Below are 113,706 nucleotides of genomic sequence, written 5' to 3'. Positions count from 1 at the left end.
ATATTTCTCTCTCAAAATATTCCTGGCCAGGTCCATCGTGGTCAGCCAGCTCAGTCTCTGAACACTGCTGAGATCTCATTTCTGTTCTGGATTACAGGGCACCAAAACACTCTTCCTCTCCTTGCAGTTTGCTTCCTCACGGAAACAATTTGGAGGCGAATTTCACTTTAGGCATGCTCAACTTTCGACTGGTAGAAGAATAGAGACCTCCCCATATAGAAATCCCCTTCCTTTTCCACTCTCAGTGAAAACAGTGGCCCCAGTGGCCCTGGATTGCCTCCGATCCTACAAAGGACTTGTTTTTCATGCAAATTGTCACTTCTAAAATTAATGGCCCCATGTATATACGACCAGATTCATACTCATGTCTCCAAGCTGTGGAAAATGACCTCCCTCAGCTTGGGGTGTGAAGAACTGGGACTTTTTGTGTCAGGCTCTTTTGAGTATGTGTCATTGTGTTAACTGTGCCCTTAGACAACACCTTCACTTCCTTTCTGAAATAATCCTGGTATTTCACATGAATCGAGTTTTTCATATGATCCATCGCTTCAGGCGACTTTCAATCCAAGCAAAAAGGATTGAGAGAGGCTGGCTTTGTCTCCCTTAAAATTTGGCTAGTTTTGTGCTACTTGGAAGAAGATGAAACTGTATTTCTTAGATGGGTCTTGGGCATTTTTTGCAAGACAAGGCTCTTTGATTTCAGAGAGAGTTTTCCTGTCTCAGTAAAAGAAGGAGCAGTAAATCCTCTTCTGCTATGAGTATTTGATACGGGTCTCTAGACACAGCTGGTTCTGCAGTTAGACAACTTAGACCCTGAAACTATGAAGAGCCAGTCCATACAGGATTTCACAGGATCAGATGAATCATAGAATGGCTTGGGTTGGAAGGGACCTCAACAGTTCGCTTTGTAATGCCTCTGATGCACCTGACACGTACAAGGTGTATGCACAAGCTCTGCTCATAGCTGTAGGATGCTGTTACACCGTTACAGAGATTTATATATTAGATGCTCCTGTTATGCAGCCCTCTCGTCCTAATGCTCCAGCAAGACTCAACATCCTTCCCCTTAATCAGTGCTGGGCTTTGGCATCCCCCTCGGCAGAGCAAGCCCAAAGCAAGCACACAAGGAATGAAGAAAACCATCGCTGCCGCTCTTCTGCGGTTATCATACTTCTGTTATCAGCCCTCACCTGACGAGTCCTCGCTGTTGATCTGTGTAGTGAACCTGGGGCAGAGGACAAACACAGCCAGAGTTGGTCACAAACCTTACCTGAGAGCGTGAAAGGCCTGGTGGAAGCCAGGCTACACATAATGTCAGCTGCTAATGAATATTGTGCCTGTGGGGAGTGCTTTCACACCTCCTGTGGAGTACACGAGCGAATAACAGCTTGCAGAGCCCCTGTTCCCATGTGGGTTATCAGAAGGGAAAGGCTGGCCACCCTCCTGCCCAGCTGCTGCCATGGAGTTGGTTTGGATGCTTGCCTTTCTGCCATTGCTGTTGCATTTGTATTCGAAACGCTGCAGGGGAAATGGTTAATGAAATAAGCATGCTCCATTTCTCGGTCACTTAAGCTATTTTCACTTGTGTCAGGTTTCATTTTGCAAAGCCCTGATGTTGTGTCTGAAACTAGTCGGCAGTTTGAAGCTTCTGAGGGGAGTTTCATAATGGATCAACCTGTATGTGGTAATTCGTCTACAACACCAGACCAGAGTTTCATTTTCCTTCCCTTTAAAACTTCCAGCTGAATTTGAATTTGTTTTAGGCGTGCGTGTCCTTTCAGTCCCAGACAACCTCAGCCTGCTACGATCCACTGGAAAAGGCTGAGCCTTCATCTCACATTTACAGTTCAGCGGGTTACAACAATTACATGACAAATAGTTGGCAATTCGGCCCATTTTGTTATCTTCGCTGCTTCTTCTGCAATGTTAGATCTCTTGCAGCCTCAGAAGAGCTGTACGCATGAAAAGGAGAACAAAGTCCTACTGCTGAGACATTTAAATGCCATAAAATGTCACAACATCAGATATGCTTCAAGATCTTAAAAAAGGATTAAAAGTGCGGAGAGTTTATTGGATGCTGACATGCAGTTAATAGCACTTTGCATGCAATGACTTCACACTGTTACTGTGCAGCTTTAAATGTCATGTAAGTGTATAAATTCTATTCAAACATAACCTTTATTATGGGAGCATCAATAACAGGAAAATCTAATTAAAGGATAAAAGGCTTGGTGGAAACATAACCTTTTTCATATCAGATTGGTAATGAATTAATAGAGTTCTATGAAGGATATTATTCCAGACGAGCACTGACAAGCCCAGAGAAAACACAGCCTTCCACAACACCGTTTAGTGGAAGTTCCTCCTCTCTCTTCAGCAACCCATCCTCTCCCTTTGTAATTCTGCATGAATTATTATTCCATGTGGCTGCGTCGAAACACACGAAAACAGCAGCTGGACCTTTGAAATCCCCCCGTTTCATTCGGCCTGAATCATTTGCGCTGGGACACTTGCCACCTTGCCACACTCTATTACACCCAAGCCCGTGGCTGATGAATTACAGCTCTACCGATTGTCCTGTCTAGCAAATTGCCAGCGTGCGAGGAGGAGCCCGGCATCATTAGCAGCGCTACGGAGCACCGCGGACACACTAAGTGCAGGGTGCGCTTCTCTCGTTCAGTGCTTCCCCTGGAAAACTAGGCCACGGTGTCCTTCAACCCGTAATGAGAATGACTATTGAGAGGACTGTCAATCTGCATAACAGAAGAAATGAGGCTTGACAGCTCAGAAAATTGGGGATAAGTACAGTAGCAGAACCAATTACCGCAAAAGGATTCATTTTTTCTCCATACTCAGTCTGAAACAACCAGAAATGACCCAGGCCAAAGCTGCTGTCTAATTTTGACAATATATAGTTATCTATACCTAGGTGTTGATTCTGGCCTGGAAGACTTAGAATTCGATAAAATTCCATTTAGGGTCTGTCTTTCCCTAAAGAAATAGTTAAGTCCATGCTGTAAAAGTGAGATCTGAACTTGCCATATCACACCACAGATGGACCATCAGAACAGCCCTCACCCCTTCCTGTTTCTTTTGCTATATCCCTGTGGAATCACTGTTCGTTGTTGTTGTTGTTGATCTTGTTCTGTGCATTTCCAACCATCAGTTACTTTTTGTCCACACTGATTATTCAGAAATTATTACTTTTCCTTCCAGACTAATTAGATGTTACCAGTCTTCTGATACGTCCTGCAGACAGAGGTCTCGTTAACAGTGGCACCGAAGGGTGTCTGAAAAGACCAGGTTTTTCAAGTGCCTTTCTCCACGACCCCTTTCTCCCTAATGCTGCAGGGTGCCCACATTTTCAGACGTGCTTTCCCTGGCAGTCCCCAGCCCCTTTTCCAGCCCAGACCTTGCCAAACAATCCGTCCTCCAGGTGCTAGTGCCAGTGGGCCCTGCTGTTCAGCAGCAGCTCCTCGGAGCCGCAGGCCGTCATTGCTGTGACTTCTTCACCCTTCCTTGAATCTGCTCTGTGGGGAGGTGGCGGCCCTGATGAATCCCCAGCCAGGTCAGCACCTGCCATCAGAAGAGCAGACAGTCACCAGGATGGAAGCAGCGGGTTTGGAAGCGGTCGGCACTGGGTAAAAATGAGCGTGACAAAACCACGCTTCTGGACTCCCTGAGAGGTTCCCCAAAGGGTGCGAATGTCCTGGCATGAAGGTACCCGCTACAACCCTGCAACGTCTCCCTGCTTGGAGCCCTATGTCTCCTGTTGCTGTCAAGGTGGTAGGGACCAGAGCAGCCAGCTTGGGACATCTCTTCTCATTTCAAACACCTCGGTGCTTGCCTCTGCCAGTAGATATGTAGAGTGTGGTCCCTTCTGGCAGGATCAGCAGAAAGGCAGTATCTGTCCCGTTACAGACAGCCCAGGTAAATAGCAGGTCTCACAGCTTTTAGCTGGCTAAAGTTAGGTCAGATGACTTTGGTGTGGTGTCCGTCCACGACAACCCTGCGCGACGAAAGGAAGCCTAGCTGGGAAAATAAATACCTGGCCCTTTGACACTCAGGAGGAGAGACTGTGAGAGCACTGCAAGAAGAGCCAAACTTGCTGCCTCCTTGGCATGCCACGGATGAGGACTCTCCTGTTGCAGGCAGCCAGGGACGAACAGCAGAAATATCACAAGCTAAAGCAAGAAAAGGAGATTTAAATTTATTTTATTTCTTGAGTGTCATCATATAAACTGATAAATACATTGAGGACTTTAAAAGGAAGCCTGCATGCCCCCCAGCTGGGCATCTTTCATCATTGTCGTCCTCTGCCTTTGGAATTGGTTCTCTGGCTTTATGTAGCAGCCATCCGCAGCACGGCTAAGCTAAAGACATTTTTTGATGTCAGCTATTTCATGGATATTTTGCCACTGGTAAACACATTTAGATGTATAACCTGCTTTCTGCATTCCAGTTTACAGTCGGGGCTTGTGGGTTTGCGTGCAATCCCGTGGGTCCAGCTGGAACAGTTCTGAAATCTGTTTCTGGTCCCTTACGTTAGTAATGCATGGATGGGTGGGGGTGTTTTCAGAATTTTTGCAGTATGATAATGCCAATAGTATGTGCCTTAAACACATAGAAATATGTTTAAATGTACTGAAAACCACAGACATTATCATGTGGCTTTAAATGCATGACATATCTACTGTAGCGTTGGCCACTGACCTGGACCAGTTTTCCAGCAGATGGTTCAAAGTCCTCTCACTCATTATGAAAAAGAGATTACTTTAAGCCTTGAAGTATGAAGTTTAACCTTCCCGTGCTTAGTGCAATATGCTGTGACTCTGAGCACCTGTGTAAGCTGCGAGGACTCTAGCATCTTTCTTGAGCTTGCTGAGTAGGTTGACCTCAACAAAATCCCGTGGCTGTGACTACTACCTACTATAAAACACCTACTGTGAAACACAGTTCAGAAGAACCTAGGAACAGTAGGATCTGAATATCAAATATAGCCATTCTTACAGAGTTACCGATGCTATTACTTGTAGCACAGTTCATAAAATAATTTTAATCTGGTTCTTCTAATGAACAGTCTATAAACAGAATCCTAAGTGCTAAGGTCTGATTTTCAGAGAGATCAGCACTCGGGGGAATGGCATAGATGTCATTTGCAGGTTATATACTCAGGCAATTTGCAAAAGCTGCAGTTCCAGTGTTACTCATTACAGTGTTATTAACTACCTCTCTAGTTTGTATCTGTACAAGAAAGGAAATAAATGAAAAATACAGCACTGCTTGGAAACTGGGCTGAGGAAGGCTTTTTCCATGTAGATGAAGAAAACAGTGGGCAGTGATGTTAAAAACACACAGTTCTCCAAGCTGTCCACCAGTATGGGTGCATGTTATCTCTTCAGGTTCCTACTCCTGGGATCATACTGCTTTTAGCTATGTGCCTCTGGTAGGCTAAGCACATCACTGGCTTCTGGTGAGCTTGAAACCCACTGTTCCTATCTGATCGCTGTTCCTGCAGTTATAGTTTTCCTCTGGGCTTTGAGCTGCGGCAGAGATTTTATGTGGGCAGAAAATACTATTTTTCTTTTGCCAGCAATCTTCTGGGGAGCTGCTGTCAGTGCTCCATCACATGTGGTGGATCATCACTTACAGAGGATTTTCTCTAATACAAAATATTTTTCATCTTGAGCTGTCCTGTCAGAGAAGTCTTACCTGTGACACCTCCCCAGGGCAGGAGAAGGAGCTGGATTTAGTCCCTGATTCCTCAGCCAGGACTGAACATATCCTCTCTCTTATACCTACTTCTGTCCTCCTCTTCCAGCTGCTGCAGCCTCCCCGTCCCGAGATGACAGGTCTGCTCGGATATACTGACCCCAGCACAGCCTCACCCAGTATTGAGCTGCACTCATACCAGAGTGACCAGACATTCAAACGTTGTGTTTTTACAGGGCTGACATCTCTGGTGTTCTTCGCGCACTCAGGCTCTTGCTATTTGTGAGCTATTCATGGTTAAAATCACATTTGAAAGAGTGCTAGAAAAATGTTCACTTAGCAAATTGATACAGCTCTCGTCAAGCAAATAAACCTCGCTGTGAATCAAGGCTCAGGAAAAATGGAATGGGGTCCTTCCCTCCTCCATTCCTGTTTGTGATCCTTCCTCCTTCACTGAAGCATGGCCACAGCCTGCTAGTTTTCACTCATGTCATAACTATGTTACTCCTATTGTCAGAGTGAATGAGACAGCAGAAATGAAAACAAGAGTAAAACGTATGGCTCTTCAAAACAGCACACAGAAACGTAAGCCCAAAGTGCTGCACTCTAGAGAAGGACACTCAGGAAATGCTATTTCTAGTCCTGCAGGCTGCCGGCTGCCCGACACAAGTGTGAGGCTCTCTGAAATGCCGGGACAGCCACTGCTCGGCTGGGATGCTCTCTACACATCTCTGCAAGGAGCTTCCTACCTGCACTGGACCAAGAGGTGATCCTTATTTCTCCATCCAAAGAAAGTTGGTTTTCATTTTTCAGCAATCCTGGCACAAGTACCAGTACATTATGCAAATAAGAAGGTATTTTCCTTACACATTGAGACTTGAGAGTTGTAATTACTGTTTGATTAAGGATATATCAAAAACACAGCAGGTATCAGTTCTGGAGCTAGGGGCAGAGGCTGAGACCTAGAGCCGAACCCTAGGGCTTTCTGTAAGATTCTGGAGGTTTTTCTGATCAATAAGATAATGTCCAGAATTAAAAGAAGTGCTCATGCTGTGAGCCACAGCATAAAACCTGTGTTATGAGTGTGACAAAAACTTTTCTTATTCTCTTACTAGACAGTAAAAATATTTAAGTCCCCAGGACTTGGGACCCCAAACATGCATGCTGACTTTATAGCCAACTGACAGCATTTGTATGTTAAAGCCTTCCTCACCAGCTAGTAGCACATCGAAGTATGACTGCCGGATATGTGACTGAAAAACTATTTAGGCATTAATGTGCTTTGTAAAACCTCATGTACACGACATCCAAATACAAAGAGTGTTGCCTTCGAAAGATGTACTATTCATATGCAGTTTATTTCACTCCTAGCAGGCTTCTGTGGGGGTTATTTTTTCTGCGGTGGCACACTATGTTTCTTCTGCTACATCAAAATGTGCTAGGTGTCATTTCCTCCAATTTATCGATGGAGGAAACCAAGGGACAGAGAACAAAACCCAGCCTTTGTGTTCCTGCGCTCCGTTTCCTGGCTGTGCTGGTTTCCTTCTCCCCGCCGGTTCCCAGCTCCCAGCGCAGTGCCGGGCCCTCCGCTCCTCCACATCGGTCTGCGTGGAAATCAGCTCCTAACGAAACACCTAACCTCACTCAGACGGCTCTTCCACAGACCGCAGGTGGCTTCAGCGAGGCCGAATCGCTCTCAGCCGAGCAGGAGAGGTGTGTGACAGCTGACCGCACCTGGCTGTGCGAGCCCCTCCTGCCGCCGTACAGAGCAGGAACTCCTCGGAGCTGCGGCGTCAAGGTGGCACAGGCGGCTCTGCACAGAAAGCTAAATTAAGGAAGAGTTCGGCGTCCACACCTCACCCGCTCCCCAGCACTGCTGCCCGATGTGCCACGCCAGGTATTGTCACGGGGAGGACTGGCACGCTTTCGTCCCAAGGGACCGGTAACATCTCTGGAAAGCGCTAGGGGTCCTGCAGGATGCAGCTGGGGCCATGCCATCCCGTGGGCTAAAATTCTTTGTTTTTGTTTAACATCCAGCTCCGTGTGCCTTCCTCCCCACTCCCTTCCCCTCACTGCCACCTGTAAGTCCTGAACTGCTTTTCCAGCTCCGTGGGCAGCGATGGATGTTGTCCACTGAGCACAACAAACCCCGTGTCCATGAGGACTTCTTGTTGCTCTTTACTCGAGCTCTGTTTCTAATCTTTCTGTCGTGCTTTTTGCTACTCTGCCTTTCCACAGCCACCCAGAGAACAGAGGTGATGAGTCAGAAAGGGAAGTTTAATAGTGTCCAGAAACAGAAATAACCAGAAAACCTCAAAGAGTTTTACTGCCTTTTTCTTACTGAGGACAAACAAGTTGTAATGAAAAAAAGAGAATCACATGGGTTAGTTTTGAAAATTACCGAACGGACCTGTCCAACAGCTCCTTTCAAAACAGGGGAAAAAGGAATCAGAAGGTTGGAGGAACTGTGGAGATTTTTTTTAAAATGTTTACAGGAGTTCAAAAGAGTGGAGGTCACTACAGGATACAGGCAGATCTATAAATTTTTAAACCAAGTTATTAAATATTCTGCTTAGCAAGCTTAATGGGTCAGACTGAGGAGGTGTGAACGGAAAACGAAAAAAGCGGTGAAGTCCAACACCCGTTAAAGGCAAAAGCAACACGCTGATGACTTCACAGGTTCCAGGACTTTGCTCATGCTATTGACAGCCCGTGGTTGGTCATCCTCCAGCAGCAGATCTCCAACCCCTAGCTAGTGGTGATGAAACGAATTCACAGTGAAGGACATGCCATCGTATGTGCGTGTTGTGCTGCGAACATGGCTATATGATTGCCCTTTTTGCAAATACTACTCTTTATATTCTTTTTGAACCTTAACGCAGATGTAAAACTAGGTAGGCTAAGGCTTAAGGAAAGGTTGTTATATTGTGCACAGGACATTCAGGAGTTTCCTTGACCTGTGCATCAATCAATGCACATAATAAGAAGACTACGTTCATGCTCTACAAAAACTAGGAAGTCATACAAATGGAAGGAAAACTTCAGAACTGCGAGTCTGGACGATCGGGTCCTTTCAGATTTGCTCATTTGATCAGTAGGCCAGAGTTAAAATTTTTAGTCAGCTTGGAACTCACTTCCATCTTTCATGCTGGCAACTCTGAATCATCTCTCTGCTGCTTCAACTTCAAAACAGGAAAAAGTGAATATGGTAACCAGCCATGGAGTCTTATAAAAATATTTCTGTGCTGTACAAAGTAGCTGAAAAAAGGCTTGACTCATCCCGTGAGCATCTTTCACTGTGCCCACATGGGCAAGCTTGAAGGTGTGTGGGGCACCCACCTAGTACTCCTTGCTGCAGCAACACAGGAACGTGAAGAGAAGGTACAGAAACAAAAGATCCAAGATGGAGGGGAAAGTTCACAACACTGTGCATCAGTCCTGATCTGGTTGACTTGAACGGGAAGACTACCACTGAGAGCAGAAAGGCTGCGACTTCACCAGAACGTGTCCCTGAGCTCTGTTCTGAATGCTTTTGCTCTTCTGGTGGCATAAACAGGCAGAAGAGGCCCTCGGGAAGTGTCGCTGGAGGAATTCTCAGAGGACTGAGCCATCCCCTGCAGCTGGTCGGTGAGTTCAGAGGATGAAGGGCATGATCCCGGGCTCTGTAATTGCATCTCCAGCGGCTGCTACGTACCACACCAAGCACAACTGATGAAAAAGGGGGGTTAGGCAGGAGGAAAAAAGATGAGATTTATATTTTATAGAGTTGCTCCTTTTACAAGAAGGCACCATTTTACCCGTTTTCTTGTGTTTAAAAACGAACTCACTCTTAGTGTCTACATGGTTAATAATCCATATGTGAACTTTTCCTTTCCTAATTAGTATTTTCTTTTAAACTTAGCAATACGTTGACTTGTGTCTCCATACATACCCATACACGCTCACTGATTACTGGAGCCAAACAAAAGCTAAAAAGGCAGTCGGATAAACAGTCATTTGCATGTTGGCTCCATCTTTAACAGTTCTGAACTATGTAAACAGTTCAACTGCATTACAGCGCATTTAAGCAAATAAAGGCAAAGAAAAGTGTAAAGTCAACCTCTGATTAATTTTATTTGGAATACTTCACCAGACCTTGGGTGTTTGATCTTCTATATAAACTAAAAAAACCACTGTCAAAAGGGACTAACAATAAAAATAAATTGCATTGTGGATGCAAAGAATGCTTTTAAGAAAGTACAACTGAGAAAAATATGCTAACAAATTTGGTTTAGAAATTATCATTACTGGGTTAACAATAGAACCTGATACTTTGCTTGCAGGTGTTTATCCTGCGTTCTCCTTAACACGCAACATGTAAACTCCCTCAAGGATTTTTAGCTACACATCATCTTTCAAAGTATCTGCTTGACTGAGTTCATTTTAAGGCTGTATGGTACATACGGATTTGGACTGAGTATTGAATAAAGCACAAAAGCAACCTCCATTTTCAGGACTTAGTGTTACACTAGAATCCAAAAGTATTTAAATTATCATTCCGTTAAATGCATACATTTTAACTTTTTGTTAGTTTGTTTATTTTAAGCAGGTACTATATAAGGATATTTCTCCAGAAACAGCATTAATTTGCTTTTTAACAAGATTCAACAGGATCAGAGGGGTAATATATATCATAGAGTTCAACATACAAAATCTATCAGCCCTAACCCATATAATACTCATCTTTAACTTACTTTTTTTTTTTTTGCTTTAAAGTGAAGAAAAAAACACCAAACAACCTTATTTGTGTTTAATCCTTTCAATGTTAACCAACGCCTTTCAAGGATGCAATGAGCTAAGCAGGAATATATAAATAGGGAGAATGCCTAAGCCATTAATTCTGATAACCTGGCTGAAGAAAGAGGCTCTACAGAAATGCTTTGTTTGTGATATAAATTATGTAACTATGTAAATGCCAGGCAAACAATGGTGGGCAAAGACTGCTAATGGAGCTTCACCAGCTTTTAGGCCTATAATGCTAACTGTACTGATGTTTTTCCAAAGTCCACACCTTTCAATTAGGACTAAAAGTCAGTGGTAAAATTCCAGCAGCCTAGGTTTGGGATTTTCTGATAAAGTGAAACTGACCTTGCCTATTTGTGGCCCAGCTGAATCTTGATGTAACACACTTGTTTTCCTGTAGATAATTCAGGAATAGATTTGACCCTGGAAGACTAATTTCATATTGTGTTGGAGTACAGTTAGTAACAGCCAATTTCGTGTTGCTTCCCATCAACTTCATGTGCCATTGAAGACTTGCAGCTGATAACGTAGAGAGGGACTGTTCACAAAGCAGGTGTTCACCACAGGTTAAATGCTTCATTTTGTGTGACACGGAGTAGAACTCATTCCTGGCAGGACTATAATATTGAGGCATATGATCTGTCACTGGACACGGAAAGAGCTTACCACCTTCTAAAACTGCTCCTAACCTATTCAGTTTGACATTTAAAAATGCAAGCTAAGATGTGACATTTATTAGGCTAATTGTTTTTATCATTCTTTTCCTTTAATTTTATAAAGACTAAAAAATAAATTTAAGTTCCTAATAATTCAGATGAAGTGTAAGTATACTGACATTCTCAGTTAGAGATCCGTTGACTTTTCCACGATGTTATATATATATGTAGATGTTCATTACAACCTAAATGCAGAAATTAGATCTTGAATTGGTTAAACTAATTGATCTGTGTAGAATGCCTGTCTTGAAGAGCTCTAATTAAAACAATACTTTTCAACAGACATCACCACCTTCCCCTTTTTCCCACGACTGAACAAAAACTGCATTTTGATCTCTTTAGGATTTTGCTTGTTTTTCTTCAAATTTATTAGCTTCTGTAATTATATAGTCCATTTTATTGTTAAATCAGAAACAGTAAGAGAACACTCTAGGGTTGGTATAGTCATTTTACAATGAGCATATCAGCTACAATACCTTTATCTAATGTTGTCATAAAACCAAACAAACAGAACCAGAACAGCAATTTTTTGACAAATCTGCTTATTGAGATATCGCTTATTCTGTAAGGAAGAAAATACTTGAAAAATAAAAAAGTTAAAATTTAGTTAAAAGCTTTACTTGTTTGGGAGCAATCTCATAAAACTTTTTAATATGAGCACTTCACTTCACAAAATGAAAAACTATTTACAACATTTTGCTTGCAGTTTGGTCACATTATCTACACACATTTGCAGAAGATCTTAGGCAAAATAGGTACGTATCTTTTTCTGACATAGGCTATCAGATTGATTGCACATTTTCCTTTTACATAATGGCTCTCCTATAGTGCACTGAAGTCAGTGATCACTGTCTAATTACATTCTCGTTTTAATTTATGGCTCAACAATAAAATCAATACCACTTCAAACCCAAATATCTGACTGGCTGAATGACATATAGTGTGAAACATGTGGATCCTACTTTCTTGGACCTCATTTTCAAAAGTTAGGTGCACAATAGTTCACCTTGCTAGCACAATTACCAACCTGTGCGAAGAAATAAAGGACCTGTACATCTAATCTGTTTGAAAATCAAGGCATCTTGTCAAATTCTGCGAACTGTTTTCCCTCTAATTACAGCTCATTTAAGAAATGTTCATTTCCCTACGGCACTATAATGAACTTTTCAGCACGCTATTACTGAATTACAGTATCTTTTACATATATACTATATTTTGGCCAATAACGTAATTTCCATGATACACAATATCATTGCCTTCACAAGCAGAGTTGCTACATACATTCACAGTTTCAATAGATTGTAATTAGCTTCTCCAGTTGTGCTTTGAAAATCCCAAATATTTTCCAACAGTAAGTGCAAAGCAAACGTCCTATGCAGCTACAATTGGTCACAGAGTTATAAACTCCATAATTACGAGAAGAGCATTCTCTCATTCTCCATTTTCATCACCTGCTTTTTCAGGTATGACCTCCAGGCTTCGACGAGGTTTTGAGATTTCTGCGTTTTCAGTGCCTGGCTTATTAAGTCCACATGAAAGAGTGGCATAGTGGATTTGTTTCAGATTCTCCAGTGCTTCATTTTTAGCATATTTGAGAAGATCAGCTTGTCCCTGCAAAACCAAAATACTATTAGAATACACAGTTGATAACAGGATTCTCTTCTCCTTCTGTTTGTTTCAGATTAATGGAATAGTTGCTCTGTTCAAAATAAGTAAATAAATGAACATGGATTACTTCATGTTTGTAAGCTGGTAACAACCAAGCTCCTTGCTTGCTCTGGAGCCAACTGATTGCATAAACAAAGGAATAGGGATCATTTCTATCTAACAGCTGTCAGGAAAGTAATCTGCGCTGTATTTTTAACCCGTGGGGACTATAAGTGTTTCTGCATCGAGAAAATTGTGAAGGCTCATTTTATACTTCAGGGAGCAAACTGTTTTGTTGTTGTTGTTGTTCTTTGAGATTTTTTTCCTAGCAATGTGATTCATTCAGTAGTAGCATGGTAAAGAATCAAAGTTTGACAAAACATAAAAAATGAAATTAGCAGGCCGGGAAACAACATGTAAAAAGGACAGTGATGACAGAGACCTCACAGGATTGTTTGCAGTTCAGAGCTACCCCTCTTTACTTGAAGTGTTACTCTTCGTAGTAATTAAGTTTTAACTAAAACTGTAAGAGAAACTGTCCCAGACTCGGGTGATTTGGCTCTGTCCTGTATTATCAGCTACTCCATCTCTTTGTGTTGATTAGAGCCCTCTAACTGCAACAACTCTCAGCAGCAGACTGGGGACTGCCTTCCCTGCAGCCCTTATCTGCCCACCCTGCCCGTGTGCAGGGAATGGACAAGCTCATGGTGCTGTCTGCCATCCCAAAGGAGAACGGCCCCACGGCATGGAGAAAAGCAGATGAGGTTTCAAAAATACTAGATCTTAAACAGTGTCATTTCCAACTGAAGGGGCAGAAAACAAATACACAAACATGCACACAAAAAAAACAGATACTATAGTTCCTTGATACTCTCAATTCATGTAACGTCTAATAAGGTACAAACTCTGACTGCACCTTTTCCTGTAATTGGGGGATTCACGTTTCTCATGTAAATCCTCCTGATTGACACCTCTCTTGAAGAGATGCTGACTTCCCTTGTAGAGACATAACTGCTCCATTGCCTCTCTTCCTCTGCCAAATAAGGCTGAAATCCAACTTTTTGATTTCAAAAATAAAGAGTTACAATGGCAATCAGAAAAACATGTGTGCACTCATGTTGTGCTGTTTCAACCTCACTTCTTTAGCAAGGCAGAATATAAATACCACCCCATGAAGTAAGCAGAATTACACATTTGAAGCACACAAATTCAAAACATATATTGCTTTCTACCCCCTACCCTTATCCAAGACTAATTGCTGGAGTATTTTTTCTGATTACAAGACAGGAAAAAATCTAGAAATACACCAAACATAGCAAAAGCCTCAGTAATATTTTCTCCTAAGGAAAACCAGGGATTCTTTTTTTTAAAAAAAAATCTTTTTTCCAAACTGACAAACAACTAAAAGCTAATTTAAAACACTCCAGCAGACTAAATGAGTCATATCTGGAGTGCATCTGTTTCTAGCCCAAGTTCTGTTTTACATGGATTAGTATAATATACTTCTGGAACTTTAATCAAGTTGTTTATTATAGGCAGAGCTGCTAGCAACAGTCTATTAATAAGGTTGCCTAAAACTCCCCATTTAGAAAAAAAACCTGCTGTCAGTTGCTTATATGCTTGCCAAACTTTTACTACTTGAGCTGATATTCTCTACGTAGGATTTTTGCCACTAGCAGATTTTATTATTACTGTTTAATATTATTCTTTAACCTCATCCATATGGCTCATTCAGTTCTGAGAATAAAGACAGGAAAATGCTGTCAGAATTTTTTTAACAACCTTCCATCCTTCCCCCCAACCTCCCACTTAGGGTAGGGACTTGCAATTCAAATGACTTAAGGAACCCACAGTTGCAGATCCAAGTTATGAGCTTTTACCAAACAAAAATCAGATTTTGAGCGTGGCTAATACAATCACGCAGGATTTCATTCTAGGTCTTTCTTCATCTCCAGCATGTGGCAAGACAACGTGTATTCCATTCTCACACAATAAAAAATGTGCGTTAGAAGAAAATGGTTGGTTTTCCCTGTATGGCTTCTCCAAGTTGTCCTACCACCAGGATTTGGTTACCAGTGAAGACAGCCCAAAAGCCAGACTGGAGGAAGGGAAGGAAGAGCCTGGGATGGTGACTCTGGCAAGGAGAAGGTGGAGAAAAGGAGGAGGCAAAGGGCAGTCTCTGGGGCTGAGCTGGCAAGAAGGCTAGGACTGCAGAAAGGGAAGTTGGATTGCATTAGGCAAGGTAGTAACCAGGTAAGACTGAAGGAGGAGATTGTGAACTAGCAACAAAACTACAAATGCAGTGCAGGAACACAGAGACCAAACTGGACGAGGTGACAGGGAAAGGAGACAACGATTGGAACTGGAAAGTAAACAGATCTGACAAAAACCACCATGTTGAATGAAGCCTGGAAATGGTAGTCAAGTAGAAGGACTAACAATTCAAAAAAGAGCAAGAGAACTTGTCAATGAGATTAAAAGCTGGTGAGAAAGAAAAACAAGCAAAAATGCACAACAGCTAGAAGACTGTAGAATACAATGAAATCAGGTAAGGTGATGGGAAAACTAAAATTAACACTCATAGGAAGCATCTCTGGAGAAGAGGGGACAATATGAACTGGAAAGCAACAGAAAAAAATCTGCCAGAATAGAAAATTAGGCACCAAGTGGGAAAAGAGCACCGGATGGAGGAGAGAGGGGAGGGAGGAAGCCAGGGGTTGGCAGGAATGGCTGGGTTTTCAGCAGGGAGCTGCGATCATCTGGACAAGACTGAGGATGATGAACTCCATACACAAGAGTAGATCTGGGATAAGAGCCTGGATTATTAGAGGCAAGAGGGGTTCAGACTAAACACATTTGGCCTAGTGTTAGTCAAGTTCAGACTGGGGTGAAAAAGTAAAATGAATCTGCGTCCATTAGATACTCTCTTCTCCAACACTCAGAATGAAGCAATTGATTTCTAAATGCCTCTGAACTCAGAAAACCATTTGTGAAAACAACGGTGTTGTCATTATCTACCAGCATGTCTTGAGCCAAAGACAAAGAGCCACCCAGTGCTACCAAACATGGCCCTAGCTCAAGCGAGAGAGGTCTGTCCAATTGTCCTAGCTCTGCTGATGCACCAGCATGAAGCCATACGCTGAGGAAAAAAAAGTATGCATCTTAAAAATTCAAGCTGTAGTCACAGTGAACACTGTTGAGCAGTAACACAAAGCATTTGAAAGGCAGAAAAATTGAAAAATCATCCAGATCTGAAAAATGGCCACCAATTATAAGACCTCACAGACCTTCCTTCTAGCTGTATATCAAATTTCTCTTGTCCAAGGGCTCTCAAGAAGTAGTGCTTTTATACTCCTTAAAGGTAAATAAAAACAAAACCAAAATGGTTCCTATCTGTTCTCGTATCTATGAAATGAGATGCCATGTTGCAGACAATCTGACAGAGTAACTAGAACATCTCAGCACAACTGCCTTCTTAATCTGGTATGTATTCGCTCATGATTTTTGGATAACAGGTTCTCCAGTGAGTGTCTGAATACTGAAGTACCGTACAGATGACATTTGAAATAACTGCATAGGCACCTTCTCCCCCGGAAATTCTAAGGAACTACATTACAAATGACTGGGCTTTATCTCAGGGTCTGGGAGCCCGAAGCTTGTATCAGGAACAGTAAGAAGCTGGCATCACTTTCTCAAAACCTCTGAACAGGGGGCTGCTCGGTATGCCGTAACATTCTGCAGTGCTCCGTGTCCAGCTGACTTGCTCTCGGTGCACTCACAGAATCAGGCCATAAAGGACTTAGCTTCTTAACTTCTCAAAATGATTTTAATTAAGAGCCAAAATCCCATCAGTCTAGCAACATCGAGATACTAGTAGTTTTCAGTATCTTAATTGAACTAGGATACGGTTTTTTCTTCTGAGCACCTACAGGAGCAACTACGGGGGTAAGCAGCAGGTTTGGGGGGCTTTATGAATGCCCGTGGTGAGAACAGTGCTGCCCGTACAGTCAGTCCACATCTAAATACACAGATTGAATACAGGTAGTTCATCTGAATTCAAACATGCCATACAGTTTCAAATTAGAAAAAAACAAAATACTTTAAAATAGCAATTGTAACACATACACGCACATATAGATATTTGTTAGATAAGTGAGCTGTTCTAACAAAGAGTTCCCATAGAATTAAGCTGTCGATTTCGTTATTTTATCAAACTTTCCGTTGCATCAACTGTAGTCGAAATGTCCCAATTAAAAAAAAAGATCAATATGTGCCTTGAGGGCAAAATGCAACTTAATCGGTTTGGAAAATGTATCAGCCAAGCTGTATGACCATGCTACGACTCCTCTGTGAGGAGCTGATGATAGTGCTCATACAGAATTATTTAGTGATGCTGTTCAGAGCCACAGAGCATTTCCTAAATCATAGCCAAGAAACTACGTGAAATACTGTTCCAGATTACAAGTAGAATAAAAAGTTCAATCTATCTAAGCACAGCACTGCCTTTGGTGTGTCGGTTGCTCGGTTGCCTTGCTGAACAACAAAATTTGGGGTCACTGAACAGACCAGATTTTATGTTGTTCAAAAGAGAAGTTAATTTGAAGCAGACAGGGAATTCAAGAGAAAAAAAAAATATTCTTCAAGTGGCTTCATAGATTGTCACTCTCCTGATCAGTTTTTACTCCAGAAAATGTGGGTATTCAATTTCCATCCCTGTCCTCACATACTTTTTAGAGAGCTGGAAAAATGGAAAACAGAAATGGAAAACCATAGTACTAGATCAAAATTATGATTGCAGGAAGAGCAGTGTCTTAGAATCTCATAGACTTTTTAACTATGTCACTCAAGACAAGTTACAGTTAGAGTCTGTAGTTAAGAGTCCAGAGTGAAAAAGTTCAGTGTGTTTTACTTCAAGCAAATCACAAGCTCTAACTTTCTGTGTATCTAAATGTGAATAATAATACTTAATAGGAGCCTATGTGAACTGTAGGATTTGTGAACTGTAATGCTGGTAAAGAACTTTTAAGACGTTACAACATACATGAACTTTTTGTAATAAGACCTCCTATTACAGTTTAGACAACAAGTTGATTAGACATCTTACTGATTTTTTGATGAAGTATTAAGTATGGGAAAAACTGTACCTTCCTATAGAAGGGACATTAATCTGGAAGCAGAAAAAAAAATTAAGTCAATGTTGAAGAGATTTCCTGAATAATCTCTTTAGAAGGAAGGCCTAACTTCATAATTACGTTAATCCTAAAGATACACAAAGAAGCCCTTCAGTGCTCCCAGGAGCCAGATCTCCAATGTGGGTTGTCCAGTTCCTGGCTTATGCAGAAATCATGATTTCACAGGTCAGTCATTCATCAACTGCAAATCCTTCCCCCAGCCAGCCCTTATGTTCTGAATGGAAAGCAGAGATGAAACAGAGGTACTGCTGCTGTTTCAGGCAGCATTAAAATAGATTTCCTTATCCAAGCTGTATCTGATCCTCTTGACAGAAAATTAAAGGGTAGAATCTATTTCCTTTACATTTGCCCAAAGCTACTGAACTGACTCCCCTCCTCTTCATCTCCTGGGTAGTATCAGTTTGTACTTGACACATCCCATATAGCATCTTCAGGAAATTCTGCTCTATTAAAGGAAAAGTGACAATCTGGTCCTTTTATTTTTAAGCAGAACCCACAAACATATTTGTAGAATGTATTAACTGTACACACTGTAGCAAATTCAACCCCTTTTTGATTGACTTTTGCATTGAACTTCTGAGGTGTAAAACAAGGGGGACAGAACAATAAGCAGCACAGTGAAAAGCTTAAAAGCTGGAACTAACACAGAAAGCAGAAATATGTGTGTGTTACTGCTTTTCTGTAGTGGTGCACTGTAAAGAGAGGTGGTAGGGAATTCTATTTTCAGTAATAAGAACTAAAAATAAAAAAATAAGTCAGAGAAAATTTTCTTTCTAATTAAAACAGATTTTCTAGTTTAATATAGTGATGAAATATTTGATTGAGTGGGAGAGAAGAACTCATTAGTAGATGTAAACACAAAATTTGAATAATTTGGGCTAGAAGGATAGTGTCAAGGGAATAAATTAGGAGAGGCAGTTTTGCTGTCTCTATAAATTTTGTTATTCTCTGCTGAGATGAAAGACTAGAGATAAGAAACTTGTTCCACATTTGAGTTTCCTGAGGGTTTCTAGCTGAAAGCTTTTTTATATTACATCACTTAATGTTGTGTAAAAACATAAGCAAATGTGCTCAATAGAAGGCAAAGAGAATCTCTAGATCATACACACTCATCTTACTCCAGTTTGGATTATTGATATATTTTGCATGTATCATTAATCACCATTCCTCACTAACTGCAATAGCAACAGCCTCCCTTTTGTTTTTCAATAACTGCATTAACCTGAATACTCTCACTCCCTTTGAAATCACAGAAAAGGGTTTAAACAGCAGCACAGCTTCCACCCAGCCCGAGTAGCTTCACAGAAATCAGTACTCGTTGTTTCACCCATGTAAAAAATTCACGTTGACGGTCTGCTGTGTTTTCAAGGTAATATAAAATAAATTGAAAATGATCATAAAAGTGAACAAATCTAGTTGAATTGTGACACAGTAATGACCCATAACAATATTAGAATGTCAGCTGTGAATAGAAAAATACAATAGCTAACCGAAGGATGACACATTACCTTTAAAATTGTAATATTCCACGTAAAACTTTCTACTGATTTTTGCAGTTTTCTTTCTTTCAAGCCTTCTCTTGCTCCTATATTGTGCAGGTTTTCATGAAACTCCATTGCTGTGGAGAGAAAAAGAGGGAGGAATGTAGCATTTTTGTTATCACAGAGACAGTGATTTGAAACTAAAAAGGCAAAGAACAGTGAAAAAGCTTCAGAAATTGTATTCTTCAAGCACAAATATATCTGATCTAGTAATCCAAAATTAAACAACATGCCAATACACGCTGATCTCTCTAGCCAAAATCCATGCTGAAGTACCTGTTGGGTCACTGCCATAGAAACACAGAGCCAAACAAATATTTACTATACAAAACTATTCTTAAATCACATTTAAATATGTCACACTACATGTAAAGACCTTTTTGTGGATCTCTAGAAAATGGAAGCAGCAATTTCATGAAATATTATGTCTCAACAAATTTATTTTGTGCCTTGATCTAGTACACACTAAATTTACATCACGGTTGTCCAGATAACAGCTTACATGCTGGGACCCATGCAGAAAACAGCCTTCTCACCTTACCCTGAGGGAAAGGCACTAAGTGTGAAATGGCGGTGCCAAGCAAACCACCAAGGACATTTAACCATACTCATGTAAAGTGCTGTGTCCACAGACCCTGTATCTGACAAACCCCCAACCAAAAAACTTCTTGAAAAATCCAGATTATCTTATTCATATTATATTTCCCAAAACCAGATTTCTAACCAGTTGAGAAATTAAAGTTCATTCATCCATCACTGTTTCCAAGTATCAGTTTCCTGTTCACATCATCCAAAAAAAAATTTCTCAGTATGACCACAGAAATATGATCCATAGATCCATAATTACAGCACTACATTTTGAGAGCCACCATGAAAATACAGATTTTCTTATGTGCTATCATTTATCCTCAGACTCTACCGGTGAACTTTTGGAGTTCTGTACTCAGGTTCTCAGCAGAATAAATAAATCAGCAAGGTGCATGGAAAATAAGCAGGTGACTTGCAATGTAACCCCATTACCAGCAGTTCATAAACTGAAAAAAAAATGTGAAAAGAGGTAGACTAGAGTGCATGCAGTACATTTACAGAACTACAGTAATGGTGTACTAGCCTCATATCCACCGTTATAAATAATCCCCTTCAAATCCAACCCCATGGCAGTAGTGTTTGACAGCAACCTTGCACCAAAGCTACTCAGAGATTAAGAATAATGCTGAGGTCCTGCATGACCAATGGCTTATTGGTGCTTTGCAGATTACAGATTCTAATTTATACAATGTCATTAGTAAGTCAGACATGGAGACAATGGTGGCCGTGTGTTCTGCTAACCAGAAGGGCGTGTCTATGGTGCACTGACTATTTTCTATGACGACCCCCTTCTTTCTTTACACTCATGCTAAGTTGCATTTCTATTTTGTCAAAGCCGTTCAACTCCAGCTAAATACTCCAAGCAGTTAGTATCAACATCTCATTGCCCTTTGTCAAAAAATGAAAGGAAGCCAAATCATCCCACCAAGGTGCACACGTAAACCCTTGGCAAACAAGTACTGTTTGATCACACCCCTCTCCTCAGCTTTTCTTAGGCTGGACGGGCAACTCCCCATTACCACGGTAAACTAAACCTATCCTATTCTAAGCCTAAACACGCAGCCAGAGACATGTAGGTTTGAATTACATTTCTGTTTCTATTACTACTTTGCCAGGTACATTTAAATGGATTATTTCACCTCTTAGTCTCATTTTTTCCATCTATCGATCGGAACTAATGACATTCCCTGCAAAATACAAGGCAACCTGAGCTTTAGTTACAAAGTATGAATGCAGTACAGCATTTATTCTTGACTACTTTTTTCCTGGTATTCCCCTTCTTTGTCCCTGCTTGTTTTTCTTGTGTTTTATCTTGGAACTGACTATTTCGTGCATTAATAGTGGCAAAGTAGTAACAGAAGTTTTAAATTCCAAAACAAAACCAACTTCTTTGAAGATAACAAGAGGAAAAAAAGGAAGAAACAGCATTTCATTCACAGCTAAATTAATGACTAATGACAAACACGTTCATACAGTCTCTTAAAAGTGCCTCTCAGATAAGCTTACGGAAAACCCTGAATTTTAACTGTCTTTTTTTACAGATAAATTCACAGAATTTTTTATCTCCTTCAAAGTAAAACTTCAGCTCTTGCCATCATTACGATACAGTAAGCAAATCAATTTTATAAAGCTTAATTACTTCTAGAATTATTAGTCTATTAGTATTTTGAACTGCCTGGCATTTTTTGGATGATAACAGTCCTTCTGCTAACCTGATTTATCGCTCTTACTATGTTTTCTGCATATACCACCCGTTTAATCGAAAAAAAAAAAGTTGTTCATGCTTTCCATTTTACTTGCCCCTGCTAAAAATATATCATCTAAAAGTTTCCGAGCAACCATGGAAATTATATTGAATGCCAGAGAACTGTAACACAATGGCAATGTCGTTATTAATGTATAGTCATATACTTCCGGTGAAGAAAAAGTCCCTGAAGTATAAAAAAGTTCCATGAAAGAGCAAAATGACCTCACTGGGTTGGATGGGGCCCTGGGCAACCCGACCTAGAGGGTGGCATCCCTGCCCATGGCAGGGGGGTTGGAACTGGGTGCTCTTTAAGGTCCGTTCCAACCCAAGCCATTCTATGATTCTATGACCTCCTTTTCCCTTTAAAGGACAGTTTTTTAGATGACCAGACAACGTGCTTGGTCTACACTTTGAACAGATGCATTCTTGACTTTTATATTTGGTGTTATACTGAAAGCCAATGTGAAACATAAATATGAACACAAACAGTATATAGTTGAACAAGAATAGCTCAGAAGATGATATAGGAGGAATCAAGGAAACACGGACCCCACAAAGTACTTCTGCATCACTCCAAAGTGTGCATTTGATCTGTTCAGTGGAGTCATTTCATTTTGCTGCAACCTGCACAGCAAATAGCCACTGAAAATAATGCCTGTGTGACTTCAGTGTTGGCCAGAAAGTATCCCTAATTCCCACCCTTCTTCAGAAAGGTCTGTCGCAAATAAATCAGATTAAGCTCTGAACAGCATCTTATGCTTCAAATATACAGAACCAAAGGCTATCTTCAAAATTAAAGGAAATATTTTATTAACTTTGCAGAATATCGTAACATCCCTAAACCAAAACTATTGTCATCTGTAACTAACAACGTTACTGTAATACTAATCTAACATCAAAGGAAGCACTACATCTCTCAGCAGGCTGATGGGAGTGATCTGTCTAAACATGAAACCACTCAATTTAGGAGACCAGCAGAAGGACTAATATGACAGCCATAGAACTCCTACTGAAAGCTCTCCACTTCCCTCTCCAAAAAACAATTTTAACAATCATCAGCATAGATACTTATACTAATGTGTACAGACTCTAAATTATATAGTTATACGATTTGAAGCTCTCAGGAAGGGTTGATGTAGTTGACTTACCAGGTATATTTCTAAAGAGTAATAGCATTAAAAAAGAGCTGAGAAAGGTTCAGAAGAAGAATCTCTGTGCAGAAACACCTGGCTAAATGAGAACTGCAATAAAATTTTGTCTCTACAGAAAATTACAGTTGGGAGGAGAGACAGCTCCTCTCACGCTGAGAGAAGTCATCTGTGATAGATTTGTTGATCCCAGTCATCATAATTGTGTATAAAATGACATAAAGCACAAGAACAGCAAGCTGACTTATTAATCATACAGATTTAACTGGGTAAAAATCAACAGCTTGAGTTTTTTCTAGAAATAGGTGAGGCACCCATGCTTCTGAACAGCTCAAGAATGACATCGCTCATCTATCTTTTGCATCTTATGCAGTTACTAATTATACTATCAGAATTAATCTAGTTTATTACTAGTGCAATGAACTGATGGCAATTTAATCCATCCCATTTATTACAATGTTGAAAAGAATTTTTGCCTCTATAAAAATGTTAAAGAGATTATCTAATCTTGAGGTCTATTTCGACCTACTGTTTTGAGCAAACACATTACTACTGATGAGTGATTAAAACCTGTCTTTTAAGTTAACTGAAAGAGCTCAGTCTCACTTGTGAATTGAAGTGCATTGACTTACACCACCTTAAGCTACGAGGTTTCACTTCATATTCATTAGAAAACTACATATGGCCAATTGCTGTGTAGGTATTGAGAGCTGAGATACTTGTTTTTTTTAAGGAATCCTTAGCAAAACAGTGAGCACAATATTGCTATGCTGTATTTCTAAAGCCAAATTTCTACTTTATATACTTGTTCGTTTTCATTGATGAAAACTTTCTTGCCAAGAACATGATTTACAAAATTTGTATTTGAGATAAAATTATACAGCAGGTGGGCTTCTTGTACTTTTCTTAACAAATAACTTTATCAATGAAATATCAAAATGATAAAACTTTGGTAATAAATACATATACCCCATATCCCCTACCTAGTAGTCCTAATATGAAATGGATAGCACGCATTTTTCCATACCTACATAAAATACATACTGCTAACAGATACTGCAAATACTGAAAATATACTGTAAATAAGCTCTCAACGTCTTTGATTTAAAAGCAAAACGAGCATTTTTCAGAAGATTTATAAAGGAGTAATAAAAATTACATAAACATTAAATATTTCTAAAATTTGAGGAGTATACCAGCCACCTCTTGATTAGGTTACTATATATTGCAGCTCAATTACTATTTACACTCTTCTCAAATGTTTAGAAAGCTTCTGTAAATCAGTTGCATACAGAAAATTGTTCCTTACAAGGCAAAAAAATTCAAGAAAGCACTTCAGGTTTGAAAATTTTTCTTCTTAGGAAAGGAAAGAATTCTAGGAAAGCATTTAAGCTTTAAGTACCCATTTCCACACATAAATGTTTAATCTGTGCATATAACTGCTATGTTTGCCCCCATCTTTGAAAGCCAGGGCTTTAATTTTTTACAGAATTGCAAATGTTTCTTAGTATTTTTCTTTCAGCTTATATTGCTTGAACACTCAGGTATTTCAACCTCACAAATAATTTCTACTTAAAACAAGGTTTATCAGAAAAGTGATCGAGAAAAGAGCCTGGTTACCAGATCACATCTCCAATAAACCACATACATCATGTCAAAGAAGCCATGTCATGGAAATCAATATACCTATAAATTCTCAGGTAATTTTGCTTGCAGAATGCTTCTATACAAAAATTAAAATGAACTTTAATGAATTACTACTTAGTGCACCTCTGTATCAAATCAGTATCAATTCCAGCTGCAAAATCTGAGTTTTAACAGGAACTAGGACTAGATTCACATGTAATTTCAAGCACCTACTTCCCAGTGAAGTCAACTGGAACATTTTACATCATAAGTAAAGAACCAGATTTTTTTTTCAGATTCTGAGATTTTTCTGAGATTCTTTTTTTTTTTTTTTCAGATTGCTGTGCTTTGGCTTCAAGAAGTTCCAGGTCTGAATTATACGCATTTAAAATATTTAGATTAATACTTGATAAAATAATACATTAACCAAATTAGTTACTCATTTTTTTTTAATTATTTCAACTTGTTTGGCAATGGTACAGCAGTACCTTCTTAGTAGGTAGAAATGTCTCCCAGACACAGATAGCCATGTCCCACCTCTACAGATAGTTAAATGTGCCTGCTGCCCCTTTATTCTTCAAAAGTAGGGAAGAAAGATTCTATGCCTGAGATAACCTTCTTACCCCAACATCCCAAACTGTAATGGCATCACAACCTGCCTAATGCCATCCTCTCTGCTAGGACAAAATTAGTATTTAGTCTTTCAATCCCAACTCTTTCAGTTCCATATTTCACAATAATTCAATTTTCAACATAAGGCACCTTCTTTAATGCTGGTGAACCAGTAGGAGATAAGATGGTCTCACAATACGCCAAAATTTTTATGAACCACTGTCAGAAGAGATTCAAAGTAGCTGCTGCACCAAATTTATGTCCTCTTTATAAGAGGACATCTGTAACATCTGGCTATGATTTAATTACAATGTTATTACTTCCGTAAGTTCAGTAACCAGCTCCAACTTCCTAAACACTTTCAAGAACAGTCCTAAGCACCATTAACTTTCTAGACATCACAAAATGTTTATCAAGCTATGAAACACAAACCCACACACCAACACTTTTTGTGTACCTCCAAAAAAAGCAGTCATACAAAACACACTGAAAACTAGGCCTTCGCATATTAAAATATTTGTCCTGAAATGAAGACTCAGGATTTCTCAAAAACTTTAATCTACAAGGACACTCCTGAATGAGGACAGACTATATTTCTGAATGTAGGTGGAGTTAAGACACTACGACATATGAGACTGAATTACTGCTGTCAATAAGGGCAGAAACACAGAGCTGAGAGGGAGGATAATATTTTTTCCACAGCTGCTGCTTCCATCTTTTATTTATCAGCCTTGATCCTCAAGAGACACCAATGAAAGTCTAAGAAAAAAAAAATACTAATTTTATTGAATGCTAGAAAGCACAGATTTAATAAAGACACTGATTTATGGCATATTGTAAATTCTCCCAGTCTTCAGATCCTGCTGAGCTCACTTTGTTTCATTGTCAATAGTAATTAGTATCACTTTCTGTTCCACAGGAATGTTATTTCTGTTTTCTTTAATAATACCTTCTTCTCCAGAGTAGTTGGTTACATTTTTCTTTCAAACTGCCTGATTAAAACAATTAAGTTAACTACAGAGCCATTTCCCCAGCCTATGCTCAAACTCAGGATTTTTTGTTATTGTTTAAAATATGAAGAAGGGGATGGGTATTTGAAAGCCTGCTCACCTTTTTCAAGTACAGCCCTTCAGCTAATACAAAATTTGTCTTTTAACCATACTGATTACTAACTCTGTTTTTTCTTAACCTCCATCTATGGATAGGTTGGAACTTCTCTTTAGTCTTTACAGCTGTTGTACTTGTTATGTTGTCACATTTAGGTAGACAATCTGATGGAGGGGATAAAAGGACTCCTCATTCTTTCCTGCTGTTTTGGAATAGATTGCAGTAAGGATAACAATACAGCCTTTGATCAGATTTTAGTACACAAAGTATCTGATATACTTGTGCATTCTAGTGTACTTCTCTGTATCTTCAGGGATATAATTATTCTTGTCCCTTTAATCAGTTTAATCATAGAAGGTGACTGCAAAAAGATATGAACTACAAGCTAATATCAGATTAATTTTGTAAATATTTCTGTACTAGGGAAAGGCTATTTAAATCAAGAATACTATTTTAGTCTCTTACCACTATATTAAGACTTCTAGTACATAACCATATTTGCCAATCATTTTTGCTCGCTGACATTGCTGAAAGTTGAACATGCAGTTCTAGATATTCATCATTAATATGATCTGGTCTTTTACTGGGCTAGAATTGCATTAACAATAGAAAAAAAAAAGCTTTATGTGAAGGGGAAAACTCAGAAAATGATGCAAAGTCTGTGTTAGTTTAAGTGTTTAACCCGTACAGTCTTGCATGTACAGTATTTAAAGATAAATCTACTTGGCAAGATAAATTGTAAATGAAGTTGAATGGAGCTAGCACTAAGGTTGCGAGCATATAAAGAAGGGCAGAATGGGATCTGAATGTGTTAACAACCAGAATGCAAAGACTCTAGAATCCTAAGACTGTATTTCATCTATAAACGTAGGCTATAGCCTATGTCACCTCTTCTGGTGAGGACAAACTAGGATGTTCAACAAATGATTATTTGAATTGTGAGAATGACATAGAGATATATTTAGCCAGGTGTACATGGCTTCCTCAGAGAAGTGCTAGGACAGTTTCAATCTATTCTCATTAATTTATTTATGAATGATGGAGGCTCAAACTGTTTGATTTCTTGACAAGACCATAGTGTTTTGAATCAAAAACTAAAATGCAGGAAGATGCAGCTGGGAGTAGAAATGCAGGAAGATGCAGCTGGGAGTAGAAACTGAGATCACTGAGAACATCAAAGAAAGTATGAGAGATGTATGCTAAGAATCACCAACTCTTGTACATGATATATCAGATTCTCATAAAAAAACACCACCATCCACGGTATTAAAATGAGTTATGCACAAGGAACAATATAAGAAGAAGTACAGCATATGACTGGTGTGAATAACAATGTAGATGAAGATTAAAGCATAATGGAGAGCAATGATTTATTCACAAATGCTAAATTAATCCAAGTCCAGTTCTCCATGCTTTTACCCCATGATAGAATATGGCTTCAATAATATTCAAGACACGAGAGACAGACAGGATTATAGAGCTGGGGCGTATATACACAGCATACGTTGAGCTGCTGTGGAGCTGTACCTGGAGATGCTTAGTGGAGTTGCTTGAGGCAGAAGGATAAATAGAAGAGAAAAAAAAAGGTAGAAAAAATTGATTATACATAGTAAAAGGAGAAAGAAAAAATGGTAAAAATGATTCACTGAACACAGAAAGTAAGTTGAGAGGCATACCAAGAAAAGCAGTGCTAAGAATATGCCCTTAATTCACACCTTTCCATAACTATCAGAGACAGCCTACTGTGCTAAGAGACCCTCATTATTATGTTGCATTTGTATGGGTAAGTGTGGAGAAATTGTTTAAACAATTTGATAGCTGGCTTAGAAAAAATGGGAATAGGAAGAAAGTGGAGAAAAGCAAGTATTTCAGAAGAATGGAGCCAGGATTAAAGGGGCCTGTTGGGAAAAAATGTTGGGAAAAACTAATCTAGTCCATATACTTAGTCAAAAGTGGTCCTCAAGATTTAATTATAATAAATTTATTTTCCTCTATTAAGTAGTTTACCTAATCTGTATATAACATACAACATTATTCTGCATCACATACGCTTTTTTTCAGTGGACTCTAAGTCTAAACCCAATTTAGGCTGCAAATAATCAAAACAAATAGTGAAAGAAACAGCTCTGTAAACACGCAGTTTTGCCGAAAGGGTTTAGCAGTTAACAGTGGTGAGTTTTAGCTATTAGAACAAAATTGATTTTATTACTTTGGTTTTCAACTCCAAGAAGAAGTTGCAGTGCTTGTATGGACATTATTGTAATCTTTTTTGCATGCAGCATGACATAACTTCTTCCCAATTGGTATTGTGCACCATGTTTATCTTTGACAGCGTCCAGAATGGCTGGAAGTTCTTGAAACTGTATCCTGTTTCTGACATCGCTGATAGACTGCACTGGAGTACATATTAGAACATGTACTCATTTTCTGTCTTTTACTACTTTCATTATTTAATAAAGCAAGTCCCTGCTGTTTTTGTTACTGTACAGATGGAATAAATAAGACGGTCCCTGCTCCAACAACCTGGAATCAAAGCATAAGGAAAAAGGAGAACAGATGGGTAAAGAAAGAGGGGGGAGTACAAGGAAGCAATGAAAACTATTTTTGCTAAGGTAGTAGGAGGGAATGTGTCAATCTAGCTATATTTGTAGGAGAATTTTAAAAACCAATTCAAAGGAAGTAGCCTTGTGGATGTTTACAGTGAGCGTGTGGGACAACATAATAGAAAGCAAGATGACGGCTTACGATCTATCAGGCAATGGAAACTCTTGCTACTAAATGAGCAAACACAAAAAAATAAAAGCAGCTCAGTCTTGACGTACAAGAAGAAAATAGTAGAGACACTAACATAGAGAGAAACATCATCAAAATGACACAAGGAAAATGATGTACGTAAGGTAAAACTAAAATGGTCAAACAGAGAAAAGAATAGTGGTGTTGAGATGTCGGAAGGTAAGAACCCCGAACAAGAGTTCTGGCTGTACAGATGAACAGGGAAGATTATACCTCTAAAATCATACAGAAAAAAGGAGATATAAATGATCAGCACATAATGATCACACATGCATAAGTTTGTATTTATGCATGACGTTAGCAGTACACTGACACCATTGGAACTGTATACAAGAATTTCATGTCCTTCTTGTAGGTCAAGGATAGTTGTTTTTTTTCCCTATGCACGTTAATTTAGCTTATCGATGTTACATTTCACAGACTGTTTTTATAACTTTCAGTGTCACAAGATCCTCCTATACTGTCTCACAGTCAAATCTAGCTTTGATTACACTCAATAATTCTTTGTCACCAGCAAACTGTGCTCATTCATTATTTGATGCTGATCATTTAGTGAATACTTGGAATATCACACATCCTGCTGAGACACTGCTGAACACCAAAATGAATACCTAACCTTTAGTTCTCTCTTTTAACCAGTAATTAGCTCAGACAGTATTTGAATTAAAGTGAAAGAATACAACCAGTGATTCAAAAGAGAAGTGGAAGAATGATGTGAATTGGGTACAAAGGAGGCCAGGGATGGGATAAGGTGACCTGGATATTCAAATTCTTTATTCCAGAGAAGACAGAGTAGCATTTTAGGTCTTGCAACAGATTAAGGGGATAGACTGGATTATCTTTTAACTCCATTTTTAGCACCTACACTCTATTTTCTTGCACTAACTTCAGCTGGCTTAATAGCAACAAAATAAACGGTGCTGCCATTAATTTAAAGTAATTCTGATACTTTCTTATTACTTTCTAATTATTTCTTATTCTCATTCTGTTGAAGAATGAGGACGGGGGAACCAACACAATATTGTTTTCCAGTATCTTTTCATTAGTTAGTCTGGCTAAAATGTTTTCAATAATTATTTAAGAACAGAATTTGTTGAGATGAAGTTAATATGCAGATAGGAAGAAACCAGAAAATATTTTTGATATGGTTTAATTTTTAAGAAACGAGAGAACAGAAGTTTACTAAACATTTTAATTTTCATAGACAATATTAACTGCAAAGAACCTGAAATTCTGAAAAGAGAAGAGCCATAGGAAGAATCATATCTTTGCTTATTCAACAGGTTATCAACTTAAGTAAGAAATAAAGGTACAGTTATTTTAAAATTAGTTCTGAAATTTAAAGGAGGCCCAAAAACTTATCATTAAATTTAAGCTAGAGAACGATTTAATAGAGCAAATCCACCTTGTATTTGACAGATTCTTCTTACAAACCTGCTAATGACAACAAAATTTTACTGCTTATTGGCAACTTATCAGTTTTTCTTATTTTTGTAGCTTTTTCACTCTTTGAGCCACAGCACAAAACAAACAAAACTGACAAGGGCGTAGTTTTACTTTTCCTTTATCTCAAACTACATTGGAAAATGCATAATCCTTTACTCAGAATTAATTAGAGTAGCATCTACTGAGATCATGAGATCGATTAGTCTTAAGAAAATCTTTGAAAAATCATTGATATTATAAGGTAACTCAATTCTGCTCATTCATCTTAAAAAGTACCTTGATGCTGCATGGCTGAAGCTGCCCTAAATAGCAGGATCTATTACATAATCCATACTTAGGCTTATATCATTGTGCTGTAGGTTTCTCATTTAAATGAGATCAAAATCTCTCTTCACTATTTAACATGGGTTTAAGTCTTTAGCCTTCTTAAACAAAGGATTCTTTGACCCAACTGCACTTTGTGTCTAATAAGGTTGCAAGACACGGGAAAATCAGACCAGTGCAAGTTTACTGGAATCTGTCTGAGCAAGTTGCCAACAATCTTTTCTAAAGGTAGCAATTCTAAAAATATGAGGAAAATAGACAATTGCCTCTCACCAAGGGAAGTTATTTGTCTGAGACACTGTTTTAGCTAAAGAATATGGCACACTATCACCACAAAAATGGGAGAGGATTCAAGAAGGACGTGTACACGTCTACAAGACAAGGTCCTTATGCAAGCATGTTATATTCTGGGTTTGGAATTTCAGATAAATATTTGCATCTATCAACAAGATATGTGAAATAATATTTTTGTCACTCAAGTTCTTTATGATTATTTTTGTTTGCTCGAAGTAAACAGGACAAATTAAATTTTTCAAGTATTTTGAGAGTTCTATGGTTTGACTAAATTTCACAGTGTCTAACGAATGTATGCTGTGCATAAAGTGGAGATCCAGAAATTCAGAGCAGGTAACCTTCCTGCTGCTGATCTGAGCACCTGCTAACAGAAAAGAATTTGCAAAGAAATGTGAAGATAGGACAGCATTCTTTTTTTCTTCTCAGGAGAAGTGATTGAAGGAAAGAGAGTGAAATTTATAAGACATCAGAGAAGGGGATAAAAAAATGAAGAAAAACATGGAAGATGATGGGAGCTGCTAAATATCAGCTAGATAAAAATATATTTGTATATAAAAAGCTTTTGCCCCCCGTTTGATTCACCAACAACATGGATGGTTACAGAGACTTTGATTCTCTGACAGGCTTCCTGTTTCTGATGCAACATGAGATGCACCATTACTCTGAGCAAATGCATGACATTGTTTAAAAAATAAATGAGAAAGATCAAAAGAAAACCAGCATAATTAAACAGTGTGGTCAGAAATGCTATTCAAAGTAAGGAAGCAGCCTTCAAAACTCAAATTCGTGTCCAAATGCGAAAACCATTACAACATATCAGGTGAAAAGAAGCAATTTGTGGAAGGACTAAGAGCTACGCCATCTGTTTCAAATGTATGAGAAACAGGAAAACCTCCAGAGAATGTGTGGGACCAGTAGATCATAACAAAGCTTTAAAAAAAGACTTTCTGCATCCATGGGCTTTGAAAAGACTGCCAGAGAAGATACATGTAATTGTCTGCATAACCAGTTTTATTCTGAACAGATAAAATGGTAACTAGCAAATATGCAGAAGCCAAGGGTATCTACCTACCAGATCTAGAGAAGCTCTGGGACAAAATATCTGAGCTTATTATCATTATGTAATTTTCAGGAGGCAAGACAATTCAACAAGGCTCTTGAAGACATTAAGCTTCCAGGAAAAAAAAAGTTCTCACATAGTAGAGGAATAGATATAAGTAAATTGTTAAAAGCCTTCACTGAAGGAAGATGATTTTCTTTCCTGTAATCCTGTGTTTGCATTTGTGGAAATGAACATATTGACAAGCTACTGTCCATATACGAAATGTTCATTACTTCCAAAGCTGAGTTGCAATTCTATAGACCTTTGATTTCTATGATTTGAAATATCCTTTTCACTGTTATTGTACATGCCTAAACTAATATATATACATATATGTATTTGCTGTGGTTGAATAAATAAACTCAGTTGAAAGTTACAGGAAATAAAGAAAAATATCTTAAGTTCTTTATAGTATTTTTAAAAGACAGCTTACACTTACCTGCTTTCTGACATTGTACTATCTTCTCATACAAGCTATCTGTATTTTCAACTAGAGTCCTGATGGTCTGAATCATCTGTAGAGAAAATAAATAAAAATATAAAAAAATCAGTAAAATTATTTTTACTGGCAATTTTAAATCTGCAAAATACGCTTTAGTTTGAATCCAAATCAATGATCTAATATTTGTTGTTAACATAATGAATACATTCTTTTTAATGACTAGGAGGTCATGACCAGGCAGAGAAATGCTCCAAATCTGGCATAAAGACATAAAACCCACCATTTGGGGGGATTGGGATCTATGAACATTAAAGTAAAATGCCTACTTCATAATTCATTGCCTATCAAAACAAGTGGAAAACATATAACTATTTAGCAGGTAATTTGCTTTGGTTGGCTTGGGAGAGACTGCCTAGATGCAAGTTTCCTCCTCCTTACTCACTCGGGCATTCAGGATGATGATTGCTCACCACCCAGTACTTCCTTTTTCCTACGTATCATGCCATGCTTCTCCAGATTTGTTCCTCTATATTTTCCCTTTCTGTGGCTTGACCTGTGCGTATGTATGAGATAACGCTCTAAGGAGGAGAACGAATCACCCTAGGCAAGTACTGGAAGGTAAGGAAAATAAATGATTCCTTTACTTGATCTTTCTAAAGAAAAAGCCTTCCACGGAAACTCAGCTGAAAGCACACTGATTAAGAAGGAACTGTGCAGATTTTCAGCCTAGGGTATGAATTCAGAAGGACGGGCTTTCCTTCACCCCTTACCCACTAACCTCTCTGGTATCCAATTCAGCAGACAGATTTCTCTTCACCAAAACATTGGGCAAGTTTGACATGCTGTTATGTGGAACTTTCTTTTCATTAAGAAACAACAATTGTTTTATGAGCAGGAATTTTCCACGTTAGAAAAATAAAAAAAAATAAAAAATAACAAAATAAAAAATAAAACTTTTCCTCAGAGATATACTGCACTAAGAGGCAGGACTATGGTAGTCCTTCCTCTTACCTATTAGAAGGAGCCTTCTTCTCCAGCTGGGTGACATTGAGACTGTTCTTCTGAACATTGTTCAAAGTGAGACATAAATTAATTTGGAGAAGTAGGTAAGTGAGCCTCAGATTCTGGATCACATCAAGTGTGCAAGCAAGTGAGGAAGGAAAATACCTGCATGGATGTAAGCTACACTACAGACTTCTATTATTTACAGCTACACAAAAATCTGGTTTAAGTAAATGACAAAGTATTTAAAAGTAATACTAGGTCTGTTTCTACAATGGTAGTTTGTTTAAAATGACAGAATAAAGAAAATGATGCAAAACCCAAAATTTCATGGTTATGGTAGATATAAACAACATATGAACCAGCATTTTTGAGTATGTGGAGGTCATTTTACTAGATAAATTTTACTTTTAAACTTCACATCCTGATTAACCTGTATTTAATTTCAAAGTATATTTATCCTGACTTCCTGAGTAATATTAATTCTTTAAAAAAAAAAAAAGAAATGCAAATTATAACAATAAATGAGGAAAAATAGTAACTTGATCAGGTTGCTAAGCTGCAAGTGAAATACTTTGGCTTTCCAATTTTTAACTGGATTGTTCTTTGAATATAAATATCTATGTTCACTCAGGCAAAAATGGACTTTAAATAGAATTATGCTAATTACCAATTAGGTGTAATGAAGAAAACTATTATACAGAGATGCATGCTTTAAATAAGAGAATATTTTACCCAGGCAGCCTTCTATAGAGAGCACTGCAAACCAACTATTCCTCATTTGTCAGGAAGAAAGCTGGGTTTCACTGTGTTTCATTGCTATTAGTTCCTTCAAAGAGTACTCAGAAATTGAAATCAACCAATCATAAATTTGCTTGAAAGGGAAGGATTTTGCCTGGTTCAACATGTATATCAAGAAACATTTCCTTCTGTAGTGCACTTAAATGAAGAGAACCAAAACACAGTTCACTTCATCTGCAAATATTCTTCCAATAACCAATAATGTTATTTCACTAACTAGCTTAAAGAATATTGTAAAGCACTCTACACTGAACTTTTGCTGCTTTGAAAATCACCTTGAAAAATGAAATGCTGAGCATGTATCACTCTTGCTTAGTCAGGATGAAAATACAAGGTAATAAGGACTACAATGGGATTTTTCTCTTAATAAGAATCTTTTCACCTGAGAACACTTTTAACTGGAGATCGTAACAGACCAGTTGTGCTGCCTATTCATGGCATAATTGTTATGGAGGGACTGTGCAAAATATTGTGACTGCGCTAAGTTAGTCTATTCTTTGTTACTGACCCCCTGTGTATAATAATATAATTTCTATGTCCCCACTTCCTTTATATAATACGTTCCACATAAAGATCAGATAATTCAGAAATAGTGGAAGCAGCAGCAGATTAAAAAACTTTCTCTTCTGCTCTGGGGCACTGAACTGATTTTTAGAAATAAGAGAATTCAAAGATGAATAAAAATGCTTACATCATGGTGTTTCTTTTCTTTAGTTTCTGTATTGACAAAGTAGGGAGGTTGTACTAGTTTTGCAGAAACACAGAAATGAAACAAATCACTGTATGAGTGCTCTTTCATCATGGTAAGGTTAATATCAAAGAAAAGATAATAATTTGCAGTTTTAATATTTCACAGTTTTAGTATGGGAAGTTGGTAGGCCTTAATACTTAGATCAAAATCAATGTTCCTTTTGCCAATTAAAAAAAAAAAGTGCATTTAATGTGAAAAATTATTCTAATATGAATTTTGATACTATCAATACCAGTACAAGTTACGTCGTTTAACTCTGGTCTCCTTTAAAATACATATAAAGTTGTATTTAAGATTAACAGCACTGCTAAGCAAAATTGACTGAGCTAACAAAAATTCAACGGTTGATTTCCACTACCATTCAATCAATATCATGCTACACCCCAATTTTGTTGATGTCAAAGGAAATTATATGTTGCTTTTGTAATTTTGTATATGTTTATTTTTCTGGGCAACACAAAATGGGAAAGACAGAATGGTACACCTTGAATGGTAAGCCTTGAAGTCATTGAGTTTTTTAAAGCCCAGGCTAACAGTTTGATCTATTCCTCGAACTCTGCTTGCTATAAATCATGCAACCATTTCACCTACTTACCAGAAAAACTGTTAGTATTCTAACTAAAGAATGAATGGCTATAAAGATGTACAAAAATATTTCCATTATGTATTTACAGTTTTAGAAATAACCACTAAAAATTTGTCAAGTTCTCAGTGAGTATTAGACACCTTTATTACTGTATATTGTCCTTGTATTTAAAAACATGCTGACAATGGTTAGAAATTAAAAACAATTCTTTGCTTGAAACTAACAGAACTGTATCACTAATATTGGTACGATTCACCACTTATAAGACTGTCTTCCCAAACCAAATGAAAAAAAAAATCATATACTTAAGAACATATCTATCTTCTCAGCAAAACAGAATATATAATTAGAAGAGACAGTCATAGAAAAATTGAACAAACAACAACAACAAAATCAGGTCCAGATTATTCTTTAGGCTTATTTTTTATGTTGCACAGCTCTGTTAGCTCTGTCTTGCTGTTTTACTGAAGAGGTAAGAACTATGAACTAACACTGTATGCATGAATATGAGTGCTCACATGGATGTACACACACATTCCATCAATATCATTTGAAACTATTCATCTACTTTCAGCTGAATTTGAACAAGAAGTGAAGATCTATTATTACTAGGCTGATGAAGATAGCTCTTCTGGTAGAAGATGGAACATCCTATTTATTGCCCCAGTTTAGGGGAAAGATGTAGATTGAACTGAACCCTAAATATTTTAACCACCACATTCCAAAAAGCATACAGATCTTGCGACAGAAATCTTTTTTTTTTTTAAATAAATAAATAAACACCACAGGATTTATTAATTCTTCTGGATGAGGAAATGTTTGGTAGCATACCAAGAGATACATCAGCTACATTTTAAAAGAATCCAGCCAACGATAAGAAATGTTTGGCTGATGAAACTCAGTGAGACAGTACATATTCACTGACAGAACTGCAACACCAAGGATGAATTTTATTTTTAGCAATTAAAGCGCACTACACGTTTCAAAATCTGTGAAGAGCATGTGTTAACAATACTGTTAGATCATTACACCAACAGTAAAATTGAAACCATACTTAAAATAGGTATAAACCAAATATTTAATAAAACAGTTATCTCCACAAAATGCTGCTCATATTCTCCCTTCTTCTCAGATCTCAACATATTAAGACATACCTCTAAAACTACAAAATACATTCCTGGAAACAGTAGTGTTCAGTGGCCAAACTGGTGCTGTTGTATGTACTGGGAACTTGAACAAAATATGGTGAGCCCTAATTAAATATATGTATAAATTCCACCTAAGCAGCCCAGTATTCAATATCGATGCATCAGAATGCATTTTTGTTGTGGCACTGGAACAAGCAAAAGAATTGTTCTTAGTCCTGAAAGGAGTGTCACCTGCTGTGATCAGCTTACTCTGAAGTTGCATAAAGTCATTTTGAACTATATATACTGCCTTTGATTTTCAGCTGGGAAAGAATGCTGTCAGAGCAATAGGAAGGAAATGTACTGGAAAATCAGATTCTGAACTCATTTTAAACTTCAGAACACAAATGAATTGTTCTAACAGTGAGGGGACGGAAAGCATTCTGAAATGTCCAACTTTTACTCAACACCAGCACACACAATAGTAGCAGACTCCTAGTAAGCTGGATACTCCTGTTCACATTACTCAATTCAGAAGTTAACGACCAGTGATAAAAACCTGACAGCTACCTGACAGTGCTGCTCAGCTTTCAAGAGTAAAGGGTCCTCACGTCCAATTCAGTCACTGGTGGCATACCGCAGGGGTGATACCGGAGCTAACAGTGTTTAACATCCTCATTTATCACCTGGATGACCGGGCACAGCACACCTTCAGCAAGCTGACAGAAGATACGAGGCTGGGAGGAGGGTGGCTACAGCACGTGGTTGTGCTGCTACTCGGAGGGATTTTTGACAGGCTGGATAAAGGGGCTGCCAGGAACACCACAAAGTTCACCAAAGGGAAGTGCAAAGTCCTGCCCCTGGAGAGCAATGACTGCGTGCTTGCACCAGTACAGGCCGGGGGCTGGCAGGCTGGAAAGCAGCTTCCCAGACAAGAACCTGGGGGCCCCAGTGGACAACAAGGTGAACACACTGAAGAAGTACATCACCAGAAGACAGAGGAGGGAAGTGATCTCCCCTCCGCTCCTCACTGGTGAGGCCACATCTGGAGTGCTTAGTGCAGCTTGGGGCTCTCCAGTACAAGAAAGATAGGGACTCACTGGAGCAAATTCAATGCAGGGCCACAGGGACAGTTCCTTAAGCAGACTGTGGCATCTTTCATATGAGGAGAGGCTGGGACTCTTCAACATGGAGCAGAGAAAGCTCACGGGGATCTTGCGTAGTCATATACTGGAACAGGTTGTCCAGAGAGTCTGTGGAGTCTTCACCCTGGGTGATATTCAACACCCAGATAGATGGTCATAGTCCTGGGTAACCTGCTCTAGCTGCCCCTGCTTTGACCAAGGGGGAATGGAACAGACAATTTCCACAGGTGCCTTCCATCATCAATGACTCTATGCAAATAAGGATTTTAGTAAAGTTGACATCTCCAATCAAAGACATTTTTAGAACTGAGCTTTCTGGCAGTAAACTGATAGAAACAAGAACAAAAATCAATAATAACTTCATTATAAGTAAAAATCAGGTGTGCTTTAGCCCAGACAGTCCACAGCTGCTATATAATGAAGAACAATTGATCTTTTACTATCTAAATACTGTCCAAAGCACCAAGGTAAGAAAACAAAACTGCTAACTGCTACTTCTGTGCAAGTGAAGATTTCTCACATCAAACTAAAACTAATTCCTAACAGTAAGCTTTTTAGTAAATGTTGTCTCTAACAGAAATTAATTCTCCAACTATACAAGAAAAGAAATTTATCACAGAATGGTTGAGGTTGGACGGGACCTCTGAACATCATTTGGTCCAACCCCCCTGCTCAAGCAAGGCCCAGGACCATGTCCAGATGGCTTCTGAGTATCTCCAAGGAGGGAGACTCCACAACCTCTCTGGGTATCCTGTGCCAGTGCTGGTCACCTGCACGTTAGAAAGTGTTTCCTGATGTTCAGACGCCTCCTCCTGTTTCAGTTTGTGCCCATTGCCTCTTGTCTTGTCACTGGGCACCACTGAAAAGAGCTTGGCTCTGTCCTCTTTGTACCCTCCCTTCAAGAATTTATAGATCACCCGAGCCTCCTCTTCTCTAAACAGACCCAGCTCTCTCAGCCTCTCCTCACACAAGGGAAGCTCCAGAACCTTCTTCATCTTGGTGGCCCTTTGTTGGACTCTCTCCACCATGTCCATGCCTCTCTTGCACTGGGGAGCACAGACAGACACAGCACTCCAGGTGCAGACTCACCAGTGCTGAGTAGAGGGGAAAGACCCCCTCCCTCAGCCATAATATGTATCACACATTATAATTATTATGGTTCCCTTTAGACTTTAAACCATGCCTTTCTCAGAGATGAATGCAGAGGCAATCTACAGAGCATTATGCTTCTTCCTAAACTCTCTGGCATATAAATATATATACACATAATGCTGCATCTAATTGACAGTGGAAGTTTTCCACTGAAGTGGCCAAAATGCAGGAATAGCTTCACAGTTTCACTTTTTCAGCCTTCCTTCCCTCTCTCACCTCCTTCTGAGATGTTTTATGTTCTAGGAAACACATACATGGAACAGGTTTTTTGTCTTTGCAAAGAAGCAAGCTGCAATTATGCCATAATGCAATGCAGGAGCATAAAAAAGATGAAATCCATTTATCCAAACTAACTCTTGTAAGCCCAAGAAAAAACAGGCCATCATCTGTTCTTAATTCTGTAACATCCCAAAATGAGTTAGATTTGCCACAGTTCAATCAAATTTACCAAAGGAACCAAGAGTCTACAAATTATGTATTAAAAAGTCTGTATATTCTCTCAATTTCTCATGAGTAAAGTGGTTGAGAAAGACTAGGCTGAAGACAGTGAAGACAGAGTAAATAAACTAACCAGCAGCTGTCTTCGAAGCTGTGCATGCAATGGCATTAACTCTTAAATCCAACAGTCATTTCCCCTTGCTTTCCTGATGATTGGGCTGTTAGAACAAAATATTTTTGTCTTTTTTAAACAAGCTGATAGAATGAAAACACTATGTAAGAAGTGGAGAATAAGGAAGCATATATATATATATATATACGTGTATATATATACATATATATATATGGAAAATAGTGTATATCTGTACAAAGAAGCAGAAAATTACCATCCTTGGGAAAAAAATAATAAGCAGTACTGTTTTGAAACTAAAAACGTCAGTGAGAGTTCAAATAACCACATTTTTAACATACAAGGGGTCAGAAAGACAAACAGAAGATTAAGAATTTATTGGGAAAATTCTTGGGAAAGAAAACAAAAACTACTATTGGAAATTTGGAGTACATTTAAGATAAGTTGCTATTCATCTGACCTATTTTTATGATCTTCCACTAACATGCTCTTGGACTACATTAGAGACAGGATGGTAAGCTAGATGAACTTTTTTCTTAAGTAGTACTATTATTTTATGTTCTTATGAATAGCGTGAGTCAGACATTAGCCATAACGGAATTAGTGAGAGAACACAAAAAGCTTCATCGTTCATGCTCTTAACAAAAAATGAAGAAATCTTTGACTTCCCAGAAGCATCAAGTTGTCATTATCAGAGCTTTTCATTCAATGCAGAACAACTCATAGTTTACAACGTTTGGCACTGAATCCTGAACATCCAAAATTAGACATTTGTTTCTGCCGTTGTGGACTGAAAAGCCCAACATAATCTGAGGTTATCATCTGCAACTCTGGTTTTGGAAGCATAATTGCAACTTGTAGTTTAGAATGACTGTCCTGTTATAAAACAGGAAAATAAAAACTAGTAATAAACAACATAGCTCTTTTTGAAGAAACTCCCCAAGCTATTCATCGTATTTTCCATCAATACTTTGTTTTTCAATAGTTCTTGTGACAGACCAACAATTACAAAAACAGTAACTACTTAAACTCATTTTAAAAACCAGAATCTGCAACTATTAAGCATGCCAAAAAACATCACCTAGGCTATTTGCAGTATTAAATTGCAATGAATTATCTGTGTTTGCCCTTAGATCTCTTCACATGTACTGTATCCATTTATGACCTAAATAAATATAGTTCTCCGGACATCATGAAGACACACATCTTCAAGAGTATTTAGCTATGCCAGGTAGATCAAAGTTCTTGCAGATATACCTACAATCTACAACCCATTTACTGGAAAAATATACCCCATCAATATAAATAACTGTCTTAACAGTTATTTTCCTGTTGGTTAAGTTCAACATTTACTCTTGCTTTCAGGGAAGAACTAAGAATTTTAAGAGGCTAAAAAAATTTAATAATAACTTCATTTCAATATGAGCTTTTGAAAAGGCACTTTGTCAAATGCTTTTGGAAAACCCAAACAGACTAAGCTCCCTTGTCTACATGCTTCTTGACTTCAAAGAGCTACAAGAGATTAATGGGCCATTCACTTTATAAAAGCTGTACTGACTGTTCACCAATACGACATGTTTTTCCATATTTCCACTAATTCTCTTCTTCAAAACAGTTTCTACCCACTTTCACAGTACAGATGACAGGCTGTCTGATCTGTAAGTTCTTGATTTCCCCTGGAAATATTTTAAAACACTGGCACCACACTAACAACTTTGATAGTCAGTTTTAAGTGTGAGGATACACACAACAATTAGCAGTTTGGATATATCAGTCCTTGAGAACCTTTGAATGAATACCACCTCTTTCTAGTATTTTTTTCTCAGTCATTTTGTGTTTCCTTTGTAATTTCTTCTACCAGCAATTCAGTTAGAGATGAATTTTCCAATGATTCCTTCATAAAGCAATGTTTCATGTGAACCTTTAATCTCCCTAGGTACATGGATGCAAAAAATAATTTAGTTTTATGGTTTTATTTCTTTCCTGAAGCTTTCTTTTATACTTTGATCAACTAGGGGTCATACACACTCTTTGATGGGCTTCCTGTTCCCAGTACTTTCAGAAAATAATTTATTGTTATTTTTAAGTCTGTGCATATTGTTTATGAAATTCTTTACAGTCACTCTCTTATGTTTTTATATTTAACCACGGTACAGTTAAGTATCTATCCTATCTTCCTCATTTGCACGCAACTTCAACTCTTTGGAGGATTCCTTGTAATGTGGAATGCCCATGGAAATGGACTCCAGAATAAATTGAGTCAAGAATAACATTCTAAATCAGCTAGGGAAAGCACAGCTTTCACAGTCTGTGCCAGTTGCTTACTCCTCAGAAAAGGTGCCAGATGGAAAAATATTTTCTTTAGGTGCACAAAGCAGACAGAGGTCAGATGCTATCACGTGATTTAAAAGCACACCAGATCCAAAGACTGAATTTGATTACAGTACATTGGTGACGATCTTGAACTCAGAATTCTCTGCAACAATAAAAAAATCTAATATTTAGATCAAAACAAAGTTATGCAAGAGCTAAAGCAATCTATTCACTCATTATGTCTTAGGAGACAAACTGGTAATTAGCAGCACTGGACTTAGTATTTCTTTTGTTAGCACAGAAGTTTGCAACTACAAAGGGTAATTTGCGGAACAAAGGCTTCTCAACTAATTAAGTCTGGAACATTAGTAAACTGAGATGAAGTGGAAAAGTCTTCACCTACATGTTCTCTCAAAATACAGTTCAATAACCACAGAAGAATGACTGAGATTTCTCATGTTATTTGGAAAGTAACCATAACCAACAACCTACATCAGCAACAAGGTAATACAGATTTTATGAGCTAAGCATAACTCAAAACAGATCTGCTAATTATTCCTTGAAAAAATCACATTCCACGAAAGATGGATGTATTTTTTGTTTCTGTCAGAATTATGAACTTCAATCCAATACGTCTGATACAGAAGCAACCCCCACAATTCATCTGTGTAGATATCAAGATGAGGTTTAAAGGCAAAGAACATTTAGGATATTGAGCAGCTGCCAAAATATGAGAGGACTATTAACAGTTTACCAAAACCTTGATAATAAGTCTTTTTAGATTTTTTTTTTAATAACCCTGCTAGTGCTGGTCCAGTCTATAATTCTTCTACGTGCAGTATCAAAGTATCTACTTTCCAACAGGATGGACACGTTCAAGCTCAAAATATAGGCTACCATATTTAATTTATATCATTGGCCAAATTTGCAACTGCATAACATGAAGTTAACTTCAACATGATTGCATATGCAATCAGCTGTATAACTTGAGTGAGTAGTTGAAATGACCCAACAATCAGGTAACCCGATGTAAGCTTACTGTAGAATTACTAACCACAAATCAGATTCTGTATTCTGGTTTACAGGCTTTAATGCATTTTATTATCCCTCATTTTCATCATCTCACAACTCCCACCATCAATAAACATAGCCATGCTTTTGATCTTGTCCCTAGGCTGCATTTACAAAAGTGATTCATTTTATTTGAAACAAATAAAGAGCTCCTATACTATCATCTGAATACATTTTGAATTACAACATAACCTCAGTGTTATAAAGAAAAAAGGAACTGTGAAAAAATGAACCTAGCAGCACTATCTGATTAGGATTTAATAACAATCCTAATTATTGTAGCAGCACTACTTTATCTTCTTTCACGCAAGTACGGTTCTCTGCGTTTTCTGTGTTAGCTTTCCCCTTATGCTTGCAAACACCCTCGCCCAAAAAGTTCAGAAAACCTCGTCTTCTTCAGGTGGGACACTTCATCCTTCACTAAGGACAGACAGTCAAATTCTCAATAGTATCTGGCTTCCTTTGTATGATCCTCTACTGTATCTTTGCAGTGCTATTACACTCATCACTGAATAATGCTGCAGACTTAGGACAAGATAAATATTTTTTTTTTCTCTTGTCATAGTATAATTTTTTAAGGTTTACTTACGGTTTATCTTAAAGGTCATAAGACATAAAAAAACATGCAATGGTGTGGAAGAGGCACTTGCCTTAACTCCAAGCTTCAGTCTGCAGCACTGATCAGTGATGGGTGTGATGACACCAACAGAGTGCATGCTGAAGTATCACATAAAGGAAGCTGAAGTTCATGAACGAAAGGGAAAAATAAAACATTGTTAAACAGTGAAAAGAAGTTAGGGTGTAAAAATACTCAGGAGCATGGTGTCGCTAGAGAAAAATATGCAACTTAAGTTTCAGTCTTTCTCAAAACTTCCTAGTTATATTTGTTTTTCATTCTTCTTAAAAGACACCCCAACTCTCACAACATGGATAAAAGCAGAAGATCCTCCTATTTGCTTGGTGAAATTCTGGTCTTAATAACGCTGATGTGAAACTACTCATTAAGCTCAAAGAGACAGTATTTTAACCTACAAATAGTACTAGCATTTATCATTTATAGCTCCTCCATTAATGTAGTAGTGAATGCTGACAACTGAAGTATTATGTGCTATTTGTTTACATATATAAAAAAACGTATTTAGTGATATGCTAATTCATTTATCATCTGTCTCACCGTTTCCTTAAAAATTATAAGTATCTGTGTTAAACTGAAGATATTCTCTCCTGAGCACATGCCCCTGTAGTACTGCACTCTTGTGTAATTATTTCAATGCAACTGACTGTCTCACTGTAAAAGTCTGATTTCTTTTCTCACTTTACAGAGCAAAGATGAGCCCTAGAATCACTCTCAACATAAACAAATTCTTCTGAATTATTAAAAATCTTGGCTGAATATTGCTTTCTTTTTCTATTATAATTTTATAAAGAGGAGAGTATTTCTGACAAGTAAGGATTCCTTCATTTGCCACAAATATTCTGACCCTGAAGCAGAATTACATTGAAAATATTACAGTTGCCACATTCAAAATTCATGCAAGGTAATGACAACCTATGCATTTATGGTATTAACCTGTGTTTATTTAATAAATATTTAACCCAATCTCTGTTATCAACATAATTTCATACTTAGCATGCTGACACACTGGAAGAACATTGCTGAAATATAATTTTCATCTACACTGAAGCCTAAACCAGCAAAAGCAAAAGTATGTAATCATTACTTTGATAGTACATCTACCCCTTCTTAATGCTGGATTAAGACTTCTCATTATTAAGCTGAATTTTACACGCACCTGTTCATCAACAGAGTCAAAAAAATCCCCAAACCAAAACCAACAATTGAGTTTTATAAATGACAGATAAAGTGTGTCCTTTTGAGGGTTTACTATATTAATTTACACCAAAACCAACACAATTTACACAAACTACAATTTACAACACAAAACAATTTACACACAAAAAGAACACTAAGATAGTATTGGACTCTAAACATCTGCCACCACAGCAAATTTCAAAATCTGAGCTAAATAGCTTCACATATCTTCTTCTCTTGAGGAAAGGATGATGTAGTTGTCTCCCACTGTTTCCCCACGAGTTTTCAGAAACAAGAGCTATCAGTATGGCTCCCATAGCTCACTACATTTTCCAGTAGTCATTTTCTACTGATTTTAATTGCTTAAAACCTTGTGTCCAATTTGTCAGACCAAGTTTCACAAATTGAAATGCATCTCATTATTTTCATCTGTAAGCTTTACTGGATTAAAATAATCATAATTTTGATTAATCTTCAATATTATTTAGAGCTAGAAGTTAGAAGTAACATCATACTCTTTTTATGAAATGGAGTCTTTACCATTTACGGAAATGGAGATGGAAAAATGCTTTGAACATGCTATTATATAAATATTCTACTATTTTAATATATGAAAATGAAGTATAGATTTCTAAAGCCACATATATGCAAATCTGTGCAGACTATAGCATGAAGGGAAAAAAAGCAATGTGAGAGACAAAGAAAAAAACCAAATTTGCATTGTGAAGCTTTCTGGAGATATGAGTCACCTCTATCTAAACATCATTCAAACAAAAAAAATCCAGATTTATAAAAATATTTTAAATACTTGGAATAGCTTAATAACTAACAAGCAGCTGCATTAGAACAAACTGTGGGTAGAGATGCTTCCATCAGCAAAACAGAACTTCATTAAGTACGTGTTATATGCGTAATCCCAACCATCACGCCTTTTTCCATCCTAATTATAGTGATATCCTATAAGCTACCACTAAGAGGATATACCACTATCTTCTTGTAACTGTGCTGCCACTCAAACCAAATTCTGTTGTATTTACATCATCATTGAGCTACAGAAGCTCTACCTAAATTGTTAATTATCAGTGAGTACTTCTTAGACTCTGGTATAGCTTTATTCTAGAAGTACTTTTAAAAACAGTTTAAATATATATATACGGAACTGAGTTACTGGTTTCTCTCCCCCCCACCCCCATTTAAATAACAAGGACAGTTTTTTAAATGATCCTTTAAATGAGCCTTGATCCTGCCAGGAGAGGTTTCTCATTTTAACACATAAAAATAATGCAAAAATTATCCTAGAAACATTTCCTTATTGTCAGATGATGTATCAAATTATATCAATTACTAAATAAATAAATAAATAAAAACTTAATTAGTCTGTGCTAGACTACTTAGGTGGAGATAAGGAGGACATTTCAAATCACACTCATCTGCTTAATGGATTTTTTTTTCCATACTTCAAATTAATACTAGGTAGATACAATTTATTATTTCTTGATGTATCAGTTCTTCTTTCCTTCTCGTAAAATGTTTAATTTCCAGTTTCTAAAGACACAATTTACATATTTACTGAATATAAGGGCTGAAATTAACATTATAGTTGATTACAGATATAAAAATGGCTAATTAAATGCAATCTATGAGAAAGATATAGCAAAGAAAAATGAAAAGGCATGTGCAGATTTCAACACTTCAAGTTGCTTTTAAAGCTACAGTTCCTAAAAGCATTTCCTCACAGTTTTCTCTCTACACTGTCAACAATAAAAGAAATGAATGTCCACAAAATGAAAATGGAAAGTAGAAAATAATTTTAAGAGGTTTACAGATATGCAGACAGCTTCAAGTTACTGCAAAACAGGTAAATTAATACATCCTCTTCATGTTACATCCTCTTGATTATAATCACTTTGCCTTCTGAAGTGTACAAACATTTGTATTTGCATGCAGTATATTAATCTCTCTGTTTTACCTGATATGAAAACACTACCCGTTGCTGTACATTCATGGGAGTAACTTTCAAGCACGTGTAATGATGCATGAAATAGGAAGTCATACGTTAAAATGACCCTCCAAAACTGGCATGGTACTGTACATTCTAAGAAGAAAGTCTTTCAGATAGCCTATAAAATAACCACAAAGGACTACTCACCATGTCATATGCTGTTACGATCTTTTTCAAGACCTCTGGAACAATCCCTTGGAGCTCCATAGTCGGATACTGATCATTGAGATTCAGTACTACCAAGGGTGTATTATCAGGCCCGACCAAGCGCGTAGACACTGCCAAAATGCACTGCATAAGATTTGCTACAGGAGAGAGGCCACATAATTCTTTGAATGACACTACTGCATTCTGCAAAAAGGAAAGAAAGAGTTTCCTTTACAGCAACATATGAATTTTAATTTCTTATTCTTTCAAGTTAATATACCTCACTGTAATAGCCGAGCTACAACGTACACAGCTTTTCCTTGAAGAATTGGCAGTTTTCCAAAGCAGTCAATATTACACATGTATTTTACCAGAAGTGTTAAAAATTCAAACTGAATGCAATACCTGCTACAGCAAAAATCTGTTTAAAACAAGTATGTGTGGTCTATATGACTACTAAAATCAAACATACAAATAAATGCATTCTAAAACATACTGGTTATCTATTTCGAAAAAAATCTGAAAGATATTGCAAAGTAGCTTTTAAAATGCCAGCAAGAGAAACAATCTATTAGATGCTGAATGTTGCAAATAAGCCAAGTGAAGTGGAAGGAGGAATTCAGCCCATTTGTAACTTTAAACATACCTGAACTATCATCCAGACGTGCTGCGGATCTGCTGGCTCCCATTTGGTGTGAGTCACAAACCCAGCACTCCACTACTGATGTCACTCCTATCACAGAATCACACTTAAGTGAATTTTTAAGGTACTTTTATACAAATACCAATTTTGTACCTTTGCCCCAAATTTATTATAGTTATATTTTTGTATCCAATATGGTGGAATATAAAAGTATGTATTCAAACTTGAGGAAAATTTCCAATATTGGAAATACAATGTGACTCCAAGCAGCCACTGAAATTCCATGATGGGAATGTTCTCAGCACTGTAATGAATTTAGGATTTTTGTACCAAGTGGGAGCTGGTGATCTCTCGCAGGTCTGGAGTTTGTTTTCCTGCAAGAAACAAACACAAAAATATGGTATATTTAAGTTACAAATGTGCTCAGTGCTCCTTTCTCTAATATCTAACCCATGTAGGGTATCTGACCAGTATTTAGGACACAGATTTTTGTTTTCATCAAACCACTTTCCATCCTGCTGGCTCGTTTTTGGACAAACTTTCTTGAGAGACAAATGCTCTTAATGGAATTCTTAATGGAATCAAGGTTTTAACGGGAACCATTAACAGGAATCAAATGTGAAGTATTTTGCTTTCTTTTTACAAGACAAAATACACAAAATAGACTTCAAAATATCTACGTACAGAATATTCATGCAAAGTTATGTGAGTATCTCAATTATATCTATTACAGTCACTTACAGTGCACTTCAGTAAACGTTTAGTAGCATCTAGTAAATGTCCAGCAAACACAAACTTCTAATAACCAGACTACATCTTAATGATACAACAATTCCATAGTTGAAAAGAAAGACATTAGGAAGTCTATTCAAGCTGATTTTGTATGAGATAAACACCATGGGTAAGTCATTATGAACAACAATTTTACAGAGAGGTAGGCGCAAACACAGGGAAAAAGTACGTTACCTGCCGGCAGGCAGGACAAAGATAGGGCTGTAACTCTTGCCTTTGGACTTCTAACCCTATATTCAGAGACTATGCCCCACTGTCAAGGAAGTTAAACATGCAACATCGCGTCCAGTTTCACCACTGATGGTATACTTTTATCAGTGATGACCACATAACAAGTTACAACATCAACTTTTGACATAGAAATATAGTACATAACAAAGATGAAAAAAGGCTTCCTATGAATACAGGGATTTAGAGAATGCTTTAAACTCACTCCTCTACACTTTTTTTTCTCTTCCAGTCTATATTTAAATTTGCTTCTTAGAATCTGTCTTGTGAGGACATTATGTACTTCTGTATCATAAAAATCATAATTTGTAACTCAAAATTTATGCAGTAAAAAAATAAACAAAATTAACATTCCCTGACATAAGCTGGTATATATTTTTAGTGGTTTACTTATTTTTAATAGCCTTCAATTATGCAGCGTTTAAATTGTGCACATTATATAAGCTATCAGTAAAGCTACGCAAAATTAATATTTGCACATGTACCTAAAATATCTTTGTGACAGCACTTTGAGATATGATAATAATGAATGTAGTTGATAGCACAACTTTCAAACTGAGAGAATGAAATTCATAAAATATCTTCCAAAATCTCATGTTCAAAGAAATCATACTGCAAAGACTGCTCAAAATTATAGCAGTTCTGGAAAACAATACAGGACATGCAGTAACGAGTTTGAAGTAGCTACAGAACCTGCATGTTTTCACTGTTTCTCCAAATCTTAGATCTAGCTCCTTCTTGAAAGCCATCATAAAATACAATATCTGTTAAATGACATAATTCTAAAAACTTCAATAGATGAGCTACAGGTAAAGCTCATTCAATACCTTGCCTGCAATACGTTAACAGTTTTAGAAATCGAAATATCCCCCCCTTGCTTTTTTTAATAATTTCTTAATTCAGTAATTTGATATATCAAGTAGAATGGGGGAGATTCATAATGCTGAACCCATGTCTTCTTTCAAAAGAAAAGAAATTAATTTTAAAACTGTACTACTATTAAGATCTCTTCAATATAATATTATTCATGAAGAAAATTTATCTACATTGATGTGCCTTTCAAATTCAGAATCAAGTCTCAGACATTTCCTTAACCAGTTTCCCCTTAACATTATGTAAGACAATTTAATAGGTCACTTAATTTGAAATGATGATGCTGAATTTTACTGCTCACTGGTATTCCATTGGAAGTCTGTAAATGGTTAAAAGCTTTACTAAATGCAATACGACTTTACAGCCCTCTTTAATCTAGATCTAAAAAGGGCTTATTTCCCTGGAATCTTTATTAGAATCTCCAAAATTAGCACTTTTGAAGTGAGATCTCTTGGGTTCAACAAAAACAAGCACCTCAGTTGGAATTTTTTCCTTAAATTCAATGTGTTTAATATACATGACCTATAAAGTAAGGTAATTTCTTCTAATCTTAAGCGAATGCCTTCTAATACCTTCCATCTAATTCCATGTAGTTCTAATATAATGTTGCTAGGAAGAATCAAGGAATGCAAATGACTTTTCTGAAAATATTGCTTTCTATTGGGAATGAGAAAAAATAAAACCTCAGTAAAACTGTGCTAAACATACCCTCATGTATGATAATTTTTTTAAATACAGAATATATTATTTTTCTATCAGCGATTTCTTCCTCCTACATTTCTATTTATTTTCTAAAGCTAAAATCTTGCTATACTTTCCTCTAGTGTATATCTAACATTCCTTTAAAGACATAGGACTGGTCAACAGGCCTAACACCGGAATAGTATTTCCAGTTCACATGCAACAAAATATGTTTATGAATCGAAAGTTAACATCAATAGATGGTAACACCTAAAAGGTTGCTCTACTATAAACAGGTTTTTAAGCTGTTCAGCATTAGACTTGAATAACATGTTACAAAATGCAGTAAGACTCTAAACAAGTATTACGTATGCATCGTAATACAAAAACACACACAAAGTACTAAAAAATTCATCATAAAAACTGTACCTGCATATTTTCTCTCAAATCCGTGGCATCCCGTATAGGTTGGAGAGCATTCTTGAACACTTCATCTATTGTTTTAATCCACAATGTTCTCACAGAAGCATACTCCCTTGATTTCTTGCCCTTCCTCACAGAGAGGCCCCGCTTATGAGGTTTCCCACCACCCCTTCGATTAGTAATGGCCACATGCACGAACAAGGAAGCATGTGCCAACATCTCACCAGTTAAAGACTGCAGAGGAACATGCCGATAACCAGTCTGTAGACACTCAAAGGGAATAGTGTATTGCCCGATAAACTCATCCCCAATGTAATCATCATCCAGTACTACAAAACGCACCATTGCTAGTTCTGGTAAATTTATTTGAAATTCAAAACTTTCATCAAAAATTGGATTATCCCCATTCTGGTGCATAGTTTTTGTCCTTTGCTCTGCACAGTCTGCAGGGATTCCATGTATTTCAACATAGACATAAGGATCTACAACATCACCTTTGGCACCTGATCCTTTGGGTTTAGGAAAGTTTTGCCCACTAATGATTTTAATATGAAGCAGCTGAGGTGAGACTCCAGGCACAGTGTCTTTTGTATTTGCGCTAAAGAAGGATACTTCTTCTCTCATGATAGCAGGACGAAGGACATAGCCACAGTTTCCATTTTGTCGAAACCAACCGATGTTAAGATCCATCATTAGGCCAGGCGTTTGAAAGTTCATGGCTACTATCTGACAACCACATTTCCAAAAATCCTGGGGATTCATGTTACTGGAGTCAATCCTCATAGGACTGGGAAAAACTCTGGCAAGAAAACGTTTGTTATAATTTACAAAGTCCCCTGGGTTTTCATTGGCATATTTGCTAGCAAGCACTTCATTAAATGAGCACACTTCCCAGTACTTCTGGAGCTGAAATGAAACTTGAAACTCTTTGAACTGAACTGATTTACATATGCTTACCAACTCGGAGAGCTCTTTGCAGAGCTGAAATCGTTTCCCAGTCAAAGAGTTTTGTTGTTCTACACCCTCTTTCCCCACTCTCTGTGACATTTCTGCTCCTTCATCTTCATCTGTAACATCTCCCTCTAGTCCAGAACAATTAGAGGAAAGCTTCTTTGCTTTAATTAGTATTTTCCCTTTAAGTGATTCTGGTGATGGAAGATAAGAGTCTTCAACGTTTGGAGACTGTGTATGTAGTTTGTCCCCCAAAATTTTCTTCATGTGTTGTACCATCACTTTCTGCTGCTTAATAGAACAATGATTTTCTAAACACAAAATAAGAGGATATTCTGAAGCAAAAAATGCATACTTGTTAATAATGTCAATCACACTACGGAAGACAATCTGTGACGTCATTGTATGGCCTGTGTAAATCACAGGCTCGTTATCTGGACCATCCCATACGTCCAGTTCAACACTTCGACAACCCATTTTAAGAGCGCGAATATAACCTGTGATATCAGAAGGCCCTCGAAACTGATCCTCTATCAAGTATGTATTATGAGATGAATTTATAAAATAATGAGATAACGGCTGTTTCATGTCTTGACAAACTTTTTTATGTTCTGGATCAAATATGTGGCAGTCTGGTGAAGTAAGGTAATTTGTAAACCCATCTATAGACAGCCAACCCTTTTCCTGGCCCTCTTTGGCTGGCTCATATTTCTGAATAATTTCAAGGCTTATTTCTTCCGTGACATGTGCCATACCCTGTTCTGCTTCTAAAAACATCATAAGGTCCTTGGTATCTAGGAATTCTTTATTGCTTGAAAACTGAACCAAGAGGAAATAGATTTCAGGTCGGGTACAAAGCTCATGAAAAACTTCAATAAACTCTTCTTTTGTTACTTCAGTACCAGTTTTTTCCTTTGATCTATGTAACTCCTTGAATTTTAGTTCAATTTTATTTGTTTTCAAACCAGGATTTAAGTCTTTTATAAACTGCACAGCGGTACAGAGGGGTATATGTCCCAAATTATCTACATCTGATTCACTGAACATTTGTGAAAGCCATGAAGTCCGCATATTATCTTGAGTACTTTCTATCATATCTAAAGTATGTTTTCCATAAGAAATCAGGTATCTTAAGCCAGTAACCCAAACATTTGCAATATCTGCTGAGTTAGCAACAAGATCTAGTGACTCATAGTTTTCTCCATATATAATTGAAAATGCACAGTCTTCTGATATCTGGTCATATATTCCATTGCTGCGAAAAATATCTGTATTTTTTCCTGTTCTTACTTCTTTGATTGATTTAATATCAATCTTTGCTTTTTCAGAATCCTTTTTTGAAGGTTCCCAGCGTAGAGATTGCATATCCGCATCTAAAAGGAAGTATCGGTGATACACCCTAGAGTTGGATCGAATCTTTTTGAGCTCAGAGCCTTCAACCATCGCATTTATACAGTCACTTGCACTGCTGATCTTCTTCTCAGTTGGCATACTGCTAAACGACACAGTCTTTTTCCGTTCTCGCTTTTGTTTCGTACCATCCTGGTAAACAAGGGGGGAAAGAAAAGAAAACATATATCAGTAAGATTTTGCTCAATATTGAAATAGGTGTTAACTTACAGATGAAAGTTCATAAAGTAGTTCAAAAACATCTACCACATGTGTGATGACCAGTAAGCTGGAAATTTTTATTGGAATCATCACAAATGAAAATATTAATAATGGCTTAGTGTTTGCTCTTCTGTATAGACATGATTTTCCAGGGTCTTTTTTTTTAATATTTTTCATTAACACAAAATCAAACAAAGCAAGTTTTAAATGCTAATGAAATAATAATTCTGTATATATACATGTTATTTTATAAATAATAACCTATTGAAATATATAGTAGGTTCTACAGCCAAGACAGTAAGAAGTAACCTTTCTTCTTAGTCCTCACATAGTCATACAGATACTTGCAGAACTTTGTTAGTACACAATACAATGGTTTAACACCATGCCAACAGGGTCCTCATGAACACCAAAGAAACAATATACATCTGACTACATAAAATTAATAGGACGTGGTGCTAATCTAAGCATACAGACATAATAGCACTAAACATGCTTAGCTCCATCCTCTACTGCACCCATCCATGTTCTTCCCACAGACTGTCTAGAGCACTGTCACATGCATCCCACCCCCATATTAGAAAAATATCCACATTAGTCTTAACAAGCTACACTGCTACACAAGTGAAACGACTGGAGCAGATAATTCACTCTACATTCTGAATTTCAGGAAATATGACAGTGACTCAGGAGGGAACTGTCTGAGAGGACTGAAGGTTAACCAGTTCCAAAGATGATGCACATCCTTAGAAAGAACTTGAATGGAAAATGCAAGACCTGGTCAGGAAGGGAAGCAAAAGTGGTTCGCCTTTGCTCTTAAAACAATGGAAGAACCCTGAGTCCTTAGTCTACTAGAAAAACCTTCGTAGAAAACTGAATATATAAGCCGTTAAACAAACAAAAAATGAAGAAGGAAAATAATGTCATTTAGCTCGTTCTATCTGCTGTTTACATTGATTCAAACAAGTGCAAGTAAGTCAATAACACATCATTTAAGTATAATCAAATTCTTGAGAAAGAACAGAACTTAAAACTGTTTGTTTCCATTATCTGCATCTCTTTTCATAATAAAAAATGCTGTGATTTTTTAAAGGTTGTATGTACTGAGAAGAAACTCCAACTGACTTTTAGTCTGAAATATTTTCATGAAATAATCTTTTTATGATAGATACCCTATTTAGAAATGTTCTTATATTCCAGTTTCGCTCAAAAAATGACTTTTCCAGATTTGTACAACAGGAACATTGATTTTCCCTCTAATAGTTTTCCACTTGAAGTATGTTCCAGTGCAAATTAGCATCACTTATATGGCAGAAAGGGGAGGAAAAGAAAACTTTTAATGACTACAATGCTGAACAGATGTTCAAATAAAAACGATTCAAGAGAGAATGCATTTCCAGTTCAGGTCACGTATACTGTATGTTTTATTTCATTGAATTAAAACTGTACAATTCTGTTTTTATAATTTAATTCATAAGCATCGAAAAGCTTGTCATTGAAAACAATGATTAGTAAAGTAAACTTAGTATTTGTGGTTCCACGTTTGGAAAAATTAATCAACATATGATTTCCGCACCTTTAATGCCAGCAGAATCTGCTTCAGGCAACTTCTGGAGAGTCTAGTAAAAATTAAGAACCCTACAAAGGATTGTTTTATTTCTAACTCCAGACCAAACCCCTGCAATGGATATCGCACAGGACTGACCCTTGGAATCTCATTACATGTAATTTGGGCATTAAGAATGCTTTCAGACAAAGGCAAGTTTCCTTAATTTAAAAAAAAAAACTACAAAACTTACAAAAGTTTTAGTTCTATTTAAGCCTACCTCATCTACATAGTTAACCTAAGAAATAGAAAAGGACAGCTCCATAGAAATGATCAATGAAGTTCCTGTCCAGTATTTTAGGCCTTGGAATGAAGTATGCTGAAACTGCATAGTGTTCCAGATTTCTCAGTCACCAGTATCATACCTGAACCCTTCAGTGAGAGATGAAGGATAACATCCTGATACAAGAGACATCAAGGCTTGGGAAGTATTTTCTTGGTTGACCATGATCAGTACTTTCAAACAGAAGGAAGGTCTATGCCTTTCTCTATGATAAGGATTGTGTCTGATCCAAGACACCAAATGGAAAGGGGGAAAAAATGTGCTATTTCTTGACGCCATCTGATCTAAATAGGTCTATCTCAATGAAAACCCATTCCCACACATTGTTTCCTAAAGACTGAACTGGGGTTTGCATATGTGTGTTAGAGAAATAATTCAATCTATTACCTGTAAGACTACTTTGCTTGCCTGCTAGACAAATTTGAGGCCACTTTAACAGTATTCTACATTTCTGCAGGGCAAAGCAATTTCCCCATTTGGGAAAGCCTGATGGCATTCTCTGAATGTGATGACCGTGAAAACAGATTTTAAAATACACTGCAGAGATTCACACAGCTCTGAGCTCCAGAACACTGATCATAAGCTTTTGCTTCTCCAGAGGTCAATGATTCTGAGCTAGTCACTTGTGCGAGTCCCTGTCCTAACAGAAACATGACAGTCACAATCAATCTGCATAAACAAAAGAATTTAAAGGATATTTTCCCTGAGACACTGCCCAGAACTATCCACCAAATAAAAGACTGTCCAAAGAGAAACAAACTCTCACTCGTAAGCTGAAAATGCAATTGCATAGTGTGTGCATACACTGTATTTAACAGGTTTGTGAGCCTCGGAGATACAGTCTGGCATGAAAAAGGAGACATATTCTGCTATATGACGTGCCGTATTTCTCATTGAAAGTGGGGTGGCATTCATGAACTGGATCTGGTCTCTCATGGCCTTAGGTCTGACTGAAATCATAAAGCCTGACAGATCAGCAAACTGCACTTTTCTGAAAACACAGGAGTGACTGCTCAGCATTCACAGGACTTGCAGTGTGCTCAATACTTTTCAGGATGCTTGAAGTGAGACTGCCTCTAGACTGTGGATGCATAATTCTGTCCATCGAAACCAGAACAACCACAGCACCAATACATCTCCAAAAACACGTGCCACATCCATTGTCACCTGCACCAAATTTTGAGACACAGAGCAGACCACAGATAAAACTGGTACAAGAAACAGCACAAAGAGTATAGTTTATCCAGGAGTTGTGCCTACAGAAAGCAAAGCATCCAGCAGTTTAAAAGCCAGAAATAACCCCAGCTGACATCTATGGCACTTAGAGACAACAGGAGAAAAAGGCTTAAAAGTGCACACTGGGAAGAGACTCTTGTTTAAAGAGTCTCTCCATGGTAACTTTTATTGTTATTATTTCTCTCATGGTAGAAACAAAGAACTGCTTATGTGACTGCGAAAGCACAACTTACAAAAAAAGAATTAGCCAGAAGTTCAGGTGTTGCTCAGTACAGCACCATTTAAAACATTTTGGAGTGAAATTTACAGCGCCAAGGCAGCCCCCAACCTGCACAGGGTGGGAGATGAGGGGCCTGCAGCCGGAGCTCCAAGGGAGCACCAGGCCGCTCGGAAGGATCCTCACATCCCACTGCTGGCTTCTGAGGGGGGTGTCTGCGATCCCAGCTCCCCACAACTCACGCAGCTACCTGTGGTTTTGATGTGGTAGTTATGCTACCTGGGATTTGAAGATGAAGGCCTCTGTCTGCATATAGGCCGCTACTATATGCATGCTACTCCTTCTGGTACAGAGAAGAAACAATGCTAAGAGGAAGTGGTAGAATGACACATTTTTAGAGCACTCGTCCGGGAAGTGAAAGTTCCTGGTATCAATACTCTACAAACACCTCACTTGGTGACTCCAGAAGCTAACTGTACGAGCAGCCGGTGCAGTTGGGACCAGAACACCGCACACAGGGAGGAATGGCCACCTCCCTTGTTTATGCTTCACCCACACAACGTTTCCTTTTGTGGTTATGCGCCAGCAGTTCAGCAGAAGCACAGAAGGCAGCTCCATCCCAGTCTTGAGACCATTCGCCCAGCACACGAGGAGCTGCAGGTCTGAAAATCCTCAGGCAGGAGGGACTGGAGCCCAAGCACTCTGCGCAAGTGAGTGCTCTGCCAACCAAGCGAATACATGGAAGCCAGCACAAGCCACCTTGCACTCAAACCCAGCATCTCCCTGCAGACTTTTTGACTGTGGCTGAGTTTCGACAGCATTGAAGAAACCCCTGCACGCTGTGGCACTGACAGCACAGAGTGTTCAAGAGCCGCGGTCCCCCAAATGCCTAGTTAATTAATCCCACACAGGCTCAGATGCCGAGCCATTCAGCCTCGCAGAGATGGCAATGTACATACAAGAGTAGTAACATGACTGCAAGCGCTTACAGTGTCTAGACAGCTTTGACACAAAACATTTTTTTGCATATAAGTTCTGAATAAAGTGAAATGTTTGTGAATCTGAGGGTCAGTGTCGTGGCAATATTCTGAACAATTACACGTGAGCAGGTGAGAACACAGGCCATGGCAGGGTTTGCCGGTTTGTTTTTGTTTTGTTTTAAATCACACTATTATTTCATGTCATCTAGCATATAAGCTGCTATAGAAGTAGTTTAATGAAATCTATACTAACAGTTTCACCACAATTCATCACTTTATGATAGGAACAGAGAATCTAATGATCTTCACAATGAACATACAGGGTAACTGCTCTTCGCACATTTTATATAACTCATTGATGGCTTGTTTTTATAGCTTATGTGATGCTTAAGTGGCCCATTCGAGTGTGAAAACTGCCCGTCTTCTTCAAATGCAATTCTGCAGCAATTGCAAAATCACCTAGCCTGTAATATAAGCCTATCTCAGGAAGTGGTTAGCTTAACAAATAAATAAATAGAAGCTTTGCTTATTTAAGATTTCTAAGCATTTTTCTTCAGAACCGTGCAAAGCAGAAAACTCTGAATTTTATAGATCTTATTTATACTAGAGGATGCACACAGGTGTGTCTATATATGGCTACATATATTTAAACGAAAACCCACAAGTATTTAAGGCAATATTTTCAAACATTCAATTTCTACATGCACTTTAATAAGAAATATAATATCAGTAATTCATTCTTTTCTAAGTTTTCGCCTGTGGTTTTAGAGATATAAATACAGACATAGACAGCACATCAGTTACAAATACAACATCGGTTTCATATTATCCTTCTCTTTTCATTGCAAAAATATTTAGAGTTTTCTTCAAAAAAGATTCTTCAACCAATATGGCAATAATAAACATACTCATTTATTTTTGCAAACACACAAAAAATAAATCATTATTATGTATTGATTGCCTATGTACGGCTGCCAGCTCGTTCCAGAACATAACATGGAGCATTATAAAAGAAGCTAAGGAAGTTTTTGTGTGTGAGAGTCAGTAGAAAAAGAAGGAAAAAAAGGAACTGGCAACTAAAATCAGAAACTTTACACCTCTGTTACACAAAATCTAGCACTGATTTTAAAAGTTACATACAGTTAGAGAAAAAGTGAGAGGTGTATCTTCTGTTTCCAAATGTGATAGTGCTGATGTAAAGGTAACTAATGTAAAATACTTATGTTAAAATTATGTATGTATCTTCTCAAGTTAATGCTTCCACCTTATTGCAGGCCAACAATATTCCCCTGAAACTCATCTGAAATATGGACCACATCTACAAATACTTACATAAATAGCATGAAGGAAAAAGGAAAGTTTATTTGAAAATTACAGTTAAATTGTTTTGGTTTTAAGTTACAGTGTTCCTTATCCCTGGTTTAAAATTCTGGTTCTGATGAAGGCAATGGGGCATGGCATTCTATCTTTTCCAAATGAAAAATATACAGAATTACTTTTTCATTTTATTGATGATTATACGATTAAAACCACAAGGAATTCCTTTTTGAAAGTGATAAAAAGCTAAACATCACACACAATCAGGCATACAAATTAATGGCACTGGACCAAGTGAGGTCATGAATTAGTTTTAACAGTATAGAAAAAAAGCATATAAAAACAAGCCAATGAATTAAACTACATTTAATTGAAAAATATGAGAGCAGCACTTCTTCCAAGCATGTCTACAGACCAAAGCAGACTAAAATTTTATTCATTGGGAGTTCTCCAGTATAAAGGACACATGTGCTTAGTTTTGCTGAAACAACACATCTCCTTTGAGGCACTAGCTAAAGCTTTTTGACATTATATATATACATAATCCATAACTTCCATGAATAGATGTATGTATGTGTTTTACTTGCCCAGTATAAGAAATGTACAAAAATGCCATTTTAGTAAATGCATGCTATGACTTCTGATAGCCTTTTTTTGTATTTGAGATTATATAAATTCTGTTTTTAAACTGGTTCACACCAAGAAGTTTAGGAATGTTTAAAAACTATAGCCTAAGAAAAATTCGATGGAAATGTAAAGGCATATTCTAAATCCAAATTTAGCTGAAACAAGAATCTTTGATCAGGCTCCAAAAGGTTTTTTTCATAAGCCTGTAAGACTACTGTATATTTAGTACTATTTTCAAGTTAAAACGTAAGCACGTTACAGTGCTTTAACACAGCTGTCTAAAGCTTGCAGAGCATGTGAAAATCAAAATAAGAAAAAACTCTCCAAGTAATTAACAGTTCAGCTGACAGAATCCCAAACACTTCAGAAACAACATATATTAATTCACATCGAGTACAATAGCTTCTGAATTGAATTGTAGCTCCTGCTTAATGGCACACAGCACTCAACAGTTGTATTTAAGACAAAGTAAAGAATGTTCAACTGAAATAACAGGCATTTGGGGGGAGACAAAACATCAGCTATTTTGAAAACACTGGGCCTCCCACTCATTGTGAATCACTATATTTGAGCTCAGCATTTAAATATTTTTCCAAACTTGCATTCATGTCATAGCTGCTGTTTGCAGAAGTCTTTTAAGAGAACTATATTTTTTCAGCATGTGGTGGGTTGACCCCAGCTGGACCCAGTACGCAATGTTAGAAGCAACAATGAGAGGCAAAGAAAAATAAGAAGATTAGCTGAACAAGTAACAAATCATTATATTTTTGTCTTCTATTACTAAAGGAAATCTATTATTGAAGGAAATCTTAGTTCAATCTTCAAACAAAAGTGATCTATATTCAGATTATTACAGCTAAACCAACGGCTTCACACCAACAAGAAGGGGAGGTTATGTCTCACCCAGTGTTGGTATTCCTTCTTCAAACCCCAAATTAATTTTTTCTGCCCTGTCTCTTCCTCATCCTGCCCCAGCTGCACCTTCTTTCTCTCCACCCCAGCTCCTTAGGCCAGCATCAGTGCTTGTCTGACATACAGTGTATGAATTCACCTCACTAGCTCTGGAAACAAAAAAAAAACTTTTTTTTTTTGTTGAATTAGTTTTCTGCAGTTTTAGTGAGCTGAAACAATTTGCCATGTGAACATTTAAGTATCAGAGCTGGATCAAAGTAACAACTAGAAAGAGAGAATTGATTAAAAATGGAAGCGAAGAACAGAATCACACTTATCAAGAAATTAATTTGGTTAAAATTAATGCATTTGAAACTGTTCAGTTGAAATGAGATCCTACAAGACATGATAACATAACGTCGAGTCATCAGGGAAAACAAAATCTCTCATCTTGGTCCACCACACAGAATGGACATCAAAAATCTCATAAACTTAATGAATATAAAGGCAAGGCATGAGAAAGAACGAACCTCACCACCATAAAATAACAGAATTGAGGCTCTCAGGGCTCCTGTGGCTCATTTAGTTCTGCTTCACTCCCAGAAAATGGGACACCAGAAAATTATATTACATATTATGTGAGAGAGATCCCTACTACACTATCTATTAGAGAGTGCAGAGAAGAATGGTAGCCTGCATTGCCCTAGTTTCCTCTAGAGCAGACGATTTAACTCTGTTAAAGACCGACTGTGATGAGCAGGAAAATAACAGGATATGGTTTTGCAAACGAAGTCTAGGCTAAGGATTTCCTTGGAAAACTTCTTACAGAACAGTTTTGTTAGTCATTTCATCAGCTCATCAGAAGTATACGCTTTTTTTTTTTGTGCTGCTGTCTTATGTATTCTTAGGTTCTTCAACATTCAGATGCGTGTCACCAGCATGTCACCAGGGAGCTCGCTGTGAACTGCTGCTAGGAGGAAGACACTTCATCCTCAAAGATCCCCGAAACGCTCACACACACACGTGCTGGCACTTGTTCTTCTCCCTCAGGTCTTAAAGCTGACACAGGCTGAGCAAGGTAGGAGAACATCCTAACTCCAGGTCAGTCCAGCTATAGCAGCGTGAGCACATTTTGTGTTTTGAAATGTTAAATATTGGTAACTGTTGGTACTGCAAGTCGTATTGGTGAGTTCTATATAGAGAACTAGAAAAGTGATTACAGCTTACCCTGTAAAGGTTTTTCAGTTAAATGACAGAACAGTGATTACACTGAGCACTCCTGTTCCTCCCAGTTTTCAACAGGCGTTTTGAAGTTTTAATTCTGATCCTCAGTTTTAACCACAACAGAGACTTCGTACCAAAATAGTTCAGCCATCTCTTCGTAAGGCTGTGTATTTAGCAGCAAAATGTATGCCTGATCTCTTGAGGATCCATGAATTAGCTTTTTAAAAACAAAACATTAAATCAAAGTGGTATTTCACTATATATTAATTCAGCATACATAAATCCATTCCATATGTTTCTCAAAAGAAAGTAAACAGTTTGATATTGCTTACTCTGCTGAAAATAAAGTTGTAACTACTTATGCTATGTTTGATTTTGACTGGTAGCATTTATAAATTTAAAAAATCAGCTGTAACAACTAAATCTCCATTCTGAAATTTTATGCTGCCAAGCGTGTTTGCCTTTAAGCAGCAACTGCTGTAACTCAGAGAAACATGGCTCCATTTATAAAGTAATATACATAATGAGAATATTATATCTGAATATTAAAATATGGTAGTAAAAATGACATTCAAACACCACTGAGGCATTCTTTCATATGTAAGAACATCCAGTAAGCACATATTTACGGTGTTAAAATAAAGGGTCATTTGGTTTCAGAGGTTAACTTGCAACACTGGTGAGAAGGGGAAAGGGAAGAAAAGTCTGATCTCAAAAGAAAATAAATAAGAAGCATCAAAGGAAACTGCCTACACTGCCGTGAGCACTGAGAGAGCCAAAGACTGAGTTATGCTTGGCATGAAAGCCTAAGTTTTAATTCATTGAATCAGTTACAGTTCAGGTTTCTGGGTAGCACCTCCAATGGAGCAAAACAGGAATCCAGTTTTCACAAACTCAGTAAAAGCAAAGCATGTACATTTTGGATCCAGACAAACAATATTTTAACCCAACTCACGTAAACTACTATAATTATTTATGAAAACCAGGTACATGTAATGTTCAGTCCTAAACTGTGATAGAGGAAACTACGTTGACAGAAAGCTGTTAAAAATGACTTAATGGCATGAAAACGAAAGCCCCAGTCAATTAATTAGAAAGTATTTCAGTCTCCTAATGTCTCATCTAAGAAGAAATTACACTTAAAATATGGCAAACAGACCATTTAAAGTACTATATCAAAACGGATGTTTGTTATAAGCATTTATTTTTTCAGACATTGATGATCAGGAAAAGGAATAATAGTTTCTAGATGCTTTTAGCTTCAAGAATAACTGAAGATGACAAAATTGACACTCACATGAATATACTGGAGGAATCTATTGAGCAAGCTGGCTCAACAGGGTTCAATAAGACTCACGAATGAAGAAGCCCCTGAGTCTTTGCTGTCATCCTTTAAAAAAACAAGACACTCTTCCTGCACACATGCACAACAATTTAAGATCTGAGGGGTTTCACTTTCAGTTCTTCTATGTTTTAAATACCCAATAATACAGCTAAGTTTCTTTTTCATGAACACTTTAACCAAGACCTGTCGACAAGATTTAATATGCAGAATAGCAGAGCAATCATTCTGCAGATGAATCTCAGATTTTTCAAGTATTCATAGCTGCAAGTCAGTTCTGCTGCTAGAAAGCACAGCATTTTTCAGTTTCTTGTTTCAGGCATAAACAACAATTTGCTTGAATTGGCAAAATAAGTAACTTCTGTAACAGCTGTCAGGCTTCACAGTTTAAGGCAAAAATGCAGAAAGTTGGTGACTTACAAAGGTAACACAATACTCACATTTAAGATTTCTGTGATTTCGGATAAAGCACAGGCTCTGCAGAAAGGCACCTCACCTCTCTTCGCTGCTCCTCTTGAGCATCAGAGAGGAAAACGAAGGAGGACCAGCAAGAGGTGCTTGTGAGAGCATTGGCTCAATCCCCCATGCCCCTTCCTACTCCTGTTGGTAATGCCTCGCCAGCATCTTTACCAAAGTTTATCACAGATGCGGTTTTTGTTGTTGCTGTTGTTGTTGGGTGGTTTTTTTTTTTGGTGTTTTGTTGCTGTTTTTTAACCAACTTTCCTACCTAGCAGGCTCAGATAGTATCCTATCTGATTCACAACCCACAAGGAAATTTCTGTGCAGATATGTGCAAACACAATGTGTTGATCAAAAGTTAAAGATTACTGCTTTTACATTACTTCCGAACAAACGAAGATGTATTATGTGAGGCTTCAGAAACTTTGGCAATGGTGCAAAAAAACAAGACTCACTGAAGATGTTTTGAAAAATGAAGATAGAGGTGGCAGTCCTCTGTTCACAAATTAAGGAAAGTGTTGAATCAGTTACGAACAACTTCATTAAACTATCTGTGAAGAATCTAAGTTTTAATTACTAAAAGTAACACGATTGCATGTTATATAGTATGGTATATTCTATGCCCTGTTATAATTTAAAATGGTAGAATTGAAGAACACAAGGAGGAAATCCTTCTGAGGGGTCACGCTGAAGGTCATTTTCAATCCCAAGAGGGAAATTATTTTCAGTGAGAGCTGGAGTGCTAAAGCCTTTCTGCACTTTTTTTTTTCCATAAAATCACCTTTATTTTAGATATAACAATAGATAATTGTACTCCATTTCCTTTGAATTCAGAAGTTAAGGAGTAGAAAAAGAACTATACTGAACAAATTAATTGCAATTAACTGCATTACGTTTCATTTTATGAACATCACCATTCTATTTCTTCAGGTTCCCATGTTCTGTATGTCACCCAGGGATAAGGAAGACATTAGGATAAGCCACCTGACAAAAAGTAGTTTGTGAAGTGTGTATCTTAGAGTGCCATCACCATTACCTACTTTATGACACAATTTAAGTTACATCAATCTAAATAATAAGTAGAAAATATTATGGAAAAGAACATGTTACTCCACGCAGGCAAGATTCATGTTTTTTCAATGCTGCAAATGTAGCCAACAAGCAAAAATAGTGTTTCTTATAAACTACTGATTTAGTCATACAGCAGAAGAGTATGCTGCCTCTGCTCTGCTGTTACATAGACCACATGATATTCCCTTACTTGTCAAAAACTTACACTCACAAAAACGTACAGCAGATTGACCATGTCACAGTAATGTAATTGAAAGGGCTGAACTTTTTCATGCACCCATACATTTCATCCCACTGTACCGCTCAGCACAAGATTATGGACTAAATCACACCATTTCCCTTTCACTCATTTGGCAAAACATTCACATCTACCTGTACTGCCAATTCATACATTTTGTCCAAATTTCAATCCAAGTGTCATCTGCTATCCTGGAAAGCTCTTGGTGTCTTTTTCGTGTCCCTTCCTGTCACTCGGTGTTTTCCAAGATAAAAAAGGTAAGTAAAATTATTCCTTAAGGGTTACTTCATCCAAGTACCACACTCAAGTTGAAGAGGAATAAAATGTAGACTGTTTTTCTTCTAAAAATTATCGTTATTTCTGCCCTACAGCTTCCTATTCTTCAACTGATTTGCTTCATTGTAGTGATTGATGAACAGTGTCTTCAGACCAGCTTCTTGACTAATGTTAATTGGACAAATTTCATAAGGTAATTCTAAAGAAAGAGCTGGAACTTCACAAGCTCTATTGTTCTGCTTCTGTGGTTTGAGGCAACTCGGGCTACTTTTTGTCAGAGAAGAGAGTGACCATTACCAATATTAACTCTTCAATGACATGAACAGTTCATGTACATAAGCCAGTATTAAATTAATTATAAAACTTGAAACTTTTTAAAACATACTACTTGCTAAACAGAGGAAGATTGTCTTGCAAATTCTTCAAGTTGCTACTTCAGTCACATTACTTAGAAGAAAATGATAATTGAACAGAGATAATTAACAGTCTATTTTTAAGACACAGAATTCTAATATTTTTTGTCAAATTCTTAAGGTTACCATTGCTCAGTCATCACACAAGCAGAGAAGACGCAAACCCAAGTGCCTTTGCTAATCAGATACTGCTGCTTCTTTGTGTTCTCCTCATTGATTTTCAGTTGTACGTAATTCCCAGTTGTTGAATAATTATGGGAAATTCTCATTTTGAACATTACATCAATGTCTTTTTCCCCCTTAACTCTGTTCTTTAATTATTCATAAGTTACAATCACTTAGAAAAGAACAGAGAACTATAAATATTTAATACAAGATGTCTGTAACAGAAAGAGACATGAGAGACTGCAAAAAACAAATACTATAAAGCATTTGTTTACCCTAAGCCAACAAACAATAAGCAAGGCATTCTTTAGATTTTAAATTTATATAAATGCTTATAATTTTGACAAAGCAAACTTACTAAGTAATCCGTGTGTTTTACCAGCCAATTGCAATTAAACACATAAATTACCAGGTGTAACAGTTTTCTCCAGACTTTTGCCATTTCAACAGCGTTTGTTTTTTTTTTTTTGAATAGTTTGCTACAAGTGTATGTGGAGAGGAATAATGAATAAACATCACTGCAGCATGCTACAGTTTCAAGCAGTTAAAGGATGCAAGATTCAAGAGCAAATACCCTGAAGCCAATGATTTCTGAAATCCCATGTATAACAGATGCATCTTAGCAAGCAGCTCATGATCTTAACACAAATTCTCAGTGTGGGTTAGAATTCTAGCACTTGGGAAGATGAGAAAGTCTGCATGAATTTCAAAAATCTTAGAATAAAGTTATAAACCTTCTAGATGCGGAGGAGGGCTACGGATCCAGTATGCACTCAGACTTTAGCATAATATGGCAGGTAAAATAATTCTAGTTTGAATTTTCAGAGCTCATTATAGTTAACCACTTGGTATCAGCAATGATGAAAATAGGTAATACCGTAATTGTGTTCTGCAGAGGAGAAGATAATTACTAGGAAAATAGTACTCTATTTTTTAAATCACTATGACATACTAGGGAAATATCATCAATCTTTCATTAAAATATTCACATATGGTATCTCAATAAACCTCATGTAGCATTCTGAATACTCTACATATCACAAATGCTCAAGAAGTTACATCGTAGAGTATAAAATTTTACTCAAACAGTATCAAAAACCGAAATCCAATCACAGAAGCAAAACAATTTCCCCATTCAATTACTTCAGGTTTAATTACTGTCTTCTCCCTGTGAAACAAAGGCCTCCACTGATTCTGCTTACAGTCTGAGGGATATCCCTGCCTTCTGAGACCAGGTCTGTGTCCCACATGACAGCCCATCTGCTTAAACCATTTGGAAAAAACAAGCATGCCTTTGGTTGGTCAAGAGAAGGATGAAGAATTTAAATAATTTTTGGAAACTATATTCATTTTCCTTATCTCAACCTTGCAACTGCCCATAATGCAGCCTTACAGCGCTTAAGTGACTTTGTGATGAGGAGATATTTTGTTCTTGTTTATCAGAAACTAGAGCTCTTCCATTCTAAAATGTCTTCTGCCTTACTTTCCCAGCTTCCTACATTCAACTGTTTATCCTCTATTTTGTTGTATTGATTTTAAAAAACTTTCAATATTTGACATATCACGAATTCAAACATATTTTACATTTCATTAATTTGTATTTCACTATGTCAAAATTATGTATGAATTGAACATTCCTCTTCAGCATTGAAGAATGCGTGCAAAAAAATGTTTTACTTTCCTGCTTCATTGATAGAAGACTAATATTGTTAATCAGAACTGAAAATAAATCACAGTAACCACTTTCATACATAAAGCATATGTAATCAATATGTGGTAGAGAGTATATTTAGATTACATTTGAAAGTTTGCCTGTAGAGTGGACAGAAACATAAAGAAAATCCCAGCTGTCAATGACACCTGTGTACCCAAAAAAGTACTAGAATGGACACAACTAGATCTGCAAACGGATACCAAGCTTACTCCTCTCAATAGTTAAATTATGCCAGCAAAAGAAGCCTGCTGTGAGATTTCTCATCCTCCCTAAAAATAGAGCTGCCCCTCCTGTCACCTATACCAATAAATCCAGCCAATGTGAGACAAGACCTCAGTATTAGTACTTTTATTTGAACCCTGAGAATAAAGGCAACCATTAAAGTACTAAAATAAAATAAAAAATGAAGGAGCTGGCTGGCCAATCTTTTTTATCACAGGATTTTGACTGTCAGTATAGTTTAGAAGGAAAGAACAAACAATAAGTAGCAACTATTTCACTGATGTGTGGTAACTTCTCATATAATGTACGCTGAAACCTCATTTCAGTATCTTGTTCTATGCTCCAACCCTGTTTCAACCATTTACCAAATATAGGATACCAAAAAAAGTGCTTCTTTTTGCACATAAAATAGCAATTCATCTATGAATTCACTTTGAAGTTAAAAGTTTTACAATTTTTTTTCTTGATCTTTGCTCCAGAAGTGATAGAGCGAAGAGGGCACAAAGGCCAAAAACACTGTTTAGTCTAAAATGTATGGCACATTCAGATAACTGTGTCTGGCCATATGACAAGTAACATGAAGAAATTACCACATTATTAGCAATTTTATTTTAAAGGATCAGTCGGGTTTTTGTTGTTGTTTGTTGTTTTTTTTTCCCTGTACATCTTGACTCAATACGGTAAAGATTCTTTAGATATGATAAGATCCAGATTCATGACATGGTCCAATTTTACTTTTCTTACATACTAAAACAATCCTTTTGGCTTCTCTTATGCCTCTAGTCTGTAGTATACACCCCATTTTCCAAACTGAATGCAGTTAAATTTATACAGAGGAATTCCAGCACTGAAATGGATTTCTCCCCATATTTAATGGTTTTTAAATTTAAACAATTAAATGGATAGAAAACCAAACCAAAAGGACAAACATTCACTGTCATAGCGGCTTCAGGCAATTCAGTACACTTCGGTATATTTGAACAATACGTAGAGAACTATAGAGGTGAATTGCCCCAGGCACGGTGCTCTCCGCTCCTGGAACGCAGCTGCCTGCTACGTTACGAACTGGACAGCGCACAAAGCACCAACACGTACTGAAAATACAGATTTCTGTCGACTAGGCTTTCCTGCCTTGAGTCATCAAAATAGAGTTTTAAAAATCATTTTACAGAAATATTTTGTTAGTTGGTAGCAAAGAGGTAACTGAGAAGTAGGCTCTTTTCCCAGATGTGGGATGTTAATGGCTTATCTAAGAACAAGGGGTGCTAATGTCCTATCCGTGTAACTGGAGCATCGTATTATGTAAGCTGTCACGCATGGCTGGAAAAAATACCTCTCAATATAAAGAGACTCCCGCTTTGGTTCTTTAACTGTCAACAAGGACAAAGACAACTTAGCTACTAGAATTTTCCTTCCTCTTTAGGATAGTTCTAGATCAGATCTTTTTGGAGAACTAAAAAACATACTATTATAGAATACTTTTAGGGCAAAACTGTTTAAGAACGCTTTCAAACACTTGTGGAACAAAGGAAGAACAGGGAGAAACAAATAAACGATTATCTTTTTTAAAAAATTAAAAAGCACATTAGTAAGAAGAAAGACTTGTAATAATAGTAATAATAGGAAAATACTAGTAAAAAATAGATTATTAGAAGTCGTTGGTAACTGCAGTTTTCTTTGCTGTGTATCCATCTGAAGTACTTTCCATGTTGTCAATGACTTTAAGAAACTAAACACAGAATTACATGCAAAAGTGCTGTTATCAATAAGATAAAGGTTTTAATAATAATCATTAAGGGACAACATTGTTTAAAAAAAATCTTTGATGGAACACTTTTATTTCTGCAGCCTAAGGTACACTTCCTTATTTTAGCCGTTTGAACTTGTAGGAACAGGAAACAACTAACTTCACAATAAAAAGTGCACAAATTTTACAGATTTGGAAAAATCAACAACAGTTTGGTCCTAGCCTATTACACGGGATTATTTACTTAAGCGGTTTTTAAAGAACTGCTGCAGTTGCATGCATTATATCATAAAGGACTCACTCTGAGCACAGTAATTTATTATAAATATCCTTCATTTCCTGCAGGTCCCATCCAGCATGGTATTATTTCCAGAATGTTAAGGAGCCCAACCATCAGAAACCCTTGTTAAATGGTCTGTACGCAAATCCAGCAGAAATATTCCAGTTTACATAGATCCTTTTACTCTTTCCCCTACAGCAATATTTAAACACTCTCACAATGGCATTTAGTTACAGTATAAACTACTTCTTAAAAGCAGGCTGCGGGTTTACAAGAAGGAAATCACGGCAGAGAAAGTTTCATGAGGATAAAAGTGATTGAGATAGGCACAGTCTGTTTCCAGGGCTACCAATGAACCATACATTATGTTTTAGATGGTTTCCTAGGAAAATAATCCTACGGATCGCATCCTCTATGTGTGTCTTTTTATGTATCCTCCTTCTAACTTTAGATTTCATTTCTTGATTTCAACTAAATCTGATAAAAGAGTAGGTCTAAAGACTTCCAGGCTGCACAAGTTTTGCAAAACCAGGAAGACAGCAAGAAAAAAGAATCAATAGTGTTATGATTGTAAAAAAAGCTTAAAGCAAGAATTCGGACCTCCTCAGATCCCCTAGCCAACCAAGAAGACACAACCCTACTGGAGATCACCTTCCATTAACCTTGTGGCAGATGCAATTGACTCCAAGGCTGAGAAAAGACCCTGCTGTTTCCTGCAGCGTCCCATCTTCCGGAGGTGAGTAAAACTTTACCCCAAAGAGCAACTTCTCCCCTTCATTTTTTTTCATTCTGTCTTCACCTAAAGGAGAGGGACATAGGTCCCTTGAATCTAAACATCTGAGCTACCTTTCCTTACTGCCAGTCATTCAGAACTCCTCAGCAGATCTTAGAGCACTGCCAAGAACTCCTGAAGGCTCCGTAAGAAAAACAAAACCTTACTGTATGTATCCCATCTATTTATCACACCCTGCTCCAGGAAGGGCAGATGTACAACACTTGCCTCTTCAAAAACAAAGCTCTCTGCTGCTACAGAGACTGAGATTCATTATCTCCTTTAGGCAAGAATCCACAAATTGGCTTATCTCATCTGAGCATGGCCTGAGTCTTCCCTCAGAAGATACTGGTAATTTTAAGAGAGAACAGGAAAAGTTTCGGAAAAGACCTTAACCTTGCCAAAATTCCTACTGAGGTTAACAGGTGTTTCTTTCCACGTTGGGAATTCATGTATTGCCTGAAGTGCTTAAAACCAGCCGTGTACTGTTCAGCTTTTTCTACCAAGACCACTGTAAATTACAAAGTCGTACATCCCACTGGCCTTAGCAGGAGCTGACCAGTGATGGAAGGACAGAACATAGTCAGAAAATTTAATTTTGTGAAGACTTTCATCTACGTTGTGTTGGAATACCTGAATTACCCCACCAGATTTCAGAAGAGAATGCTGTGTGTTGATACAGTAAAGACTACCGTAATCTATATTTATTTATTTTCTTAGGGGGGAATCACAGCTTAGTAAGAGGTTAACTTAGGTATTCTGTAGACATTACTACCAAGTGCCACAGGCTTTCTGCTAAAATCATACCAGAAGCCTCACGGCTGTCACGTTTTGTCGGTACCCGTCTCCACCTGCCTGGACAGACCTACCTGCTGTAACAGCAATTATCAAGTGACCAGGTGACTATTACCTTCTTTGTTTTAGATCTTGGCCAGTCGTGTAATGTAACACTATTTTTATAATGAACAGAGAGAAAGAACAAGTAGACACCCTGTGTAGAACAAAGAGCCTGTGACCTAGAATAAAATGGCATAGAGCACAGAGAGGGGACGACAGCAGTAGCCCAACTTCTTGTACTTCTTGTACTTCTTGTACTTCCAACACACACAGGATGACACTGGACACCCAAAACATTTAACCACTCACCAGTGGTTAGTTAGTGTTAACCAAAGGAATGCAACCATGGAAACTGGGTAACAACAGTTGTAAGGCTAAAAAGAACTTACATGAAGACGTAGAAAACTTGATCCAGTGAAGAAGGAACAAGATGTCGAGCATGCTAACAAACGCCCAAAAAAAGATCCCACGCAGATCTCAGAGCGAGAAGGAAAAGACACCAGCACCATACTCTGCCTGAAGAAGGACTCAAACTTACCTTGACACTTGCCCTCAACCCCTACTTTCGTACCCATCTACTGGCACAGTGGAAGCACGACCATAGCATCAGAGAAAGGGACAGATGCTAGAAACTGTGTGCAAAGACTTCAACAATATATAATTTGAACTGTGCTAATGTCCTAAGAGGACTAATAATAATTCTGTCATGAGATAAGATTTTATGTAGAATGGCAATAAATTGTTGGCTTAGCATGTAAGGTGTGTCTCTAACTCATAATGATTTTCAGTGCAATAAACTGGTCATAATTCTGCGAACTGGATGAACGAATTGGTAGCACTTCCTTTCCCATTAATAATGACATACATAGATAGCTCATCTTCCCACACCCAAGTAAATAACCTCGTGATGCTTAGTAGCATATTTATGGTTAGCTGATAGCTAGTACAACTTAACAATACACACCTGTTAGAGTTTAAGTGACTGGCAAACTTGTTATATATGGACAAATAATCCTTTGTATTTTCCTTCTCTTATATACCCAGAACACTTAGTAACTGATAAATCTATAGGACAAATTCAGCAGCACCTGTTCTGTATTTGCAGACCTCTTCTATCCAGTCTTCAGTGCAGACATTACAACTGTAAACTAATGAATGATAACCAAAGAACACAGTATAGCACACAGATTAGAAGAGACATTTATCTTGTACAACTTCCTTGTACTGGAGAACCCCAAAGTAGCCTGAGAGCCCCAAACTAGACCAGTGCTGATCTACTAAAGGCAAGGATCACCTCCCTGACCTGCTGGGAACACCCGTCCTAATACAGCCCAGCATACTGTTTAACTTTTTTGCTTGTGAATGGGCATTGCTGGCTCTTGTTCAGCTACTAGTCTGCTCGGGCCCTGAGGTCTCTCTTGGCAAAGAATGAACATTTTCTTATTTTGTCGATAGATGCCCTAAAGGACCTAATTAGCAAAAAGACTGTCATGAAAAAAAAAGTTAACAGAGTAGTGACATGTATACTTGTGATGATTTTTATTGCATTCAAACGTTTTCTATTTGCTCCTTTTAAACCCAATCCATTTTAAGAGCTTTCCTAAGTGAAATAAATGGAATGAAAATTCATTACGCACAGGGTTCATATTGGCTACTCCTTATGATAATTTTAGTACAATTCAGCAGTTTTCATATGTTCTGACCAAACAAAGCAAAAATGCTTTGCTAATTTATGCTCCATTGCTACTTTATCCATTGTTAGGAACTCCTTTCCTTATTATTTAGTAGCCTGCTTCATTAGCCATTATTAGTCTCCGTGATGAAGCAGCTGAGTATATCAAACTCAGTAATGCACACATTAAATAACAAACAAACAAACAAACACCTTTACAATTTAAATACAGGACAGTATACACAGCATGGGAGAAGGAAAAAACCCTTCTCTTCCATTACCCTGATTCTTACTGGAAAAATTGCTTTTCTGTCTAGAATATGAATCGCTGCCATACTTTTAGGAAGTACAGCTGGCTATGGCTGTAATATTTAGACTAACAAACAGTGTTACAAATTTCTTTATCTTCATAGGACCTCTACAGGACACCAAGATCTATAAAGCATTTTATTCTACCAAATTCACAAACACAAGTGTATACTTCTCTGAAATGATTGGTTGATTCACAGATCTTTCCATGTATTGTATAAATTACATAGAAAAGAGAGCATTTGAACACAGTCTTTCTACTGGTTAATGAGAAAGCGCCAATAGAAGCACCAAAAGAAAATCATTCCAAACAATACTGCACATACGAGTTTACTGTTTAGCTCATTAATGGTGATTATAAAGATTTTGAAAAAAGCTCAAGATAATATCTTCTATGCCCTTTGAGCATTAACAGTTATGGTCTGGGGTTTTCTGGGGTTCTCTGGCTCATTTCTAAGCGATACATAAAGTTTCATAAGGATTATGAAACATGGTTAATACATTGGCCCAGACTTTTTGGAGCAGCTATTGATTTTTGGAGCTCAAATTTCACTTGCTTCCATCAAGCCTCTTTAAGAGATCTATTTTCTTGGCAGCTGGCAAAAATCTGTCACTCCTTTGAGGAGGTGCTGGAGGTCAGGCACCCCAGGATGAATGCTCTGACATCATCACATCCTACACTAAAGCATTTTGGAGTATCTTCGACCTCACACAAATCTTAGAGGACCGTAATCCCTGTTTAGTTCCTAACTAATGAACAGTTACGAAATTGCTATTAAAGCAATACCATAACATCAATATTGTATTTCAAGATAGATGAAAACATATCCAAAATTTTCTACTGCATTTAGCTGTTCAATATGCTGTTGTGAACATACCACAGCTACAGAATTATCATACTAGTTTTCTTCCCATATGCCAGATTGCAAAAATGATACACAGAGAAAATAAACACATTTTATGGATGTATGCAAGTATATTATTCACTGATCTGCGGAACTTTGGCAGCTAAGAAGAAATATTTACACAGGCAACTTTCCTACAGTTCTACACTATATAGTAATAGGACTGTAATTCTGCTTGACATTGAAGTAAATTACTATATCCAAAACCAGACTCTAGGTACATAATAACTTTATGAACAGCAAGTCTGCCACATACACCTTTTTGTCACAGTTACAACTGAACAACATACAGACTAGCAATACAAGACTCCTTAAGAAGAACTGACAGACTTCTCACAACTCTGTGAATCCTGCAGTTTGGAGGAGTCATAAAAATGAGTAAGTGGATGGGAACTAATGCAAATGGCAAGACTGCACACACATCTGTCCTTGTCTGGTTCCAGAAACAAACTGAACAGCTGAAGCTGAAGGGTAAACAATGGTTAATTTGTTGGATGCTTCTCATTCAAAGATTTTAGTAAGTTTCAGGAAAATGTTGCAGATTCAGACTGTAACTCTAACTCACCGTATGGCATTAATTTGCTTTAACTTACTATGAATGTTGAACATAGTCCAAAGTCTGAGGAAAATGGACAGGCTTATTTGCTGTCATCAAATAAAGAATGATAAATAACATGGAGAATATAAAGATAAGATTCAGGAGTATAAAAGACAAGAAGCTCCATCATGTACTCTTTACCTCCCAGTCAGCTCCCTAACACATAGCAACAGAGATGAGTAATATTTTTAATAGCATTTTTTTGTTCCTTTGGTTTCTTTGTACGTTGCCACAGCAAGCTAGTATTTATAGAATCTGTGAACTTCTGAAACTTGCTTTGCCTGGTAGCTTGATATGGTCATAACATTCACCTGCTTTTGTGTTTTGTTTTGTTTTGTTTTAATTTAAGGACATTATTTAGATAAATGACTTCTGAGATCACAAACTAGCTTAAGGAATTTGATTCATTTGATTCCCTTTGAAGAATGACATTTCTTCCAGGAATGGACCCCCCTCATTTTATTACAAAACACACAACATTGTTACACCTTTTTTATTTTATTATATTCTTATTCAATGATATTATTCACTGTTTGATAATTATGTTGCTGGTGTATGCATTTCTGATTTTCTTATTTTATTGAAATTAGAGGAGAATCAGGAAGTCTTCGTGACACCAGCCGAAATTCTTGATTTACTAGGAAAATTCCACTGAAGTATGTTTTGAAACCAAACTGTACAGCTACTAACTTTAAATATGCATTGCATGTCAAGAACTAAATAAGGATCCACAAGTCTGACTTTTTTGTACATGGAGTAAAACCACATTGCTTTCTACAATTTCTGTTTATAGCTCATGAAAATCCACAAAACAAAAGAAAAAGCATTTCAGGAGCTAAGGCAACCACGAGAGAACAGTCATTCTGTGATGCAGGCAATCCTACACATCTTCCAACCAAACGCCAGTGTTGATATTGCTCCCCTAAACTGCATAAACAAATACGAAGTGCTAGCAACACTAGTCCGCTTAGTGCTCGGGGTTCACGGCTGCAAGAGAGTGGGCGGGGAAGAAAGGAAATAAATACTTAAAATGACGAATGACTTTCTTACCCTTTATTAGAAGTTATATTTACCAAAACTTTGCTAGACTAGCAAACATTCAGCTGGCCATACTAATCCATATGGATTCTCCATGAAGGAAAAAATGATTTTATTAATCATGAACTTGACCAGTATATAATGTACCCAAATTCAGGAGAATTGAGACATGGAGAGACTTGTTCAGTGGAACATTCCAGCATCACATAATTGGTTTCTACTGAAACACTTATAAAAGCACCACTTAAGGCTACTCTTCATATCACTTGCCTCTCCTAGTTAAAATATTATATCCTCTTGACTTCTTCATCTAGAGGCCAACAGTGTCAAAGTACCTTGTGTTCTACAGCTCTTTTCATGTTATATAGTGGCAGAAGTAATTCTTCTAATGACTTAAATGCAATTCATGCTAAAGAACTTCATTTATTCAATATGTCCTTATGGTAAAAATAGAAGGCATCATCATATAATGGTTCATAATTTGGGAGAATGCTCATGCCTTTTTATGCAAACCCACGAAAAAGTTTCAAATTGTACACTACCTCAAAGACTATTCTTGTTCATCTATTTGGGTGACGCTGCTACTATAACCACTGTGATAGAACTAGTTTTAAATATATACAAAATTACTACATATTTTTACTTATTGCACTTAATGTAGACTTTGGGCCACTTTTTAGGTATGTTCACACATACAGAGGAAAAACAAAGCTACAAACAATGTACAAATGTCCCTTTTAATACCTGCTTTTGAAAATTAGATTTACATAAACTTGACCTGCAAAGGAAATGTAAGTAAAGTGTAATTCCTACAAAAATCAAAACCGTTGCAGCTGTTCAAAAACCACAGAATGAATAAAATCATAGCAGTAAAAAGAAATGGAAAAAGAACTGATGCCTAAGTTACCTCTACTGTTCTTCCATCAGGCCTTCTATAGACCTTCTTGTTACTTGTTTATTTACCACCTCTATAAAAACTTAACACTCTTGAGATTTCTAGTCTATCTCACATTAAAGTCTTTTTATGCCTCCAATATTCACTGCCTGTAATAATTTACTGCTGCATTCATATTTTTATGATAGGTGGCTGGCATTAAGTACTTGATGTCCCCAGCATCAACATGCTTCAATACTTAGAAATAAAAAATTGTTTTCGAATCTGTGTTCCATTTTGTAATCAAACTATGGCATGCGACTTGGCTTTAACAACTGCCTCTATTTCATTCCTCTGCTGAACTTTGCTAGAAACCGCATCAAAGGTTTTTGACAGAATATTAAATTCCAGCTCTATCCATTACTTATTTGGCACCTTCAAGTAATTTTGACTTCACAGAAGATGTAGTGGAGAACAGGTCATGGACACATACAAATCTCTTTTATGCAAAAAGAACTAATTCCTGTTGGCTAGCAACTTCAACTCTCCTTGTGCAGGTTACTTACCACTCAGGGCTATCATGGTAGCTGCAATACCGCTGCTTATTCACAAGCAAAGAAAGCAGAAGCAAGAGAAAGAGCACGACCACAAAGGTTTGGGGGACACCAGTTACTAGGGCAACCTCCAAGGTCACTGTCAACTATTAGAATGAAAGGTGTTTCAAAAGACTTCAATTTGTGTTAAAATTGCCAGTGCCGTGCATGAATGCAGCCCACTGCACTGTATCAAAGGCAGGGGAGCTTTAGCAGCACTCGAAGATAGCTCAAGTCCTAAAAGGTGGTTCAGAGAGAATCCTCCTTAACAGAAGTGACGAAGGGGAAGACAAGGAGAAGAATTGTTCTCGACCCGGGCATGGCAGAACGCCACCTGCCACCACACCTTCTCACATCTCCACATTCCAAAACCGATACTCCTCCAACTCCGACTAATACTCCTGCAAACCTCACGTGAACCCGACTCCTTCCCTCTGGCACTGTCCGGAGGCGGTTTGCTGACGGCCCTCAGCACGCGCTGCAGCTCACCGGCGTGCCCCATGGCGACGCGGTACAGGCCTGCGCGGCAGGGCACCCACGACAGGACGAGACAGGACTGAACTTTCCCTGGTTTATCGTAATGAAGGATAAACAGCGCCACTTTTCTTCACCCAGATGTAAATGTTTGTGAAATTTAGAGAGGCTAAGCTGTGTCTGAGACCGCTATCCTTCAGTTTTGTTTGGAAGAAGTCAGCTAGTGGCAGGCAGATGCAGTAACACTTTCTCAGGAAACTTGGCTAGAAAAATGACCTTATCCTACAACCATAATTTTTATAAACACAAGCGGGAATTTTGGGATTGAATTCCCATATCAGGGCAACTAGTTTATTATAGACCTCGTTGTCTTTCAGCTATTATTTTTTACAGGACATGCGATCTTTCTGGGTCTCACAACGATTAAAGGGAAAACACATTATACAAGAAACACATTTCAGCTATCATTTAACTCTTAAAAGAAAGCCTCTTAAGGGTTTACTTCAGCATCCTAGCATGTTAAAAATTAAATGAATTTTCCATTGTCTGAGCATTCCAGACAGGAAGCGCACACAAAAGATCAGCCTCCTGCTGGCTTTGTAAAAACCAGGTAATTGCATTTATATGACAGAAAATATATACTTGGAGAAAACACTAAAAACCAGTGTGTTTTCCCATTTATCAAACATATTTTATTGCTTATTCAGGAAGCCATACTGCTACAGAGAGCTTCCTAATTTGTTTACCTCACTAGACCCACTCTTACGTTTCAAACTAATTTGCACTATTTTCTGGAAGAATCATAGCTACATATTTAGTCTAGTTTCTAAGCCTTTTGCTAAGAATTTAAGGCAGCAATACACACAACAGTATATTCTCTTTATTATGTCTTAGTTTTGGTAGGAGACTCGCCAAGCAAGCCTGTAGTATTAAGAAAAAGTTCATTTGTAGCACATGCCATCATAGTTCAGTAGAAAAATCCACTCCGGTTCTTTTATTTATAAAAATTTTCAACAAAACACATTGAGACCATCAGCAAGAGTTTTGGCATGGTTCACAGAGTTCAGTTCTGCAGGCAGAAGAAAGCACAGCTCGAATGAGTTTCAAAATAGCTGATTTTACGCATCTTCCCCACAGTGGTAGTAGAGGAAAAAATGGTCATTATACTCTCTGGTATCTATTAAAAACAAAATCTTGTATTTAAAATTTAAAAATGGTATTAAAAAGAGTAAAGACTATTCTCCCTTGAAGTTTTCCATCTCGTTCAAAAAAGTAACATGCTTTTAAAAGTTTAAAAAAAAAAAAGACTACTCTGGCTTTCTTTTTATTTTCATCATTAAAATAATCTCTTATTCACATCTTATTTGAGTGCAAAACACTTTAGGAGGCACTTTCAGATCTCTGAAAGAGAAAAGGACCTGGTTCTCCCGGTTCTCCAGCAGGAGTAAGCTGTAACTCTCAAGCATCACACATCATGTTCTGTGCAACAGAAAAGTATAATGGAACAGTCATGACTCTGCTTGGAGGAGAAGACAAAAAATGTAGGGGTTTTTGGGTGTGTACATGTACATAACATGCAAACATACAAACACTAAAGAATAAAATAGGAGAGCAAATAGCCATCTTCCAGTCTCACATAGTTTCCACTTTGAGAAGTTGTATAAGGCTCTGCATTCATCCTGCGAAACGTCCCTACTGTTATGTCTCCTGTATTACGTGCTTTGCTCTCATTAGCATTAATGATACAAATATGATTGCATCAAAAATTAATAGAAAATTTGCACACAATTTGTCACATGTAGTAGTGTCCTGATTTCAGGGCAACAGGCTTTCAAAACTTAACAAAACAGTTCAAGCTGCTTTTTCCGAGCTTTACAGTTCGCAAGAATAATAACACAGATCTGTAGATTATGGGCAGTTTGAAGGCATAATCTCCTTTCCTGGCAGGTTATCACAAGTAATTTGCTAATAAAGGAAGACAAATTTGAGTGCACGTCCTGCAAAGTATTGGCTTTCAGTCATACTGCAGACTGAATAAAGAATTTTGTGAGAAAGCATGGGTGGTATTTAGAGCACAGAAATGAGAGGGGAGAGCTGGGTGGATTTGCTGGCTGTACTACAGATTGCTGTGCTTCCTCAAAGACAAGTAAATAATGTAATGTTCCTAACATCACATATCAAAGACCTAATGAGAATAGCATGATAAGCGTTTTTTTAAATCTAACTAATTTAAATGATTTTTGTTTAACTCTGTGCGTTAAGTACATCCTACACAGAAGGCAACTCTGGTAACCCCTATCTCCTGCCAAGTTTTGTTTAAGAATAGTAACACTGTTTTGAAATCCTAAGGTGACAAAAAGTGTTAATATATATTCTTGTGTATGTTTACATAAGACACACATACATAAACACACACACACATCCCAATGTACTTCTGCTTTTGAACCCTTGAGAGCCGAAACAGCTGATCTAAAGGTGCTTCAGTAATGTGTCATTATGTCTTCCATTATTTATTATTTCTTGTAATACATTTTACCTCCAGTCCAAAAATCTATGAATTTCTCAGACTGGCAAATTATGAATTGCATGGAATTCCCCATCCCAAGCCCTCACCCCCAAGGACAAAATCTCATAAAACCTATAGTAAAAAAATCAACTGAAAAAGAATGAAAGAAATACACTGATTATTTTAAGGACAAAGACCTACCACAATACTGCACTTATTTTTCTTGGAAAAAAGCACGCTGTCTTACCCACATACAATTACAAAGATGTCTAGACACTAGCAACTTCAATACTTTATTACACTGAATGCTTCCCACTCCATTTGGCCCACAGCTTGTCACACTTAACCAGTCTAGTGAGAAACTCATTACGTTTTGATCTACCGAGCCCCATGAATACAATACTGAGCTCTACAACTACATTTTATATAGTTTACATCACTGCTTATTTTAGAACTTCCTTATATTTCTTAAAACAAAATGCAGCCTGCTATGGTTGCCTAGCATTTAACTAATTTTTGCTGAGCACTGACTTCAGTTTGTATTACTCCTGTTGTTGCCACTCAAAAGGTATAAATTTAATAATTTACAGAAGTAAGCTCTGTGAAAAGCAGTTTACAAGAATTTATAGAGGCGATTACAGCAACAATTATAGTAACAATTTTTGAGTAAGAACTTTTGGTCCCAAAATTGATGACATTTCTACTCCACCATGTCTCTAATTCCACCAACAGAAACTACTTTGTTCAGCCACTCCCTATTAGCTGCAGAACAGCATCCAGATTCCCCTTGTCAATCTGCTTTCAAATCAAATGTTAAAATAAAGTACTCTGGATTTTCAGTGCAGTGCAACTAAGCAAAATTTGTCTCAACAGCCTTAAAATGACACTCAGTTTGTTCTGGTCATTTGTAGAAAATATTTAACTCATCCTGTTGCTCACAGTCTCCATGGTCTTCCTCATACAACTTTATAGGGAATTTGCCTTAATATTGTAAGAGTTTTATTTCACATTTTTTCTTCCTTGAAGATCTTTCTAGTAGAAAAGCGTGCATCCTAGCAGCAATAATCATGAAGTAAAAACCCCAAATTATTAATCATTTCCTGACCACAGTACTATCTGATTTGTGAAATTCTGACATTTTATACTTTCCAATATTGTAAACCAAGTGCTCCTCAGCAACTAAGAAATGAGTGAAAACAATCTTTTCTCTATTAATTCAGTGATAACATAAAGTTAGGAAGTTCTTTAGTCAAGAGCAAAAATGTGTTTCTTCCTCTCTTAATGCTACTTTAGCTTGCCAAGAAGATTACCACCCATTTTGCAAAAGCTAGCTAGTGTTTATTTCAGTCACAAGTATTTGCCAAGTCCTCAACCACAAGAGCCTTCTAACTACCACTCATAACACCATTGATCGTACCACAAACATTAATTAATCAACCACTGCAATAAAAAGTAAAAGAAAAAAAGGAAAAAAAAAAAAAGACTGCCCTCAGAACATGTATTTTAAGTTTACAGCCTCTACAAAACATGTGTTTACTAAAATTAGCTTGGAAAAGCACCGGGCCAAAAAGAGTTTAAGCACAGTTTATTCTCTTTCCTTTTGCAGCTGCTTTAAGAATAGATTTAAAAGATTCCCTGCTCCCTTTTCAGGCTATTGGGTTCAACTAATAGAGTAAACAGCCATAAGGGGTTTAGTAAGGATGCAGGAGACTGCAGGAAGGCAAAATCTGTGCAAGAAACTACTTCAATTAGACTACAATTTGGGATTATGGTTTAGGAACTGATTATCTAACTTTGCTACTACATTACTATCCTACACCAAGAAAAAGCCTCCCCGAATGAAAAATCAAATTCCCGTAGATGACTGTATTACAGTAGTCAAGCAAGGAAATTATGTCAGACTGGCAACTGAAGCACAATAGAAATTGCATAACGTCTTGATATTCTAAAAAAAAAACAACAAAAAAGGATTTTTTATCCTTATTGAAGTAACTTGTTTTTGTTGTTGTTTCAGAAACAGAAAAGTCTATATATTTTAACTAACCTTCTTTAAAAACATGGATTATGCAAATACTTTAAACACTCACCTAGTTGTCTGTCTTTACCTCCTATAGGGCCCTACTCATAATTTTTTAATATATTAGACTATCTCAATGAAATCTGAAAAAGGGGACAGACACCTGTTAACATGATTTTATTCCAGCAGTTTTCCTACAAGTTGGTGTGAGGAGGAGACTCCAGTTCTTACTTGTCACCGGAAAAGTGGGCAAAATTAAGCTGTTCATAGTAAATCATCAACCAGTTGGTATATCTATAGCCACCTATACGGGTAGATACACAGAAGTCAACTGCTCAAGAAACTTAAAATCTGCCATTGAATCGTGTCTTAAATTTAGATTTTCAAACAATGGGCATTCTTCCCTCATCTTCAGCTTCTTAAGCCAGTAAAAGCATGACTGCTGATTTGGCAAACACCTGCAAAGCAGTTTTGACCACTGAATCACCGTTAGACCCAGGAGATGCAATTTCCAATTTCATCTTCTCCAAAATGGAAAAGCTGCATTTCATGAGTTCCAACAAAAATCTGTGGTTTGACCGAGAAACCATTTCTTTAACACTGTGACTTCCAGGTGCCAAGATTCTTTTTTTGTAGACAAGAACCCAGATACTCTACCCAAGGAGATTTTACATGGTCTACCACTACTGATAAACAGCCTACAGCTGGATTTAGGATCTTACAGCCTCAGTATACATAGTTAATCCACTCTGAAACTTGAGTAGTTGCAGCAGATGGTAATCAGAAATCTCTCATCAGCCCCAGAATATCCTCATGGTGTATCATCCTATAAATAAAGCATATCCTTTTCCCCTTGGGAAACAGAACTGATTATGGAATATCAGAATTTTCTCTGGATTATAGAAATCTCAGAAAGCTGCCATGCTGAAATTACTTACATCTCATATTATTGGAGGTTTTTTTTTATCAAGAAGTTAATGCGGTTTTGGAAAACATTGGGCTAATTTGGAAGTTTGTGCTATTGCAATTTTACATCAGAATTTCTAATTTACAAAGGCAGGTTTAAAGGCATGTTTTGTCTTGCTACTGCTACAGCAGGGACATTATGAGTTTTAAAGAATTGTAGTCAGCTAAGAATAAAAATATTGAAAACTTATGACCTGACATGGTCTGAAGAATAAATTAGCTCTACGTTTAAGAACTAGTGCTATTTATTTAAGGCAGAAAATGGTACATCTGTGGTTTGATCTCTGTTGATAGGTAATGAAATACAATAAACCAACTACATGTTCCGGTTTGTTTCTAAACAACTTCAACAGCAATTCAGCACAAGCCCCTTAACAAATAATCAAGAATTATTACTCCTGACTTTATCAGGGAAAAAAAAAAAAAAGATGATTCGAAACACTGTCAGCTAGTAACAGAGTCATTATATTGTCTGTAACTTCTACAGGTTTTCTGTTAGTTTCTATCTATTCCGCTGTACATCAGAATGTGTACAACTCTGTGTTTGAGCTTTTCCAGTGCTTCTAAAATATAAAACTGAAATCAAAACTTGCATCACAACCCTGTAAAATGCTCTCTCAACTTTAATGGCCAATTATCACAAAGTTTTTAAGATTTATTTCTTCCTTTTAAAATTAATTACCAAATGAGGGCATCATGTTTGGAAAATCTAGAAAAAAAGTTACTTCAAATTACTTTGTGAATATGGCAGTCAACAATCACCATTACTTCTTCTGGAACAAATTCCAAGTTCTGGCATTTCCTCAGCTGTAAGGTCAAAAAGGAACCTTGTTTTCATCTACTCTTATATGACTAACAGAGGTCATAAAACTACCAACCAAGAACAACATCAGTAATAACATTTCGTGTTTAAGAGGAACCTTATTTCTTGAAACATAAAAATTCCAGACTCATCTTTTGGAATATATTTACATTTGCAAAAAAAAAAAATCACTCAGACAACCCTGTCCAAGAGGATTTCATGGCTGCAGCAGAATGCAATATGTCACAAAACGTTTAGATGTATCCTGATATATCTTTAAAAGCTAACACCAGTTCAAAAATGATCTTCAAGTTCTAATTTTTAACGAAGATATGTATCTATATTAATTTGGAAGTTTTCTATTACAGACCTTAATAATAATAGGCTACATTGATATAAATTCATTTATTCGTACTTGGGAACTTGAAAATCAATTCCCCACCCATTTTTCTATCATGATATTATGTATTATCTTGTCAAATTCATGTCCTTATTACTACGAGCTACTAATATATAACAAGTGAATTCTCCACTTACAAGGTCCCCAGTGAGGCAGGCAGGATGCTTGATATGAAAGGGATAGCTTTCAAAATAATGGCCTATCCATTATATAGTTTAACACAGTAACAGTGTCTTCAAATATTACTTGCAATTTTGTTTAACTATATATACAGTGAAAAAAAAATACCACGAGAAAACTGAGATGCCAATAGGGCCAGTATAAATATTTTTGAAGCTTCACTAAATTAAAAAAACCTCGATAGTATACTTCCATAAACATATTACAAAACCAAGCTGCTAATGTTAGAGCTGCATTCTGTGCCCATCATTATTTACAACTGGTATAAGCTGCTGCTTTGTAATTAACAAAATTCTGTTAGTTACATGCTCACATACCTAGCCGCCGTGCAATAAAATCTAAGCAAATGCTAACAGTTACTGCAAGCATCCTGACTACAGAAATATCTGCAAATTTATTCTGCTCTTGGGTGAGAGATTACAACTGTTTGCACACATTTCGCTAATTCCTAAAGGCCAGCAGCAGGAAGAAATATAATCTCTGTCCTCCAAAGTTTAAACAGAAGTGGATGCGGAGCTGAATCAATTAAGAGCATGTTGTGCCTAGCCCCACAGTGCGGGGAGGCACCTGAACACACTAATTGGAAACTGCCAGTCCCAGGGCTTCCAAAAATAAATCAAGAGACCATTATTTTGCATTCTATAAACCGATAAACAAGAAATAGGCATAAATGTGTCATTCAGGATCAGGAATTTTATCGTATAATAAGCTACCAGATCCGTTGGTATCAGCTCATGTAGAGGTTATACTCCCTCTCCTTGCTGTCGGGGCACACAGGAGGAGCTGCAGAGAGAGGAGGGTAAGGACAGTGTGCGCGATTAGAGGCAAGAGTCCTTGAGGGTATTCCACCGGGAGCTGTAAAACTTAGGGAAGTCATAAACAAAATAAATGGAAAATGATGCACAAAGAAGTGAGAGCAGCGAGAAGGTAGTTTATCACTCCAGCAAGTGGTGTGGTGAGGACAGCCAGAGGAAAACAACAGCACTGGTGACGAAGATGACAAAAGTCATTTTCGTTTTTTATGTTTACTTTTACCAGGACATTAAATAAGATTCTCAGGGAAGAAATTAAGACAGTAAACAAGACTGTAAGAGAGGCAAAACAATGCTGAGTAACAGGGAGACTCGGGGTAGAAAGCAGGTATGTCAGACGGCCGGGTTTTGTACGAGCTGACCAAGATGGAAAGCAGTTTGCTTCACCTGAAAGATCGTGGACTGGCGGAAAAGGCAGAGGCAGGCTGATGAAGGCTTCACCGGGGAAGGAGGGGAAGAAAGGGAGGAAGCCATGACTTGTCAGCAGTGTTTCACGTGGTAACTAGACTAACCCTTGGGCCACTTTTCTCCGGAAAAACAAGCCAACAGTGGAACGAAACTCAATTTCTAGAAACCGTGTTCGCAGAGCAGAGATGATGGCAGTTTCCCAGCACAGGAGCCCCTTGTGAGGGGAACGCGCTGACAGCAGCACGGTGCTGCTCAGGCACTTTTGTAAATGGGAACACGCAACCGCTTCGGCTCTTACTCCTTGGAGTAAGTATCCGTTAATAACCACGAGTCCTGAACGTGGGCAGCTGAGCTGAGTAATCCTGCAACTAAAGAAGATAAAGGCAACTATATTTTTTTCTTTTTTTTACTCCTTTCAAGGGTACATTTTTATCATGACCAAGAACAGGCAATATTAGGGCAGTCACTTCACTGCTGTGGCCTGCTACCGTCTACAAGACCACAAATCTTTTTCCAAAGGATTCTGAACATGTTCATTCCGTCTGCGTATTTTCGGTATCTTATTTTTACAAATTACTCCCAGCAAATTAAAAATGACGTATTTTTCTTCAAGCTTGAGTGATTTTTCTATTATTTTACCGCATTTTGTGAACACATTGGTCCTGCCAAATGCTACAACCTCTCTGATAAAAGTTGAAATCAAATGGAAAAGTTACATTTCTAATTTCAAGCGTCCTCAAACTGCACATTCCTGCAATTTGAAGAGAACGTTTCGCTCATAGCATTTTCTTTGGAATCAAAATACTGAATCTCATCTGCAACTTTCTTATTGTTTCAGACTTCAAATCAAGAAAGTAATGCTCTTCAGCTGACCGCAAAATCTAGATAAAAGTTTCCATCCAGAAGATGGAAGAACAAGAGGGATGGCGGGAGGCAGCTACTCAAAGTCACGTCTTCAGAGGCAATGCAAAAAGGCATGACATTTAACTCGTTACCTAGAATCAGCAACCACTACCTTTCAGGTCAGGTCTTTATTTGAGAACAGCACGTGCAAAAATTCTCCAATATAACACACACAACTATTTTTTTGCTTTTACTGGTACGACCCTTGAACTATTGTATTTAACTACAAGCTATCTAAAAGCTGCTTCCTTCTACTTTATTGAGTGCAAAGTGTGCTGTTGGTACAGTTTTGCCTCTTAATTTCAAACAAAAAAATTCAATTGACTCTTTAACATTCTGCATCATTTCATATCCCATTTCTACCTCCTTCTACTATACATTATCTTTTTCTTAAACTTTAAAACATTTCAAAAAATAAACTGCTCTATATTTGCAAGACTAAGAACATAGGAACAGATGTAAAGACTAGAATCTGGCAGAAATAACTTCTGCAAAGTACCTTTTTCCCCATCACCGCTCCCCAGCTTCTAGATGGATACTAAATAAGAACAGGTATGTTCTTCCCACATTCCATTTAATGTTGGCAAGTTTTATATGTTAAATTACAGCAACGAAGGAGTATAATACTGACAATGAAAAAAAATATGCCCACTTCAAACAATTTAATTTTTTATAGTAAATATACTTGCTCCAGCATTAACAATTCTGGTACTCTTCCATTCCTAAATCTTAAGACAGGAGTAGTTTGTCATTCCTGTTTGACGTTATCAGGTTTAATAGGATTAATAAGTTTTCCCTAAAAACGCACTACCAGGAAACCCAACTATCTGGCATTTTGGTAACAGCTGACCAAAACCTGTTTGGCAGTGGATGTTTGCACAGCAATCCCTTCCCTGCAACTTCTGTATGGTGTGAATAAAAACATGGTCTGCAACTGACACTTTCATCTCCTACAGTACTGCAGCTAGAAAGAGAGCCGGCCAGAGGATAAATCCAACACTATCTTGGCACTGTCTCCTCCTGTTTGTAGCATTAACAATATGCTTCTTTTTAACCTTTTCTCCCTAATGCGTTTCAGTATAGACCATTCACAGATATTTTTGGCAGTGGCAAACTCAGATGCCAAGCTCAGGAATGTATTTTTCCATGTGTAAGAGTTCAGCCTGTGTCTGCCTTCCCGGCTGTTTCCCAAGCCTTCCGATGACCTGTTGCTGGCCTGTTCAGCCCCTGCATGCGAAGCTACTGCACTCACAGTAAACCCATGTGCGAGTTCTTCTATAGCAAAAGGGCTTTTCTTCCAGTTCCCCTGTGCCGCATAAAACCACAAGAAGAACCTGAGACACTCACATATCGAGCTCTGTAATAAGAAGTAAAATTGGCACTGCAGTTTTTGGTAAAATATTCAGAGAAACATTACAGGATGAAAAATGCATGCTCACACACCAGCTGACATGCACTTTGGCTGGCAATCTTCTGACGGCTACAGAAAGTAGTAATAGATGTATGCCAATTTAATTAATGCTAATTTAGTACTCGCTGATCTTTCACTTAATTCAAAACCATTCATGTCTAAAATTGCACCTATTTGTGCCAAAGCAGTTAGTTACAGAAAACACATCATGTCAAGCTTCACATTTTCTGCAAGCATTAAATAAATAGTTCAGTTTTTTAAAACCCCAAATACATTGAGGAACAACTGTGAGAATCAAAAATCTTGACTTTATCAAAGATAATGACTTTAAGTCTTGCCTATAAATTGTGCCAAGTCAGCTATCTAAAACAAAATTTTATAGAAACAAAAACACAACATGGATTTCAAAGAGCAGTGATTTAAGGTCCTGTTCTTAATACCTACCTATGGAAAAACATGCAATATCAAATCTAGGACCCATTTCTCAAAGTAACTTCTCCTAAGCTACTCACCTGTATAACAGAGGAAATAAAGCAGTCTGACCAATGAAACAAAAACTATAGTCATTTCTTGACAGTTTTTGCGTAAAAGACAAAGTTTTTTTCCAAATATAAAAGTACTGTAGATCACAAGCCACAACACCTTCTCTTTAAATTCAAAACAAGTTTTTGAAGGTTTAGGAGCAATTAATTGCTTTCAAATATTACTAAAATATTAGTATCTTATCAAACTTTTCAACCCGCATGTACTAGATCTTTCCTAGAAACTGACATACAATTACTGAAATCATAAGGAGGTTTGATGCACTGGGAAGACTGTGAGATGAAAATGAGAATTGATCAAAGTCTCTCCCTGTTATTAAAATTAAAGTTTGCATTTCAGAAAACTCAGACAGATTTTGGTGCTCCGTCACTGAAAGGAGTGAATTATCACCCTTTTCCAAATGACCATGGTCTGTCTTTTGCCTTGGTAGGCCAGAAAACACATGATAGCCCTAGGCTTTGTTATTAACACCTCTCTATATTCAACAGGCAAAATGAAGGGAATAGGCATGTATGACTGCAGAAGGGAAAGAAACCGATATTAGCAGAAGCCAGGGAAATCTGGAGGAAGACAGAGCAATTGAAAAGCCAGTCCTGATGGCCTACATGTTGTACCAGCTCTGCAATTCAATCTCTACCACAGATTGAGCCAAAATTTTTAATTAGTAAATGTAATGTTTATCTTTGAATGGACTGAAATGCTTAAAAAATAAAGTACTAAACAGAGCTGTTAAGTATTTAAAGGCAACTTCTTTTCAAAGTCATACTAATTGTATGCAAATTTTCGGATCATAAATCTACCCTATTTGCAGCATTCATCATCCAAACCACAAGAAGTGTTATCAGAGTACCAAAACCAAAATACACGTGCAGAGAAATCCTAAACCATACATGCAAGGTAAGGCATGTATTTGGGGGGAATAAGTGTATTACTCTTGATGACCTCACTATGGGACACGGGACTATGATGGTCTGGCCGGGATGGAGTCAACTTTCCTCAAAGCAGCCTGCATGGTGCTGTGTTTTGGACTTGTGGCTAGAACAGCACTGACAACACGGCAGTGTTTTGGCTGCTGCTGAATAGCGCTTGCACAGTGTCAAGGCTCTTCTCGCTGTGTCCCTACCCCAGCAAGAAGACCAGGGGTGGCCAAGGAGCTGGGAGGGGATACAGCCTGCACTGCTGGCCCTGACTGAGCAAAGGGACACCCCATACCATACATCATCGCATCATGCTCAGCGATAAAACCTGGGTAGCGGATGGGGGGGGGGGGCTTCACCTTCCAAGGCAGCTGTTCCTCAGAGACCTGCTGGGCATCGGTGTGCTTATAGGAGGTGATGAGTGATTTCCTATGAATCACTTTCTCTTTTGTTTTTCCCTCTTTCCTTCACGTGTTAAGCTGTCTTTATCTCGATGTATGAGTTTTCTTGCTTTTCGTGTCCTTATTTCCTCCCCTTGCTGGCCAGGGGCTGTGGGAAGGAGGGAAGCAAGCAGCTGTGTGGGTGCTCAGCCACTACACACGGTGCCTTCAAGATCCTTTCCAGCCCTGCTTACAGCTAAAAGGATCATTACTTTCCTGAGACTAATACCACCATCCTTGATATATGTAAAGACCAATGAAAGTATGGGCTTAAAATAGCCAAGAAAATTGCTGCAGAGCAAGCAATAAAAAGGACAAGCAATAAAATGGGCACATTTCTGACTAAGAAAATTTACCAATTCAATTTCTTCTGGGGCTGTATTCTCATTACTTGTATACTAAACCTGTATATGATTCTAGAAGTAGCAGAAAGAATTTTAGACTCCTAAATCTGTCTTTTTACCACGTTGTTCAACAGATGTGTTGCCAAAGCGTTTCCAAATTTTTTCTCAGTACACCAGAAACTGCCATTTGTTTTGTCTAATCAGTCACAGTCCAGATTGTTTTTTCTAGACTCTGCTTCCAAATTATCTGTGGCTTCTAGTACTGTAGTCAGAAAATATGCGCCTGACAGTCTTCTGAGGAACGAGTCACTCTCCGCATTTTGCCTTGGGAGAAAAGTACAAGTCTCCTGAAGGTCCTGCCAGAGGCACAGAGTTCAAAGCCTCCAATCCATATCAGAAGTAACAAATGAATTCTCACTTGAAAACAAAACCACAATTTTTGTGAATCCTCCAGGCAGAGACTGTGCCATTCTAAGCAACCAGGTTTACAAGGCCACCTTCCTTAATTTTGTGGGGGGTCATATTTAATTCTATGTTCTAACTTTGTTCCACAATCCAAAAAAAAAAAATAATGGAAATAACAGAAATAGTTTAGCTTATCTTATTTTTTTCAATCAGTAATAAAAACATGGCAGCAATACAGCCTGAATCCTAAGTAGGAATTGTGGAAGAAATCCCCCCTGTGACCTCAGGTTTTAGGGCTGAACACGACATCTGTCATATTTACTTCTGCGGAGTATTCTCTGGCTCCAAATCATTCTGAATGACCTGCTACGGACTCTCCAGATGAACTGCATTTTATCAATTCCCATCAGAATATTTCTGAACACCGCTAACAATCACTGAACTGTTGTTACCTGCTCATTTTCATCTCTCACACAGACACCACATTCCCCACCCTGCTGAGCATGAAGAACAATTGAGGCACCCACCACGAGATAGCCACAGGTATCCGAGTTTAATGCAAGAACTTTATTAATGGATACAGCCAGAAAGCAATCTCTGTTAATAAAAGGCCAGCTTGAAATCCTTGGAAAGAGGAAAAAGGCATCAGGAAGGAAGAAAATAATCTTCCTCTCTCCCACACACAGAAGTCATCAAATCATTCCAATCATTTTCAGAAATAAGAAGGGCTCGTTTTTATGGGTAAAAGAGGTGAATGGAAGGAAAGGAGAATAAATAAAAGAACATAAAGCTCATATCTCCCTAGAGAGGCTAATTCTGGGAAGAAGAATTCCAAGTACATTTGCCAAAACTAGAAGCAGAGTGAGCACGTACTGGAAGAAGGCTTCATCTAAACCAAAAAGGAACAATGTCAGCAACTTAATTCAATTCTTTGCTGTGACCTTTTGCATTTTAATAGCTGAGAAAAGCCATTAAGGACTGAATACACAGTTTAAGATGATGAATCCTTTGTGGGAGAAATTGTAGTGGCACTGTACACTCAAATAAAAGTATATAAAGACAACAGAAAGTGACTGCACTTAAACAGAGAATGAGAATAGAACAGACCCGACAGGCATTGAAACAACGCAGACAAACAAGATGGAGAAGCTGCAATGCCAAACTTTAACCGAGGATGTTGATGTGACACGTTTCAGAAGCTCGGCGGAAGGAGGACTGTCACTGAGAAATTACACACGAGTTCACGGGGTCAGAACTGGCTTGCAGCGGTGCGCAGTTCTGCTACCGGTGAAAGGTAACTTACGGTTCAATCAGATAAACTGACTCTATCGGCACACACCGCAACATCCCCGTGCACTGAAATCCCAGGCGTGGCCAAGATACTTTCACGCTCCAAGGAAAAACAGGCTGAGGGACGCAGCATATTATTAATAAAAGACTTCAATCCTTTCCACATAGACAGGATAGCTGCTATGTTAGACGTGCACTAAGTAGAACAAGCTTACAAGCTGGGCCCAAGGAAATGACAAAATCTTTATGATACTACCTTTTAAAATAAAAAGCTCCAAAAACAGAATTATGAAGTGATACACAATGTACACACACGTCACAAGTACAAGAAACATATACAACAAACAAGAAGGAGGTATGCACATAGTAGAAAGAAAAATAACATGGCACTCTTATTTTTTGTTCTTAGCTAACAACACAGGTTATCTATTAGAACTCAAACAGGCAGACCAGAAACGAAAAAGACTCCTTACAGTCTCACCCATACCAATAAAAGGGAAAAAAGGTAAAATGTGTATGGAATTCAAATTGAAGGAGTTACATGATGCTACCTTAAAAGACAGCTCTCTGTATCAAGCGCTCATTATTCCCTTCTGTTTGAAAAACCACCAGATTACTTTCAGAAGCATTTGTTAACAAACATTTCCTTGATTACTGTTCTGTTCCTGACACTGATTTCTAAGACCTTTTTTCTCTGTGGTATAACTCAAGACCTTTCAGAATGTTATTAAGTGCAAACAGGTATCTCATCCCTAATAAGCTTTGCAACAACGGAAGGAAATGTATTAATGTGAAAACTTGAACTTAACAGATACCTTTAGGAAGGAATCTCAAAATAACTTGGAGGAAGAAGAACTGGAGAAAAGATGCCCACGAATTTCTAAATTTTACTAGTACTCATGGTTGAAGTTACAGCTTAATACCAAACTTAAATCATGACTATTTTAAGTTCTTATGTGTAAATGAAACAGAGTTACAAAATCCTAGCAGGCATCACCTTCTACCAACCAGTTTTTGTAAACGTTGAAATAAAATGTTAAATGTGGAATCAGACAACAACATATCCAGTAACAGTTTGATTCAGAGTTTCCCACAATTCTAGTGCATTTCATACCATGGCTTACAGTAACGATTTGCAGTAAAATCGTGATTTCCTGAAGGCAAGGAGAAATGGATTTTCATTGCTGATTTAAAACAAATTTGGCGAGCTACAAAAACAACAGGGGTGGAAGTGAGGAAGCTTCAAGCAGCACAATTTTTGCCCCACAGCACTGCAGCAAGGGGTGCACAGAATGGCCACAGACACAGTGAGCAGAATCCTCCTGTACAATCGACAAATATGTAGATGGATGAGAGCGTTTCTTACTCCTGAGAAGTACTGCAATTTAAGACAGCAGCCTACACATGCTTTATTTTCTTTGTTGTGTTGCCTCTCTCCCTTTCTTCAATGCAGCAGGTGCAAGAATGGCAGTCCTGTTTGTCCTCCTGCTGGAATACTGGAGAGAAAATGGGTTTTTTCCCCTGGGACGGGCATGAATTTCATTGGAAGGAGGGTAGAAACAAAACACATTATATTGGAAACAGCCTTTTACTCTGATCACATGAGAAAATAAATATTTTAAACTATGAAAAAGAAGTGTATTTCCAGAAGGAGAGGTAGGAAACGTCATACAAATTTCACACGCTGCAACATGAAGAGGAGATGATTTGACAGACTGCAGAGGGTTCTTGCTGCTGCTCAACAACTGCCTTTCTCCACAGGATCTCTCAAGACACTCTCCAGAAGGAAATTAACTGGCAACACAGGAGTAAAAAAGAAACAAACAAACGCACAGCAAACTGCTAGTAAGTGTAGCTTTCCACAATGCTGTACCATGCCGAAATCATTTATGAGCTGCCAAAGCCATAGGCAAAGGACTCAAAAATATTTTGCCTCATTCCATCCCGTTATCTAGGCCTACAACATCCTTACCAATCACCAAAAATCGTTTATTTTTTTCACCAGCTCTCAGGAACTGCCCTAGTACTTAGCAACAAGAACATATGCAACAACAACATCTAAAACATCTCTTTCTGTTATTGCGTGTAATTATTTATTTTTCAAGGAACTCCTTTAAAGAATGCGCCTATGATTTTGACCCCGGCTGTCTGTGGCATCGTTGTGTTTCCCCTTCATTACCAGCACTAAAATCTGCTCACATTCTCAAGCCCCTGCTTTCACAAACCTTGGACTCAGAGTTAAGCTCCTGCCAAGTTGTTGGCCTGTACTAATACACAAATAACAAATTAAGGCCTTTGAATTGAGGCCTTGCTCTTTTTTTCCTCAAGTTTTGCCTGTCAGGGACAGCATTTTTTGAATTTTTAGCTATCACAACTTTTTTTAACTAGGATACTTTGGGTCTGCACATTTCCTCTATAACTGTTATAAGCTTTGAGAGTTCTGTAAAACTATTTATCCCACTTTCTCTTCCTCCAGGGAAATTTTCATAAATAGCCAAATACAAGTTTTGAGTGTCTGAATCCCGTTACCACTACAGTATGTAGACAAAGCCTGCAGGGCCTCAATACTAGCAAAACTCAGGGAAAAAATGGTAACTGCTTTTACATTGCTGAAACAAACAGATTAAATTAAGTATAGGATCAATTTAAAGACTAGTTAACATTTTTCCTAAATATAACTAAACATTAGACAATTCCGAAATTCATTAAATCCATGCTAACAGGACAAGTTTAAACAATGTAAAATATACATTACTACCTCAGCAAGATATACATTGCAAAATATACATTACCACCTTTATTGGCAAGATTAGCAAATTTGCTAATAAAATAAAAATGAAACAAGGAAACAAGACCACATATTTAACTTGATAAAAGCTAAAACGGATTATCAATATTATATTCTGTTATCTAATGTTTTCTGCCTGATATACCAGCTGTCGGTGTACTAACCACATGCTCGTCCAAACTGTATGGCAAATCTCATGAAACCTGATGTTTTCTTAAAGCCCTTCTGGACCCTTATATCTGGGAATCTCCACATTAACTTGTATTTTGCATGTATTCATACATTCCTATGCTAAGAACTTGAAAATATGGTGCATGTGCAGAATGGCTTAGAGTCAAATTAATTAAATTTCATGTCACGATTTTCTTCAAAAGTCTCAAGTTTGGTGGACTTGACTTGCAATTTTTGAACGTTAAGGTTAGACAGTGCTGTGGGTAAACATAACAGGAATGCAAAACCTGTACTTCGCATACTTCATCTCAAACGATTTCACTACAGTCAACCCAAAAAAACGACAGAGGAAGTAAACAAAATAGGACAGGCTGTCTACAGCAAGCGGTGATCAACAAAACAAGAAAATGCAGCTAGAAAGTTCCAGAAAGTACAAGGATGTGGCTGAAGCACGTTTCACGAGGGTTTACTGAAAGACAACTTTATGGACAGAAATATTCAATAATATTGGTTTTGTCCTAAATACAACCGAAGTTCAAGGACAGCAAAGGTCTTTAAACCGCAAAAGGGCTTTAAACTGCATTATCAGATGATCAGTGCAAGACCAATTTTGTTTACATTGTCTCTGGGCAAGAAACTACAAAGACCTCTAAAAGTCTCTTGAAGATGTCTTTGACACAACTAAAAAGAGGAAACCCCATACATCTGCACGGTAATGAATTGCGTAAGATACCGAAACTAATGGACCTCCTTGTTCACTCTGTGTTGTGCTTTTGAAAATTCCTGGAATAAAGAAGTAAACAAACCCAAAAGTCCACCTGCGTTATGATCAAAGCAGAAAACAGAAGTATGTAGTAGAAACCCATGAATTATTCCCATCAACCACTATAAGTGGTGCAGATCAGACATTTAAAACAAGGAAAGGTTATGAGGTATGCATTTCTAAAATAAAGAACTATATTATAAACACTTTAAAGTAGTAAGCTCATAGAAAAGCATGCAATTACACATTTTTTTGTAATGCCAATAAAGTTTTAGTTTGTTGTACAGGAATATTAAATCAATTTTGAGTACCCTTAACAAACATTACATATATAGAAAGCATTTTAAACATCAATTACTTTAAGTGTCTACAAATCTACAAGAATTGATAAAATATTGTGCATGGAAGCAAGAAAGAATACAACTTACTTTAAGGCTACTGACTCTAACCCTCTTGACTTTCAAAGATGCGAGCTGTATTCCCAAATTACTCATTGCACTTGAAGAAAAAAATAAGGAGTCACCTTCAGTGTGACTCACTCTGACCCTTGCAAAATTTTGTGATAAAGGGGAGAGGGGTAAGGTTCTGAGACAAACAGAAATAAAAATAACGTGGCTCTGCATTTCTGTTTTATATACAAAATAATTTTACTTGTGTTTGTTCTTTATAAAAATGTTTTAGACTTAATGGCTACGCTGCATTGCAATGGCAAATTCTTCCTTCCGTATCATCTCAGCCTCAAGTACCATTCAGTGAAGTACTCTGAGCATTTATTGAATTAATACACAAAACCTATTTCATGGCGGACGATTAGGCACCATGCTAAATCACAAGGTGGTATGTTTTCTCTGCAAAAGACGCATTTAGCTGATGGTACTCCATAATGTAATTTTACTACCTCCACCAGAAACAAAGCAAGTTTTGCAATAAGTTCTGTAATTAATTATTTGCTTCAGCATAACTGTAATACATGCAGGCATTGTTTGAAGACCATGTTATAAATCTAAACATTGTAACCTAATAAAAAATAATAATAATAATAACTCAAGGTTCTTAGATCTGTGGCAAGTGGTTAATCTTGCAAATCAATTTTTAGAGGCCAGGCCCTTTTTAAGAGCCTTTTAAAAAGGCTCTTTTTTATCTGCCCTCACCTCCCCCCCTCAAATGATCATAATAAATTTTATATACCCACTAAGGCCAAAATTTAATTTGGGATTAGATGTGGAAGAAAAATTATGTATTTGTTGCAGCTGACCAGACTGAAAGTACATGTATGAGCTATTAATGATTTTTTTTATTAGCATAAACATAAAAATTTATCAGCAATCACTAGGACGAGAAAGTTGAATTTTATTCTGGTGAGTCGGGGACCTCTGAACTACTATTTTGAGAGGCTAAGTTCAATATTTCTGAAATACTATCTTCCACATGTAAAACAATGGAAATCCACTTCATGTTCTATTCATGTCATTCAGCCAAGTGTGCATCACGTTCAAACAGAAGAAAACTAGCATGTAATCAGACATTTGAAAACAAGTAGTACAATTATCTGAAGCTTTGAAACTAAAGACTTACATAAAGATAACGCTGCAGACAGTACTGCTCATAAACATTATTAATCAGACACTGGACTTTGTCACAAAGTAGACTAAAGGCGTGAAGACTGAGGAATGACAGTAACACAGGTGTCTTCTGCTGTCTCAGCACAGCAGTTCACTGAGAAGGAACAGGCTAACAGAGACTACTCCCTGCCTCAGCAGCAAGAAGGTTCTGAAGGGAAAAAGAAAACAAAGCAACCTTGCTCCCAAAAGGAAAGAAAGAGAGAAAAGAGAGAAAGAGAGAAAGAAAGAGAGAGAGAGAAAGAGAGAAAGAGAGAGAGAAAGAGAAAGGGAGAGAGAGAAAGAGAGAAAGAGAGAAAAGAGAGAGAGAGAAAGAGAGAAAGAGAGAAAGAGAGAAAGAGAGAGAAAGAGAGAAAGAGAGAAAGAAAGAGAGAAAGAGAGAAAGAGAGAAAGAGAGAGAAAGAGAGAGAGAAAGAGAGAGAAAGAGAAAGAGAGAAAGAAAGAAAGAAAAAGAGAGAAAGAGAAAGAAAGAAAGAAAGAAAGAAAGAAAGAAAGAAAGAAAGAAAGAAAGAAAGAAAGAAAGAAAGAAAGAAAGAAAGAAAGAAAAAGAAAAAAGAGAAAGAAAAAGAAGAAAAAAAGAAAAAAAGAAAAAAAGAAAAAAGAAAAAGACGAAAAGAAAAAAAGAAAGAGGAGACACTCCTAGATACCCCTAACAAGGACTCAGGACAGCACTCTACCAGACATCTTGCACCGTTTCTATTTTCAGCAGCTCCAGTGACAAAGTGTTGGGATTTCCTTCTGAGATAATGCTGTTGTATCAGTCTCGTGGGACTCAAAAACTTCTAGCTATTTTTACCTTTTACTGCTTACTGCAACCACTTAAGACCCTTTCAGTCCTCAACTGAATTCTGAGAGGAAATATTAGATGCTCTCGTGTTTTCAGGAAGCTGTCTGAGCTCATTGTTATACCCTTCACACGTTTCCTAAAGACTAGAAATGGCTTTTTAGCTCGTCTGGACTCTGACACAAGCATCCTGGAAGACCCTTACATATTCTAAAAGTGAAAGGAATAAAAGATTGGGTAAAATAATCCATTACATGAGTGTTGGACAGGAACCTTAAAATGCAAAAATCTAGGACCACGTTTATAAATACAAAATCCATCCTCTTTAATATTTAACAGATTATTATAAAATAAAAGCACGTTTATTAGTACTATGTTTTTCAGCTTTATGCAATGTCCATGCTATTTTATTCTGTTAATATGCAAGCAAGTGTACTCAACCACAGCTAGCAGCTAGACGTACTAATCAGCAATGTTTTATGTCACCAGCACCATAAAAAGACTTTATAACACGCTAAAAGATTTCTAACAGACCTTCAGTCTCATGCAAAGATGTTAATGCCAGCCACTTCCAACACAACAGGCATCATCACCAGCACAGGCACCCTTATACAGCTCTTCAAAGGGGAAGTTTTAAATATTTAGTAGAAGGCTTTAAGAGCACTCTCCCATTTCCAGTTAGTGGCAATGGTACCATTTAAATCTGTGATTAAGACAACACTAAAATTACATATACTACAGTGCAATTTAGTATCGCAATATTCTTAAGCTTTCATTATGCTGTAGTGGATTTACGCATTTGTCTGGCACACATTTTAAATACCATTTTAGTCTCCCACTGCAAAAATTAATAAAATGGAAGGCAAAAAAAAATAAAAAGTAGAGGACACCAGGATGAAGCAAGCACAGAACAATGTACGTAGGCGAAACAACTAAATACAGCACGATTTTTTAGGCTGGAAAAAAAGATGACACAGAGCAAGTATGACGAACACCTTTCAAGTCGTGTGCAATGGAGAAAGTGAGCCCAAAACAGTTGTTTTCTATCTAACGCAAGGACCAGGGAATATCAAGCAAGCAAGCAGGTGCCGTGTAACATCAGGCAGGAAGGTGCTTCTTCTCACAACACGTCGTGAAGTTAAGAAAGTGCCGCAGGATTTTTCAGTAGTGAAAAGCTTACAAAAGTCAAACTGGTCTTTGACAATTGATGGGAGAAAAAAAAGCATACGGATTATCAAACACAAAGACATCTTGAGGTCCAGATACTGGAGCCCTACAATTACGGCTGGGAGCAGATGCCAGGAGAGGATGCTTTTCCTACCCTTCTGTGTCACAGGGGCGACTGCTGGAGGCAGGCTAATGAGCCACGTGGACTTCTGGTCTGACCCTGAGCAGCCTTCCCTAAATTCACACAGGCTGGCAACTTGTGAAGAGCGTTTCTCAAGAGCAGTGAGAGACAGATACATCTGGCCTCAGCCTTCCCTGCACATTCAGGCCACAGCCCTGTGAGGCTTCGAGCCACTGTGAAGATTGACCGCCTTGCGCCGGACTCCATTTTGGTGCTCCTTTTTGGTGATCCATAGACACAAACCGTGGCTTTATCACACACACACAGTGAGCTCTGCTCTGTTCTAACATGTAGCAGGGCACAGAAGGGTCTCCAGAGCTGGGCCTGTCCATGGCCTCTGCTGCTGAAGCAGAAAAGCGAAGCCGTGTGAGGGCTGGATAGAGACCGAAGACGGGAAGGGATGAGCAGACAGGACACAGGAGGACGAGGTGACACAAGCTGGAACCAGGCCACGCAAGACCGTGACAGAGTAATGTTATGGATTCTTCCACAGTCTGGTTTCTAAACCCACAAAATACCAAAAGACAACACACAGCTTTAAGAACTCACTGCCTTCGTTCGTTATTTATTCACTAGGTTTTATTCAGGTTGGCCATTCACCGAAGGAGCAAGCACGAGGCGCGAGGTACGTGCCATTTAAGCTGTGGAACGAAGCAAGATGAAAACTGGCGACCTCAAACAAACCTTGTGTGATGCACCACCACATCTACTGCGACTGGGAGAGCTGGACTTTAACAAACCAAGTACGCCCAACAGCCATAGGGGGTTCTGCAAAACCAAGAAAAACCTAACGCTGGCTGAACGCAAAGCTCCTGATGCCTGCTCTAGCTCTCTCCACTGTGTGGTAGTAACGTGCCACGACTAAGTACATTTTCTCATTTCACATAAATATTAGTCTTTAACTCTTACATTCACACTGGAAATGTTTTTTTGAAACAATCTTCTATCAGCATACTTTACAAAAAAGAAAAAAAAAAAGAAACTGAATTAGAGACCATTCTCTGTAAATGGCAGAAAACATTTCAGTTGATTCAAGTAATTGCCTGAAGCAATTTATTTCCAGTTATTACTTAGTTTCTCCTGCCTTATGTAGCGATAATGTATATGCTTGTAAACGCGTAAATATTGCAGTGACTGTAAGTATTATTTTAGCAACTTGAAAACTAACTTTTTCTACATAATATACATGGAAGATATTAATTCTGCTTCTAATCTACTACAGAAAAAAGTATAGTAGGGTATATAAAAATTAAAGCTGCTGCCATGCCGTTTTTTAAAATAACTCTTCCTGTACCATTTACAGGAATTACCTCAGTAACTCAGTAAACAACTGCCTATCCTAAAACCACCGACAATAACTTGTAGGAAGAAAACAATCTAAACAAAGCTTTGACATCGAGTTGCATTCCTGTCCTTTTCTTCCAAACGTACACTTTAATAACACTAAGATCAAGAATCAAGCAATGAAATTAGATACTATCTTTTATTTAAATAAACAGACACTTACACTTTATTTTAAGGATTGTGGTTAAATAAAACTGTTGACAGACAACGTCAAACACTTCTGTCATCAGGAACTGGGCAATGAAATATATAAAGCATCTGGGATTTTCCACGATTAAGAGGGTGCTTCACGAAACTGAAAACAGGCAGACCATTCTGCTGCTGCGGAGTTTCACAATCATTTTTTCTCACCCATCCTACACTAAAAGGGCAGCAAAGGATAGGGCTATGTTCACATACATGGATGCTAACACATCAAAGCACACACGGAACCTTATACTGTTATGCCTTTTTTAGTGAAGGCAAAATAATAAGGCTGATAAGAAGAAAGACCAAAAAAAAAAGAAAAGAAAATAGAAAGGAAAGGAAAAAGAAGTAGTAGTCACAGAAGCTCGAGCATAAAAAGAACTTGAAATTTCTCTGGAAGTGCTCTCTAACAAAACATCAGCAGTTCTTTTTCTTCTGCAATACTGATTATCTTAGAATTTAGGGGAAATATCAAACCATTTTCAGCAATTTTAGCAAAGGCATGAGGACAGTCGTAACACTAGTATGCATAATATCAATTATCTGCTGTATATTCATAAGATACATATTTTCTATACCAAACTAAAACCCACAAATACGTTGCTTTTGTGAAAGTATTTTTACAGTCGATTTGGAAATCTGGCTTAAAAAAACTCTTACGTTATATTTTTGATTTTTATAAAACTCTCAGACATTGAAAAAAATGAAAAGTTTTTTGTTTGTTTGTTTATTTAGACATTTCCTGCCTGCCTGTGCTTATGAACTATGCGCTACAATTTCCTGAATACGAATGTTTGGTATCTGAAAAGATCCCTGAACACAGTAAATAATTGGATGTACTCAGGGATACTTTATTACTTCTTCCAAAGGGTGAAATTACATCAAAAGAAAGCCCCAGGGAGCCAGAAGAGGCGGAAACTAACCCCATCTATTTAACTTTCCCAAGGCTGCAGCAGTTAGCACTGTGGTCCTCAGCACCGCCAGTCTCCAGTGCCATGCTGTATCGTGCTCTTCACTGTCTTGAACTTTGATGCTTTGTCAAGGAGGTCTAGGAGGGAAGAAGCAGGTGAACACAGCCATGCCCCACTTCAAATGCAAGGGACTAGCAGGCCTACACCAACCGTTCCTGGAAGCTAACCAGCTAAGAAGAAATCAGAGAGGTGCTGCAGTCAGGAGGATGGGCAACATAGCCGTCCAAAGGATGGCTGTACCCCTAATCTCCTAAAACAGGGAGAAATAAGTACAGTGATGGCGCTATCCCGTATTTCAAAGGCATGCCAGATGTGAAAATTGACTGTAAAGCAGCAAGGATGGTTTTTATAAGCACAACTGAGAAAAAGATGATGCTTGCTACTGACTCTCCTTAATGACAAGCAAATCAGCCCCTTTCAAAGCAGCCTTTTCTTATCCCAATCCTGCAATCTATTATAAGTATATTCATAATTTCATACTTACTGCCTATTAATTTATTTAAAGGCATCTTCTCATAAATTATATTTCTGAACTAGATTCAGCAACATCATATTGCCCAGCTTACAGGCAATAAAGAGCAAAAATAACTGATTTTTAGTTTAACCATAGGGTATTATAATTTAAAGAAAAAATATCAGACGTCATTGTATGATGGATATTGGGAGTAAACTGAAATCTGGCTGTTCACGTGAAGATGGAAGAGCTGCATGCATGTTAGAAGGTAAGTTAAAATCAGAAAGAACCTGACACATTGAAGATGTGATCAAAAATAATTAGAATGCAGTCAGCAGGACAAGTACACTTTTTGAAACTCCGTGCAGATTATTGTTTTTGCCCACAGACAATGAGCAATAATCCGTCCGCAGTTCTGCACAGAAGGATCACAAACTAAAGGTGATTAAAAGACAAAGAGCATCACAGTGAAATTGATAAGCAGTTGATCCTGTAACAAAGCGATAAACCAGAGCAGACTGACATCTTGAGGTCTGTACCAGCCCTATTTTTAAACATTCTTTAATACACACATGCTGCTGCTTTTCAGCATATTTTCCCCTTCTCCATTTATGTTAAACGAACTATTATAAATGTTTCTTCCCTAAGCCTATTTAATCTAGTCTATTTAGATTTCTGAATTTTGAACACCATCCCAAACTAGTGTTCAAAGGTAATTATTTTATAATCAATACACAGTACGACAGCATATGTTCTAAGTTAATTTATCTCTTAAAGACGGACAATTGGTACATTTTATTTAAGGGAATTTTTAACAGAGTTAGTGATAAAATACAAAAACCTACCTCAAAATCACCCATGGACCAGGAAAGGCTGGAAAACTACACAATTAATTTGCTCTATCATCCTCAGTTTTAGTTTTTTAATCTTCCATGAATTCAAGCAAATCATGTGAGCAACCCATTATCTGTGAGCCATGGGTAGGAAACCACGGCTCCAACTCCTAGTTTTAACAAAGTCTTAACTAATACTCATATCTCTGATCAAGCCCAGCAATAGGCATAAAAAAATCTCATCAGGTGTTCATAATAATTTTTAAATTCCATTAATTGATTTTTCACTTAACAGACTGAACACGTTTCGCGGATATTCTAAGGATTTGGGGGCGGAGGGTGTGAAAGAGTTGCTATTATTCACGGTAGCCGAGCTTTTTAGGTAGTCAACAGAAATAGACAGATAAGCTCTTCCAGAAGAGAAGTCAGAGAAGCTAGATTTATCCAAATTAGACTCCCACTCCAAGTCATCTTTTGGAAAAAAAAAGTTTTCTCTTCACTGGCTACAGTAGGTAAACTACATGCTGAACATGGGTAAAACGAATAACCATAAACGCCTTTTTTTTCTTTTTTCTTTCAATAGCTTTATACATATCCAAGCAAAATTTTGATTACTGCAGTCTAGATAAAGTATTAAGGCAAATAAAAATATATACCAAATGCAATGTCCAACATACCTGTTCAGTGGCAGCACCATAACACATCCCAGCCCAGCCTGGGAGTTTACAAGGAGTAAACTGCCTGATAAATGTGTGTGTGTGTGTCTAATGTATATATATATGATATTATACCCAAATATATAACGTATACAGCTTTTGTATGACATGATTTAGGAAGGGTTACCATAACAGTATTGTTTTAAAATACAAATTGCATTTTTTAAAAATTAGGAAACCATTCCAGAGTAAGTAGAAGATGAAGCAGAAGAAACACATATACCAAAAGGTGCTTGTAACTTTCTATGTAGTCTAGGCAAAAGTGCCACAAACCAAAGAGAAACTAACACCTAAAAGAAAGCTCCAGGGTTTGTGAAGCTGCAGGTAGCCACTCACATCTCTCATGCTAGCTGATAAACCAAAAAGATGTGATCATAGCTCTACTCTAGAAGAAACTAAGAAAAAAAAATTAAAAAAAAAACAACCAACCAAATCCAGAAACAGCCCCTCAGAAAGCCTATGCTTCCATTGTCTCGTTGAAAACCAGCCCAGGGTAAGATGTAGGAGTACCTGAACTATTGCAGATGTGTTTGCTAATGATGTGTTTTTTGTGGCATCATTTTTGGTGTCAATGAACACGTGTGTGCTGAGCAAATTATTTTCCATTGCTGGGACATTCATAATGTCTTTCGCACAGATCTTCTAGAACTAGGAAGAATAAAGCTCATACTGTAGGTCTTTGTTTCTAAGGGGAAAGGGTGTGGAGCAAGAAAGCACATACTAGTTTTCTCCCTCTTTTCTCTTTATGACTATTTTCTTTGAACTTGAGGAGCCTTAGCACCTTCGAGCCTGTTAGTGCTCAACCAAGTTTACTTGAAAATGTCCAGCGCATTGAAGAGCTACTGGGGCATAAACGCTTATATGTTATCAACAGCATCAACACACAGGCTCCTTTCCCAGTATGAAAGACGGCTGAAAATCACGTAATTTCGTATACTTTGAACTGATTCCAACAACCTAACCCCTTCATATCATTTCAGGTGGAAACTGAACGTGTATGATCTACTCCTGGATCTCTGCTAAGACTCACTAACATGCCATTTTGGCTAAGGTAATATAGAACTGCAGAGAACCTAGATCTACTGAAAATACTACTTTAGAGTCTACTGTGAATACAAAGAAAGAAATTTATTAAAGCTTTTAAAACAATCACAGTGGTAGAAAATACTGCGTAACATTCCCCATACTGCGTATTTTTTCCACCTGATACAAAGAGGCATACAGTATCAACTAGAGATACAGAGGACTGAGAATGAGATAATGATGTATGCTGGCATTTTAATAAAAAAGAAGATCCTGACACATATGCTGCAAGACTCCCTAACTGTATAAAGACACTGACATAAGAATGCTCTATCTCAAAAGCAAAGCTTTGTTGAAAATTATACCCTGCAATATCTGCCTGCTAAATTTCATTCCCCTCTTCTCACAGACTTTGGAACTTAAAGAATTGCCAATGACCAACAAGTGCGTGACTCTACTAAATGAAAGTTTAAACTTACACCCAGAAAAAAAAGGGAGATATAAATTTGTTTAAGTTATCAGCCAATAAATTTATTGACACTGAGATCGGTATTACTATATGAAAAAAAAGAAAACAAAAAAAAACCCACAAACTGGACTTTGCTTCCAGACACATATTGGTAGGAACTCTAGGACACTTTTATCCATTCTTTTCTTCCTGTCGTCTTCCCAGATAACTGCAGTCTTCTCCTAAGTGTATCTCTTCTCATTTTAGCACTTCAACACCTCTCCTAGCACAGCCATTCATTTATACCGCTGTATCTCTTTTTGTCCAGGTCTACAGTTCTGGCAAGCTGTGAGGTTCCGTACACATTTATTGTCCAGGGTCTGGAGGCCCCTGGAAGCAGGCAGCTCTGAGGAAGCACACGTACCACAAGTCATTTGCCTTCTTCCTCAAAGTCTAACCATCTCAAGGTCTTCTTAAGAGAGATGCGAAAGCACCCCATGAGAAATAAAGCAAGCCTGCTGCCAACTGTCAGAGCTAAAAGAAGTTCACACGATGCTTACATTCACCTGGAACTGCAAGGTGGACTCACTGTAAATTAATTTTATAGAAAATTATAGGAACTACTCTAGAAAAACCATTATAGGAAACCATAGCTAGTTGCCCCAAGGAAAGTATTTTGGAAAAGCAAATCACTGACCTAAAAAAAAAACATTTGGTGCAAATACTTGGTATGTAAATTAATTCACAAATTAGCTACCTGAAGAGCCTAAAGCCCATGGAACATATCATGTGTCATCACTATCATTTTTACAAAAATCAGAATCTCATAAATGTGGCGGGTAACAAACAGAAAATGGAAAACTCCCTAACCCTCAGGTCTGGTTCAGCAAAGGAAAGCAATGAAAAAAGCTATTCCATAAAAACTGTTAAAAGTTAAGGACACAATCCTTAACACTTTCAGCCTAAACAGAGCTTATACATCAGAGTTAGTTTTCATAGTAATTGTGATCCTAGCACCTGTCATCATCCTAGATGACTCTTCAACCTCAAGGAGCAAATCCTCTTGTCCCATAATTCAGATGAACAAAATAAATAAAAATGATGCAGATGAACAAAATAAATAAAAGGAAAAAATATGGAATGGGTAAAAAAGAGAAAGAACAGAGGCTGCATGTAAGGAAAAAAAGAGGAAAAAATGCAAATAAAAAAGGGAAAAAAAAGGCAACAACTGCTCTGAGAATAGTCCTGTAAATGGACAACCAACAAAAGCACGGACTAAAAACAGAACAAAATATTACCATGGCCTGATTTTTGTGCGCAAACATGCACTTCAGAAGAGTTTAATCTCAACTGGAACTGCTATTCAAACACCAATTTTCTGCTTGTGACTCAAAAGCCTACACAGTAACTGGCAGGCAAAACATTTAAAGCATTAGATATCCCATAACCTTGCATTTTAAAGATCAGCTGACCTAATTCTGTGTTTTGCACAGAAGTATGAGAACTGCATTTGCATGGCACAGACCGGTTTCCCAAGGTTACTCCAAATATTCATCATTCAGGTAAGTCACTGAAACTCTAAGAACAGTTCTGAAAAATAGATTACAAGTTACTGTTTTACACGCTTCTGCTCCACAAGAGGAGACAACAAGGCTTACCACTCATGCCAGATTTTCCAAAAGGTTTCATATTGAAAACTAGGTACCTACGCAACCTGATTCAAACTACCTGCAAACTGCTGAAGCAAGCAGACAGGAGAGTATTCAGCATATTTGAAGACAAGTAGTTTTTCCCAGAAGCATTGAAACACTCATATCTAAAATAAATATGGACCACATAGCTTTAAAAGCAGTGCTGTCAGATTTTTCCACTCCTAACTATTCAAACAACAACACCAAGTTGTATCAATCACTTCTTGGCAGCCAAACAGATTACTGTTCACATTTGCAAAACAGTTTTCATCAGTAATAATACCAGAAAGTTGAATAATTTTACATTCCAGAGTGCTGTCGTTCCTCTAGAAACTAAGAACCTTGACTTACGTATTCACGAAATGTAATCCAGCACAGATTTCCTTATCTCATGATTCTCAATTTTAGTATATCACATCCCTGTGTACTGTATCCTTGTTTGGCCCCCGGAGAGGCAGAAGGCTGCTGTACAATCAGATCATAAACCACGAAGTAGTACGATGGCACGTTGCATACTGCAAGCAACGTACTGCCTTTCCTGCGCTACCACAAAAGGCAAAAAAACGGTGTTTGGAATTGAACAGACTCCTAAAAACTCACCAGAAAATCCAGTAAATACTAGGCTATTCCAACACCGAGTTCAGTCGCCCCGTTTCCATTGTTGTAATTTCTTTAACACACACATAAACGTACACACCCAGCATCACTGCTTGAACAGGAAGGGTGGGTGCAGGCTGTCAAGTGTGCTCCACTGCCGGCTGCCCTTGCTCGCCCCTTGGTGCTTAGAGCAAGGTCCAGGAGACACCGCCGCAACTTGAGATAGGCTGCTAGCCCCGAACCCCCACGCGTCTTTCTGTTATCCGGCTAACACAACTTCGTAAGCTGGCTTTGGGAGCACAGATACGTTTAAGAAGACAACAAATCTAGCTAGATTTTGATCGAGCTGATCTTGATTAAACTCAATTCTTAAGTACCTCGAGCTGTGCTTTACTTTACGGTTAGTCCGGCCGTTACACAAACTTGAGTCATTTCTGTATGATCTCTCCACCTTTTCACCGGAGTTCAGACAGCCAACCCAAGACAAAGTGCCACCTCTCAGGAACCAAGGGTTTAAGAAAACAGAACAACTGTATTTGTGTAAGCAGCTGTATAAAAAACCCTCCTGGTCCTTCTTCCACCAATCTACACGCTACCATTGCTGTTCCCCCTACTTTTCAAGCAGAAACGTCAGCATTCAGCATACGCAGAGCTAAGTACAAACAGAGATTGTTCCTACAGGTGAAGTACAACACGGTCTCCTGTTAAACGAGCTGTCACCGCTAACGAGAAGAAAGCTCCCTGTTCTGCTGTCTCCCAGCCCAATGAGCTCCCGAATCTCCCGTCACCTGCTGTGTGTCTGTCACACACACAAGCCAATGGAGCCACAAAATTGCTCTGCACAGGTGCATCCCAAAAAATAAGGGGACCGTGTAATCCCTGCCTTTCCCTGCCAGAGCGGTGCCCATGTTGTCCTCTCCCAAGCCCCCTACGGTCTTCTGGCCGAGCCTTCGGTCCCGATCCGCCCCAAAACACGCCGCCCCCCCCCGCCGAGTGTGCAAGCGTGCAACGCCGTCCGCTCCTGACAAAGGGAAAGCCGGCTCCCCTCGCCCGAAGGGGGGGGAAATGAAAGAGAAAAAGGCAAAAAAAGGATAAGAAAGAGCCCGGGCTGTCACGGGGAGGCGCGGGTGCCCTCACCTTAATGATGCTGCTCCTCCGGGGGATGCCGGGCTTGCCCTCTCGCTGCAGCCCCCCCGGAGCCCCTTTCTCCTTGCCGCCGCTCTCCGGGCTTCCAGGGGGGGCCGATCCCGGCTCCTCGCCGGCCCCCAGCGGGGCGCAGTCCCCGTTGGAGACCCCGCTGCCCGCGCTGTCAAAGCGGGATCTCCCTCCTCCTCCTCCGCCTCCTCCTCCGTCGCCGTCCCCTGCCCTGCAGGCCACCTTCCCCCGCAGCGGCCCGGGGGAGGCGGGCAGCCCCCCGCCGCCGCCGCCGCCGCGCTCCGCCATCGGCCTCCCCGCGGGCACGGCGGAGGCTTCGCCGCTGCCCCCCGGGCTCGGCGGCGGCTGCTCCTCTTTCTTCCTCCTCTTCCTCCTCTTCTTCCTCCTCTTCCTCCTCTTCCGCTTTCCGAGCGCCTAGGGCCGGGGGGTCGGCGGCACGGGTCTCCCCCCGCCGCGCATCTGGGGAGGGCGATGAGGGGTGGGGGGGGCGCCGCGCCTCGGTCCCCGGGCAGCACCTGGGGAAGGGAAGGGAAGAAGAAGGGAGAGAGGCGAAACGTGACGGGCTGCGCTCACACGAGGCGGCGGCGGCGGGCGGGGGAGCGCCACAGCGCGGCGTGCACCCGCGGGGACACACGGACACGCACGGGCGGACACACGGACACAAGCGAGGGAGGGAGGGGAGGCAGGGGAGGGACGGCCCCGAGCCCCCGCACCGCCACGGCCCCGCCGGGCAGGGGGTAGGGGGGGAATTTGGGGGTGATGCGGGGGGAGCCCCGCGCCCCTCCGCCGCCTTCAGCAGGGAAGCGAGCGGCGGCGCTGATGGCGCCGCTTTCGCGCTCGCCCGAAAGCCGCAATCGCAGAAGCGGGAGCGAAAAGAGAAGTTGGAGGAAAAAACCCGCCCCGAGAGCCCCGGGCACGGCACGGCGCGGCCGCGACCCCGCTCCCCTCCGCCGGGGCCGGCCGCGGGGCTCCCCGCAACTTTTTTTGGGCGCCCCCCCCCCCTTCCCTCAGCCGCCCCCCGGCCCCCCGTGGCCGCCACCCCGGGGCACCCCGGCCCCCCGCTACCCACCTCGGCGGCAAGGTGACAGCCGGCCGCCCCCCGCCGCAGTGGCCGCTTTCTCCCCCTCTCGCCTCCTCCCCGCTATGGTCGCCGCCTCTGCCCGGAGCCGGATACGGAGCGAAACCGAAGCTGCCTTCCCCCCGCTCCCCGCGCAGCCTCCCCCGGCACCGGCACCGGCACCGGCAGGGGGGAGACGCCGGCGGCGCCGCGGGCAGAGCCGGCCCCGGCCGCCCCCGCCGGGAAACTCTGCGGGAAGGCAGGGGCAGGGCAGAGGCAGCCGGCCCGGCTCCCCCCCGCCCGCCGCTGCCGATCACGGGGCCGGCCCGGCGCGGCTTGGGCGGCCCCGCCGCCAGCACCCCCCGGCGGCGGCTGGGGGCGCGGGGCCGAGGGCAGGGCCCGGCTGCGGGGTGCCCCCGGGCTCCTCCTCGGGCAGGCCGGCTGCTCGCCCTCTGCTCCCGGGGGCTGGGGGGGTCTGGGGGCGGCCGGGGGCTTCCCTCCCGCCGGGGTGTGGGTGTGTGGTGCTGGGGGACGGCGAGGTGCGAGGGGAGCCCTGCACACCCCACACGCGTTTGTTTACGCTCGGAGCGTGGCCGAGGGTCAAGGGACGCGGCGCGCGAGGAGAGGTTTGAAGGGTCGTGGCTGTTTTTACCCCGAGATACGGCTGCGTCTTGCCTGAAAAATCGGTCTCGAGTTGAGTAGAGAAACTGAAATTTTAGGCGCGTGGCCCTCCGCTCGGCGTGCAGGCCCTGGGGGCGACGGGGAGCTGCTGCGCTGGGCAACGTGAGGAGTTGTAGGGGCGTGAAGAGCCCACACGACCTCACCGTCACTGTTTGACCGGAGCACGTAGCGCAGGAGCCAGGCTCAGGCTGAACACAAACCTTGCGGTTTTCATTTGGGTGCCCCCATTTGCCCTCTGGAGATCACTGACTGGAGCCATCAGGCATCGTGCGCCTACCATCCGTACTCAGAGCAAGACAGCATCTATCCCCCCTTCGCTGTGCAGCACGGAGAGCCGCGCAGTGGGAACACCGAGAAGCACATTATACCTCCTGTCCCGCAGCTCCAGGACCTCACCGAGGAGCAACCTCATGGCCCACAGCCTTCAGAAGGCTCCTTCCTTCGCCTGCCTTCAGGCGCCAAGGAGCAGCTCTCCTCCAGAACAGGGCAGGCTGTGAGGGCGACGCCTTCTGCTGTCAGTGGATGCTGTGGAAGAATTGTCTTGGCAGCAAGGAAGGGACCCAGCAACTCACCCGAGAGGTGAGGGGATACAGGAACCCACATGCTTTTCTTGAACTGTTTTTATGTTGTGGAAGTGCCTCCCCACTCCTGAGGAATGAATCTGCTTAAGGTCCCTAATCATTACTTATAAATCAGTAATCTCTGGTCCGTGACAGTGTCGTTTGTCAGCATAGGAAAAAGGTGCCATGAAGTCTTATCCAGCATGGGGGAAAGTACGATCCTACTTGGAAAACATTATTTATTCAGCAGCATCTCCAGCGGGTCAAGGAGGCTCAGAGCCTGACATGGCTACATCACTCATACATATATGGTCCCTGATTATAATCAATCTATTTACATTGCTAAAGTTTAAATGAAAACCAAGACAAGTGCAGGGTTCTGGCTGCAAACTGCGATGGACACTGGTATTAAACTTAAGATTTAAAATAGCCAAAGTTTGTGTTTTTCATGAACTGGAGATTTTACCATTTGTCCTCATCTGAACATCTGCTCCTGCCTGAACATCTTGTCTTGCCAGTTAAGTAGGAAAAGGCAGTCTTAAGTGCTAAAGGAACTTTTAGTACCGTATCTGTAGATGTGCGCATCACAAACCATTCCTACAGAAGACACTTTGTCATGAGATTCATCACCATTTCTTCTGGAGGGTGAGATTTACACACACCAGGTACAACAAGTTATTAGAATCATTTGTCACGGAGCGTTGCCAGTAAGCTGGCGAGGAAGATATGTGTTTTCAATCATTTTGCTATTTAAGATGCACATACTAAAACACCGATTTTTAGGCCTTTAGCAATATTTGATCAGTCCTGCCTCAGAGAAAAAAGAAAAAAAAAAAACTTCCCTTTTCAACTCTGCTCATCTGTCCGACATGTACAGAAACAAGATAACACCGGTGAAAAAGAAATCATTTAACTGTAGCCTTGGCAGTTCTGTAATGAACGATATCAAGACCTGGAGACATTGCCAGACTTTTGGCCCCAGAAGTGATGATTTAATGCAAAGGAACTAGTAAAACTTCTTAACCTCATCTGAGGGGCGCATGCCTGCAAATTCATATAATAGTGCCAGCATCATGCTTATTCTAGTATCCTGTACAAATTTAATTACTGATAAAAATGTGGCTATCAGACACTAAACTATAAGAGCTGTGCTAGGAAGATGGAGGTAGAAAATAATTACTTCTCCATTTCTGAGATTTCTTCTGTGACTTTTCGTTCCCTGACTGTTGTTATTGCCCCCGATTCTGTTTCACAGAATTTTCTTACATTAGTAAAGTGGTTATTCAGATGCATTTTGAATGCATTAAGTTAAAAAAACATTTCCATATACAAAATGAAGCATTTCTGATAAACCAAAGTCTCAGAAGTGGCTACTCGAAGTGGGCTTTGCTCTTGATACCTTGTTGATACCTCCTAGCGAGCTCTCACGTTTCCAAAGCAGGCATGTTCTACAAACGCATACCATACACTTTCTTTGCTAAAACTTTTTGAATATCATGCAGAAGCTTCTTTGCTATTATTATTCAATAGTGGCCTCGGCAGGCCTTATTTGTTTACTTGTTAAATGAAATAAGGATTATACTGGAATCAAAAGACACCTCTGTGACAATATTTAACTGTGAAAACTTGCTGTTGTGCACATATTAGCTATTTCCATAAAATCCTATTAAATATCAGAGTTCCACAGTTAAGCTAATATTACCCATTGAACTTTTCTAACTCAAATAGTCTTGCAGTAGAAACCTGCCAAGAAACAGACTATGTTTAAACCAGTAATTAAATGACCAGTATTTAAATAAACCAAATACCAGATTATCGCTAATATCCTAAATATTTTTTATTCCGAACATGAAAAGCTTTAATTAGCAATTATCTCATTTGAAAATTGGTTTTCTGACATCTCTGCTTGGAATTTGTTTCTTCTTTACTGCGAGTATCTCCACAATTCCAGTGATAATTTCTTAAATTGCCTGACTTGATTGTTCAGGTCACGGTCTTGCACATTCTTGTTTATTATACTTGCTTGTAATTAAGTATACATGTTTAAGTAGTCCCATTAAAGTGGGAATCTAATTCATAATTAATCCAAAGCAAAGTTTAGATATAAATAATGCATTATTGTATACAACATCTGTAAAGTGCAGGTGTGTCGTATGCACATAGGAAGAGCAGACTGTGCAAGTGGGGGGAATATGAACGGATGTGTACTGAAGACAGCAAAAAATGTAGGTAGGCAAACATAGGCTAAATTGCCAGATTTGTTTACTGGAAAACATTTGTTAACATTGCGTACT

At 38.4% G+C, this 113,706-nt stretch overlaps 1 protein-coding gene across 2 annotated transcripts; it reads right to left on the bottom strand.

The window, feature by feature from the left end:
- Positions 1–7,968: 7,968 nt before the first annotated feature.
- PLCL2 (phospholipase C like 2) lies at positions 7,969–110,482 on the bottom strand. 2 transcript variants are annotated; one of them, XM_066991872.1, is made up of 7 exons: positions 110,184–110,479; positions 109,097–109,629; positions 50,944–53,430; positions 47,298–47,501; positions 32,817–32,892; positions 19,558–19,667; positions 7,969–12,821 (listed from the first exon to the last, which is right to left on the bottom strand). In XM_066991872.1, the coding sequence occupies exons 2-7, from the start codon at positions 109,400–109,402 to the stop codon at positions 12,642–12,644; spliced, it is 3,363 nt and encodes a 1,120-aa protein (XP_066847973.1). In that variant the 5' UTR covers positions 109,403–109,629; positions 110,184–110,479; the 3' UTR covers positions 7,969–12,641. The 2 variants fall into 2 exon arrangements, 1 of the variants encoding a protein (XP_066847973.1); XR_010829207.1 differs by lacking the exon at positions 7,969–12,821 and adding an exon at positions 43,986–44,074 and having other exon boundaries at positions 19,626–19,667; positions 110,184–110,482.
- Between the last annotated feature and the right edge of the window lie 3,224 nt (positions 110,483–113,706).

This window comes from Anser cygnoides, chromosome 2 (genome assembly GCF_040182565.1).
Source record: "Anser cygnoides isolate HZ-2024a breed goose chromosome 2, Taihu_goose_T2T_genome, whole genome shotgun sequence".
Classification (NCBI taxonomy): Eukaryota; Metazoa; Chordata; class Aves; order Anseriformes; family Anatidae; genus Anser; species Anser cygnoides.
The sequence above is the reverse complement of the archived record's forward strand: the minus strand, read 5'-3'. Positions and strand labels throughout refer to the sequence as shown.

Bases quoted from the DNA above. Each gene is read 5' to 3' on its own strand.
- PLCL2 (XM_066991872.1), bottom strand. From the start codon at position 109,402: ATGGCGGAGCGCGGCGGCGGCGGCGGCGGGGGGCTGCCCGCCTCCCCC. The intron at 47,502-50,943 runs GTACAGTTTTTA...TCCTTTTTGCAG, and splicing joins ATTTGAGAGAAAATATGCAG to AATGCAGTAGTGTCATTCAA. The intron at 12,822-19,557 runs GTAATGTGTCAT...TTGGTTTTGCAG, and splicing joins GGAATATTACAATTTTAAAG to GGACAAGCTGATCTTCTCAA.